The sequence below is a fragment of the Manis pentadactyla genome, chromosome 15 (genome assembly GCF_030020395.1).
Source record: "Manis pentadactyla isolate mManPen7 chromosome 15, mManPen7.hap1, whole genome shotgun sequence".
Lineage (NCBI taxonomy): Eukaryota > Metazoa > Chordata > Mammalia > Pholidota > Manidae > Manis > Manis pentadactyla.
Window position 1 is genome coordinate 36,887,600 of NC_080033.1, and position 107,647 is coordinate 36,995,246.

Consider the following 107,647-nt stretch of genomic DNA (forward strand, 5'->3'; position numbering starts at 1 on the left):
AGGGGGGGTGAGGTTCTAAGCCTCACCTCTGTTGATCCCCAATTTCTCACCTGATGACCCCCCAGCGACTGTGCCTGTCTTAGGTTGTTCCTCCCTTGAGGAATCTTACCCGTCTCTGGCTAACCAGTCATCTTCCGGGGCCACACAGGGAAATGTTAAGTTGGTAAGTGAGAGAGAAGCCTTATTGTTTGAAATGGTTAGCTTTTTATTTCTTTGCATATTTATGCCCTGTGGCTTCTATGCCCAGCATTTGTCTTGAGGTATCTTTACCACTTGGAGGAGTTATGATACTCGGTAAATTTGATATGAGGCACGAATTCTATTTAAGAATTCGTTGTAATTAGGAAGGAAGAAGAAAAGCTATAGAAGTAGCAGGCGGGAGAAAACATGGGAAGATTGATTATTTCTTTGACATATCTTCTTGTAGAGTAACTTCAGCATGTATATATTTTAAGCTACTACTTAAATTGCGCACACACATTAACATAATAGGAGTATAGTTACATAACCAAAGCATACCTGTAATTACCAGCCATCTCCAGTGAAACCAAGAAAACCAGTTAGGCACCCTAGGCATTTGTGAAAACTTATCAATGATATGATGGTTATTATCTAACTGAATTTGAATAGTTTGAGAAAAATCAGACAAATTAAAACAACCCATTCCTGGGCACTGTTCACATCCCATATGTTCTTTTAACAGTAAATAGTCTGTAGTTGTAAGATTTTGGAGCGCTACAATTTGCACTTCTCCTAATTCTTGGTTGAGTTCCAACAGTATAGATCCAGTCAAATTTGTTGTTTTACTGTATGCACAGGCCAGCTTAGATATCTCCTTCATTCCCATGGCAAGTCCAGGAGCTGGTGGGATGAGTGCATCTACAGCTGTAGCAGTGCGTGGATCTTTGTTGGGGTTTTTTGATGATCATCTTCTGGCATGAGTCTTCCCGAGAGTGCTGATGTTGGAAGTTCTCTTTCATATCGTTTCTTAGTTCATTTTCGGGGTAGCCAAATTAGGCTTTGATCCTCTGTATAAACACAAACAGACCCTTTGCCTACACTTTTATATGTCCTTTATATCATTGTGTAGAACTCATTAGAGGTCACCACATAGGAACTGCATTTTTTTTTTTAATCATTAATCTACACTTACATGACAAATACTTACGAATACTTTGTTTACTAGGCTCTCCCCTATACCAGGTCCCCCCTATATACTCCTTTACAGTCACTGTCCATCAGCGTAGCAACCTGTTGTAGAATCACTACTTGTCTTCTCTGTGTTGTACAGCCCTCCCCTTTCTCCCACCCCGCTATGGATGCTAATCTTAATACCCCCCTACTTCTCCCCCCCTTATCCCTCCCTACCCACCCATCCTCCCCAGTCCCTTTCCCTTTGGTACCTGTTAGTCCATTCTTGAGTTCTGTGATTCTGCTGCTGTTTTGTTCCTTCAGTTTTTCCTTTGTTCTTATATTCCACAGATGAGTGAAATCATTTGGTATTTCTCTTTCTCTGCTTGGCTTGTTTCACTGAGCAAAATACCCTCCAGCTCCATCCATGTTGCTGCAAATGGTTGGATTTGCCCTTTTCTTATGGCTGAGTAGTATTCCATTGTGTATATGTACCACATCTTCTTTATCCATTCATCTATCGATGGACATTTAGGTTGCTTCCAATTCTTGGCTATTGTAAATAGTGCTGCGATAAACATAGGGGTGCACTGATCTTTCTCATACTTGATTGCTGCATTCTTAGGGTAAATTCCTAGGAGTGCAATTCCTGGGTCAAATGGTAAGTCTGTTTTGAGCATTTTAATGTACCTCCATACTGCTTTCCACAATGGTTGAACAAGTTTACATTCCCACCAGCAGTGTAGGAGGGTTCCCCTTTCTCCACAGCCTCGCCAACATTTGTTGTTGTTTGTCTTTTGGATGGCAGCCATCCTTACTGGTGTGAGGTGATACCTCATTGTAGTTTTAATTTGCATTTCTCTGATAATTAGCGATGTGGAGCATCTTTTCATGTGTCTGTTGGCCATCTGTATTTCTTTTTTGGAGAACTGTCTGTTCAGTTCCTCTGCCCATTTTTTAATTGGGTTATTTGTTTTTTGTTTGTTGAGGTGTGTGAGCTCTTTATATATTCTGGATGTCAAGCCTTTATCGTATCTGTCATTTTCAAATATATTCTCCCATACTGTAGGGTTCCTTTTTGTTCTATTGATGGTGTCTTTTGCTGTACAGAAGCTTTTCAGCTTAATATAGTCCCACTTGTTCATTTTTGCTGTTGTTTTCCTTGCCCGGGGAGATATGTTCAAGAAGAGGTCACTCATGTTTATGTCTAAGAGGTTTTTGCCTATGTTTTCTTCCAAGAGTTTAATGGTTTCATGGCTTACATTCAGGTCTTTGATCCATTTTGAGTTTACTTTTGTATACGGGGTTAGACAATGGTCCAGTTTCATTCTCCTACATGTAGCTGTCCAGTTTTGCCAGCAACACCTGTTGAAGAGACTGTCATTTTGCCATTGTATGTCCATGGCTCCTTTATCAAATATTAATTGACCATATATGTCTGGGTTAATGTCTGGATTCTCTAGTCTGTTCCATTGGTCTGTGGCTCTGCTCTTGTGCCAGTACCAAATTGTCTTGATTACTATGGCTTTATAATAGAGCTTGAAGTTGGGGAGTGAGATCCCCCCTACTTTATTCTTCTTTCTCAGGATTGCTTTGGCTAATCGGGGTCTTTGGTGTTTCCATATGAATTTTTGAATTATTTGTTCCAGTTCATTGAAGAACGTTGCTGGTAGTTTCATAGGGATTGCATCAAATCTGTATATTGCTTTGGGCAGGATGGCCATTTTGACGATATTAATTCTTCCTAGCCACGAGCATGGGATGAGTTTCCATCTGTTAGTGTCCCCTTTAATTTCTCTTAAGAGTGACTTGTAGTTTTCAGAGTATAAGTCTTTCACTTCTTTGGTTAGGTTTATTCCTAGGTATTTTATTTTTTTTGATGAAATTGTGAATGGAGTTGTTTTCCTGATTTCTCTCTCTGTTGGTTCATTGTTAGTATATAGGAAAGCTACAGATTTCTGTGTGTTGATTTTGTATCCTGCAACTTTGCTGTATTCCGATATCAGTTCTAGTAGTTTTGGGGTGGAGTCTTTAGGGTTTTTTATGTACAGTATCATGTCATCTGCAAATAGTGACAGTTTAACTTCTTCTTTACCAATCTGGATTCCTTGTATTTCTTTATTTTGTCTGATTGCCGTGGCTAGGACCTCCAGTACTATGTTAAATAACAGTGGAGAGAGTGGGCATCCCTGTCTAGTTCCCGATCTCAGAGGAAATGCTTTCAGCTTCTCGCTGTTCAATAGAATGTTGGCTGTGGGTTTATCATAGATGGCCTTTATTATGTTGAGGTACTTGCCCTCTATTCCCATTTTGCTGAGAGTTTTTAACATGAATGGATGTTGAACTTTGTCAAATGCTTTTTCAGCATCTATGGAGATGATCATGTGGTTTTTGTCTTTCTTTTTGTTGATGTGGTGGATGATGTTGATGGACTTTCGAATGTGGTACAATCCTTGCATCCCTGGGATGAATCCCACTTGGTCATGGTGTATGATCCTTTTGATGTATTTTTGAATTCGGTTTGCTAATATTTTGTTGAGTATTTTTGCATCTACGTTCATCAGGGATATTGGTCTGTAGTTTTCTTTTTTGGTGGGGTCTTTGTCTGGTTTTGGTATTAGGGTGATGTTAACTTCATAGAATGAGTTTGGGAGTATACCCTCCTCCTCTATTTTTTGGAAAACTTTAAGGAGAATGGGTATTATGTCTTCCCTGTATGTCTGATAAAATTCCGAGGTAAATCCATCTGGCCCGGGGGTTTTGTTCTTTGGTCGTTTTCTGATTACTGCTTCAATTTCGTTGCTGGTAATTGGTCTGTTTAGATTTTCTGTTTCTTCCTGGGTCAGTCTTGGGAGGTTGTATTTTTCTAGGAAGTTGTCCATTTCTCCTAGGTTTCCCAGCTTGTTAGCATATAGGTTTTCATAGTATTCTCTAATAATTCTTTGTATTTCTGTGGGGTCCGTCGTGATTTTTCCTTTATCGTTTCTGATACTGTTGATTTGTGTTGACTCTCTTTTCCTCTTAATAAGTCTGGCTAGAGGCTTATCTATTTTGTTTATTTTCTCGAAGAACCAGCTCTTGGTTTCATTGATTTTTTGCTATTGTTTTATTCTTCTCAATTTTATTTATTTCTTCTCTGATCTTTATTATGTCCCTCCTTCTGCTGACCTTAGGCCTCATTTGTTCTTCTTTTTCCAATTTCGATAATTGTGACATTAGACCATTCATTTGGGATTGTGATTGTTCTTCCTTTTTTAAATATGCTTGGATTGCTATATACTTTCCTCTTAAGACTGCTTTTGCTGTGTCCCACAGAAGTTGGGGCTTAGTGTTGTTGTTGTCATTTGTTTCCATATATTGCTGGATCTCCATTTGATTTGGTCATTGATTATTTAGGAGCGTGTTGTTAAGCCTCCATGTGTTTGTGAGCCTCTTTGCTTTCTTTGTACAGTTTATTTCTAGTTTTATGCCTTTGTGGTCTGAAAAGTTGGTTGGTAGGATTTCAATCTTTTGGAATTTTCTGAGGCTCTTTTTGTGGCCTAGTATGTGGTCTATTCTGGAGAATGTTCCATGTGCACTTGAGAAGAATGTATATCCTGTTGTTTTTGGATGTAGAGTTCTATAGATGTCTATTAGGTCCATTTGCTCTACTGTGTTATTCAGTGCTTCCGTGTCCTTACTTATTTTCTGCCCGGTGGATCTATCCTTTGGGGTGAGTGGTGTGTTGAAGTCTCCTAGAATGAATGTATTGCAGTCTATTTCCCCCTTTAGTTCTGTTAGTATTTGTTTCTCATATGCTGGTGCTCCTGTGTTGGGTGCATATATATTTAGAATGGTTATATCCTCTTGTTGGACTGAGCCCTTTATGATTATGTAGTGTCCTTCTTGATCACTTGTTACTTTCTTTGTTTTGAAGTCTATTTTGTCTGATATTAGTACTGCAACCCCTGCTTTCTTCTCACTGTTGTTTGCCTGAAATATGTTTTTCCATCCCTTGACTTTTAGTCTGTACATGTCTTTGGGTTTGAGGTGAGTTTCTTGTAAGCAGCATATAGATGGGTCTTGCTTTTTTATCCATTCTATTATTCTGTGTCTTTTGATTGGTGTATTCAGTCCATTTACATTTAGGGTGTCTATTGAAAGATATGTACTTATTGCCATTGCAGGCTTTAAATTCGTGGTTACCAAAGGTTCAAGGTTAGCCTCTTTAGTATCTTACTGCCTAACTTAGCTCGCTTATTTAGCTGTTATATACACTGTCTGGAGATTCTTTTCTTCTCTCCCTTCTTATTCCTCCTCCTCCATTCTTCATATGTTGGGTGTTTTGTTATGTGCTCTTTCTTGGAGTGCTCCCATCTAGAGCAGTCTCTGTAAGATGTTCTGTAGAGGTGGTTTGTGGAAAGCAAATTCCCTCAGCTTTTGTTTGTCTGGGAATTGTTTAATGCCACCATCATATTTGAATGATAGTCGTGCTGGATACAGTATTCTTGGTTCAAGGCCCTTCTGTTTCATTGCATTAAATATATCATGCCATTCTCTTCTGGCCTGTAGGGTTTCTGTTGAGAAATCTGATGTTAGCCTGATGGGTTTCCCTTTATAGGTGACCTTTTTCTCTCTAGCTGCCTTTAAAACACTTTCCTTGTCCTTGATCTTTGCCATTTTAATTATTATGTGTCTTGATGATACTGTACATAAAAAACCCTAAAGACTCCACCCCAAAACTACTAGAACTGATATCGGAATACAGCAAAGTTGCAGGATACAAAATCAACACACAGAAATCTGTGGCTTTCCTATATACTAACAATGAACCAACAGAAAGAGAAATCAGGAAAACAACTCCATTCACAATTTCATCAAAAAAAATAAAATACCTAGGAATAAACCTAACCAAAGAAGTGAAAGACTTATACTCTGAAAACTACAAGTCACTCTTAAGAGAAATTAAAGGGGACACTAACAGATGGAAACTCATCCCATGCTCGTGGCTAGGAAGAATTAATATCGTCAAAATGGCCATCCTGCCCAAAGCAATATACAGATTTGATGCAATCCCTATGAAACTACCAGCAACATTCTTCAATGAACTGGAACAAATAATTCAAAAATTCATATGGAAACACCAAAGACCCCGATTAGCCAAAGCAATCCTGAGAAAGAAGAATAAAGTAGGGGGGATCTCACTCCCCAACTTCAAGCTCTATTATAAAGCCATAGTAATCAAGACAATTTGGTACTGGCACAAGAGCAGAGCCACAGACCAATGGAACAGACTAGAGAATCCAGACATTAACCCAGACATATATGGTCAATTAATATTTGATAAAGGAGCCATGGACATACAATGGCAAAATGACAGTCTCTTCAACAGGTGTTGCTGGCAAAACTGGACAGCTACATGTAGGAGAATGAAACTGGACCATTGTCTAACCCCATATACAAAAGTAAACTCAAAATGGATCAAAGACCTGAATGTAAGCCATGAAACCATTAAACTCTTGGAAGAAAACATAGGCAAAAACCTCTTAGACATAAACATGAGTGACCTCTTCTTGAACATATCTCCCCGGGCAAGGAAAACAACAGCAAAAATGAGTAAGTGGGACTATATTAAGCTGAAAAGCTTCTGTACAGCAAAAGACACCATCAATAGAACAAGAAGGATCCCTACAGTATGGGAGAATATATTTGAAAATGACACATCCGATAAAGGCTTGACGTCCAGAATATATAAGGAGCTCACACGCCTCAACAAACAAAAAACAAATAACCCAATTAAAAAATGGGCAGAGGAACTGAACAGACAGTTCTCCAAAAAAGAAATACAGATGGCCAACAGACACATGAAAAGATGCTCCACATCGCTAATTATCAGAGAAATGCAAATTAAAACTACAATGAGGTATCACCTCACACCAGTAAGGATGGCTGCCATCCAAAAGACAAACAACAACAAATGTTGGCGAGGCTGTGGAGAAAGGGGAACCCTCCGACACTGCTGGTGGGTATGTAAGTTAGTTCAACCATTGTGGAAAGCAGTATGGAGGTACATCAAAATGCTCAAAACAGACTTACCATTTGACCCAGGAATTCCACTCCTAGGAATTTACCCTAAGAACGCAGCAATCAAGTTTGAGAAAGACAGATGCACCCCTATGTTTATTGCAGCACTATTTACAATAGCCAAGAATTGGAAGCAACCTAAATGCCCATCAATAGATGAATGGATAAAGAAGATGTGGTACATATACACAATGGAATACTACTCAGCCATAAGAAAAGGGCAAATCCAATCATTTGCAGCAACATGGATGGAGCTGGAGGGTATTATGCTCAGTGAAACAAGCCAAGCGGAGAAAGAGAAATACCATATGATTTCACTTATCTGTGGAATATAAGAACAAAGGAAAAACTGAAGGAACAAAACAGCAGCAGAATCACAGAACTCAAGAATGGACTAACAGGTACCAAAGGGAAAGGGACTGGGGAGGATGGGTGGGTAGGGAGGGATAAGGGGGGATAAGTAGGGGGGTATTAAGATTAACATGCATGGGGGGGTAGGAGAAAAGGGAGGGCTGTACAACACAGAGAAGGCAAGTAGTGATTCTACAACATTTTGCCACGCTGATGGACAGTGACTGTAAAGGGGTTTATAGGGGAGACCTGGTATAGGGGAGAGCCTAGTAAACATAATATTTGTCATGTAAGTGTAGATAGTGATACCAAAAACAAAGCAAAAAAAAAAAAAGGGCAGTTCCTGTGTGGTAACCTCCAACGAGTTCTACACAAGGGTATAAAGGGCATATAAAAGTGTAGGCAAAGGGTCTGTTTGTGTTTATACAGAGGATCAAAGCCTAATTGGGCTACCCCGAAAATGAACTAAGATACGATATGAAAAAGAACTTCCAACGTCAGCACTCTCTGGAAGACTCATGCCAGAAGATGATCATCAAAAAACCCCAACAAAGATCCACGCACTGCTACAGCTGTAGATGCACTCATCCCACCAGTTCCTGGACTTGCCATGGGAATGAGGAAGGAGATATCTAAGCTGGCCTGTGCATACAGTAAAACAACAAATTTGACTGGATCTATACTGTTGGAACTCAACCAAGAATTTGGAGAAGTGCAAATTGTAGCGTTCCAAAGTCTTACAACTACAGACTATTTACTGTTAAAAGAACATATGGCATGTGAACAGTCCCCAGGAATGGGTTGTTTTAATTTGTCTGATTTCTCTCAGACTGTTCAAGTTCAGTTGGACAATATCCACCATATCATAGATAAGTTTTCACAAATGCCTAAGGTGCCTAACTGGTTTTCTTGGTTTCACTGGAGATGGCTGGTAATTACAGATATGCTTTGGTTATGTAACTATACTCCTAATATGTTAACGTGTGTGCGCAATTTAAGTAGTAGCTTAAAACCTATACATGCTGAAGTTACTCTACAAGAAGATATGTCAAAGAAATAATCAATCTTCCCATGTTTTCTTCCTCCTGCTACTTCTATAGCTTTTCTTCTTCCTTCCTAATTACAACCCTTAAATAGAATTCGTGCCTCATATCAAATTTACCGAGTATCATAATTCTTCCAAGTGGTAAAGATACCTCAAGACAAATGCTGGGCATAGAAGCTACAGGGCATAAGTAGGCAAAGAAATAAAAAGCGAACCATTTCAAACAATAAGGCTTCCCTCTCACTTACCAACTCCACATTTCCCTGTATGGCCCCGGAAGATGACTGGTTAGCCAGAGACAGGTAAGATTCCTCAAGGGAGGAACAACCTAAGACAGGCACAGTCGCAGGGGGGCCATCAGGTGAGAAATTGGGGATCAACAGAGGTGAGGCTTAGAACCTCACCCCCCCTGTTCTGAGAGAAATCTTCTGCATATGTGGATGTTTTATTGCCCTGGTCTAGCTTTGACTAACACATAGTCTACAGGCAAACACCTGATCATCTACATTTGCTCTCTTACAACACTAAACTATGTTTTCTACCTTTATCGTGTATCTACCTACCACTTCAGCATTTTATTAAAAATCATAATAATAAAGAGAGAAATGTGGTATCCACATATAAATCAAGTATAAAAACCAAATGAGTATTCATATTTGAACCGTCTGTTTAGAGTTCATAATGCATGAGCAATACCGAAAGTTTCGGTGATGACTGCCCTTGTACTGTTCACTATGTAACTTATTCATTATGTAAGAATTTGTTCTACATGTAAGAACTTGTTTGTTATGCCTCAGAAGATTGGAGACTGACGAAAATTAGGCTTGGGTTGGATCAATGATTGTGCATTGAGCATTGACTCCCCTATACAGAATTTTATTGTCGTTAACAACCATTTGATCAATAAATATGAGAGATGCCCTCACAAAAAAAAATAAAAAGGACAGACTTCCAATGGTAAAATAAATAAGTAACCGGGATGTAATGTATAGCATAAGGAATATAGTCAAGATATTGTAACAGCTTGGTAGGGTGATAGCTGGAACCTAGAATTATGTATATAAATGTTCTACCACTGTGTTGTACACTTGAAACTAATGTAATGTAATACTGTGCGTCAACTACCCTTCGATAAAAAATAATTATTAAAAAAAAATTATTATGTGTCTTGGTGTTGTCCTTCTTGGATCCTTTCTGTTGCGGGTTCTGTGTATTTCCGTGGTCTGTTCGATTATTTCCTCCCCCAGTTTGGGGAAGTTTTCAGCAATTATTTCTTCCAAGATACTTTCCATCTCTTTTCCTCTCTCTTCTTCTTCTGGAACCCCTATAATACGGATATTGTTCCTTTTGGATTGGTCACACAGTTCTCTTAACATTGTTTCATTCCTGGAGATCCTTTTATCTCTCTCTATGTCAGCTTCTATGCGTTCCTGTTCTCTGGTTTCAATTCCATCAATGGCCTCTTGCATCCTATCCATTCTGCTTATAAGCCCTTCCAGAGTTTGTTTCATTTCTGTGATCTCCTTTCTGGTATCTGTGATCTCCCTCCAGACTTCATCCCATTTCTCTTGTGTATTTCTCTGCATCTCTGTCAGCATGTTTATGATTTTTATTTTGAATTCTTTGTCAGGAAGACTGGTTAGGTCTGTCTCCTTCTCTGGTGTTGTCTCTGTGATTTTTGTCTGCCTGTAGCTTTGCCTTTTCATGGTGATAGGAATAGTCTGCAGAACTGGGACGAGTGACGGCTGGAAGGACTTCCTTTCTTGTTGGTTTGTGGCCCTCCTCTCCTGGGAGAACAGCGACCTCTAGTGGCTTGTGCTGGGCAGCTGCGCGCAGACAGGGCTTCTGCCTCCTGCCCGGCTGCTATGGAGTTTACCTTCGCTGTTGCTGTGGGCGTGGCCTGGCTCAGGCAGCTACTCCAAAGTGGTGGCGTCATGTTGGAGGGGGAGTGGCTGGGAGGCTATTTATCTCCGTAAGGTGCCTCCCTGCTCCCTGCAGCCCAGGGGATTAGGGTGCCCAGAGATCCCCGGATTCCCTACCTCTGGATTAAGTGTCCTGCCTTGCCCCTTTAAGACTTCCAAAGAGCACCCACCAAAACAAAACGACCACAAAAAAAATAATTAAATAAAAATTTTAAAAATAAAAAAAATAAAATATAAATAAAAAATGGCCGCTCGTTGTTCTTTATTCTCTGGCGCCAGCCTCAGGCATCTGCTCACCGGTCTTGCTGCCCTGTTTCCCTAGTATCGGGGTCCCTATCCCTTCAAGACTTCCAAAAAGCGCTCGTCCAAACAAAACAGAAAAAAAAAAAGTGACCGATCGCTTTTCTTATGTCCTCTGGTGCCAGGCCTCCAGTACCCGCTCACTGTTCTTCCTGCCCTGTTTCCCTAGTATCCAGGGTCCCCCGCGCATGCAATTTGTCGCTGCTCTGGCCCGGATGGCTGGGGCTGGGTGTTCGGCAGTCCTGGGCTCCGTCTCCCTCCCGCTCTGCCTGCTCTTCTCCCGCTGGGAGCTGGGGGGAGGGGCGCTCGGGTCCCGTGGGGCCAGGGCTTGTATCTTACCCCCTTCGCTCGTGAGGCGCTGGGTTCTCTCAGGTGCAGATGTGGTCTGGATGTTGTTCTGTGTCCTCTCGTCTTTATTCTAGGAAGAGTTGTCTTTGTTATATTTTCATAGATATATGTGGTTTTGGGAGGAGATTTCCGCTGCTCTACTCACACCGCCATCTTGGCTCCCTCTCAGGTTTTTAATATATTCTGTACACAAGTCCCATATGATAAATATGATTTGCAAATATTTTCTACCATTCTGTGGGTTGTCTTTCTTTTCAGTTTCTCAATTTATCCTTTGAAGCACAAAGAATTTGATTTTTATGAAGTCAAATTTATCCATTTTCCTTCTGTCACTTTTGCTTTTGGTATTGTATCTAAGATGCCTTTGCTTAACTCGAGGTCACAAAGATTTACTCCAAAGTTTTCTTCAAAGATATTTATAGTTTTAGCTCTTAAACAATCCACTTGGAGTTCATTTTTGTGTATGCTGTAAGAAAGGGGGCCAACTTCATTCTTTTGTGTGTGGATATTCAGTTGTTTCAGTATCATTTGCTGAGAAGGCAATATTCTTTCCCCAATGAATTGTCTTGACACTCTTGTCGAAATCAATTGACCATAAATGCAGGGTTTACTTGTAATTCTCAATTCTCTTCCATTGATCTATAAGTCTATCATAGGCTTTTACCACACTGTCTTGATTGCTACAGCTTTGTGGTAGGTTTTGAAATGTGGAATGTGAGTTCTCTGACTGTTTCCTTTTTCCAAAATTTTTTTGACTATTTTAATCCCTTGCATTCATATAAATTTTAGGATCACTTGTCAATTTCTGCTAAAAAGCCTGCTAGGATTTTAAAAAATGTTGCGTTGACTCTGTAGATCATTTTGGGGGATATTGCCATCTTAACAATATTGTCTTCCAATCCAGGAACATGGGCCACCTTGCCATTTATTCAGGCCTTTATTAATTTCTTTCAATAATGCTTTGTAGTTTTCAGGGTACACATTTTGCCCTTCTTTTGCTAAATTTATTATTAAATAATGTATTATTTTTGATACTATTGTAACTGGAATTGTTTTATTAATTTAATTTTTTGATGGTTCATCACTAGTGTAGAGAAACACAATTGATTTTTGTATATTGATCTTGAACCCTGCAGCCTTGCTGAACCCATTTGTTAGTTCTAATACTTTATTGGTAGATTCCTTAAGATTTTCTATGTATAATATCATGTTTTCTACCAACAGTTTTACTTCTTCTTTTCAATCTAAACTCCTCTGATCTCATTTTATTGCCTAATTGCTTAATTAGAACCTCCAGAACAGTGTTGAACAAAAGTAGTAAGAGTGGACATCTTTGTCAAGTTCTTGATCTTAATCAGAAAGGATTCACCATTAAGTATGATGTTAGTTGTGCGTTTTGTAGATGCTCTTTATCAACATTGAGGAAGCTCCTTCTATTCCTAGTTTACTGTGTTTTATCATGAAAGGGTGTTAGATTCTGTCAAATGCTTTTCTGCAACTATTAAGACAATCATGTAGAGTTTTCCCCACTTTATTGCAATATAATTCACATAACAAAAAATTACCCTTTTAAAGTGTACAATTCCGTGGTTTTTAGTACATTTACAAAGTTATGCTACTATCATCACTATCTACTTCCAGAACATTTTCACCACCCCCAAAAGAAACCTCATATCCATTATCAGTCACTCCCCATTATCCCTGTTCCTAAGTCCCTCCCTGGCAACCACTGCTACTTCCTGTCTTTATGGATTTGCCTTTTCTGTATAGTTCATCTGAATCGAATCCTACAATATGTTGTCTTCTGTGTCTGGCGTCTTTCACTTAATGTTGTCAAGTTTCATCCATTTTGTAGCATTTATCAGTACTTGATTCCTTTTTATTGCTGAATGATATTCTACTAAAAAGAAATACCATATTTTGTTTATCCCTTCATTAGTTGATGGACATTTGAGATGTTTCCACTTTTTGGCTATTATGAATAATGCTGGTAGGCACATTTGTGTACTAGGTTTTTCATGAACATATGTTTTCAATTCTCTTGGGTATATCCTTAGGAGTTGAATTGCTGGCTCATATAGTAACTGTATGTCTAATTTTTTGAGGAACTGCCAAACTGTTTTCCATAGTGGCTGTACCATTTTACATTTCTACTAATAATGTATGAGTGCTTCCATTTCTGTACATCCTTATCAAATCTTGTGCTTTTTGCCCATGTCATATTAATTCATTTTTTCATGCCAGTAACTTTGCATTGCTGGGATAAATCACACTTCATCATGTTGTATAATCCTCTTTTCATGTTGCTAAATTCAGTTTGCTAATTTTTTGGAGGACTTTTGTATCTATGTTTATAAGAGATACTCAGCTATTTTGAAAGGATGATGGTGGGTATCAAATTATTATCGTATTTAGATTCCATCAAATATATTTAAAAGAGTGATATAACAATTTTATTCCCATATGTCAATGTTTACAACATGCCAGAAATTACATTCTTTACAAGTATTCAGACCTCTGAAGAAAATTTTCTATGTCTCTTAAAAAATGTGTGAGGAGGCATATACTTGGTCAAAATTATTTTAGAAGGTATAACCATGGAAACAGTGTGATCACTGTTGTAGTTACTTTGCGGAGCCATTGAAAGGTTCTGAAGAGTAATGTGGTCTTTTAATGTTTTACAAACCACTGTTTGGGACAACAAATGGAAGAAGTAGATCAATTAGAGATCATTGAAGTAAACCCAGATTATACAGTGGCTTGGAGCAGAGTGGTAGCTGTGGAAGTGGTAAGAAGTGGTGAAAGTGGAACTATATGTTGAGGGTAAAGCCAACAAGATTTGCTAGGTGATCTGATGTACCATGTGGAAAAAGAGAGGGGTGGGGAGAGATCAACAATAACTCCAGCTTCTAGGTGGAGGCTGATCGATCATCCAGTCATCTGTAAACCCATCTATATGTGAGTTTAATAACACCCCTTGGTGCACAGAGCTGTGTTGTGGGGTTGAAAGGAAATATAATGCTCCTGAACTATGCATACTGCCAGAACCCCTAATAAAATATAGTGAACTTTAACTACTGTATTGGATATCCCTCTTCTAAGCAGATCTTCATCTTAAGCCTGATATTTTAAGTCTTTGGTATTTGTTTTGTCTTCTGTTTTTACACTAAATTTTACCCTTACAGAGGGCAGAAGTCATAAATATCTTTGCATTTTCCACTTTTATTCCAGTGCCTGGAATATGTTTTCCTCAAATATTTTTGACTATCTTCTTGCCAAATCTCATTAATATATTTTTACAAACCTGTTGCCTTTGATCTCCCCAATACCTTGGTTTCCAAATTTCTTAACCTGACATAACATGAAGCACTACTTTCCTCTCTACCTCCCTTATTATCCCATCCCCCATGATCCATACATGTAGATGCCAGTGACAAGCTAATAATGTGCACCCTTTAGAAGTCATGTTCAACATTTATTTGAGCACAGTCAAAAATGAAAAATATATAGAGAGAACCCTAGGAGGTAGTCCTTAGTGTTCCTTCTGTTGTCCCAAGCTCCTGCTAGAAACTTGTACACCCATCATGCAAATAATAGCCCTGCAGTTAACAGAATTGTCTCTTTTGAAGGCAAGGTAAGCAAAGCTCCCACTTATCACAATGTCCTATTCATCAGCCTGTCTCACTCCTCACCTCCCCAGGATCTAGCCCAGGATAGCCTCTCATATACCAGATGTTAAATAGCCATTCTCTAAGCACTGCTGGGTGCCAAGGGAAATGTGATGAATAAGACTTGGAGATGTAGAAATGGAACATTCAGCAAGAAGTCAAAAAGGATACTTTGACTTAGGGCTTAAATCCAGGCTATAGCAATAATTGCAAGATCTGGGCAAACTCTACTTTTCTCACTTATAAGATGACCCTATTAATACTGTAAGGTTGAAGGCACTGGGGGGAGGTGGGAGCGCGTCAGATGCTGTTGACGTGCCAAAGTCCCAGGCTGCTGCCCCCTCCCAACCTGAAAAATGTGCCTTAGGCCAGCCAATCCTCACGCCGCTGTAAATCTAAGCTCTCCCTCCCCCTACCTTCTTTAAAAACTTGCTGTCTGCCCTGCTGGGCGTGACTTTCCCAGCCTCCATTTCTGTAGACTGAGAAACCTCGCCCGGGAATTGCATTCAAATAAACTGCCTGGCCCTTTGTTGCCTCTCCTCATCTGCTTATTTCAGCTAGAATTTATCTTACATTTGGTGCTGAAACCTGGGAAGGAGCATGAGCGCAGGGCCCCGACTGGCCACCGGTGGCCCTGCTCCCTCCTTCCCCGACCCGGGACCTCAGCCTGCTCTCCGCTGTGTGGACTATTTTCTGGTGAGTCCCTCAGTTTCCCCTGGTCTGTTTCCCTTCCTAACTCCATTTTACCTGGTCTGTTAGAAATCGTAGCTACGTCCAGGTGGGGTATCCGGCCCCTTGGGCATCCAGCCCACCCTTTGCAGGCATCCGGCCCACCCCTGGCCCTGTGGTGTGGGAGATGTCCCTCACTCAGGCTCCCAAGATGTCTCCCCTGACTTGGGGCGCTTGGGATGCTGGGCGCTCCTCTCAGGGGGATTAGTTAGGAAGTGGCGCAGACATGGGAAACCAGCCCTCAAAAGTGGAGGCTCAGACCCCGCTGCAGTGTCTCATTTCTAATTTGGCTACTCTATGTTTGTCCCAGGAAGTTTGCAAACGGATGCTAGTCTTTCTTTGCTCTGAGGCCGGGCCTCAGTATCCCTTGGACAACCAATCTCGGTGGCCCCCTGAGGGAACTTTCAATTTTGGCCTCCTCACCACCATGACTAATTATTGCCACCGGAGCAGAGAGTGGAGTGAAATCCCATATGTGTAGGCTTTTTGGACTTTGTGCTCCTGCCCAGACCTTTATGTTAAGTGTTCAGTGACTCAGGTTCTCCTGGCCCGATCTCCAGTTAAGGATTGTCAGCCTCTTACTCTGCCCAGTCCTTCTTCCTTTTCAGATCCACCAGAGGACCTCAGTCACCTGCCTCCCTCAGCTCGTGATCCCTCCCCCTCTCTCCACCACCATCTTTAAGTTCTTTGTCCTCCCCCGTGTCACCTCCATCTTAAAGTCCTACATTCTCAACCATGCCATTATCCTGGTCTCCTCTTCCGGTGGCTGCACCACCCCCTCCCCCTCTCCTTCTGCCTTCACTGCCCTCTTCCCCCCAAGAACATGCTCCTCCCACCCTCTGGTTCCAGAACCCACGGACAGGAAGCTGAGGAGAGGGAAGGCAATTGTATATCAGTGACTCAAGTCTTTATATCAGTTTGTCCATCTGTGTATATGTTTTTGTGTGGGAAGTTTTGCTGACTGTAGTCGGTGTGTCTCAGTTTGTATGTTTGTATGTCTAAGTGTGTAAATGAAAAATATTTGCCTACCTCCGGATGATATTAATAAAAATTGATTTAAAAACAAGCACTTGTGAAAATTGGGCATTCTAAAATTTCCAGAAAATCTGATAAAAAATGTTAAGCATTAATGCTAATTTGGGTTTGGCTGAGGCAGGCATGTCCTTGTGGTTATCAGCTGCCTAAGTTTACCTAAGGTCATTTAAGTTGATGTTATCTGCTAAATCTTTTAAGAATAAAATGCTTAAAGGCTTAGCTTTGTCTAATATTCAGTAAAGGTCTTGTAAGTAATCTAGCATAGTTGTTACGAATGAGTGAACTAAATAAGTGTGGCAAGTGAACACCTTTTTAATTGTGTGTTACAGTGTGTATACCTATCTACAGCCTAAAAATCTTTGTGGTAACCTACAACCTAAAAATTTTGCTAAGTTAAAAAGATATACTTTGTGCTTAGTGAGAGATTGTGTTGTAAAGCTCATAGTTAACAGAAATTATAAAATGTCCGTAAATTTGTCCATCCAAACAATGCTAGTGTAACAGTTTACAATAGCCTGCCTCTGTGTTCACTAAAAATTAAAGCACCTAATGGCTTTAAGTTCTAATTAAAACTACTTAAAGTAATAAAGAAAACATTTCTACATACTAAAGAATGTGTCTTGATAAAAGAAAGTAACTTTGTTCTAAAGTACAGCTGTTTATTTAGAGAGAGAACTCTAAATATAAAAAGAAAGTTGTAGAAAGTTTGTAGAAGAATTTAATATGGTCATGCTATATAAAATTAAAGCAAATGAATCTCATCAAGTATACAGCAAAGTTAGAATTTTGTTTTCAGTTAAAAAGACAAAGTTTTCTTAACTATTAGTCTGCTCTTAATATTGAAAAATTACAAAAAGTTCTCTAATTGTTTTATCAAAGCAGTTTCTCATGCTTAAAGTCTCAATGAGTTGTTGGAGTATTTAAGAAAATGAGATCATAATATTAAAAGGACTAAAAGCTAAAGTTTTCTAACAACTGTGTAACCTTCTTTATTTGCCTTTGAGGTATTTTGTTGTCATTCTGGCTAAATAGATAAGTATTGCTTCATAGCAACCTATAATCCTATTTAAGCAAGTGCCTTAAAACTTTTAACAGCTTCCCAAAATCATATTCAAAAGGTATTTTTACCTCTAGTTAACTCTGATATTTTACAGAGGGCCCCTGGAACATGTCAGAGGAACTTTTTCTCATTGGAGAAAGTATTTGGCTAATTTAGCTTATTTATCTGACATATAATTACCTGCTTAATTACCTAGAAAGCACTGTCAAAAAGAATAATGCTAAACTTTGTTACTGAATGTTTTGTGTTACAGAAATATCCGAATTTCCTTATGTCAACTGTCTTACAGTAAGCTCTCATCAGATCTTTAACCATTGTCATTTGTAAGTCTTTTATTATTTATAATCACTGTTTTATTATTCTTAAGCTAGTAAAGAACTAGATTTCAGCAGAACAAGTATTAGTTACATAAGATTAAGTAAACTAAAGAAGATGATTTTGTAGCTTTTTGTTTCAAACGTTGCTGATAAAGTGTTTTAAGCTTTTTCTCTTAAGCTGACAACAGTTTAGTAAATGACTGCCTTTATAAGCAGAATTGAGACTTTATCTTTCTCTCTACCTGATCCTTCCAGAATTAAAAAAAAAACTCTCAGTCACTATTTTTATATTTCATGGCAGTATGTTTATTTGCACAAGTTCAATAAGAATCTGCTTTCCTTGTAAGAAGACCAATTAGAAACACTGGTTATATTACCAAGGCTTTGACTGGAACGTCATACCTGAGAGACACATGTGTAAACTCAGATATGAACAGACAGATTTAAGGAACTAAGATTGACTTTATAAAGCCAACAAAGCCCCTTAGAAGAACTGGCCTGGTACCTTGCTTACAGAGTTCCCAGCAGCCTTACCAGGTGAGTAAGGAAGGTCACTTCCTGGCAGGTGCAGGAACCTCAGGAATGTCTTGGGAACCTCGAGAAGAGAGGAATTCACCCAAATCTACAGGTACTGCAGGCACAACCTGATGGCAAGTCTGGTTTGGCTTTCTGGCCTCAAGAAACCCTTGAAAGTTCAATCTGAAATTCCTTACAAAAAGTTCCAGCAAAGCATATTTAAAAGAGCCTATGTAATCAATTGCTCTTCTTGCTGCACTTATGCAAATAATCAAGCCAAGTGTTACTTATTTTCTTAACCTAGTTACTTCTAATAAAAATGAGTGTGATTTTAGAGAAAAGTATTGTTTCAGTAATGCAGTCTTATCTATACTAAATCCTAATACTAGTCATTGAGATGTAAACTCGATCCAGAATTCTAGTTTGCCCATGATACCTGGCTATGATTCTCAATTAAACTCTTCATATTTCTAGTTCTCATATTCAGCCATGCATTCTTAATCTCGTCAAGTTTGTCCTTCCAGAATGGAAAATCCAACTCCAGATGTTGCTACTTAACCTAATAACAATTTGTTCTATCTTGCCTAGAAGCCACAAAACTGCAAATAGTAATAGAAATGAAACCCAGAGTAGAAGCGCCAACCTTCCGAGGCCCTCTCAACTGACCAGTGATGGAGACCCAGCTGCACCCTTTACTGTGCCCCCTCTCAGCATGAAGCAGCCAGAGTGGTCATTGCCCCTTTTCCCTAGCAGCAGCTAGAGTCTCTATCTGTAGGGTAGAGAATGAGACAGGGACCATAAGCTTAGACAGAATAAAGTGAGAGCCTCTGAAGAAAGCAAGGCGAGATATTTGCAGTCAGAGCAATGTAACTACATGCTACGAATCTCCCCACACACAACGCCCCTAGTCAGCCAGAAGTAGCCAGATCAAGTCGTCGCCCATTATGACCAAAAGGCTGGAATGTAAGGTTGAAGGCACTGGGGGGAGGGGTGAGCACATCAGACACTGATGATGTGCCAAAGTCCCAGGCTGCTGCCCCCTCCCAACCTGAAAAATGTGCTTTAGGCTAGCCAATCCTCACACCGCTGTAAATCTAAGCTCTCCCTCCCCCTACCTTCTTTAAAAACTTGCTGCCTGCCCTGGTGGGCGAGACTTTCCCAGCCTCCATTTCTGTAGACTGAGAAACCTCGCCTGGGAATTGCATTCAAATAAACTACCTGGCCCTTTGCTGCCTCTCTTCCCCTGCTTATTTCAGCTAGAATTTATCTTACAAATAACTATCTTGATGGCTTTCAAATCTTCAAACTTTGTTTTACTGGAACCCTCAGTTAAGTATATGCTTTCCATTATAATCAGAACACAGTGAGCACAAACACAACCAAAACAAAAGATCATGAAACAATACTTACCCTTACTTCCAGTGATGCTGATATTTTTTAAATTTTACTACAGATAATTTAAAAGAAATAACAGTCATTAAATGGGTTTCAGGACCTCCTCAGGGGTTTTGACCCAAAGTTTGAAAAATATCATCTAGGAGGGTTAAATGAGATAATGTGTGTAAGGGGTTTGGTCCAGGGGAAGGCTCCCTAAATGGAAACTTTGTAAAGTGCTAGGTAAAGGAACCTATAATAGTGAAGTAATCGGGAGAGGGTGTCAATTAATTCTACTAGCAAGTGGGGGGGAGGATTGAAGGATGAATAAAATATACAAGACACTAATAGTGAAAAAATTCCAGTGCTGCTTAGCATGTTGTTAGCCCTCATCTTTGCATAAGTTGCTTCTTGAGGTTCTCAACTCAAATGCCTGGCCCTATGAAGTTCTTCCTGAATATCAGCTCCTGTTAGCCCTCCTTTATCTCACTGTATAGTATAACCCTGTTACTTCCTTCACAGAACTATCTTTGTCTGAAATCAATTACTTATTTGCATGTGTATTGCCTGCTGTAACCCTTCCACTTTGAAGACAGGAATCTTGTCTGTCTTGGTTATAACCCGTATCCCTGATAAACACAGTGCCTAGCACGTCATGCAATAAATAGTTCTTGAATGAACAAATGACCACAAGGAGATGAGCAAGAAAGTATTTAAATCAAATATAAATGTAGTAAATAACTTACAAATTTTTTTTTAAGTTCTAGATACTGGGACTCACACTTTGCCTCCTTCATGATTTATGAAAGTTTGGTGACATGAAAAAAAAGTAACCCAGGGAGAAATGCTTACTTATTAGGGATTGGGTAGCTCAGAGGGAGGCACTATAAAAAAATCCATTATTTTTGGTTCTAGTTAGTTCTGTACATATGTTATTTTCCTTTGGGTCCTAGAGAGAGGACCAGCTCTTTGATTTCTGTATCATTCGTAGGCCACTAGGACTCTGCCAGGAAAGTAGTGGCCGCCCAATAAATATCTGAGGAATGAAAGAACCAAAAAGGAAACAGTAATTATACGTACGAACGAACTGGCTCGGACAGGCTGCAGTTCCTCCCTGGGACAGGAGGCGGCGCCAGCGCTACACCAGCCCGGCCCATGGAAGTTCTTGGTCCCTCCGGCGGACCGTCCAACGCTAGGCCCCCCCCGAGGCCAGTGTAGGAGTTAGCCAATAGAGAACTATCTTAATATTGGGGTCCAGCAAGGCACCCAATAAGCGTAGCGGGTCTAGATAAGGGGCGGTGCGACAAGGAGGGACAGAGGGGAGCGGTTAAGGGTGGGGGTTGGCTTTGCCGGCCGGGCGGGGGCCGCGCAGCTGCGATGCGGACGGGGCTCCGGCGGTGACCGGAGCTTCCGCCCGACATGAACTCGCTGGAGCAGGCAGAAGGTAGGGCGGGTCTCCTGGGTCGCTCGGGCACGTCCCGCGCTCCTCCCGGAAGCCGGCTGGGCTCCGGAGGAACCGGAGTCGCGGAGACTCCGCTCCAGGGAGAGGAGGCCGCGAAGGATGGACTGAGGCGGCCCGGAGCTTGAGGGCGCGGGATCCCGGCCGGGGGGCCAGAGGGTGAGCGGACCCGGCCCGGGGGCGTTGCGTCCGCTCGTCCATTCCCCCAGCTTAGATCATGGCTACTTAGCCTTTGCCCGGGCTTCTTGTACTTTTTATTCATTAGCAAGCATTTGCCTTTTGTGCCTTGTGTATGCTAATTCTCTTTATTTTACTCCGGTAACTTCGCGAAATATATCTCTAATTTCTGCTGTGATTTCTGGTAACTGCCTGGGTAAGGGAGTGCCTCTTGGTCTCCTTTTAAAAGCTCAAAAAATGCTATCGTGGAAATGATACCCACCTTGCTCGTTCAGAGGCAGCACCTTGGACGCTTTTTAGAAGACGTCGGCGGAATTCGGTAGTGCACGAAGATCACCTGTAACCCATTCGCGGGGAAGAAAGGGGAGTGTCTTTCCACACATCAGTTAGCGGTAGCAAAAAGTCCAGTTAAGACCAGGCAGAAATCGAGCCATTAATTAATTAAATACAAGGGCTGGAAATCGGAATCGGGTAATTAATTGAATTCAGATAGACCTCGAAGGCTTTTGGTGTTAGGTAACACGTTATTCCATTTAATAGTTGTTGATTACAGCAGCATTAAAACTCGACCTGATTTTGATCCTTTTGTTTGCAGTCCCCACAATTCTAGCGTGTGGCGCCGGCTGAGGCTGCAGCTGATATTTCACATACCATTTTACAGATTCTTCTAAAAAGTGAACCAACCAGTTTCCTTATATGTGAAAGTGTAAAGAAACGTAATGTTTTTGTCAAGTGCTTAAAGCTATCATAGTAAATGAATAGTGCAGTGATACATGTAAGTTGGTGTGAAAGACGTGAAGCAGAGTATCTAAAATTTCAGCTTGATATACCCAAACTAGTAAAAGTGGCTAATAAGAAAATTAAAATCTTTTTACCTAGATCTTAAGGCTTTTGAGAGGAGACTTACAGAATATATTCATTGTTTGCAACCTGCCACTGGACGTTGGAGAAGTAAGTACCTTTTTTTTTTTTAAGGGAAAATAAACTGACAGTTGATACTTTTATCTCTGCCTCGCAATGGTTTGCTTTTATGTAAAATGTCTGGTTAACAAATGCCTGCTTTACTAAACCGTAAGAAATTTTCATTTGCTTTGGTAGTGTTTAGATTTATTTAACATTGTAAGCAATGAATTATAAAGAAATTTTTATGAAAAAGAACTGGCTGACACAGCAAGAACAGTCTTTTAAGTGGTCGAATTTTTATTTTTTCCATTAAAAACACAATTTCATTTTTTTATTGAATCCATATTACAAATTTGATGAACAACACATAAAAGTTTCTGTAGCACGTTTTTAAACAATTTACAGTTTGCTTACAAATTACTGAATTAAAGTTTTGTTATGGAAAATCTTATTTAACATGTACTTGCAAAGATTATGAAATTATCCTTTGTTGATTTTAACAGAGCATAATTGTGCCACTTTGGAGCCTTACCTATAGAAAAAATTCGCATTATTAATCAAAAATATCTTCAGTACCACAAAATATGATTTGAAAGAATTGTGGTTACTGCCCCATAAATCACACAGGAAATTAGGAAACGCAGTACAGTGATGACATCAGCAAACAAAAGGCCTTGCTTGCTAACGGCCATTGGGACTAGTCTTAATTTCTTGGATATTTATTATTGAAATTTAATTCCTTCCAGGAAGGAAGTACAACAGCACACCTTGAGGACATATATTATTTCAAAGTATAACCCAGTTTGTGGGACCAAAAGAGCACTATTGAAGTTAGGAGTCTTTTTCTCTGTCGAGATTTTTTTGTGTAATACTTATTAGATCTGTTTGCAAAGTTTAATTGTATGCCTTGAAAATTCTGGTCAGAATTCACAAGCAGTGATTTTCCCAGCTTATCTGGTTTACCTAGAAATTACCCCCAAAACCTTGTTTCACTGCTACTTAAAAGTCTTTTAAAGTGTATCTGATGCTGTCCTATCTTATACAATAATAGTGACTGTACCTTTTCTCTGGATCATGGTCTCATTGCTTACATATAAATGACATTAGCTTGGTTAATGTCCCAACCAAATAAAAGTATGTTTCACTTGTGGAATCTAAAAAAACAAAATGAAGGAAACAGCAGTAGACTCATAGACACTGAGAAGTGACTGGTGGTCACCATGCAGGAGGGGTTGGAGTGGGTGAGTGGGAACAGTGAGGGGGATAAAGGGGCACAAAAATTCTCAATCATAATATAAATTGGTTATAGGGATGGTAGTATAGCATGGAGAATACAGCCAATGATTCTGTAATGCCTCCCTATGTTGATAGCTAGTAACTACACTAGAAGGGATGAGGATTTAATAATGTGGGTAATTGTTGAACCATTGTGTTGTATACTTGAAACCAATATAAGATTGTATATCAACTATAACTTATATACTTGTTATCAACTATAGCTTTAATAAAAAAACAAGTAAAAATAAACATAGGAAATACAGAATTATAAAAAGTTGAATATAATCTGTTTTGAGCTAAGAACATAATTTTGGTTATATTACTAAATATCTGAAATGAGATTGTTTTCTATAGCTTACCTCCAAAAGGATATCACCAGGAATTATAAAGTTTTACCCTATTTCTGTTGTTCTTTGAAGCTTGATCTCTACATTTTAAAAAATGTGTGCTTCCTAACTGAAAGACAATAACTGTCTTGATCTCCAGAATAAGCACCAAGGCTTGGTGCATCTTTATTTTTTAATAGTACCTTTTTTCTTAATTTTTACTTAGAATCTATTTAGAATTTCTAAAATAATTCTGGCTTAATGGGAGAAAGAACCCTTTTCTGAGTTCCACTATCAGTAATTTCTACCCTGACCTTTCTTTAAGTCCCTTAAAGAAAATCTAGACTGATTGGTGTGCTCCACTAGTAATACTGATCCCTAATACTGACCTTTGTTTAATTCAGCAGCAGGCAGTTGTCTGCAAGGAAAGATCCTTAAGTCAGAGTTCTCAGTGTATTCATTAAGGAGTCTTTGTTTGGTTTGTTTACATTAGGAAATGAGAGGTTTTTCTGTTTTTTTTTTTTTTTTTAATTTAGAAGATCAGAATCAGCACAGAGCACATTGAAAGTTATATAGCATAGAATATTAAAGTTTTATCATATTGGTTCTTACTGTGTTTAATGTCGTTAATCGTCATAAGTTCTGGTTAAATAAGAGGGATAGTGTCATCCTCATTACTAAGGTTCATGTGTTTAAAAGAATTCCAGAGTCTAGTGCATTTTCCATTTAATAAAATACTGCATCCTCTGGCTGTATTTACTAAGAACTGGTGGTGGTAGTATCAAATAATTAAACGCTTATTTCCTTACTAATTCTTGTTTATCTTTCATCAGTGCTTCTTATAGTCGTATCTGTCTGTACAGCTACCGGTGCCTGGAACTGGTTAATAGATCCCGAGACACAAAAGGTAGAAGTTTTGATGTAAAATCTTTAGTAGATTAAATGAGATAATAGACATAGCAATGCTTGGTTCATTGTAAATGTTATTCAAGTGCTGCCTAAGCAGAGATACTAATCATTACATTAAAATTGTCCTTGTATTAATTTGCTTAAGAAAAACCTTTGACTTGCAGCTGTGAATTAAGTATCTTTGCAGAAAAAAGGGCTGAAGAAATAGTACTCATGTTACTTCTCATTCATTTCTGAACTTGTGTGCAGTTTTTACATATCTTTTTAAATATTTTTATGTATTTCATTGTAAACATAGTCTTTGTTCTGCTTTGTATGTTTAGTGTCATTAGCGACAGCTTTTTAAAAATTACAGCATTTTCTTCTATGAGTTACCTGTGATGGTACCTTCCCTCATCCCATAATGCATTTGAGACAACTTTATAAGAAGCATATATGATAAAATAGCAAAATACAAATGTAAAATAAAGTCAAGACTAGAAAAAAAATTAGTCTCTGAATTACCTAATCAATCACAGTCCTGTGGTTTTTCATTGTGAAGAGAACACATGTTTAAGTTTCTTAAGCTAGCAAAGCTTTTCTTTGTCAGCCTTTTCTCTATTAAAAACATGTCCTGCCCAAAGTTTAGTATAAGAAACACTAAGAGATCTCCCATTGGGCACTGTCCAAGATATCCCTACACCAAATGCAGTAAAAGATTTAATAGTGTTACTTCTTAAAGCAGCCTTTGATGAAAGCTGAAGTTCTGCCTCCTTCTGTTAACTTGTGCCTTAATTTCAAACTTGGGCTTTTTTGTTAGAGAAGCAGTAGATTCCAATTTTTCAGCAGTTTTTTTCCCTCTGCAGCTTTATTTAAGTAATAATGGTGTAATTTTCTCAAATTTTAACCTTACATCCCCTTTTCAACTGTAATTAGGTAGACTACTTCGGGTAGCTTTATTTATAACTAACTTTTAGCGTATATAGAAGAAAAACCTAAGAATAAGGCTTTTGTCAGCAGTCTAAATGGCAATTCAAACAGCCAGGGGTTTATTTAACATGTAGTCTCCCTGATTTTATCCACTGTGGTGGAGATATAGAAGGATAGGAAACAAGAGGTTGGTGATGGAATTTTATGTTAATAGAGGAGTTTTATGGCAGATAGGAAACTCTCCTGTGTGTTCATTTATAAAAATCTGATCTTAAGCCTGTGCTTGGTACTCATCTTTAAGGGAAGAGTGAAGGAGGCTGGCAGGAAGATTGAAAAAGTTCTATCTTGGGAAATGAATCTGACTTCTAATTGGGAAAAATATAAGCTGATTTCCGCTAGTTGAGATCTTAATAAAACCCAGAATTAAATGTAATTTGGAATAAGCCCAAAACTCTCTAGTTAATATGATTTTCTAAATTAGGTGAGAATATAACTATTAGCCTAAGGGTTGGTTCTTTATATTTCAGTATTTAATAACCTCAAACCTGACAAGACTTTTAAATAGCAATTGTGTGTGTAGCCAGAGTTGCAAACTCAAAAGCCAGTGGCCACCTGGAAGAACCCAGAGAGGAAAGGAACATGACAGACTGGAAAGGATGTGACTCTGATCTGAAGGGGAAACTGCTGTTTGGATGCAGTTGGATGCACTTGGATGGAGGAAAGAACTGATGTAGTTAAAACTGAAACATGAAACACTGTATATGCTAACATTGTGCAGGCCACATAAAACATAGCTGTCCTGTGGGAATTAAACTGTCATCATAGGTTTTAAGAACACGTTCCTCTGGAATACTTACTTTTCTTCAAGATCTCATCCTTCTGGGAGCTTCTTCCCTCCTGATGTTTTTAGCCTCTCATTTCTTCATTTGAAGAAATTTATTAGAGTAGGCCATCTGTCTGCTGCTTTTCATAAGTTTAGTTCTCTGTCTTGAAACATGTACACATTTCTTGGTATAAGAATATTACGCAGATACCGTTAGCCTGACTCTGTTGCTCCCATTTAGTTACTAGTCCATTTGATGTCTTTTTTTCAGGCTCTCTAACCCCTTGCCTTCTCTCCTTCAGTCTACATATCTTCACTCCCCTTCAGTGGAATACTTCAGTGCCTGCTCTTGTTCCGATTCTGGATCCTGGACCCTTGTCTGGCTCCATAGTCTTAGAATTCTGTGTTGTCTTATTTTCTGCTATCATCCGATTATGCCCAGATCTAAAATTAGCCTTTTAGTTCTCTTGAACTCTGATTCTTTCTGGATAGCTACTAATTGTTTTAGCCTCCCTGAATGTCCTATGGCCATTTAAATCTCAATAACTACAAAACCAAACTCCTTTTTTTTCCTGCCTCGGCAGAGGGGAAGAGTGATGTAGCTGAGTCTTTTAAGGCTATGCAGGAGTTAGCCAGGTGGAGAGGAGAGAGATACGGCAGCATATGTGTGTAGGTAAGTCAGGAGATGAGTAGACAGGCCCAGGTTATGAATGGCAGAGTTTACCCAACCCTCTTAAGGAAGCTTTTTAACAGGGAAGGTAACTAGATCATGATTGACTTATATTTTCTTTTTTCTTTTGCTATCATTAATGTACAATTACATGAGCAACATTATGGTTACTAGACTCCCCCCATTATCAAGTCCCCACCAAATACCTACCCCATTACAGTCAATGTCCATCAGCGTACTAAGATGCTAGAGAATCACTACTTGTCTTCTGTGTGCTATACTGCCTTCCCTGTGTTTCCCCCCACCCCATGTTATATGTGCTAATCGTAATGCCCCTTTTCCCCTCTTATCCCTCCCTTCCCACCCGTCCTCCCCAGTCCCTTTCCCTTTGGTACCTGTTAGTCCATTCTTGGGTTCGTGTGGCTGCTGCTGTTTTGATCCTTCAGTTTTCTCTTTGTTCTTATACTCCACAAATGAGTGAAATCATGTGATACTTGTCTTTCTCCACCTGACTTACTTCACTAAGCATAATACCCTCTAGCTCCATCCATGTTGCAAATGGTAGGATTTGTTCTCTTCTTACGGCTGAATAATATTCCATTGTGTATATGTACCACATCTTCTTTATCCATTCATCTACTGATGGACACTTAGGTTGCTTCCACTTCTTGGCTATTGTAAATAGTGCTGCAATAAACACAGAGGTGCATATGTCTTTTTCAAACTGGGCTGCTATATTCTTAGGTTAAATTCCTAGGAGTGGAATTCCTGAGTCAAATGGGATTTCTGAGTTTTTAGAGGAACCTCCATACTGCTTTCCACAATGGTTGAACTAATTTACATTCCCACCAGCAGTGTAAGAGGGTTCCCCTTTCTCCACAACCTCACCAACGTTTGTTGTTGTTTGTCTTTTGCATGTTGACCATCCTTACTGGTGTGAGGTGATAACCTCATTGTGGTTTTAATTTGCATATTTCTCTGATGATTAGTGATGTGGAGCATCTTTTCATGTGTCTGTTGGCCATCTGAATTTCTTCTTTGCAGAAGTGTCTGTTCAGCTCTTCTGCCCATTTTTTAATTGGCTTATTTGCTTTTTGTTTGTTGAGGTGTGTGAGCTCTTCATATAATTTGGATATCAACCCCTTATCGGATATGTCATTTATGAATATATTCTCCCATACTATAGGATGCCTTTTTGTTCTACTGATGGTGTCCTTTGCTGTACAGAAGTTTTTTAGCATGATATAGTCCCACTTGTTCATTTTTGCTTTTGTTTCCCTTGCCTGGGGAGATATGCTCATGAAAAGTTGCTCATGTTTATATTCAAGAGTGTTGCCTATGTTTTCTTCTAAGAGTTTAATGGTTTCATGACTTACATTCAGGTCTTTGATCCACTTTGAGTTTACTTTTGTGTATGGGGTTAGACAATAATCCAGTTTCATTCTCTTACATGTAGCTGTCCAGTTTTGCCAACACCAGCAGTTGAAGAGACTGTCATTTCCCCATTGTATATCCATGGCTCCTTTATCGTTTATTAATGGACCATACATGCTTAGGTTAATATCTGGACTCTGTTCTGTTCCACTGGTCTGTGGGTCTGTTCTTGTGCCAGTACCAAATTGTCTTGCTTACTGTGGCTTTGTAGTAGAGCTTGAAGTAGGGGAGCGTAATCCCCCCAGCTTTATTCTTCCTTCTCAGGATTACTTTGGCTATTCAGGGTCTTTTGTGGTTCTATATGAATTTTAGAACTATTTGTTCCAGTTCGTTGAAGTATGCTGTTGGTGTTTTGATAGTGATTGCATTGAATCTGTAGATTGCTTTAGGCAGCATGGCCATTTTGACAATATTAATTCTTCCTAACCATGAGCACAGGATATGTTTCTGTTTATTGGTATCTTTAATTTCTCTCATGAGTGTCTTGTAGATTTCAGAGCATAGGTCTTTCACTTCCTTGGTTAAGTTTATTCCTAGGTATTTTATTCTTTTTGACGCAATCATGAATGGAATTGTTTTCTTGATTTCTCTTTCTGCTAGTTCATCGTTAGTGTATAGGAATGCAACATATTTCTCTGTATTAATTTTGTATCCTGAAACTTTGCTGAATTCAGATATTAGATCTAGTAGTTTGGAGTGGAGTGGGGTTTTTTATGTACAATATCATGTCATCTGCAAGCAGGGACAGTTTGACTTCTTCCTTACCAATCTAGATGCCTTTTTTTTCTTTGAGTTGTCTGATTGCTGTGGCTGTGACCTCCAGAACTATGTTGAATAGAAGTGGGGAGAGTGGGCATCCTTGTCTTGTTCCTGCTCTTAGGTGAAAAGCTTTCAGCTTCTCACTGTTAAGTACGATGTTGCCTGTGGGTTTGTCATATATGGCTTTTATTATGTTGAGGTACTTGCCCTCTACACCCATTTTGTTGAGAGTTTTTATCATGAATGGATGTTGAATTTTGTCGAATGCTTTTTCAGCATCTATGGAGATAATCATGTGTTTTTCTTTTTATTGATATAGTGGATGATGTTGATGAATTTCAAATGTTGTACTGTCCTTGCATCCCTGGGATGAATCCTACTTGATCGTGATGGATGATCTTTTTTATGTATTTTTAAATTCAGTTTGCTAATATTTTGTTGAGTATTTCTGCATCTATGTTCATCAGGGATATTGGTCTGTAATTTTCTTTTTTTGTGGTATTTTTGCCTGGTTTTGGTATTAGAGTGATGTTGGTCTTGCAGAATGAGTTTTGGAGTGTGCGCTCCTCTTCTACTTTTTGGAAAACTTTAGGGAAGTTGGTATTAGGTCTTCACTAAATGTTTGATAAAATTCAGCGGTGAAACCATCTGGTCTAGGTGTTTTCTTCTTAGGTAGTTTTTTGATTACCAGTTCAATTTTGTTGCTGGTAATTGGTCTATTCAGATTTTCTGTTTCCTCCTGGACCAGCCTTGGAAGGTTGTATTTTTCTAGAAAGTTGTTCATTTCTTCTAGGTTATCCAGTTTGTTAGCATATAATTTTTCATAGTATTCTCTAATAATTCTTTGTATTTCTGTGGTGTCCGTAGTGATTTTTCCTTTCTCATTTCTGATTCTGTTTATGTGTGTAGACTGTCTTTTTTTCTCGGTAAGTCTGGCTAGGTGTTTATCTATTTTGTTTTTTTTCCTCAAAGAACCAGCTCCTGCTTTCATTGATTCTTTCTATTGTTTTATTCTTCTCAATTTTATTTATTTCTGCTCTGATCTTTATTATGTCCCTCCTTCTGACTTTGGGCCTCATTTGTTCTTCTTTTTCTAGTTTTGTTAATTGTGAGTTTAGACTGTTCATATGGGATTGTTGTTCTTTCCTGAGGTAGGCCTGTATTGCAATATACTTTCCTCTTAGCACATCCTTCGCTGCATCCCACAGATTTTCTGGTTTTAAATTATTGTTGGCATTTGTCTCTATATATTGCTTGGTCTCTGTGTTTATTTGGTCATTGATCCACTGATTATTTAGGAGCAAGTTATTAAGCCTCCATGTGTTTGTGGGCTTTTTCATTTTCTTTGAGTAATTTATATCTAGTTTCATACCTTTGTGATCTGAGAAGCTGGTTGGTATAATTTCAATGTTTTTGAATTTACTGAGTCTCTTACTGTGGCCTAGTATATGATCTATTCTTGAAAAGGTTCCATCTGCACTTGAGAAGAATGTATTCTGTTGCTTTTGGATGAAGTGTTCTGTAGATGTCCGTTAAGTCCATCTGTTCTAATACGTTGTTCAGTGCCTCTGTCTCTTTACTTATTTTCTGTCTGGTTGATCTGTCCTTTGGAGTGAGTGGTGTGTTGAAGTCTCCTAAAATGAATGCATTGCATTCTATTTCCCCCTTTAATTCTGTTAGTATTTGTTTTACATAAGTAGGTGATCCTGTGTTGTGCACATAGATATTTATAATAGTTATATCCTCCTATTGGACTGACCCCTTTATCATTATGTAATGTCCTTGTTTTTCTCTTGTTACTTTGTTTGTTTTGAAGTCTGTTTTGTCTGATACAAGTACTGCAACTCCTGCTTTTTTCTCCCTATTAGTTGCATGAAATACCTTTTTCCATCCCTTTACTTTCAGTCTGTGTATGTCTTTGGGTTTGAAGTGAGTCTCTTGTAGGCAGCATATAGATGGGTCTTGTTTTTTTATCCATTAAATGACTCTGTGTCTTTTGATTGGTGCATTCAGACCATTTACATTTAGGGTGATTATCGATAGTACTTTAGATTTGTGGTTACCAAAAGTTCAAGGGTAATTCCCTTACTATCTAACAGTCTAATTTAACTCACTTCTTTTGCTATTACAAACACAACCTAAACATTCTTTTTTTTTTCCCCTCCTTTTTCTTCTTCCTCCATTCTTTATATGTTAGGTATCATATTCTGTACTCTTTGTCTATCCCTTGATTGACTTTGGGGGTAGTTGGTTTGGTTTTGCATCTGCTTAGTAATTAATTGTTCTACTTTGCTGTGGTTTATTTCCCCTGGTTACTCTTAGGAATACTTCCATCTATAGTAGTCCCTCCAAAATGCACTGTAGAGGTGGTTTGTGGGAGATAAATTCTCTCAGCTTTTGCTTATCTGAAAATTGTTTAATCCCTCCTTCAAATTTAAATGATAACCTTGCCAGATAGAGTATTTTTGATTCGAGGCCCTTCTGCTTCATTGCATTAAATATATCATGCCACTCCCTTCTGGCCTGTAAGGTTTCTGTTGAGAAATGTGATGATAGCCTGATGGGTTTTCCTTGGTATGTAATCTTTTTTCTCTCTCTAGCTGCTTTTAAAAGTCTGTCTTTGTCCTTGATCTTTGCCATTTTAATTATTGTATGTCTTGATGTTGTCTTCCTTGGGGCCCCTTGTGTTGGGAGATCTGTGCACCACCATGGCTTGAGAGACTATCTCCTTCCCCAGATTGGGGAAGTTTTCAGCAGTTCCCTCCTCAATGACACTTTCTTTCCCTTTTACTCTCTCTTCTCCTGGTACTCCTATAATGTGGATATTGTTCCATTTGCATTGGTCAGACAGTTCTCTCAATATTTTTTCATTCTTAGAGATCCTTTTTTCTCTCTGTGCCTCAGCTTCTTTGTATTCCTCTTCTCTAATTTCTGTTCCATTTACCCTCTCTTCTACTATATCTAATCTGCTTTTAAATCCATTGTATGTTTCATTTCAGATATGGAATTTGTTAATGATTGAATCTCTGTCTTAAATTCGTCCCTGAGTTCTTGAATATTTTTCAGTATCTCCTTGAGCGTGTTTATGATTTTTATTTTGAACTCTCTTTCAGGAAGATTGGTGAGTTCAGTTTCATTTGGCCCTTTTTCTGGGGTTTGTGAGATTTTGGTCTGAACCAGGTTCCTTTGATGTTTCATAATTCTGTGTGCTGCCCTCTAGTGCCCAGAAGGTCTAGTCTCTGGAGCTGCTCAGCCCCTAGAGTGAGGTTGGGGGTCGTAGGGGAGCAAAGATCTGTTTCCTGATTCCTGGCTGCAGTGCCTGTCTCCAGTGTCAGAGCCAGTGGGCCAAGCACACTAAGCCTCTGTGCTTTGCTTCTCTAGCTGTTGTAGGCAAGGCCTCCCTCTGGTTGGCCTGATGCCTGTGCAATGACTGTCGGTTTGTGAGCACATGCCAGCAGGCCAGGAGGAAAGCGCAGCAAGCTGCATGTCACGGTGGGGGGCCTCGGAGCTGAGTAGCCAGCCAGGGGGATGGAGTGCCTGAAGGTCCTCAGATTTCCCAACCTGCTGGGCAGAATGCCGCCAGACAATCTTGTCCACCTATCCCTTCTCCCACATAGCAAGCTCTGTGCAAACCCCACCCCTTCAGCAGCCCTCTCACTGCTAGGAAGCCTCTCAGACAGCCTGCCTTTCCTTTGTCCCAGAGCGGCAGGTTGCGGATTCCCATCCTCCACAAATGGCTGGAATCTCAGTATCAAGCACTCTGCCTGTCCCAGCTCCCCAACCCCACCAACCTCCAGAGCACCACACAATGTAGGTTTATGTTCCAAAGCAGACCTCCAGGACTGGGTATTCAGCAGTTCTAGGCCTCCACCCCCTCCGTGCTCCGTTTCTGTTTCTCCCGCCGGTGAGCTGGAGTTGGGGAAGGGCTTGGGTCCTGACAGATTGAGGCTTTGGTATGTTACCCTCTTTCATGAGGTCTGCTCTGTTTGTGAGGTCTGTATGCAGTCTGGTGCAGCCTTCTTTCCTGTTGCTGTTTTAGGGCTAGTTGTATTAACTATATTTTCGGACTATATGTGGTTTTGGGAGGAATTCTCTGTCTCACCTCTCCCATAGCCATCTTGAATCCCCCTTCTCAACTTACATTTTCATTGAGATCAAAGACCTCTTCGTTCATTCAACAATATTTATTGAGCACCTATCTTTCCCAAGTGCTGTTTCAGTTAATGGGAGACCAGCAGTGCGCAACAGTGTCACTGCTCTCATGGGACTTACAGTCTTATGCTTTTTAAATTACTTCTCACTAGGAAGGGTTCACTAAATGTTTTTGGGGGTATGGTTTTTTGATAATAGGAATAAATTTGTAATAGTATAAGTATTTAAAATGAATGGAGAGAATATTGCTATGTGTCTTGCTCTATTGAAGATATAAAACATTATGGCAAAGCAATATGGAGAACTAGGATTATTGGAAGTTTTGACATTGTCATATTTCAGATCATTCAAATGTCACATATTTATGCATGAGTGGGAAAGTAGGAATCAGTATTGCTTTAAAATTTTTAACATCTCTATATTTCATACTCTTTTTAGGTGTCCTTCTTCACATCACTGTGGAATCATCCGTTTTTCACCATTAGCTGTATCACTTTAATAGGTTTGTTCTTTGCTGGAATACACAAGAGAGTAGTTGCACCATCAATGTATCCTTTACCACAAATTGAGTTTGATTATCTGAACTAAATTAAAGCATCTTCTCAATTATCTAAGTCTTTTTAAAAGCTTACTCTTGAAATGAATTTTCCTTTGACCACGTTTATTCAGTATAGCTGCTCGATGTCGAACGGTATTAGCAGAGTACAACATGTCTTGTGATGATGTAAGTATATTTATTAGAAAATTGTAGACTTGCGTGAGAGGACTGTAATGTTTTGGCATCAGTAAAACAAACATTTTACTAACAAATTTCCTCCATGGAATTAATAGTGGGAATATTCCTTACAGCACTGATTCTAAGACACATTTTTTTTTTTTTTACATTTTATCATCTCTGAAATTGAGATGCATCTAATAATCATTAGTGTCTTGCAATTAAATAAGTAGAGTTGATAGTTTAATCTTTCTTAATAACATAAAAATATGATTCATCTTATAATTGAAACCATCATAGAGTTAATGAAATACAGTGGGCTTTGTTTGCCAAAAATAGCTCAGTGGGTATTGGTTTTGTAAACTATTATGTATCAAATGGTATTCTGTATGTAGAATCTTAAATAGAATCATAGATTAATTGATGGACTTCAGACATATGAATTTACTGTGTTTTTAAAAGTTGATCATGTGTCATAACTACCTCACAATTTTGATTGCTTATTTTATTAATAAAGGTGTGTTTACCTTCAATTTTAAAAACTGTTAAACAAATAATACCTAACCCAATATAGAAAATTAGAGTATAAAAGAAAAAAAAAGGTAGTAGGGCAGGAAAACACCTGGATTGATGGAAGAGAATAAAGACTAAATACTTCGATTTTGGTTTTTTTAGAGGATAAGGATAGTATTTCAAGTCAAAAAGGATGAAATACATTATTGAATACTGTTAAGGCAATTGGCTCTTCATTTGGGGGAAAGAATGAACTTAGATCTTGCCTCATATCGTTAAGAAAAACAAAATTCCAGATAAAGTCTTAAATATGTTTTAAAATATACACACATCCCACCAGGAAATCATTAGAAGAAAGTATAGATGAATGTGTTTATAACCTTGGATAGGAAAACACCTTGATAGACAAAACAAATGCCATAATGGGAGAAGTTGAATGCATATAATTGTAGCAATGTTTAAAAATTTTGTACAGCAGAAGGCAAGAAATTAAGTAGTGATTAGAACAAAGTATTTGTAAGGTATCTGATAGATGGAGGATAGTATCCAGAATGTGTGAAGACCTATTAAGAAATCCAAAGGTGACAAATAGTACATTTTAAGAATGGGAAAACTAAGTCATATCACAGAAGTGGAAATACAGATGTTCAATAAACTTGTATAAAGACTGAACAGCTGCATTTATAAATTGGGAAAGACAAAGCAAAACTGAGTTTCCATTTATATAACCTGTCAGACTGGCAAAAATGAAATACTTTGGTAACTCCAGTACTGTGGTGAAGTGGATGCACCCACACACTACGTGTTGGGAACATTGGTACAGCCATTTTGGAAGGCAGTTTTTTCGTCATTCGTACAAATGTAAAATGTGTGGGCCTTATGACTTAACCATTCTGCTTCTCTCTACTCTGGGTAGAGGGCCATCACACACGCACACAAGGAAGCAAGTACAGGACTTCATTGCAATATCCTTTGTGTAGTGAAAAAATGGAAGCAATTGTTAAGTTTCTCAGCAGGGGAGTGGTAAAAGAGACTGGTGTAGCCACATCATAGAAAACCAAAAGTAAACCTAAAAATATAGACATGGAAGGATCTCTACAGTATAATGTTAGGTACAAAAAGTAAATTATCAAAATGCTGAATTTGGTACCTTTTTTTTTAAGTTTTAATTATGAAAATTTTCAATCATAGAGCAGTATAATGAACTCCCATGTACCCCCATCAGCCAGTATCATATCCAGCTCATGGCCATTCTTACTTCATGTGTACCCCTGCCCACTTTACCCTCATTGGATTGTTTTGAAACAAATCCCAAGGTACATGTTTTACATTAGAAACACTAAATTTTTATTATTTATATATGTGAATATAAATCCATACAAAACAGTCTGGAAGAATTCCTGCTAAAACTGGTTTCTTCTGTAAGAGGATTAGAATGGAAAGATGACAGCTTATCTGTTAAATTGTTTATAGTGAGGTTACATTAATGCCTTACTCATATCATTTAAAATAGATTAAAAGTATGGGTAAACAAATAGCATTATAATCATACAGTGGAATACTGTATATTTTATATTGTAACAGCAATGTAAGAAAGTACAAACTACTTAAGCGTTGTAACACGGATGAATCTCAGAAACACATTGAAAGAAGTGGATGCAAGAGAACACACGTATGATCCCATTTATTTAAAGATCAGAGACAGGCAGAATTATCTGGTAGGCAGTATGGCGGTGTAGGGAGAGGGAACACCATTGACTGGAGAGAGGCATAGAGGAACTTCCTGAGGGGTGGTGATGTTATATAGCTTCATCCACATAACTTTCTGGGTGGTGGCTACATGGGTGTATATATTTGTCAAAATTGAAAACTACATAAGATTTGAGCATTCTGCTGTATGTAAATTACACCTCATGAAGCAATGGGAAAATGGGATTACCAAAAATTAAGGGAAAGTGTGAATCAGGAGGCAGCCAGAGTCCTGACAGTTTTGACCTGAGGATAATAAAATATGTTAATTATAGCCACCTATAATCATACCAGCCAAAGATAACCACATTTTATATTTTGTTGTATACTCTAACTTGCTTTTCATAAAAAGATGATGTTAGGGATTTTTCAAACCTGCTTCTTTGACCCAGTGTAAGGATTTAAAAGCCACCATTTATTGGACGTTTAAGTCCTGGGCTTATTCTTTTCATCTGCATTATCTCTATTAAGGTCTTCCGTTCTGTCTAACTACATATCGTCCCATTTTATGAATGCGTCATAATTTAATCCCTTACTAGACAGACACTTCCAACTTTCCATATTACATATGTGTGTGTTTTCCACCAGCACGTAAGCTCCATGAGTTCATTACTGGATCCCTAGCATTTCACTCAAAGCCTGGCACATGTTGGCATTCAGTAACTGTTGAATGAAAGAATGACACTTTTTTGTACATCTTTACACTCGTATCTAGTTTCCTTCAGATAAATTCCCAAAAATGGAATTGTGTGGATTATGTGGTATTATTTTATATATATATATGAATATGACAGTTGACCCTACCCTACAGAAGAATTGTGTTCACTTATGCTGAATGAACACCAGCAGTGTACACATATGTATTACTGCAATCACTTGTTTTTAACTAGAAGAAATTAAAAATTAAATGTTGAGAAAGGAAATGTTTTTGCTCAAGTACATGGTTTAATTATGTTCTATAGACTTTGTTTGGTAAGGATCATAAGTCAGTCTGTACAAGTTGGAATTCTCTTTTATCCAGTGGCTTGATTGGCTGATTTTTAGGTGGCCAGTAGACAGAATTCATTAAGTAAAGATTGCATGTGTGTTCTTTAAAATACAGATTTTAGAAGAAGTCTCCACACAAAGCTTGTAAAACGTAACTATATTAATAGCTTAGTAATTGACTAAATTTAGAGGTATTTTGATACCCTTCAAATGTCCACTAAAGTTTATAGGTAAGTGGTGTGGTTTTAATAGAACTGTGTATTAAAATGGGTTTTTGGGTTTTTTTGTTTTTACAGACAGGAAAACTAATTTTGAAACCTAGGCCTCATGTTCAATGACAATCTGCATTCATTGTTACGGGACCTAAAAGAGCCTTTCTTCAAAGAAATGATACAGCAAAAAGCCATAAAGGATTCCTTTTACAGTTGGATATGTGAAGGTCATAGCCACAACTGACAAGAAGTGTGCAATATTTACCCAGATTGTCTTGATAATGGTGACTCGTGTTATCAGTGCTTCAGTACCTTTGATTATTTGTGTTTCAGTATTAGTGTCACTTTAGTACTTCAGCTTCTGCAGAGATCTTTGCAGTTGAAGTATGTATGTATGTTACTAAGTTAAACTTAGAAACAGAACCTCATCCAGTTTTTATAATGTATTTTTGCAGACTACTGTAAATAGCAAATCAATGCCAATGTTAAAGAGGAAAATGTTATGTGGACTTTATTCTCCTGCACCAGTATTTCCAAAACATGTGCTTGCATCTCCACAGCTCTTTACAACCAGCTACTGTGTATAGCTGTGCCTTTCATTCCTGTGCTCCTCTCTTAACCATAGTGCAGGAGAAACATCAGATTGTGCTTAGACTGAGAAAAATTCATCTCCATTATGTTGTAAGAGATTATAGATGTTTAGAGAAACCATTTTTGTTAAACCAGATAGTGAATTTCAGCCACTGTTGTGGTGATATTTTCCAGTCATTGTTTTCATTTATGCTAAATATACCTTATATTTTTTTAAATGATTTTAAGAACCCTCCAAAGGCTTCTGAATATACAAGTTTAGTTGTAAATTACGTATTGTCTGGGAATTTGATAGTCATTGTTTTAGATAATTGGATTTTATGCTGTGTAGACACATGTTGTTTTACTAGTATTGCACAGGTGTAACTGATCATCCACTCCATCACAAAGATAACTTGGGAGCGGTGCCACAAACGAGTCTACAATTCTCACTGTTTAGAGAGTGTTATTGACATACTGTGTATGCATATCAGCCACATGTACTATAATCGCCCTTAAAATTAAACTATTGGGATTGCTGTAAATATTTTAAAGAACTGGAGGTGCCTTTTACCTGTTTATTAGAAGATTTTTAAAAGGTTTAAATTATTTCATGAGCAATGTTTTAAATCTCATTTAACATAAAGCTGAAAATTCAATAATAGGACAAAAATTTTTTAACAAGCCTACCATTTAACTTAAATGTGTTCATCTTGGCATTCACATGTATAAAATTTTATTCTTCAAACTGCAGCAATAAACCCTCTGATCCTAAGAAGCCTTAAGAGGGTATTCTATATATTCTGCATTGTTTTATTTTCTGTAAATTTTGTAGGTAAATACATGCATAAAAATAAATACTTTATATATAATTAGTGATTGGGGTTTTTTCTTGGTTTATTGTAAAGATAAAAGTTTATTGTAATTTTTCTGTAACTCTGGAAGATTTTTAAGACATACTGTGTCAGATATAGGCTAGTTCCAAGCAAGATATTTTTACTTTAACTCTGCATCTAGTAGAGCAAATTTCAAGAGGCAATTGTAGGTACCCAATTCATAGACTATGATTATTTTCAATATGTCTTTTTTTCATCATTGTCTAATAACACTTGGCTTTTAATCAGGAAATACAGATTTTCTCAAATTGTGCTTTGCAAACTTGGATTTCCAGTTTCTTCCAGGAGTATAAAGCTGAAGAGGGATTTTGTAGGTTCTTAATCCTTTTGGGAGTCATCAGCTATTTCAAGTATTTAATGAGTGCCTTGAATCTTCTCCCCTGGAACAGTATGCCTGTGTACTTAAATATGGTTGGCATACTTTCAAGGATTTCCTGATGCCAGACAACTTGGAATTCATTGACTCAAAGAAAGAAACTTTAATTGTTGAGAGTTCCAATGATTTTTCACACCTTTACTTGAAGCAGCACAATTCATTTTCAAAGAAAGTCTTCGCTCTGGTTGAGGTGCCCAGGAGTATTTGCCAGGTTTGGTTCACTTCACCAGCATCCTCACCCTCCCATCCCCCCTTCCATGTTATTAGGAAATTACTGATTGAGTCCAGTCCTAAGTTTACAAGTGGGAAAGACAGTCTTAGATTTTCAAAATAACTTTATTCTAGGTCTCCATGACTTATTAAAGATAAAATCAGCACCAGAATCTCTTGACTTAGATCCGTGTGTGTTGGTTGAACTTAATACATGAGCCGTTTTAGTGTTGGAATAGGAGGATAATATAAAACATAAGTATATGACAATCTTTCAGCCTTATAGTATTCAGTATTAAACGTGCTGATTTGTGTAAAGCACTTAAACAGGGCTTGGCTAGAGTAAATGCTCAGCAGATCTAGTTATTAAACTAAATCCTAAAAGTAAAAAATACATATATATCATTGCAGTTTTACCCAATGTCAACATCTCAGTGGAGATAACCATGAGAAACTGTACTTATCTTTTGAACCAGATAAACTCCTAAATACTGGATTAAATGCAAAGAGAGGCTATTTGGCCCCTAATAATTAAGAAATCTAATCGAGGTGTTTTCCTCTTCTCAAGCAACCTCACAGGAAACAAGGTTTTTGACTGCCTGCTAGTGCTGCTTCTTGAGGACCTCTTTTCTCCTATAGAACTGGACTCTTGATTGGCATTTTGTAGAGACACCTAATCCTAGCTGACGAGATGCTCTGCCTTCAGCAGCAGCGAGAGTGGCTCTATCATTTCCTCTCCTGTTGAAACCGTAGAAACTTGAGTCTCATTCTTCCTTCAGACTACATTGCCCATATTAGTTTATATTAGGTAAGTATAAATTCTATCTTTGCCCCTCTTTTTTCCACATAAAAATAGGAAGTGTATCTTATCTGCATCATGGAACACAAATACTTTAAAAACTGCCGTTTTTAGGGTATGGTTGATTGTCTGCTATGGAAGTCTGTGTGAAAGACAAAAAGAAAATAAAAGGGTACCTGTTACCTGAAAGTGTTAGCTGTGCTCTTTCACCACCTCTGCAGACTGCCCTTTACATGGACAGTAATTTACTGGGTATTAATAATATATGAGGAAGAATTTCTGCACTCTCTGAACCTGTTTTCTAGTGGGGGATACAGACCAGTGACAGAGGAATTACCATGGGGCTTCAGTGTTAAGGAAGGTAAGAATTGTAGGATGCCCAGGGAAAGTGGGTCCAGCCTGGCAAGACTTTCTGCAGAGGTTCTTCCCAAAGAGACCTGAAGGGTCAGTGGTGGAGGTGGGAGTAGGGCGCCAGGCAGTTCTGGAATGTGGCTGGCAGCATAGAGTTGTAGAGGGGTTGTGCCAGGAGAGAAGGCTGGAAGTGAGTAAGAACCACGGATTGGGAGTTCTGTGAAATGGGATGCCACCAAAGGGTTTTGAGTAACAAAGTGACTTAACCGGATTTGCATTTTTAGGATTGTGAGGAGTGTGTGGGCTGAAGGGGCATGGCCGGGGAGGGCGTCTGGGAGCTGCTGCTGTAGTCCAGGTGAGAGGTTCCTGAACTCGAGCTCTGGTAATGGAACCAGAGAAGTAAAAGCTTTTGGAAGCCAAATGGGTGGGACTTGGGGAGGCCAAGAGAGGTAGCATTTGAGCATAAAATTTCACCACCACCACCTCTTTTTCCATCCTGTGTAACCAGTTACAGAAATAAATGTTCCATGATCACCAGTATTTGGGAACTGTTACAACCTTCTCTTGGAAACTCCCCAGGCTTCAAAGCATATTGAAAGTTCCAGGTGGTCCTGCAAGAGAGAAACCTGTTTCTGCCTATTTTCCCGCCATTTTCTGAAATAACATTCACTGTGGATATTTGGATATTTTTCATGGTTTGTCTTCCAAACTCCTTTTGATACCCTTACTAGGTGTGGGGAATGCCAGCTGAATCAGTCCAGTCTCTTGCCCAGACAATCCAGAAAACTTCCCTGACTCCTTTGCTGTTGGAACCGGGCATCTGGGGAGGCCACAAAGCTGTGATTCGGTTGCAGGGTACTTAGTAGTGCTCAGTGATAGTGACACTGTGTCCACACCAGGCCAGTTCAGTGGCAAGGGTTTGGGCATTTTTTCTGAAAGTTTAGCTTGGGATTGGTCTTGGTAGACCTCCCAGAAATTCTAGTATCTCCAAAAGATAATATCCTTTCAATAATTGGTTTTCTGTTTAATCAGCCCAAGTCAGCTTCTCTTACTGGCAACTAAGATCTTGACTGACAGAGTATTATGCGGAAGTAGTGTTCCGAGGACCACACTTTGAGGAGAGCTGATCTGTATAAGGGAGTAGGGAGCAGCTTCAAACCAAGTGTGATGTCACCTGCCAGGTTTAGGGGGCTTAGGGCCATGTCTCGTTAAAAGCCCAGGCTGGTGGTTTGACTGGGTTGTCACAATCCTTCCATTAACCACTTGGGCAAGTGACGTACTCTGTCTAAACCTTAACTTTCCTTATTTGTTCCTATGCATATATATCTTGAAAAATTGTTATAAGAACTAAATGAGATAAAATGTGCAAAAAAACATCACTTTGTGTTCGTTTTTTTTTTTTATTACAGACTAATTTTTTGTTAGTCTCTGTCATATTAGCCCTTGTTATGTGTATACCTTTAGTACCCAAGAGCATCTAACATGGGAGATACTAAGTTACTGTTGGTATATACAAAGGAACTTTGGTATATACAAAGGAATGAATCTTTGGTATTTTATATAATTTTATAAAAATTGGGTTTTACATAATTAAACCAAGTCCTAAGTTTTCTTACATAATTTATCTAGCTTGGGGGAAGTGCTTAAGGTAGAAGTCTAAATGCTAATATTTGTAATTTAAAAAATAGTAAGGAAACTTAAATAACTTAAGTCTATTTTCCTGCCATTAAGTAAATCAAAAGAGAAATACATCCTTGCTTGAAGTTGCTTTTTACATTTTAAGTCTCATACAATTAGCTATTAGTATCATTAGACTTTTTTTCCCTGTCCTACCCTGAAATCCATTCAAAACAAAAACCCAACAAATTGTTGTTATGGGAAATTAAACACATGAAAGTACAGAAATCACAATACTGCATCACACATAAAAAATTAACAGTAATTTCATACCATCAAATATTCAACTCATACTTCCCCAACTGTCTCATAAGATTCAGATAAAGTAAACATGAACAGCAACTGTTTAGAAAAACACAGTTTAGGGGCTGGAGCTGGGCAAGTGAAATCCCTATTTCTGAATTATACCTGATAACATTTGTGAACTTATGCATGTAAAATACATTCCAATAAAAAACAGATGAACTTCTGCCAAGAGATTCCACAGTAAACACCAATATCATAATTTACTGTTACTGTCTCTTTGTGTATTAACTAACAACTGCCTAGGAAATTAACCCAACACACAACCACAGCGGAAGTCCACGCTGACCACTGTGCAGTGTCCTTAGAGCAACTCCCAGTTCGGATAAGAGCAGGAGGCCAGGAGAGAAATCACAGGGAAGAAACTGGAATGAGTATGTTTGAATGTATAAAAAATGTTCATAGACAAAGATGTTGGACACTTGGATAAAAGTAATGACAGATTGATGGAAAACCAGGATAATGGCAAAAGGCAATTATGGCAAGAAAAATGAAAAGTTGTACAAGAAAGGAACTGTGGTTTTAGTGGACTTCTTAGTTCAGCAGTGCGCAATTTCTGCATTGTCCTAGTACTTCAGAGACTGTTGATTTAATGAAGAATGATGTTACAATTTTGTTGGATGAAGGGAGAAATGTGGGAGGGGAACTAAGTCCTTACCTACCAGGGCAAGAACTCAAGAGAATATGTGATACTGGCAATTTAGAAAGAGCAGCAGCTTACTATTTGGGAATATGGAGGTAAAAATAGGAGAAACAGAAGGATTAAAAGTGTGTTTTTCTCCTAGAGAGGGCTTGGGGCTGGGAAGAAGTAACGCAAGGGACTGCAGTTCTTTTATGACTTCAAACTGTGTATGAACACGAAATATTTCTTTTCAATGAGGTGGCTAAATAATACGAGATTGCTAGATGGAATAATTCATTTCTCAAGTGGGAAACAGTTGTAAAAAGTACTTAGCACAATTTAGGAACCCTTGCTTTGATCTTACACAGACATTCCTTGTGTCCCTTCTCTTACCTGGTGTTACCCAAACTTTCATTTCCTCAATTTCCTAGCTATACAGTAAATACCAGCAGATTATTCAATGGGAGACAATGCATTGTAGTCATTACAAGGCAACTCAAGTTTCAATCCTATCTTTGTCATTTACAAATCATGTGTTCTTAACACAAGCCAGTAGTTTAACTCCTCTGTGCCTCAGTTCTATCTTTAACGTAGGGATATGAGGGTCACATGGAATTGTTGGCGGGCTAACTAGCTTACATATGCAAAGCTCTTAGAGCAGCATCTGGTACAAGTGATGGCTCAGTACATACCAACATCTACAGGATGCTCACTCTCCAAATAAATCCAGGATGACCTAGAACCCATTATAAGAACCAATGAATCTGGAGGAACAAATCAGAACAGGGATAGGTCCTGTAGGCTTCTTTAAAAATCAATTTTATTGAGGCTAATCTGCAGACACTAATTCTCTGACAAAATACAATTTTTAACTTGACTGTGATGAATTTTGATAAATGTAGCACTCGTGTTACTATCACCACAAGCAAGATAAAGAACATTTCCATCACTGAAAGGGTCCCTTTGCATCACTTCTCAGGCAGTTCTTGTCCCCAACCCCTGGTCCTGAGCAAACACTGTCTGGTTTCTATCACTGTAGATTAGATTTGTGGTTTCTAGAATTTCATATAAATGACATCATAGTATAATCATACAGTATAATTAATACTCCTGTGTTTGGCTTCTTTTGCTCTACATGTTTTTGAAATTTTTTTATGTTAGTACATGCATTCATAATTCATTCCTTACTCCTTTTTTGTTTCTCCATTTACCAATTGATGGGCATTTGGGCTGTTTCCAGTTTGGGGCTATTATTAATACAGCTTCTATGAATATTCATTATAAGTCTATGTGGATATAGCCATTTTTCTTGGGAATACCTTGGAGTGGAATTGCTGGATCATAGACTGTATGTAACTTTACAAGAAACCGTCAAACTGTTTTCTAAAGTATTTGTCCAATTTTACACTCCTACCAGCAATGTTTGAGAGTTCTAGTTGCTACACACTGACTAAAATGGCTAAAATAAGAAAAACTAACAATACTGGTGTGGTCGAGAATATGGAACAAGTGATTCTGTTGCCTTTTGGTAAATAGGATGCTTAAAAAGTTTTCTCAGTATCCTGGGGCAATATAAATTAGTGCCTGTTTGGTCATAAGCATTTAAGGTTTATCATTTTCCAAAGGTTGGGTGAGTTAAATGGGATTTAGGGCTATCTGTATTAGGATAAAATCCATCAAGTTGAAGTAACTTATTCTAACCTAGGTATTTTCCAGTGTTTATTTTGGCCAAACAGCTAACAAGTCAGATAATAGATCTCAAAGGCAAATATATGAATATCCTACACCACCAAATTGATCTGGTTCATTTCAGGCAATGACCACTAGATACTCACTTTTTTTTCCTGAAAAATCTTTTAAAATATTAGTTGTCTATGTGAATAAATTTTTAACCTACCAGTGTAAAATGAATTCAAAAGCTACATCGGCAACTGTATTTTTGTCACTAGTGCTATTGGGTAAATAAGTGAAGTGACAGTTTGAAGTCTGAACTTTTTATAGAGGCTATATATTTCTTTTTGCAAGTGTAACATGTTATCAGCAGCCATGATTCTTTGGAGTTAACCTAACTTTGCAAGTTTTATCACACAATACAGATTCCTAGTTAATTTGCTGACTTTTTATTTTTCTTGAGATGCATAACAAGCTGTCAGTCATTTTTGAAAAGTCCTTTGTTCTATTTTTACTTGAAAAATTTGATAAATCCTAATTTAGATCTGGCATGGAAGGTAATGCAAAAGCAAAAATGTTCATGGTTGTTTATAAAAAACTGAAGTTCTATTAGCCCACTGATCAATTGAAGTAAATAAAACAAGCACTGAAATACAGAAAATCACAGCAGTAACTGTTGGATGACTCAAAGCTAGTCTTGACGTGCTCCATTAAGATCAGATAGTAATATACCAGATCTTCCCTGGAGAGCTAGAGGTTCTTATACTGAGAGTGGTTTACTGACAGCTGAGCAAGCAGAGTAAGAAACTATCAATAGGGAGGCAATGCTGCTCACTTGGGAGCAAAGAAAATAATCTGCAGTATTAAATGGGCCTATTTAGAAAATTATATAATTTTTAAAGTGGAGAATTTTATAAGAACTCTACAAATGTGAGACTGTTTTACTACATGGAACTCTTGTGCTACAACTAACCAGGAAAAGACATCCAACAATATCCAGATTAATGACTTTGACATTAATACAAAAAGTATCAAATGCTGAGCCAGACCCAGACATCAATGGCAGGAGCCCTAAATCTTGTAGCAGAGTCTTCTGGGCACCAAGGGCAGCCACTAACCAGCAATAGGTGGGTGTGGGGTAACAGGGAAGGAATGAGAACCACATCAAAGAGGAAGAATTATGCTGTATTTCTTTTTTTAAAATTCCATGGTTAAAAAAAATAAAATGCATACTACCTGCCCATTCCAGAAAATCCAAGAAATAAGAGAAGCCAAAAATGAAATTGTTGAAAATCTCATTTAATTCCACCCAAAGGCATATACAGGTGACACTTTGGTATATATACTTTCCTAGGTATTAACTTTGTGTATTTTTCTAAATTGGAGTCATAGTAAATATGCTGCTTTGTAAATAACCTGCCTTGTTACCTCATAGTACCTGGTGAACACCTTTTTTGCCCTATGAGTAAACACTGTCGGAGTATGGTTTCAACATGTTAAAAATTTGACTCTCCTATAATGAGTGTGTGTAAGTTTCTTAATGAAGAAACCAGGAGGATGGTAAAGCTGGTTAAAGGGAGAAACGAACTTATACAGTCAGTGAGGAAAAAATGTGCTTAAAAAATTGCAAGGTTAGATATGGAATTGGTTAGTGTTCTACAGGGCAATGAAGTTGTATCCTGTGAGGTTATATTTTCAACTGGACAGAAATAATTTGCATCTTCACTGGATAAAAGCATTTGCAATTTATTAATCTCAAAATTAATTCTAACTTCACAGAATCTAGGCCCATAAGGAAATAGTCACTCAACGAAAGTACATTGCTGTAGTGATTCTCAACCGAGGGCAGTTCTGCCTCCCAAGGGACATTTGGCAATGGCTGCAGTCATGCTTAGTTGTCAGAACTGGAAAGTGCTACTAGCATCTAGTGGGTAGGGGTCAGGGTTGCTACTAAACAGCCTACAATATTCAGGACATTCCCCCACACAACAAAGAATTATCCAGCCCCAAATGGCTATAAGGCCCACCTCTCTACTCACTAGATGCTAATAGCACCCCAACAGTTGTGACAACCCAACTGGCCTCTGAGCGTTTAACCCTCTGATGACGAAATCCCCTCCATTCAGAACCAGTGATGTAGATTTGCGCTGTACAGAATGGTAGCCACTAGCCACGTGTAGTTACCCAGATTATGATGAATTAAAATTGAAAATTTTAGTTGTCACAATAGACATACTTCAAGTGCTCAACAGTAAGTATGACTAGTAGCTACTCTACCAGACAGGACCAACAGAGAACATTCTTATCACTGTAGAAAATTCTACCTGCAATTTAGAGAAATAATCCATTGATGTGTCTGTTAGACATTGGGCCAATATACTACTGAAGAATAAATGCAATCATCTGCTTTCCTTATTTCCAAGTTTTGGGTAATTTTTCCTTAACAGTGTACTTCCACAATAACTTTGTTAAAGACAGCGTAGAGCTCCAGTACTAAATAGAGTGTAAACCCTATGACGTCAGGGCCAGGCTTAGTTATCACATTCCCCTGAGTACCTAGTGGTATGCCTGACACATAGTAAGCACTCAACAGCAAACATTCTTTGAGTGAATGAAGCGGAATTTCTGATGGGCAACAGATCCCTTTGCAATGACTTTCTGGGGTTGGCTGTCAGCAATTACATTATTATAACATAACTTAAGAAAGTTTTGAAGGAAGACCAAATAGGAAATAGCAGCAAGACTGCTTATCCCAGGCTCTGACACCTGCTCAGGAGACACTCAACCTTCAGGCTTCCTTCCAGAAGGCCTTTCTTGAAATAACATGGTTCATATCCCTCTGATATGTCAAGACCCTTGACAGTCTTTGTAAATGGAGATAGTGAAGTCTAGAAAAGGGAAGCAACCTTCTCTTGATCATATAGTCTGATAGTGGCAGACCTAGAACTAGAGGCTGGTGTCTGATTATCTGCAGATGACTTCACCAACAGCAACATTCCTTATTGGATCACTCCTGAGTCACTTTATGTAGGGCCTGCTGACGCAGCCTGCAGTAACCATGCAGAGGGAGTAGGCAGCTCAGGGACTTTGATTCAGCTGAGTGCCAGGCACTGGTAATACAGTCTGGCAATGGCCCCTGCTCTTTATGGCATTCACAGGCTAGTGGGGGCTACATGCAGGTATACTTTTAATGACAATGCATGGACAATCCTAAGAGAGGTACAGGGCACACAAAGAATACTTGGAGTGTCTGCCAGGGCAGGAGAGAGATGAGGACAATAGACCCAAGCGGACGGCCATCTTTTTGGTGTACATCTCTCATCCCACAGAGTTAATAAAACTCAAGAGGAACTGGAAGTAGATCTGAGTCTGTGTACCAGGAAAACGGAAACGACCTCATGCCAGGGTGTGCTGTGGAAGCTTGCTGAGTTACACAGTCCCCAGGCCTAGGGGAGGGGAAGCCAGGGGCAGCTTCTAGGAAGACTGAGGAGGCTTTTGGCAGAGACGATGGAAGCGTGGGGCAGCGTGCTGTGGCCACAGAGTATGTGTATGTACGATTCTACGTGGTTCAGTCATGCATCTAAATCGGACAAAGAGTTTAAAGAAATATTGATCAGAATGTGTTTTAGGAAGATTACCTTACACAAATGCAAATGGGGAAAAACAGGAGTCTGGGAGAACAACTAGCTCCTATTTAAAGCAAAACTTGTCCTGCCTATAATTGATTACAAGTACTTTTATTTATCTCTAGGGAAGAGGCCTCTAAGCAGTCTAATTCAAAAATTCCCTCTGGACAAAGATAAACTGTAGGAAAGGCATGATAAGATAACCAATTGCTTGACTAGATTTTTTTAAATGACTGTTTAAGGATTATTAATCTGGTTAAAGGTCCCTGGGCTTCTCCTAAGACTGACATCTTAGTTGGTTCTTTATTTAAGCTCATTAAATAAAGTTTATCACTTATTTTAGCAAAAATGCTCATTTCTCACAGGAAAGAGTTATTAATGAAAATAGACCACAAAATTCTGTCCAGCTAAGGTTTTGCACCATTTTTTCTCACTCATCCCCACAATGAGAGAAACTGCAGGAATCTTTTTCCCTCCTCTTGTTCTGTCTAGATTCATGCCCTACTCTTTCCTTATTATGTGGTCTCTATCCATTTAAGAAATCCCATGCCTATTTTGTGCCAGGCCTTGGGCCAGTGTTGGAAATACAATGGTAAGTGAAAACAGGCAGCCTTATCCTCCCAGGGTTCAGTGTCATTGGGGAAAAGGTATATATGAGAATGTGTATGAATGTCATGTATAACTACACACAAGTTTAAATTGTAACTATAATTTTGAGCTGTGCTTTGAAGCAAAGGAACAGGATAGGTACTGTCTCAAGGGAGGCCTGTCTCAGACTTTGAAATCAGAGGAGGCGCCTAAGCAGAGGTAACACTTGCACTCACCAGGACAGGGTTGGAGCTAAGGCTGTTCAAAGAACTGATGCAGAGAAGTGCTTGGCCCTATGGAGGGTGGCAAAGGGCGGGCAGAGTGCAAGAGGCGATGTGAGATGAAGCTGGAGGCTGGGAGGAGACCCTGCCTTTGATCCTTATCTTACGAGAAAGGGAAGCCTTTAAAAGATTTTAAGCAAGGGAGTGAATATGAGAAAGTTGGGAGGACTCTTGAAAAAAAACACTCTAGCTGCTCTATCAATGCACAGCATGGAAGAAGAGAGACCAGAAGGCCATGTAGTCAATACAAGAGAGGACAGCAGCTTGGATTATGGAGGTGGCAGATCAGTGGCCAGATAAGAGAGATCAAGGAAGTAAAACCTACCAACATGTATTTGGGGGCTCCAAGATTTCCTTGAACCTAAAATTGGTCTTTGATAGGCCAGAGTTTTTACAAGTTTAGCCATGCTTCTGTGATTATTTTTCAAAACATGGTATTGTAATTAATGTTATTTCCCTTAGTAGACAGTCAACTCTCTGAGGGGAAGGTTGCCATGGAGTGAAACTTCTCTCCCATGTAGGGTTGGCCTGAAAGCTATGCATTTATTGGTTGCTCGTGTTCACCTAAGTATGTTTAATTATAAAGACTACATGAGATTCTCCTGTACTTTTCCTTTCTTAGCACTTACAACTTTAAATAGTTATTTGTATAATAATATGTTTAACATATCTCTTACTAAACTGTAAGCTCCATAAGGACAGAACAAAGGACAGGGACCAAATCTGTCTTGGTTATTGCTTTACCCCAATGCCCTGCACTGTAACTGGTGCTCAGTAAATATTTTTGAAAGAATCCTTCTGTTAATTGTTAAATGAAAATTTCAACTGAACATTTACATAGTATTTATTATGTGCCAGTGCTTATTCTTAGCACCTTAAACACATTAACACATTTAATCCTTACAATTCCATAAATGTATATATTATCGGTGTCCCTATTTCACTGATGAGGAAACTGAAGCAGGAAGATTAAGTACCTTCTTAAGGAAGTCTGAATTATCAAATATAGTTGTACATTCGTTTTAAAACTTAACTGGGTTTTGTCAATGACAGGAGACTGTGCTAGGCCCTGGGGACACCAAAAATCGTGGTTAATAGCTTTTGAGCACCATACATCTGGTTTGGTGTTAGGGGCTTCAGATAATTTTACTTAAGCCTCACAGTAATTTTGCAAATTAGGTGTCCTTAAATCCCATTTGATTATCATGGAAATACAGGTTTGGCGAGGTTCAGTAACTTGAACTCACTAGCTGGTCGGAGTGGGTATTTACGTTCAAGTCCAGCCTCCTTCCCAGGGAAATCCACAGGACCCCGCCCCTTGGCCGGAGCTGGCCCCGCCCATCCCCCTGCTACGCCTGCGTGTTCGGCGCGTCAGCCTCCGCTCCCGGCTGCGGACGCGCGGCGCGTCTGCGCATTGCTTCCACATGTGGACTTGGGCGGTCAGTGCGCCCCGCTGAGCAACGGCACGAAGTCCCTTCAGCGACAAGACCCCGCCACCAATTTGGTGGCATCCACTCTCTCTCTGTTGCCCTCCTTTCTCTGTCTTCTCCACCCCAGTGCACATCGCCATGGGCAAGAGCCGGACGAAGCGCTTCAAACGACCTCAGTTCTCTCCTACGGGAGACTGTCAGGCCGAGGCGGTGGCTGCGGCGAACGGTACTGAGGGACAAGAGGACGACGGGCCAGCGGCGGAGCTACTGGAAAAGGTGAGGCGGGCGCGTCGGCCCCGAGAGACAGGCTTCGCTATAAGCCCCCAGGCAGCGTCGCGCGCCCCTGCGCCTGCGCTCTGCAGGCCCTCTCATGCTCCTGTCCCGCAGCTCCAGCACCCGAGAGCCGAGGTCCGCGAGTGCGCCTGCGCGGGGCTGGCCCGGCTGATGCAGCAGCGACCCGTGCTGCCGGGCCTGGCGCGTCGGGACGCAGTGCGCCGCCTCGGGCCGCTGCTGCTGGACCCCAGCCTGGCAGTGAGGGAGACGGCGGCCGGCGCGCTGAGGTGAGCCGGGAGGGGGGCCGTGGAGTCCAGCAGAGCCTTCTGTGTGCCAGGCACAATAGCTTATCTCGTTTCCCGCTCAGTGCGCTTGCCCGGGGCATCTCGAGGGAGGAAGGACATATGCAAGAACTGCCCAGGGTCTCCCATTTGCAGAGGGAAGATTTGAACTCAGGGCCCCAGAGGACCCCATGATCCCCAGACTACGCGCATTCCGTCCACCTGGCTGCTTCACCTGCAGCAGCCACCTGCCAAAAGTTTTCCCCTGAAGACCTGGCGCACTGGTACCCTCTCCAAGAACCCGCCCAAGGCCCGAGGTTCAGTGAACCCTTCCATTGTACGTGCAGGTGTTTTAAGTGCAAGGGATTTTGAGCAGACAGGACACCGAGCGAGGCAGGCACTATCTCTGCCCTCACAGAACCCATACTGATGAGGAGGCAGACAGGAAACTGATAAACAGGTGAAACAGATAATAGTAGCTAGTAAGAAGTGCTATGAAGAAAACCGAGAGGATAATGGGTTGGAGGTGGGAAGTTAATTTAAATTGGGTGTTCTCTAGGTGACATTTGTCCTGATAACAGATGAGAGCCAGACATGGAAAAACTGGGAAAGAGTATTCCCAACAAAGGTAACATCAAAGTGAGGCAGCAGGGAGTTTGGCATGGTTAAGGAAAGGTTAGTGTGGCTGAGTAAAGGAGAGGGCATTATAGGAGATGAGAGATGGACAAGGACTGGGTGGTTTAAGGGCCTATTCTAAGCAGGAGTGACATCTGATTTACCTTTTGAAAAGGCTACTCTGATGACTGCAGAGAATGGACTGCAGAGGGGGTAAGAGTAGTTCTATAGCTCTCTACGTCATGTTTTGTTCATTGATTTAGCAAGTATATATTTAGTGCTTACTGTGCATCAGGCAGTGGTCTGGGTTGTGGGCATGTGGTGTGAGCAAGATAGATGTAGCTTCTGTCTTTAGTGGATCTTGCAGTATTGAGGGAGATGGGCATTAACCAAATAGTCACAGAAGTGTACAGTTAACAACCAGTGATAATTACAAAGGGTGCTATGAGAGGGTATAACTGGGGGTTCTGGGAAAGAAACCCTAAGGGAGGGACATTTGAGTTGAGATCTGGAAATTAACCGCTTGCTGGAAGAAACAGTGTGTAAGAAGCCTTCCCTTTCTCCCTGAAGCATACACACACTGGAGCTCCTAGGAGTTTGTGGAGGCATCTTCTGATTTATCTTCATATCAGTGCCTGTACACTCAGAGGGCAAGCAATGTCTTACCAGTTAAAATTAAACTTAGCCAGCGTAGTTTCAGGGGATGTCATTCGCAGTAGCCTCATCCTTGCTGCCCTTGAAGTCTTGTTTCCAAGAAAAAGTCCTTTCGTATGAAACCAGGGTGTGCTTTATTCACGTTAAAAAGGAAGTCATCTCTCCTCTCCCCTCCCTATTGCCATGTGTCAGGTGCATAAACTGTCTCAGACCTCAATTAAGTTGTTGCATGACAAAGTCATTTGTTTACATCATGAAGAACAAGGATTAGAGCAGGTAGGAATCAGTGGATTCGTTCTGCAGCATTTTACAGAAATCATAATCGCTTTCGTCTGGGAAATGTTAAGTATGGTTAGAAATAGAAATATGTGAGCCTAATAGTGCTTTATGACGTGATCTAAAAGTAAAACATATCTTAAACTTCTTGTGTAGAAATCTCAGTGCTTGCGGAGGTTTTGAAGTTTGTGATGACATGGTGACCAAGGATATCATGACTCCTTTGGTTGCATTGCTGAAAGAGGTATGCAGTTTTTCAATATAGCTTTTAGTATACAAACTTAGATTTTGTTTTTGTTTTTAGTACTTTGGTGTTAGTTATTTTGTCTTCCCTCAAACCATCCTATGGGAATTTTCTTTTCCTGGAAACACTGATCTGTCAGTCTTACTGTTTTTGTTTCCACTGACTTTATTTATATGCTAGTTGGAAAAGACCTTCCTAAAACTGACTGACTCCTTTAAACTTTAAGTTTCATACAGTAACAATAATTAGTATGTATTATTTGTTTATGTGCCAGGTGCTGTTTTGTGTTCTGTGTGTGATTTAATTAGATCCTCACAGCAGTCCTCTTTGGCAGGTATCACACCTATTTTACATGTGAGAAAGCTGAGGCACAGACAATTGGACTTTGCCAAGAAGATTGTATCATTGAACATCATGTTGGTTATTATGTGATGTAGTTCAGGGATCAAGGAGCTCTCTTTGGTGTGCGTCTGGCCCACTATTCTGTATTGATGGGTAATTTACTTAAGATTGTATAAAGAATAGCAACTTTTGATGAAAGGCATCAGTCTTGTTTCCTTGAGAGCAGTGATTCTCAACTGGGGGCAGTCTGCCTCATGGGACATATGGCAATGTCTGGAGCCATTTTTGAATGTCACAGCTTGGGGGCAGTGGGTGCTGCTGGCATGTAATGGGTAGAGGCCAAGAATACTGCCGAACTTCCTGCAGTGCACATGGCAGCCCCCAACAACAGAGACTTCTCTCGTGCATAATGTCACCAGAGCTAAGATTGAGAAGCCCTGCTTAGAGGGTGCTGTGGGTTATGCTATAGGGGCAGTACTGCAGAATGGCTGAAAGCACCAACTTTGGAACCAGAATACCTGGATCTGAATGCCAGCCTCTCTGTATACTTCAGCAGTCTCCCTATGCCTCAGTTCCCTATTTTGTAGCAAAAGTTGTTCATCCAGAGTACAGGGCTGTGGTAAGAATTAAATGACAGTATGTGCAGAGTGATTAGGGTAGTGCCTTGCACAGAGAAGGCACTATGTAGATGTCAGCACTTAATTATGTGTTATGTTTCTTTGCCTTGTTTACTGTCTTTATCACATTAGATAAAATACTTTGTACTGATTTTACATTTTCATCTAAAATGTGAAATGCTTTATATCTAGTTTGTACAATGACTTGTGAACCTTTCTTGTCTATTTCTTTTGCAGGATTGTGGGAACTGTATGCTTATGAGAATTTGATTAGCTTGTTAACCACTATAATTTCTGATGTTTAGTTTTTGATTCTTCACTATAATTAGCCTTTTTGTATAATTATTCTTTTGAACCACGGTGCTAAACATTGATATTTGGTTACAGTGTAGTGCTGGACTGGATTCAAATGAGATGTCTCCACAAGAAAAAAAAGATCAGAACAGAAATTATATTGAGAACATAGCCAATGAGGCTGTGAATGTGCTGTGGAATATATGGTAAGATGCTTTCCTAAAACAGCCTCCTGCTTTGATGCTACTCAGGCTTTTGCTCTTTCTGTTAAACTGCAGAGGAACCTCTGTTCTTGTTGGTAGGCATGCAAATCTTTGATGTTAATGCTTGGTAGGAGGTAGTCTTAAAAGTGACCTCAGATCAACCCTCCTTCCCTGACTCTTTTTCCTCATAGCACAGCATCACTACATCTTTCTTGCTCTAACTCTTCTCTCCAGTCATTACTGTTGACAGAAATAAGAGGGATCATGGCCATTATCACCTATTGTGTCCTTTCTCTCCCACATACTTTAAGCAGCAGACAACTGTCTTAAATAAAGCTAGTCAGGCCCCTGTGTAATAGCTGCTTTGGCCCGGCATCACCAGTGAGATGGGGGACACAACCCTTGGCTGGTGCTTTCCTCCTCTACCCTGGCAGTTGCCACTTGACAAGGAAGTAGATGCCAAAGAAGAGCTCCAGTAGGAAGAAGGCCAACCTCCATTCCATGATGCCATGATAGGAGTGGTAGAGTGGACTTGCTGGTAGAAATGGTAATGGCTGGAAACACTACCTGGATTTATTTTTTGTCTACCCAGTTTTTTTTTTCACTTCATAAATTGTTTATTTTGAATTTAGTTCTGGCAATATGGGATTTTTTTTAAATTAAGGTATTGATTTACACTCTTACGAAGGTTTGTCTACTCAATTTTATGTCCCATCTTTCTTGCAAGATTCTGTTGTAGTTCCTATTTTTTTTTTTTGAGAGGGCATCTCTCATATTTATTGATCAAGTGGTTGTTAACAACAATAAAATTCTATATAGGGGACTCAATGCACAATCATTAGTCAACTCCAAGCCTAATTCTCAACAGTCTCCAATCTTCTGAAGCATAATGAACAAGTTCTTACATGGTGAACAAATTCTTACATAGTGAATAAGTTCTTACATGGCGAACAGTGCAAGGGCAGTCATATCACAGAAACTTTTGGTTTTGATCACACATCATGAACTATAAACAATCAAGTCAGATATGATTATTCATTTGATTTTTATACTTGATTTATATGTGAATCCCACATTTCTCCCTTATTTTTTTTTTAATAAAATGCCAAAGTGGTAGGTAGATACAAGATAAAGGTAGAAAACATAATTTAGTGCTGTAAGAGGGCAAATGTAGATGATCAGGTCTGTGCCTATAGACTAAATATTAATCCAAGCTAGACAAGGGCGACAAAACATCCACGGATGCAGAAGATTTCTCTCAGTATAGTTCCTTATTTTTAATGAGCAGTGATTATAACTTCTGGCCTAAAAGCACAGATATTTCTTAGAATACAAGATTAAGTTGTATCCTGAAAAGTGGCCTACATAGCAATTCGAACTTACCTATGATTTCATTTTAAACTGGTGGGTGCATTTCATCAGAAAAATTGAAGAGATCAGATTTGAGGAAATGGCATTTGAGCAAGCTGGTGGGTGCTATTTTTCTGTGCACCAAAAACTAACTTACATAAATTGTTGGACTTGGAAAATTTTTTGAAATTTCTTTGAAAAGAGCCTAAAAATGTGATCTCCACAGTGTTCTTTCTTTCCTAAGTGCCTATCTATGTCATTTCTAGTTTTCATAGCTCCTAACATTTTTGTTTCATAATTTATCTCTTTAATTATTTTACACACATACATATTTTAAATTAACACATGTATTCCTTATCTTCGTGACTCTACCTGACTTCACTGTGGGCTTCTTGAAAGAGGCTTATAGTAGTCTTGCAGTAACTAAGATGGATAGATAGACAGAGAAAATAATTTATCTTTAGGTAACAAGATTGAATTTAATAATTGAGTCAGCTCTGTTAGCTTTTAGTGTGTCATGTATATATATATGTGGAACAGTACTATTCTCTGGAAACATGGATAAAATTATTATAATTAGCTCTGTTTTCTCTGTATTTAGTATGTATGTTTATTAATAATACTGATAACATTAATTTTGAGTCTTATTAGAAGGTAGTATAAGTTAAAGATATTTATTATAGTAATTTCTCTGTTGCAGACTGCAATTGTGCTTGTTGTAATTCTAATAGCAGTCTAGAAGGAATGAATAAGTAAACTTTAATTTTACTGTCTTTTACACTAGTGCTTTTCATATGAGGCCTTTTACTCTTATTTAAACTTATTATTACTGTGGTAGTGGAAAGAACAGTATGCTGGACCCAAGGAGCCATCACTAACAAAATGTGTCATCTTTGCATCGATCACCTCACCTTTTAGGACTTGGGTTTCCTCATCTATAAACTGAGGAGTTGAAGTAAATTACTTTTAAGCTCTCATCCAGCTCTGACCTCCTTTAAGGAAACAGGCGTGCAAGTAAAAAGATTGACTAAAGGCTCTTACTATCATAGAAATTTAAAAAACCCAGGTAGACAGTTTTGTTGATGTACAAGTGAATGTGAATGGACATTGGTTTCTTCATCTCTAAAAATGGTTGGGTGTTTGATTCCAACTCTGGTTCTTTTTTATAAAGCTTAATTTTATTTTTTCATGATTTCTGTGGTTGATTTTTTTCCTGTTAAAATGTGAATAGTAAAACTTTTTTTTCCCCCTTCAATTTAGTGAATGCAGTAGTAGAGCAGTGTCTATATTCAACAAAGAAGGGTGTTTGGAGATTGTATTAAAGTATTTAAGTAGGTTTTCCACCAATGTTGACCTGGCTATTTCAGTAGGTAAGTGAAGAAAAGGTGATGGCTTATTAAGTATGTATGGCCTTATTCAAAAATTTTTATTCAGACATAGCATGTTTATTCTACAGGAGTGATTTTTTTCTCATTATACATCAATATGTAGCTGAGTTCTGTTTGTTCTCAATCTTTTAAAATCTGTGATTAGTACTTAACTTACTCATATAATTTTCCCACTCTTCACTATGAAAGGGAGGAAGGTAATTATGTGAGTTTATGTCGTTTCTAATATTACCATTCTTAGAAGCCTTGATTAATTCTTGAAGCTTTCATCTCCGATTTACTGAGAAACAGTAACTCAACTATCAGGCCTTTGAGCCAGTTAATTGGAATCTCTACCTCTTTAAATGTCTTGTATTATGGTCTCCTACTTCCAACAGAAAACTGATAACCTCTGTTTTTTTTGAGAGAGGAAAGTAAGTTATTGAAATTTCACATAGGTCTGCTTCCCTTCATGGGACAGGAAGAGCGAAGTTTGGCAGCTTCAGCTGGCTTGGCTCCCTCACCTTTTCTCTGTGGGGTTACAGAGCCACTAGCAGAGGGAGTCCTAGGCCAGCAAGGTGAGGAGACAGAAACGGGGAATGGATTGCTCAACAGAAAGCTGGGAGAATGGAGAGCATTTCTTTTCTGCCCATCATAATGGCAGGCGTCCAGATGTCCTTTTATTTAACTGTGAATTTATCCTGGCAAGGACTGAGTATCTTCCCTTTACCAATATTACCCTTGGCTCTAATGGATACTCTTAAGAGAACAGAGGGGAAATAATTGTGAAATAAATGCTACTTGGAAAAATTTAAAAATTAATTTCTCAAAATGGAATCTTTGACCAAGGAGATTCCTGAGTAAATGTGGATTTTAAAAACAGTTGAGAAATTGGTAGGTGACTTTTAATCTCAAAGAATAGTTTTTATTACAATAAGAGCAATCAGGAAAGTTAGTTCATAGCTTTTATAAGAAAAACTCACTTCTCTTATTACACCTTTAGTTTTGTAGATTAAGTTACTTTTATTTTCTCTAACAAACTTTTAAGGGATGGATGAGAATAAAGTAATTTTGCATTGTATAACAGTGCCTTCCTCTACATTTAGCTAGATTCATCATATCTTAAACATTTTTTTAAATGTTTTTAAAATGTTAAATCACTTTTCATTTGAAAATCAAACAAAGTTTACATACAATAAAGTTAGCCGAGATCCCATCCTGTGTATTTCTTTGAACTTGTACTGTCTTTATGGTTACTTGTCTTGACTTTCTACAGTGAATTTTTGCCTTTTAAAAAATTTCCTTTGAATATATCTATATGTACATATTCACATATGTACGTATACATATATACATGTATGAATATACATATGGATTTGTGTGCAAATACATTTTGGGAACTAATCTAGATCATAGCAGTTGCATGTATTTTGGCTAATGGGCACGATCTACCTTGAAATTCTAGAGCTGTATTTGTTTGGAATACAGTATCTCAAAACAAATTTGGGCTTGCTTCCTCTTTTGTGCTTCAGAGGTGTCTTCTGTTCCAAATCTTTCATGTAATCCCAGTTGTTTTATACTTTCAGTTAATTATTTCTAATATGGACGTTGTAATCCATTGTTTTAATGCAAGGAGGAGTTAAGTGTTAAATGGATCGTATATCTATTAATATTTTACTTGTCCCTTAATTTGCCCATATTTTTATGTAAAGTATTTTTCCAGAAATAGCCCTAACATTTCAGGGTCATGCTGAATTTAGAAGAAGCCAGAATGTCCCAAAACCTAGGGCTTGTTATTAACAACAGAACTACTCTAAGATGTCTGTGTACTGCTGTTTGATCCACAGACTGCTACTTGTCTGTGATGAGTACAGAAATTGAGGGTGAGCCTCTATAAATGATAAATGTTTGTAGTAATTCCACATTGTCACAACATTTAAGAGTCTTTTAAATTATATTTTATAAAAATATGCTTTTGTGAAGAATTGGAAATAAAGAAAGAAGAAAAATATCTTTTATAGTACTGATAGTTTGGGAAGCCTCATTTATATGTACCATCCTTGAGGAAAAGCATATATATCCTACAAAGCTATCTGTGTCTGAAGAAGTTGTAAAGATGCAAATGTTTTCTGATGAGTTATATTATATTGCTATAAGTTATCCTAGCAGAATTCATTTGTTTCTGAATATTTAATTTTTGTCTTTATAGCCTATTGTTTGCAGACGGTGACAGAAGATAACCCAGACCTACTGAAATCTTTCAGTGCCCCAGCACTGCATGTGCTGGAATCAGCAATGCTGTCTCCTGCCAATACCATGGAATACATGCTATTAAAGACACTGGTGGCAGGTAAAATTTAGCCATATATGATAGAGTGTTCTTTTAGTTGCTTGTAATGGGTAGAGATAGGGGCCAAAATTCAATCATTCTCTTATTTTACTACATCAAGGCCTTCCATGCTTATGCTTGTTCTTAAATTTTTAATGTTTAAATGGAGATCCTTAATTCAAGTGGTTGTGCATAGTTGCAAAGCCCTCTAAAATAGATTTATTTTCAATTTAACAAACTACTGTTGTCTGATAAGAGGAAATGCTATTGTCACGATCCCCTCTTATTTATGAACCAGTGAGTTCAGAAATTGACTGTGGGAATCTAAGACATGACCACTCACTTCTCTGTAAGTTCCTTACCCCCATCTCTTTTCTCTACAAAATGTCTAAATACAAAACTAAGAAATAATCTGATCATCTGTTGAGTAGTAGGTAATTTATACTGTTTCTTTATTTCCTCTTCCCTTTAGCCTTTCAGAAGTAATTTAGCTTGAGAGGGTTTTTTTTTAAGTGGTAAAACTCATAAAATTTGCCATCTTAAGCATTTTTAAGAGTACATTTCAGTAGTGTTAAGTACATTCACACCATTGTGCAACCAATTTCCAAAACTCTTTTCACTTTGCAAAACTGGAACTCTGTACCCATCAAACAACTTTCCTCTTCTTCCTCTTCCCAGCCCTTGACAACCACCATTCTACTTTCTGTCTGTATGAATTTAATTACTCTAGGTGCCTCATCTAAGTGGAACCATGCAGCATCTGTCTTTTTGTGACTGGTTTATTTCAGTTAGTGTAATGTCCTCAAAGTTCATCTATGTTGCAGTATATGTCAGAATTTCCTTCCCTTTTAAGGCTGAATAATATTCCAGTGTATGTGTATAGCACATTTTGTTTATCCATTCATCCATGCATGGACACCTGGGTTCCTCCCACCTTTTAGCTATTGAATACTACTACTATGAATATGGGTATACAACTACCTCTTTGAATATCTGCTTTCAGTTCTTTCAAGTAAATATTCAGTATTTTTATTTTAGTAGTCACTGTTTTTTTTTAAATTAGTGTAACTAGTTAATGGTAGCTGCTGTTCTGTTTTGATAAACATAAAACCAAGAACCTGCTCTCTAGCTTGTCCAGGAGACCTTGAAATTTTAGTACATTCCATCCACTCTTGGAATATATAAGAAGCTACTTAGGAAAAAAGCTCAGGTTAGGACTGAAGAAAATAAGGAACTTAATTTGTCATTTTACGGAAACTTGATCAGTGTTCTGTATCAGAGAAAGTCATGGAGAGTGCCAAGCAAGGGAGATGATTGTGAAGGATTATAATAAAGGGAGCTGCCTTTGTGCCAAGTTTTTTTGACACTTACTAGAAACTGAACAAAAGCAGTGGGGTTGAGATTTTTTTGAAATTATACCTAATCTTATTAAAAAACCAATCTTGTGGGAACAATATTAAATAAAATTTCACAGGTGATTCCTTTGTCCTTACTCTAATTTTTTCCACAGGCACAATTTGGAATCTAAAGGACATTATTCCATCCAAGAGTCAAGCAGAAATCATAAATGCCATACTAAAGATCTTATCTGAAGTCTTGGAAATGGATGCTGGTGAAACAGTTATTAAAATGAAGGAGGCTGAAACTCAAAGGTTAAAAACTGCTGCAGAGACTGAGGAAATATTGGACAATGTGAATAGGGATGATTTGATTGAAGATGATGAAATGGAAGAAATTCCTCATAGAAGAAAAGTCAGAAGGAAAACCTTCATGTCAGATTTACTTCCAGTAAGTCAGATTGATGCTTTCAAATTGGATTAATACAGCTATTTTCTTTCAAAAAATATCCTTTGTGGAAATATATTAGAGCAAAATTAATTATAAAGTGAATTTTTGGTAAAAATCAGTCATGTTTTCCTTTCCCATTAACTCAGTATACCATGAGAAATCTACTTCCAAAATGGAAAAGAATCTGTTTAAAATAGAACTTTTATATACAGAATATTTCAAAGATGGGATAGACCAGTACTTTTGCACCACTTCAGAAACATAGAGCCATCTTCATAAGTTGGGTCTTCCCACTGCAGTTACACACTGTCTCCTACATTATCTTACTTTGCTAGATTGTCCCTTTCATTCTCATGTCTTTTATTTTAGTATTTAACCAAGCCAAAGTAGCAAGCCGAACCTCTATTTACCCACTAATGCTGAGCAGAGAAGGTTGGGTGCTTGTAAGACTCAATGGTTGTTCATAGTTTTTGCAGACTGGATGGCTGTGACACACTTGTGCTAGTGGAGTGGGACATTGGGGTAAGGGTGAGCAGTCTTGGGTGCAAGAAACATTTCAGCTGAGCCAGTCAGCAGAGATGAGGCCATAATGTGGGAAAACATTTCTGCCCAGGAGGAGGGCCAGGTAGTCGGGAAGACAAGGTCAGTGAGTTGGGCTTTATTCCTTGAGGTGCACATTTTCTGTGCTCCTGCTGTGTGCCAGGCACTGTGCCAGATGCTGATGAAAGATGATTAAGATATTTTTCCTGTCTTCAGGGACCTTTTCCACCTCGGGAGGGCAGACACATAATTAAAATTTATTATAATGCCTGTGCTTAGAACAGTGATAGGACTGTGCACAGATTTCTGAAGGAGTAGTTTCCACAGAGTAGGCATACCAGCCTGAACCCAGATGGGAGAGGAAGGAAGAGGCCTGAAGAGAGAATGCTTTTTTGGATAGAACTCCTGGGCTGCCTTAAAGGCTGGGGTTAGAAACAACATGGTGAAACAGGTTAATATTGTTTAAGGAGCCTGGAGGCAGGAAGACTTGTCAAGAGGCTGCTAAAGTCCTTCTGAAGAAAATGACCACGCCAGAACTGGAAGAATGCTGTTAACATACATAACATTACAGTAGTCCCCCTTATCCACAGTTTCAGTCACCCACAGTCCACTTCAGTCCAGAAGCTGATGACCCTCCTCCTGATGTTTGGTCAGAGGTTCATCAGTAGCCTCACACTACGTCACAGTGCCTGCATCATCCGCCTCACTTCATCTCATCACACAGGCATTTATTTTATCATCTCACAACATGACAAGATGAGTGAGTACAGTGCAGTAAGATATTTCAAGAAAAAGACCACATCCACATATCTTTTACTACAGTATATTATAACTGTTCTACTTTATTGTTGTTATCTCTTAAAATGCCTAATTTATGAATTAAATGTCATAGGTATATACATACAGGAAAACACATAGTATATATAGGGTTCAGTACTATCTACAGTTTCAGGCATCTACAGGGGGCCTTGGAAGCTATCCCCTGTGGGTGAGAGGGGACTACTGTATACTGTTTTCTTTCATTCACAAAGCCTTGTAAAGTATGAATTGGTGATGTTTTAAAGACATCAAAATGTTGTAGTTAGAACTACTTTCCAAACCCCTGTGAACAGCTGTTAGTTAGATGCAGAGCATTATATTATGTGCTGGGGTGAATACAAAAATGAGAAGGCCATCTTGCTCTTGAGTTGCTTGCAAATCATAAAATGGCTTAAACAATCAATTATCACCTCCCTTTTGATGCAAGGGTACACATATTTGAATCCCAGATTTATTCCTTGTCTCATTTGTGCATCTGAGTCAGAGTTGAGTAGAATTTAAAATCAGGAAAGCAAGATAGACAAAGGCATAGCTGTGCACCTCATCCTCCCAAAGGAGTGCTTATGAAGAAGCCTGACAGCATTACCTCTCCGGCTGTCACTGGAAGAATAATATGTAGATCTGCGATGTACATGGTTTCATAGCCACATGTGGAACATACCAGGTGACGGATTGGGGTTTCGGGGCTCTTCTGCAGCTGTTGACATTGCCCTAACTTTATCCTGCCTGGTGCATGAATACCCTGTTTTACAACTCCGAATTCCTGTCAGAGTAGAAGCTGAAATTATGGCTGGACTGTCAGGGAACCCTGAAATATCTGAAGTCCCTTGCATGGAATGGGAGAGCGGCACTCCTGAGTATTTTCCACATCTCCATCTTTCTTCCAAGGGGCTTCTAAAGGAATTAAGTGGGGACTGAGATCAACAAGTCTTCCAAGATTAAGTACCACTGTTTAAAAAGTATCAATATTTAACTTATTTAGATATTTCTTTCGTAAGTATTACTTAAAAATAGAATTTTGCTGCTTAAAAAATGAAGTGTTTTCATAACAAAAGCTTGTTTTTTAAAGTCTATTAACATAACTGAATAGACTGGATGATTAACATGCTGCTCAGTCCACCAATATGTAAATGCCAGTAGGGTGCTCGGCATTATGCCAATGTGTGCCAGCAATTCAAATTCATAGTCAGCTCTGGTCTTTCTCACTCCCAGTGGCTTGGGCACGAGTCCTTTAGAATCAAAACCTTTCATTGCTTCATTTAACTTAAGGTATAACCACAAATGTGAAAGAACTAACCCAAGTTGTTGTTTTAACATATGCTGAAGTAGAGTACTCCTTACCCAGCTTCCGTGGTTATCAATTATCAAATCATTGTTTTGTTTCATCTGTTTCCTAACCCACTCTCCCCTTTCAACTACTGACAGTTTTGATGCAAATCTCAAATGTTGTAACATTTCAGCTAGATTGGTTCTTTATATCAGTTTGATAACAATAAGAAGCAGGAAAATGTTCTGAGCAGGAGTTATATAAGGAAGTTTTGAACTTCATTTCAGAATTCTTCTAAGCCAAATCTTGACACATTTTAGGTAGATGAGAGCCCAGCAACAACTTGTCTTATTTAGCTTTGAGTCTAAGAAATGTTTTTTTAGTTGACTATCATACACATACAAAACAAATAGGAATAATTTTTATGTACATTCTTGCCATCAGTAAAAGGAATACAAATACAAATCCTAAACTACATCTTATTAAATTGAGATTTTTTTTTTAAGAACATGGTTAGAAATTACAGTTAATTGTTGCACAAGGAAGTTGCTGGAGGATTCTAAATGAGTATGGACATTTTGGAAAGGAAAATTGGAATTTGTCACAGGATCTATATATAGATGTGTTTTTAACCACTGACCCAGTAAATCTGAAGAAATAAGACATCCAAGTAATCTAATCCACACTAGTGAAATGCTTAATAAATATCAGGGTATCCATTCAATGGAATTTTGTATAGCCATTAAAAAGGCAATTAGAAAACTTGAAATTGAGTAACATTCAAACAATAAAATATGCATTATTTTTAGCTTATGCATTATTTTAGAATGTCAGTGTACCTATTTCACTTTCCATAGGTGACTTGAGAATTAAGGTTATATAAATTTATACAACCAATTTTAACAATGTTAATTGGTAAGTTCATGTTACTTATATCCAAAGAAAAAAGTTCTCCTTTCTTCAGTCTTAAAGAAATACTTTACATCTTCAAAGAAAGCCCGGAAACAAGCCTAACTGTTTCTTAGTCAAGCTCTATTGGTCATATAAGGGCCTGTTAATAATTCTCATTAGTGTGGTCTTTTTCAAGAAGACATCTAAGCATCTAAAGCCCGTTCATTGTGTCTAAGTGCTTAGTGTCTGAGATGAACTCTTATTTTAATTTTAGTATGCTGAGTTACTTACTAACACATTAGATTAAATTTCAGGGTGAATTCAGTTAAGGATTCCTGAATATTTATCTCTTCAGCTAATTCAGCAACACTTAGAGACTAGCTAGCCATGCAGACAGATGGAAACCCAGTTACAGTGGCATGCTCCACAGTGCCAAGAGGAATCGTAATGCTTGTTTATACTTCCAGCACTTTATGATTTCTTTTCTGCCTACCCTACCCCCCATATGCTCTCTCCAAGTGCAAAAACATCCAGTAGCCTTTAACTAAGGAAATTCAAGTGAAAATATTCTCCTAAAACTGAAAGTTGGTTTGATGTTTATTTTTTAGCCCACTGACAAGGAACTGAGAGAGACTGTAGCATTCCTGACGGCTCAGCAGACTGCTCTGGAAATTATCGTCAACATGTGCTACAGTGAAGGTTTGTCACCAGTTTGCATTTAGACATTTTCCCCCTGGACTGACAGGGCAGTTTTCATGAGGACTTTTAAAATATTCAGTTATGTGTGATTTGCACTCTTCCCAGATCCCACTGATGATGAGTGGGAAGAGCTATCTAGCAGTGATGAAAGTGATGCATTTATGGAGAATTCCTTCAATGAATGCAGTGGGCAGCTGCTATCTCCCCTCTGCCTTTCCCATGAGATTCACACTGCTCTCACCAACTACCTCATCCCAAAGAAGGTAATCTGTTCAGTCTGTGCTCATGGAGCATGGGAAAGGCTTAAAGCTGTTCTTCTGTATGCAAAAGAAGTGTCACACTTCCAGGTTGTAGGTAATTGTTAAGGTCTGTAAAACAAAACCAAATTAACAGTCCTGGAAGTAGGCTGGAAAGTATCTTTATCAAGCCTAACTATTCCACTTAGAGGTAATACATAAGGATTTTATAAAGGAATCATGTATAATATGACTCTACTCTTTGACCTTTGCTTTACTGCCCCTTTTTTAAACCTAGATTTTTGAGAAAACTGCCTTTCCAAACATCACTGCAGTTGACATATGTTCTAGGACCCCCACTTGGAAGCCTTTGATTAGAAAGTAAGAACTTTTCTATTTTCAAAATAATTTGTCAGTATGTTATTATATGAAATGATGGACCATAAATAGAAGATGCTGACACCAACCCTCCTCCACCTGATTCAAGAGTTCTATTCCTGTATATTCCCTACAGAAATGTGTGCATGTATGTACACTATAAGACATGAGAATGTACATAGCAATGTGGTTCACAGTTTCCCCAACCTGTAAACAACTTCAATGTCCATCAGCAGAGGAACATATAAATTTTGTCATAATTATGCAGTAGAATACATACAGCAATAAAAAGATTTTAAACTAGAACTGCTCACAACATGGATGAAACTAAAAACATTGAGCAAGAAAGCAAGGCACAAAGAATATACCCACTGTGATGTAATTTTTACAAAGTTCAAAAAACAAGTAATAGACTACTTTGTTCAGGGATGCATACATGTGATAAAGCTATAAAGGGAAGCAGGGAAATGTTTACTATAAAAATGTGGATAGTGGTGACCTTTAGGGACAGGGAGGTAGAGTGTGAGGGTGCCAGCCACGTTTTTTTCTTTCCTAAGTGCATGGGCTTTTGCTTTATGAACTATTTGTTAAACTCTGTATATGCATTGAGCACTTTATGTATGTCATATTTCACAATTAAAAATAATTTTATTAGTTCAACCATTGTGGAAAGCAGTATGGAGGTTCCTCAAAAAACTAAAAATAGAAATACCATTTGACCCAGGAATTCCACTTATAGGAATTTACCCTAAGAATGCAGGAGCCCACTTTCAAAAAGACATATGCACCCCTATGTTTATCTTAGTACTATTTACAATAGCCAAGAAATGGAAGCAACCTAAATGTCCATCAGTAGATGAATGGATAAAGAAGATGTGGTACATATTCACAATGGAATATTACTCAGCCATAAGAAGAAAAATCCTACCATTTACAACAACATGTGTGGAACTAGAGTTTATTATGCTCAGTGAAGTAAGCCAGGCGGAGAAAGACAAGTATCAAATGATTTCACTCATCTGTAGAGTATAAGAACAAAGCAAAAACTGAAGGAACAAAACAGCAGCAGACTCACAGAACCCAAGAATATACTAACAGCTACCAAAGGGAAAGGGACTGGGGAAGATGGGTGGGAAGGGAGAGAAAAGGGGAAAAGGGGACGTTACGATTAGCACACATAATGTAGGGGGGTGGGCACAGGGAAGGCAGTATAGCACAGAGAAGACAAGTAGTGATTCTATAGCATCTTACTACGCTGATGGACAGTGACTGTAATGGGGTATGTGGTGGGGACTTGATAATGGGGAGAATCTAGTAACCACAATGTAGCTCATGTAAGTGTATGTTAATGATGCCAAAATAAATAATAATAATTTTAAAGATACGTCCATGCATAGAAATTTTTCTGATGCAGATTCCTTATGACTCATAAATGTGTGATGCCACAGAGGCCTTGAATGTTCAAGCAATTTGATTTAGTAGATTAATAGTTCACCTAGGATTCTTTGCTACCTGCCCTAGACCTCCTTACAGATATTCCCAGTCAGAACCTGAAGTTAAATGTTAATCCTGAATGCTGTTGGATAATTTCACTGCCTTTCCAGAATGAACACTATACAATGTAGAGCTCTCGTGTGTCTCCAGAGTCTTGTATCTCTCCTGGATATGGACCATCTGGGAGGATCTACAGCCCTTCAGACACTAGCACAGCATCTCTCACAGCTGCTCTTTTCTCAGCCAGGTAAATATTTAGGCCTTATTGTAAATGACCACTAGATGGAGCAAACTTGTGAAGGGCCAGGAACTTGGACTTTGTCATGTTGATTGTTGTCTGTAGAAACCTTTCCAGTCACTAAAAGTCATATGTTTATAGTTTCCACTGGTAGAAAGTCAAAACAAGGTATGCAGGTAGTCTCTGGGTTATATTTTTCTTTTTTATTAAAAGAGCTTGCATTCAGTTATGTCAGGCCAATGAAGGCTGACTCACAAATAAAACTATTAGGTCTCATCAAGACTTCAGTAATTCTCTATTCTTTATTTTTCTTTTTAAATATAAAACCACTCAACTTACATTTGATTGGGTAGTACATATATGTATTACGGAGTTCACAAGTTATTAGACTATGTGTAAAGTGGAAAGCCTCCCTCCTCACTCCACCCCATTCCTCTCCCACAGTCAGTCATGTTACAGGTTTCTTGTGTATTCTTCCAGAGAGATTTCTGTATGTATGTATGTTCTTAAGGCAAATGGTAGACTACCATACACACAGTTCTACACCTTTCTTTTTTTAGACACCTTTGCATGGTTAAGAGTTGAATCTCTAAGTTACACATCTCTGATACGGGTTAATTTCATTGGTACACAGAAACCTTGAGTGAATACTATATGTAGCTAACTATTCTTTTTAAATAACCTATCCGTATAGGGTTTAATACATGCCCTTCTAACAGATTTTCATAATTCATGGCAGACTTGTAAAGTGGAAAGTTACAGATATTCCCAGTCAGAATCTGAAGCTTAGGTTAAATGTTAATCCTGACTGCTGTTGAGTAACTTAGAGAAACAGCATTTCCAGAATGAACACTATACAATGTAGAGCCCTTGTGTGTCTCCAGAGGCTTGTATCTCGTTTAACTTGGCCACATTAAACTGTAGGAGTTCAAACAAACAGAAAAAGAGACTGAGAGAGAGGAAAAAGCAGCATCTCATATAGAAAGGGGAATTCTTCACATTACCCAGCAAGCATCTGGAGTGAGAGTATTAATAGATGAATCTGCCACTCTCTCAGCTCTTGAAGTTCAAAGTGTCCTCAGAGATTTTTTTAGGGTAAACTTGAAGGTACACAGTCCTTGCTTTCTGCATTAACTTTAGGACCTAACCACCAAATAAGATACAATTCCACTGTATTATTCATATATTTCATTGAAAACTGATTAACATTTCCTCTTCTAGACTCAACATTAAGTCCATCTTTTCATTAAAAGATGAAAATATGGTGGCTTTTGACTAAATACAAGTTTCTGTATAAACATTCATTCAACAGTTGGTCCCCAGTTCTTTAGACATCTAATTTATACTCTACCAACTTCATAAGAGGTGCTGTGTGTATAATGGCACGTAATTTTAAAGTTCTAGATGAATTTTTTTAAATTAAGTAAATGTTCAGAAACTCACATATTGTTACTGTTCCATCTCTACCAATCTTTAAACATTTGTCGGTTAACAGATGTTGTTTTAAGTGATCTCAGGCTGTACATCTCTAGCTGGTGTGATCACAGGAAAACCATGCCTAGCCATGTCTGCAACAGGATGTGAGCAATGCTAGCCCTATTCCCATTCTAAGCCTGGGCAAGCTCTGGAGAAAAGAGGTGGCTTGTCAGTGTGAGTTGGCCAGATGATCACTGTAGCTTTGTATTTCTCTCTGGGCCTATGAACCTGGAAGAGATCTGGATGGCATGGAGGGTAGGGAAAGTTTTATTTGACTTTTGCTGGCATTCTGGCTCCTGTCAGACCAGCAGCATATCCCTTGGGGAAAGGGAGGGGCTGCTATTGCTCATGCCCACTCACAACCACCCATTCCCTGGGTTCCCTGCAGGATGCAGAGCCAAAAAGGGGCATCCATATTCAGGCCCCCCAGTGAGCAGGACCTACCTAAGCATCTTACTGCTTGCAGGGCCTGCCTAACTTGAGGGAGCCCTATCTGCCCTAGTTCAGCAAGCTGCCATTTCTTGGTTCTGGGCCATATCTCAGTGAGAGTTCTGTCAAGGTACCACAAGCCCCATCCCTAACCAGTATGAAGTAAATGCACACATTCTGCATGCTATTCAGAAAATACCTAGATGTATGTCTTCCAGTTCAGCTTGCTATTTGTGGTCACTAATGCTTGCACATTTATTACCTGGGAAAGATCACAGGAAAACCAGACCAAGATGAGCCTTGGAGAAATAATGGGAAGTTTCTGAATTATGGGAAAATATAATTAAACACTTTGATTTTAAATAAGTTCCAATTTTGTTGCTATTGTTGACATAACCTTTTCTTATCAGAATGAAATTTTTGATAAAGGATGATCACTTATATTTACAGATGACATTCTAGTAGTCCTTCTAAACTTTTGAGATTTATTAAATAATGTAATCCTATGTGTTCTGTATGGATAGTGTGAATTGCTATTGGAGAATTGGATGAATTGGACTGAATTTTTCTAACATTTTTGTGTTACCGTGCCTGCAAGTTAAAATGTATGAGGATCAGAGACTTCTATCTAACTTGTTTTAAATCTAATGCTAAAGTGCAGCCCTGAATGATTATAAAATTTGTGATATATATCTACATTATGTTTGTGGCTGACATTAGAGATAAAAGGAGAAAGTTTTTAGTAGAATCTGGTCCTTGCTTTCAAAACTTTAATATCTTTGTTGCCTTCATTAAAAGCTGTTGACCTTCAAAACATCAAGAAATTTTTAGCAATGTTGTATTTTCAAATTGGGTCAGTCTGTCATTTGCTCCATTACATGGGTTCTAAAATCAGTTAGGATTCCCTGTTTTGCTAGATTTTGGGAAGCAGATGTTTAAAAATCAGTGAAAAGTTTACCTAAATATAATTTGCTGCTTGATTACTTGTAAGCTGATTATTTACCTACATTTAGGCATGCTACAAATTCTTAAATACTGTATAGAATTGTTAAGGGAAAGATTCTTTGATTCACCTCAACTTTTTTGGCATTTACTTAATTTCTTTGACAATGCCATGTGTGTTGGCCTGTTACTGAGAATTTGTTGGAAAGGCAAGGTGGTTTGAAATTCCTTTCCCAATGTTGGGTAAATGACTAGAAATGTGAATTAAATCAAAATTGCCCAAATGTTTTTCTTAATTTAGGGGAAGTATGAATTATACATATATAACAGTACTATCATTTAGATTAGGGTTTTGAATCTAACGTAATGATTATTTTCCTAAGAGTAGAGGACAGAAAAAGATAGATTCTGAGATGTGTCCTAGTTTGTATTTAGTTCTTCATAACATGGTTTAGTTGTTTTATGTGCAGTTAATGAATTTCTAGGGCTACACTTGTATCTATCTGTAATCAATATAACTTACTTTACAGAGCTAGTATGGTGACCTTTTGTAGCTTAATAATAATAGTTATATATCAGTTTTGAGTGCCTTTTAGGTACTAAGTTTTATGAACTGGGTATTATTCTACCTTCCTGACGTGGAAGCTGAAGTTTAGAGCAGTTGAGGAACTCCTTCAGGGCCATTCCTTTCAGCACACATTTATTGAACACTTACTTTGTGCCATGCACTGTTCTAGGTCTGGAGCATACAGGTGTGAACAAGACAGGCAAGGCCACCACGTTCCTGGAGCTTGTATTCTCATATAAATACAAATTTAATGTACTTTCGGCTAGGAAGAAAAAAATAAAAGCAGAATGGTGTGAGGTGCCACATTAGGCAGGGTAGTGTGGACAAGCCTTACTGGTGGTAACCTTTGAGCAGAGACCAAAATGAGAGGTCATACAATGTCAAAGGCAGGGTTCCTTCCCAAGTCTGTGGCTCTTAAAGCTATCCTAGTGTCTGCTCTTTGATACTTACAGGAATTCCCTACTTCTGTACATAACACACATCTGAAAATGAGTGAGCCAAAAATACAATAAACCTTGATTCAAATTGGTGCAGAAGCTGCCTTGCTCTTTTACAGACAGCCTGTAAAGGGACATCAGAATCTTTATAGAGCCCCAGGCACCATGGGGCAGAAAGCCAAGGTATCTATTGCTTTATAACAAATCACCCCAAAGCTTTATGGCTTAGAAAAACAATAATCACGTGTAATTTCTCATGGTTTCTGCAGTTCAGGAATTTAGGCAGGGCACAGTGGAGTGGAGATGGTTTGTCTCATCTCTGCAGTGTTTAGGCCAGTGGTTCTCAACCAGGGGCAGTTTTGCCCCTTGGGATATTTGGCAATGTCTGGGGGCATTTTTTTGTTGCTACAACTTGGGGTTTCTTCTGGTATCTAGAGTGTAGAAGCCAGGATGCTGCTAAATATCCCACAGTGCACGAGGACCCCCCACACACAATGAATAATTATCTGGACTAGAGCGTCCATGAAGTTGAGAAACCCTAGCCTTTGCTGGAAAATAAGGACCCAGAATCGTCTAAAGTCTTGTTCATTCACATGACTGATAGCTGGTGTGGGGACTGTCAGCCAGAACACCCACAAGTGACCTCTTTCTGTGACCTGGGCTTCCTCATAACATTGTGGCTGGATTCCTAGGGCAAGAGTTGAGAGAGAGAAGAAAGTAAATACACGTGAGTCAGGCGGAAGTCATGTCAAGTGTTCTGTTGGTTAAAGAAGTCACAAAGTCCCACCCAGATTCAAGGGGAGGGAAATAGATTAAACATCCTTGTGGGAAGTTGGCTAGGTTCTGGAAGATCGTGCAGAAGTGGACATACTGTTGTGACTATTTTTGGAAACTATAATCTGCCATACCAAGTCAGTTGCTTTCCATTCCCACCAAAGGGTTTAGGGAGCCAGACTCACCTGGGTGACCTTCACCCTTCTGTGTGACTGGGTTAGCATGATTATTTATTGCTCTTGTTCTGTTGGTCCTGTGTGTGAAGAAGGGACTATAAGAGTAAAAATGAGCAGGAGTGGGAAGAGGAAGTTGGGTCAGTTAAAACAATAGAAGCCACCGAAAACCTTAGAGGCCTGTAAGCAGCAGTTCTGGGCAAGGTTGTGGTTGGGATTGGCGGGGAATCACTCTGATTTGGGAGATGGCTGCATCTGAGGTCTGTCCCGCATCGAGAGGGCAATCTGAAAGCAGAATTTAGTCCAGCTAGCTCAGGCTTATCACTCATTACAGTGCAAGTTAAATGAAAAACCAACATCTGGACATCCAGGGCTGTCTGTGTAGCATTCCCTTGTGATTATTTCACTCATGGTCATCTATCAGACTTGAGTGAACAGTTCATAGGGGACTGTGAGCTGACAGTTGTAGCTCAAATATCAAAGGTGCTTTTCCTGTAATAGCATATTTTAATATTAACATGCTTTGTTTTGATTCTGTTTCTTTTTCTACAAAATAACTTGTCTTAGAGAAAGGCAAATTTGTATTTCACTTTTATATTTTAGATTTTGCTAAGCATGTTGACTTTCTGGAAGCCATAAGTAGTGCCTTGAGGGCCCTTTTGCAGACAATGGCCTCCAAAAACATATCTCAGGTAAGATTTTTAAAATTTTTAAGTGAAACTACCAAAAATTATGTATTATGGAAACAAAATTCATTCCTTAACCATTTAAAACTATTTATTACAAGAATAATGCGTGATCCTCCTAAAATGAAAATGAAAGCGTTTATAATAAAAAGTAAAATATTCTCCTTCCTGCTACTACCACCAAACACACACACAAATTTTTATTGATAGGGCTGTTTGACATATCTGTTGAAAATAGTTTCTCTGAATGTCATTTGTCTTTCTTTAAAAAATATTTTATTATGGAAATTTTCAGGGATGCCCTCCTGACCACCCACAGTGATCCATCTGCACGTCTGTGATGAGTGCATTATCACTCTTACTTTGTACTTTTTATTAAGGGAATTTTCAAGCATTCCTAAGAGCAGCAGTAACAGTATAATGAGCCTGCGTGCGCCATCACCGAGTGTCAGCAGGTTGTCAACATGTGTCATTCTTGTTTCGTTCATCTTCCCCACTTTCTTGCTTTTGCTTCCTGAAGTAGTTTAAAGCAGATAAACTCATTTCATCCATAAATACTTTATTATGTGTTTCATTTTGTGTTTGACAGAAAATGAACTTTTTAAACTGAACCACAGTACCATTACCCCAGGCCCCCAAATTAACAGACATCTCTTAATTATCATTTGATCTGCAGTCTGAGTTCAGTTTTCCCTGATGGCCATAAAAATGTCTTTTTCATTTGGTTTGTTCACATCAGAATCTAAGCAAGATCCACACACTGCTTTCAGCTGTTATTTTGGTCTCTTAGGTATTTTTTTTCAAACCACTTTAATGAGATTTAATTATTTTACCATACAATTCACCCAATTAAAGTGTGCAATTTAGTTTTTAGCATATTCAGGGATTGTTCGATTTCTTAATCTATAACATTTCCTCTACCTACCTCCCTTCCCACATGCTGTTTATTCACTGAAGCAGCTGTCATTTGTCCTGTAGGATTTTTCCCATTCTCAGGTTTGGCTGGCTTATCACAGTGGTATTGTTTAGTGTGTCCCTCCATCCCCATATTTCCTATAGACTGGGAGCTGAGTCTAGAGCCTAAATTAGATTCAATCAGGATCACATTTTTTGGCAAGACCGATTCATAGTGCTATATGTACATATTTTCTACTTTAATATCACAAGTTGTGTATTATAGCAAAATAGTACTGTTAAGATTAATCAGTGGATTCACTTAATGGTTGTAGCAAACCAGTAATTATTATTGTCTAGATCCATAATTTCATAAAGGGTTGCATCATTCCTTTTACATTTATTAGCTGTGTTTCTTCTACAAATAAGAACTTTCTGTTGCATCTCTTATTTGGTGACTTAGAAATAAAATTCATACCAAAAAAAGCAGGATAAGTATATGAGTCTCCCCTACCTTTTTTCCAGAGTAATGATTAATGTCTTAGTGGTCTGCAAATGTGACCAATGACACTTTTTTTTATTAAGGTATCATTGATATACACTCTTATGAAGGTTTCACATGAAAAACATTGTGGTTACTACATTTACCCATATTATCAATTTCCCCCCATACCCCTTTGAAGTCACTGTCCATCAGTGTAGTAAGATGTCACAGAGTAACTACTTGTCTTCTCTGTGCTGCACTGTCTTCCCTGTGACTCCCCCCACACCATGTTTACCAAGCATAATATGCCTCAATCCTCTTCTCCCTCCCTCCCCAGCCACCCTCCTCCACCCCTCCCCTTGGATAACCACTAATCCCTTCTTGGACTCTGTGAGTCTACTGCTGTTTTGTTCCTTCAGTTTTGCTTCATTGTTATACTCCACAAATGAGGGAAATCATTTGGTACTTGTCTTTCTCTGCCTGGCTTATTTCGCTGAGCATAATACCCTCTAGCTCCATCCATGTTGGTGCCAAAGGTAAGATTTGTTTCCTTCTTATGGTTGACGAGTATTCCATTGTGTATATGTACCACATCTTCTTTAGCCACTCATCTACTGATGGACACTTAGGTTGCTTCCATATCGTGGCTCTTGCAAATACTGTTGCAATAAACATAGGGGTGCTTATGTCTTTTTGAATCTGAGAACTTGTTTTCTTTGGGTAAATTCCTAGGAGTGGAATTCCTGGGTCAAATGGTATTTCTATGTTTAGTTTTTTTAGGAACCTCCATATTGCTTTACACAATGGTTGAACTAGCTTATATTCCCACCAGCAGTGTAGGAGAGTTCCCCTTTCTCCTCTTCCTCGCCAGTATTTGTTGTTCTGAGTCTTTTGGATGCTGGCTATCCTAACTGGTGTGAGGTGATATCTCATTGTGGTTTTAATTTGCATTTCCGTGATAATTAGCGATGTAGAGCATCTTTTCATGTGCCTGTTGGCCTTCTGAATTTCTTCTTTGTAGAATTGTCTGTTCATATCCTCTGCCCATTATTTAATAGGGTTATTTCCTTTTTGGTTGCTGAGGCATGTGAGTTCTTTATATATTTTGGATGTTAACCACTTATCGGATATGTCACTTACAAATATATTCTGCAATACTGTAGGATGCCTTTTTGTTCTACTGATGGTGTCCTTTGCTGTGCAGAACCTTTTTAGTCTGATGTAGTGCCATTTGTTCGTTTTTGCTTTTGCTTCCCTTGCCGGAGGAGATGTGTTCAGGATCAGATGTTGCTCATGTTATATTCAAGAGAGTTTTGCCTATGTTTTCTTCCATGAGTTTTATGGTTTTCTGACTTACATTCAGGTCTCTGATCCATTTCGAGTTTACTTTTGTGTATGGAGTTAGACAGTAATCCATTTCATTCTCTTACATATAGCTGTCAAGATTTCCTAACACCAGTTGTTAAAGAGTCATTTCCCCATTGTATATCCATGGCTCCATTATCATATATTAATTGACCATATATACTTGTGTTTATATCTGGGCTCTATATTCTGTTCTATTGATGTATGGGTCTGTTGTTGTTCCAGTACCACATTGTCTTGATTACTGTGGCTTTGTAGTAGAGCTTGAAGTTGGGGAGTGTGATCACCCCTCCTTTATTCTTCCTTCTCAGGATTGCTTTGGCTATTTGGGGTCTTTTGTGGATCCATATGAATTTTAGAACTATTTGCTCTAGTTCATTGAAGAATGCTGTTGATATTTGATAGGGATTGCATTGTATCTGTAGATTGCTTTAGGCAGGATGGCAATTTTTATTTAATATTAAGTTATTGATATACACTCTTATGAAGGTTTCACATGAAAAAACAATGTGGTTACTACATTTACCCGTATTATCAAGTTCCCACCCATACCCCAATGCACTCACTGTCCATCAGTGTAGTAAGATGCCACAGATTGACTGTTTGCCTTCTCTGTGCTACACTGTTTTCCCTGTGACCCCCACACCATGTGTACTAAATTTAATACCCCTCAATCCCCTTCTCCCTCCCTCCCCACCTGTCCTTCCCCCACCCTCCCATTTGGTAACCACTAGTCCCCTCTTGGAGTCTGTGAGTCAGCTGATGTTTTGTTCCTTCAGTTTTGCTTTGTTGTTATACTCCACAAATGAGGGAAATCATTTGGCACTTGTCTTTCTCCACCTGGCTTATTTCACTGAGCATAGTATCCTCCAGCTCCATCCATGTCATTGCAAATGGTAGGATTTGTTTCCTTCTTATGGCTGAATAGTATTCCATTGTGTATATGTACCACATCTTCTTTATCCTTTCATCTACTGATGGACACTTAGGTTGCTTCCATATCTTGGCTATTGTAAATAGTACTGAGATAAACATAGGGGTGCATATGTCTTTTTGAATCTGAGAACTTGTATTCTCTGGGTAAATTCCAAGGAATGGGATTTCTGGGTCAAATGGTATTTCTATGTTTAGTTTTTTGAAGGACCTCCATATTGCTTGATACAATGGTTGAACTAGCTTACATTCCCACCAGCAGTGTAGGAGGGTTCCCCTTCTCCGAATCCTCACCAGCATTTGTTGTTCTTAGTCTTTTCGATGCTGGACATCTTTACTGGTGGGAAGTGATATCTCATTGTGGTTTCAATTTGCATTTTCCTGATGATTAGTGATGTGGAGCATCTTTTCATGTGCCTGTTGGTCATCTGAATTTTTTCTTTGGAGAATTTTCTCTTCATATTCTCTGCCCATTTTTTAATCGGGTTATTTGTTTTTTGGGTGTTGAGGCATTTAAGTTCTTTATATATTTTGGAGGTTAATCCCTTTTCAGATATGTCATTTACAAATATATTCTCCCATACTGTAGGATGCCTTTTTGTTCTGTTGATGGTGTCCTTTGCCATACAGAAACTTTTTAGTTTGGTGTAGTCCCATGTGTTCATTTTTGCTTTTGTTTCCCTTGCTAGAGGAGACACGTTCAGGAAGAAGTTGCTCATGCTTATATTCATGAGATTTTTGCCTCTGTTGTCGTCTAAGAGTTTTATAGTTTCATGACTTACATTGAGGTTTTTTATCCTTTTTCAGTTTACTTTTGTGTATGGGGTTAGACGATAATCCAGTTTCATTCTCTTGCATGTAGCTGTCCAGTTTTGCCAACATCAGTTTTTGAAAAGGCTGTCATTTCTCCATTTATGTCCATGGCTGCTTTATCATATATTAATTGACCAAATATGTGTGGGTTTATATCAGGGCTCTTTAGTCTGTTCCATTGGTCTATGGGTCTGTTCTTGTGCCAGTACCAAATTGTCTTGATTACTGTGGCTTTGTAGTAGAGCTTGAAGTTGGGGAGCATAATGCCACCAGCTTTATTCTTCCTCCTCTGGATTGCTATGGCTGTTTGGGGTCTTTGGTGGTTCCATATGAATTTTAGAACGATTTTCTCTAGTTCATTGAAGAATGCTGTTGTCATTTTGATGGGAATTGCACTGAATCTATGGATTGCTTTAGGCAAGATGACCATTTTGACAATGTGAATTCTTTGTATCCCTGAACATGGGTGTTTTTCCATGTATTGGTATCTTCTTTAATTTCTCTCATGAGTGTCTTGTAGTTTTCAGCACATAGGTCTTTCACTTCCTTAGTTAAGTTTATTCCTAGGTATTTTATTCTTTTTGATGTAACTGTGAATGGAATTGTTTTCCTGATTTCTATTTCTGCTAGTTCATTGTTAGTGTATAGGAATGCCACAGATTTCTGCATATTAATTTTGTATCCTGCAACTTTGCTGAATTCAGATATTAGATCTAGAGTTTGGAGTAGATGCTTTAGGGTATTTTATGTACAATATCATGTCATCTGCAAACAGGGACAGTTTAACTTCTTCCTTGCCTATCTGGGTGCCTTTTATTTCTTTGTGTTGTCTGATTGCTGACTAGGACCTCCAGTACTATGTTGAATAGAAGTGGGGAGAGTGGGCATCCTTGTCTTGTTCCCGATCTTAAAGGAAAAGTTTTCAGCTTCTTACTGTTAAGCATAATGTTGGCTGTGGGTTTGTCATATATGGCTTTTATTATGTTGAGGTACTTGCCCTCTGTACCCATTTTGTTGAGAGTTTTTTTCATGAATGGATGTTGAATTTTGTTGAATGCTTTTTAAGCATCAAGAGAAGATCATCATGTGCTTTTTGTCCTTCTTTTTGTTGATGTGGTGGATGATGTTGATGGACTTTCTAATGTTGTACCATCCTTGCATCCCTGGGATGAATCCCACTTGATGATGGATGATCATCTTGATGTATTTTTGACTTTGATTTGCTAATATTTTGTTGAGTATTTTTGCATATATGTTCATCAGGGATACTGGTCTATAATTTTCTTTTTTTGTGGTGTCTGCCTGGCTTTGGTATTAGAGTGATGCTGGCCTCATAGAATGAGTTTGGAAGTATTGTCTCTTCTTCTATTCTTTGGAAAACTTAAAGGAGGATGGGTATTAGGTCTTCACTACATGTTTGATAAAATTCAACAGTAAAGCCATCTGGTCCAGGAGTTTTGTTCTTATGTAGTTTTTTGATTACCAGTTCAATTTCATTGCTGGTAATTGGTCTGTTCAGATTTTCTGTTTCTTTCTGGGTCAGCCTTGCAAGGTTGTGTTTTTCTAGAAAGCTGTCCATTTCTTCTAGGTTATTCAGTTAGCTTATACTTTTTCATAGTATCCTTTAATAAATCTTTGTATTTCTGTGGTGTCCGCAGTGATTTTTCCTTTCTCATTTCTGATTCTGTTTATGTGTGTAGACTCCCCTTTTTTCTTGGTAAGTCTGGCTAGGGGTTTATCTGTTTTGTTTATTTTCTTGAAGAGCTAGGTCTTGCTTTCATTGATTCTTTCTATTTTATTCTTCTCAATTTTATTTATTTTGGCTCTAATCTTTATTATGTCCCTCCTTCTACTGACTTTGGGCCTCATTTGTTCTTCTTTTTCTAGTTTTGTTAATTGTGATTTTAGACTGTTTATATGGGATTGTTATTCTTTCCTGAGGTAGGCCTGTATTGCAGTAAGCTTTCCTCTTAGCACAGCCTTCGCAGTGTTGAATTATTGTTGTCATTTTTCTCCATATATTGCTTGATCTCGGTTTATATTTGGTGATTGATCCATTGGTTACTTAGTAACATGTTGTGAAGCCTCCATGTGTTTGTGGAATTTTTCATTTTCTTTGAGTAATTTACTTCTAGTTTCATACCTTTGTGGTCTGAGAAACTGATTGGTACAATATCAATCTTGTTGAATTTACTGAGGCTCTTTTTGTGGCCTAGTATATGATCTATTCTTGAAAATGATCCATGTGCACTTGAGAAGAATGTGTATTTTGCTGCTTTGGGGTGTAGAGTTCTGTTGATGTCTGTTAGGTCCATCTGTTCTAATGTGTTGTTCAGTGCCTCTGTCTCCTTACTTATTTTCTGTCTGGTTGATCTGTCCTTCAGAGTGAGTGGTGTTGAAGTCTCCTAGAATGAATGCATTGCATTCTCTTTCCCCTTTTAATTCTGTTAGTATTTCTTTCACATACATAGGTGCTCCTGTGTTGGGTGCATAGATATTTATAATGGTTATATCTTCTTGTTGGATTGACCACTTTATCATTGTGTAATGTCCTTCTTTGTCTCTTGTAACTTTCTTTGTTTTGAAGTCTATTTTGTCTGATATAAGTACTGCAACTCCTGCTTTTTTCTCCCTATTAGTTGCATGAAATATCTTTTTCCATCCCTTCACTTTTACTCTGTGTATGTCTTTGGGTTTAAAGTGAGTTTCTTGTAGGCAGCATATAGATGGGTCTTGTTGTTTTTATCCATTCAGTTGACTCTATGTCTTTTGATTGGTGCATTCAGACCATTTACATTTAAGGTGATTATCGGTAGGTATGTACTTATAGCCATTGCAGGCTTTAAATTTGTGGTTTCCAAAGGTTCAAGGTTAACTTCCTTACTATCTAAGAGTCTAACTTAACTCATTTAATATGCTGTTATAAACACAATCTATAGGTTCTTTTTTTCCCCTCCTTTTTCCTCCCTCCTCCATTCTTTATATATTAGGTATCATATTCTGTACTCTTTGTCTATCCCTTGATTGACTTTGTGGATATTTGATTTAATTTTACATTTGCTTAGTAATCAACTGTTCTACTTTATTTACTGTGGTTTTAGTGCCTGTGGTCACAGCTATTAAACCTTAGGAAACTTCCATCTATAGCAGTCCCTCCAAAATACACTGTAGAGATGGTTTGTGGGAGGTAAATTCTCTCAGCTTTTGCTTATCTGAAAATTGTTTAATCCCTCCTTCAAATTTAAATGATAATCTTGCCAGATAAAGTATTCTTGGTTCGAGGCCCTTCTGCATCCTTGCATTAACTACATCATGCCACTCCCTTTTGGCCTGTAAGGTTTCTGCTGAGAAGTCTGATGATAGCCTGATGGGCTTTCCTTTGTATGTGATGTTATTTCTCTCTCTGGCTGCTTTTAATAGTCTGTCCTTATCCTTGATCTTTGCCATTTTAATTACACCATGTCTTGTTGTCTTCCTTGGGTCCCTTGTGTTGGGAGATCTGTGCACCTCCATGGCTTGAGAGACTATCTCCTTCCCCAGATTGAGGAAGTTTTCAGCACTTACCTCCTTAAAGACACTTTCTATCCCTTTTTCTCTCTCTTCTTCTGGTATCCCTATAATGTGAATATTGTTCCGTTTGGATTGGTCACACAGTTCTCTCAATATTCTTTCATTCCTAGAGATCCTTTTTTCTCTCTGTGCCTCAGCTTCTTTGTATTCCTCTTCTCTAATTTCTATTTCATTCATCGTCTCCTCTGCAGTATCTAATCTGCTTTTAATACTCTCCATTGTGTTCTTCAATGATTGGATCTCTGTCCTAAATTCGTTCCTGAGTTCTTGAATATTTTTCTGTACCTCCATGAGCATGTTAATGATTTTTATTTTGAAATCCCTTTCAGGAAGATTCATGAGGTTGATTTCATTTGAATCTTTCTCAGGTGTTGTATTCATAATTTTACTTTGAACCAGGTTCCTTTGGCCTTTCATGTTTGTATATGGTGCCCTGAAGTGGCCAGAAGCTCTACTCTCTGGATCTACTTAGCCCCTTAAGCAATGTCAGGGGTCACAGGGGAGCAGTATTGGTGCCTTGGGGGAGGAAAGAGCTGTTTCCTGCTTCCCGGTTGCTATGCCTGTCTCCACTGCCAGAACCAGTCGGCCAAGCACACAGATATAAGCCTCTATGTTTTGCGTCTGTAGTTGCTGTAGACAGGTCTTCCCTCTGGCTGGACTAATGGCAGAGTAGGGTTTGCCAGTTTGTGAGCCAGGTGGGGCTGGCTGGGAAAAAGGCGCCGTAGGCTGCCTGTCATGGAAGGGGTCCTTGGAGCTGTGTAGCCAGCCACGGAGTTGGAGCACCTGAAGATCGTGAAAGTTCTGAACCTGCTGGGCAGAGTGCACCTGGACAATTTTGTCTACCCATCCTTCATCCTGAGCAGTGAGCTCTGTGCAATCCTTTCCCCTTTAGCAGCCCTCTTGCTGTTAAGAAGTCTCTCAGACTGCCTGCCTTTATTTTGTCCCAGAGCAGCCAGATACGGATCCCTGCTTTCCACAAGCGACTGGAATCTCAGTCTCTCCAGGTATTCTGCCTGTCTCAGCTATCCAAGTCCCTAATCAGGAGAGTACCATGAAAGCACCATGAAATGTAGGTTTTTGCTCCCAGAGCAGATCTCTGGAGTTAGGTATTCAGCCGTCCCATGCCTCCACTCCCTCCCCGCTCCGTTTCTCTTCCTCCTACCTGTGACCTGTGGTGGGGGAAGGGCTTGGGTCCCACCAGGTCACAGCTTTGGTACATTACCCTGTTCCATGAGGTTATTATTTACTTCAGGTGTATGCAGTTTGGCACAGTCCTCTTTCCTGTTGCTCTTTCAGGATTAGTTGTATTAATTATATTTTTGTATTATATGTGGTTTTAGGAGGAAGCCTCTGTCTCATGTCTCACGCCGCCATCTTTTGTCCTCCTCCGGCAGGATGGCTATTTTAACAATATAAATTCTACCTACCCAAGAGCATGGGATGAATTTCCATTTATTAATATCCTTTTTAATTTCTCTTAGGAGTGTCTTGTAGTTTTCAGGGTATAGGTCTTTCACTTCCTTGGTTAAGTTTATTCCTAGGTATTTTATTCTTTTGATGCAATTGTGAATGGAATTGTTTTCCTGATTTTCTGCTAGTTCATCATTAGTATATAGGAATGCAACAGATTTCTGTGTATTAATTTTGTATCCTGCAACTTTGCTGAATTCAGATATTAGTTCTAGTAGTTTCGGAGTGGAGTCTTTAGGGTTTTTTATGTACAATATCATGTCATCTGCAAACAGTGACACTTTTACTTCTTTCTTACCAGTCTGGATGCCTTTTATCTCTTTGTGTTCTCTGATTGCCATGGCTAGGACCTCCAGAACTATGTTAAATAAAAGTGGGGAGAGTGGGCATCCTTGTCTTGTTCCCGATCTTAAAGGAAAAGCTTTCAGCTTCTCGCTGTTAAGTATGATGTTGGCTGTGGGTTTGTCATATATGGCCTTTATTATGTTGAGGTTCTTTCCCTCTGTACCCATTTTGTTGAAAATTTTTATCATGAATGGATGTTGAATTTTGTCAAATGCTTTTTCAGCACCTATGGAAATGATCATGTGGTTTTTGTCCTTTTTCTTGATGTGGTGTATGATGTTGATGGATTTTTGAATATTGTACCATTATTGCATTCTTGGAATAAATCCTACTTGATCTTGATGGATGATCTTTTTTATGTATTTTCTAATTCAGTTTGCTAATATTTTGTTGAGTATTTTTGCATCTATGTTCATCAGGGATATTGGTCAGTAATTTTCTTTTTTTGTGGTTTCTTTGCCTGGTTTTGGTGTTAGAGTGATGCTGGCCTCATAGAAAGAGTTTGCAAGTATTCCCTTCTCTTCTACTTTTTAGAAAACTTTAAAGCGGATGGGTATTAGGTCTTCACTAAGTGATAAAATTCAGCAGTGAAACCATCTGGTCCAGGGATTTTGTTCTTAGGTAGTTTTTTGATTACCGATTCAGTTTTGTTCCTGGTAATTGATCTGTTCAGATTCTCTTATCTCTTCCTGGGTCAGCCTTGGAGGGTTGTATTTTTCTAGAATGTTGTCCATTTCTTCTAGGTTGTCCAGTTTTTAGCATATAATTATTCATAGTATTCTCTAATAATTCTTTGTATTTCTGTGGTGTCTGTAGTGATTTTTCCTTTCTCATTTCTGATTCTGTTTATGTGTGTAGACTCCCTTTTTTTTCTTGGTAAGTCTGGCTAGGGGTTTATCTGTTTTGTTTACCTTCTCAAAGAGCTAGCTCCTGCTTTCATTGATTCTATTGTTTAATTCTTCTCAATTTTATTTATGTTCTAATCTTTATTATATACCTTCTTCTACTGACAATGGGCCTCATTTGTTCTTCTTTTTCTAGTTTCATTAATTGTGAGTTTAGGCTGTTCATATGGGATTGTTCTTTCCTGAGGTAGGCCTGTAGTGCAGTTTACTTCCCTCTTATCATTACCTTTGCTGCATCCCACAGATTTTGCTGTGTTGAATTATTGTTGTCATTTGTCTTCATATACTGCTTGATCTCAGTTTTTATTTGGTCATTGATCCATTGGTTTTTTAGGAGCATGTTGTTAAGCCTCCAGGTGTTCATAGGCTTTTTCATTTCTTTGAATATTTTATTTCTAGTTTCATACCTTTGTCGTCTAAGAAGTTGGTTGGTACAATTTCAATCTTTTTGAATTTACTGAGGCTCTTTTTGTGGCCTAGTATATGATCTATTCTTGAAAATGTTCAGTGTGCACTTGAGAAGAATGTGTATCCTGTTGCTTTTGGATGGATTCTTCTGTAGGTGTCCTTTAGGTCCATCTGTTCTAATGTGTTGTTCAATGCCTCTGTCTCCTTACTTATTTTCTGTCTGGTTGATGTGTCCTTTGGAGTGAGTAGTGTGTTGAAGTCTCCTAAAATGAATGCATTGCCTTGTGTTTCCCCCTTTCATTCTGTTAGTACTTGTTTCACATATGTAGCTTATCTTGTGTCGGGTGCATAGATATTTATAATGGTTATATCGTCTTGTTGGACTGACCCCTTTATCATTATGTAATGTCCTTCTTTGTCTCTTGTGACTTTCTTTGTTTTAATGTCTATTTTGTCTGATACAAGTACTGCAACTCCTACTTTTTTCTCCCTATTAGTTGCATGAAATATCTTTTCCATACCTTCACTTTTAGTCTGTGTATATCTTTGGGATTGAAGTGAGTCTGTTGGAGGCAGCATATAGACAGATCTTGATTTTTCATCCATTCGGTGACCCTCTGTCTTTTGATTGGTGAATTCAGACCATTTACATTTAGGGTGATTATCAATAGGTATGTACTTATTGCCATTGCAGGCTTTAGATTCATGGTTTCCAAAGGTTCAAGGTTAACTTCCTTACTATCTAAAAATCTAACTTAATTCACTTAATATGCTATTATAAACACAATCTAAAGGTTCTTTTTGTTTTTCCATCCTTTTCTTCCTCCTCCACTCTTTATATATTACGTATCGTGTTCTGTACTCTTTGTCCCTTTTTATTACCTCTGGTGACAGGTATTAAACCTTAGGAACGCTTCTATCTATAGCGGTCCTTCCAAAATACACTGTAGAGATGGTTTGTGGGAGGTAAATTCTCTCAGCTTCTGCTTGTCTGGAAATTGTTTAATCCCTCCTTCAAATTTAAATGATAATCTTGTCAGATAGAGTATTCTTGGTTTGAGGCCCTTCTGCTTCATTGCATTAAATACATCATGCCACTCCCTTCTGGCCTGTAAGATTTCTGCTGAGAACTCTGATGATTGCCTGATGGGCTTTCCTTTGTATGTGATTTTTTTCTCTCTGGTTGCTTTTAATAGTCTGCCCTTATCCTTGATCTTGCCACTTTAATCATTATATATCTTGTGTTCTCGTTGGGTCCCTTGTGTTGGGTGATCTGTGAACCTCCATAGCCTGAGAGATTATCTCTTTCCCCAGATAGGGGAAGTTTTCAGCAATTACTTCCTCAAAGACACTTTCTATCTCTTTTTCTCTCTCTTCTTCTTCTGGTACCCCTATAATACCATTTGGATTGGTCAGACAGTTCTCTCAATATTCTTTCATTCCTGGAGATCCTTTTTTTCTCTCTGCACCTCAGCTTCTTTGTATTCCTGTTTTCTGATTTCTATTTCATTACCATCTCCTCTACTTCATCTAATCTGCTTTTAGGTACTTCCGTTGTATGTTTCCAGATACTGAATTCTTCAACATTTTTTCTCATTCCTGAATTCCTCCCTGAGTTCTTGAATATTTTTCTGTAGCTCCATGAGCACGTTTATGATTTTTATTTTGAAGTCTTTTTCAGGATGGTTGATGAGTTCAGTTTCTCTAGGCCCTCTTTCTGGTGTTTGTGGGATTTGGGGTTGAACCAGGTTCCTTTGATGTTTCATATTCATAGTTGGCACCCTCTAGTGCTCAGAAGCTGTACTCCCTGGAGCTGCTCTGCCCATGGAGTGATGATGGGGTTCGCACACAAGCAGCGCTGGTGCCTGTCAGGAGGAAAAAGCTCTTTCCTGCTTCCCGGCTGCAGTGCCTGTCTCCACTGCTGGGGCCAGTGGGCTGAGTGCGCAGGGAGATGTCTCTGTGCTTTGCACTTATAGCTGCCCTAGGTGGGGCCACCCTCTAGCTATCCTGGCACAATGGTGGGGGCAGCCAGTTTGCAAGCTGATGCCTGCTGGGAGTGCCTTTTAGCTGCAAAGCCAGCCAGGGGGAAGGAGTGCCTGAAGCTCCTGAAAGTTCCTAACGTGCTGAGCAGAGTGCGCCCAGACAGTTTTGTCCACCTGTCCTTTCTCCTAAGCAGCGAGCCCTGTGAAGTTCTTGCCCTTTTAGCAGCCCTCTTGCTGTTAGGAAGTCTCTCAGACTGTCCACCTTTCTTTTATCGCAGAGCAGCTGGTTATTGATATGTGTTTTCCACAAGCAGCTGGAATCTCAGTCTCTCCAAGTATTCCGCCTGTCTTTGCTTTCCAACCCCACTAATCTCCAGAGCACCATGCAATGTAGGTTCGTGCTGCCAGAGCAGATCTCTAGGACTGGGTGTTCAGCAGTCCTCGGCCTCTACCCACTCCCTGTTCCATTTATCTTCCTCCCTCTGGTGAGCTGAGGTGGGGGAAGGCCTTGGGCCCCTCCAGGTCATGGCTTTGGTACTTTACCCTTTTCCTTGAGGTCTGCTCTTTTCCCCAGCTGTAGGCAGTCTGCCACAGCCTTCTTTCCTGTTGCTCTTTTAGGATTAGATATATTTGCTATATTTTCATATTATATGTGGTTTGGGGAGGAGGTTTCTGTCTCACCTCTCACGCTGCCGTCTTTGACCAATCACATTTTTTTAAAGTATTATTATGAACTCATAGTTTTTAATGTATTTATATTTCATTCCATTATTATTTTTTATGCAAAAATTGTTCCATCTTAGATAATAGGAGTCTCTTGACATTGGCTTCTGTGTCTCTGATAAGAACCCAGTAGATTTGATGGCTTCTAGGCAAAAGAAGATGCCCCCTGCTCATCTTGTACTTCTCCTGCTTAAAGCCTGAAATCAGTTATTTCTCCAAGAAGCTCTGACTTATTTACTGGGAAATTGAATTTTGGAGTGCTTGTTGCTATGTTGTCACTGCTTTTAGACATTTTACTGGAATAGCTAGGAATTAGTGTTTTTTTAGGAAGAGAAAAATAAATCATAATTTCATACCAATAATTCCAGTTTAAATAAATAGTGTAGAGTGTTTTTACTTTTGATCATATAATTGTATCTTATTTGTGCTATAAATTTGGCTGCTTAGTGACATTGAAATTATTACTTGCTTTGTCCATACTTAATAGTTTCAAAATAACCATGCTGTTTTTACTAACAGTATCTCTGTTGAATGCAGTTTAAAGTTTCTTCCTGATTCTTCTTGTCCTTAAGAAAAATCCCTCTACAACTATATACTTAAACTATTGTGTTTTAAAGTTGTTGAGAAAATTCTTTTTGTGGCTTATTAAAAACATAACTTCCATTGTTTCAGCTTTTTTAAGAGATTTTTTTGCTTTAATTTTTATTTTTTAATTATGTAAAATATTTACAAATTTTCAGAGTTAGAACTGAAATGAGATATATTCAGAGAAAAATGTGGTATATTCATGCAATGGAATATTATTCAGCTTTGAAAAAAGAAAATTTAGACACATGCTAACATGCATGACCATGTTGTCCTGGTCATGGACATTATTCTGAGTGAAATAAACCAGATGTACTGTCTGATTCTATTTATGAGGTATCTAGAGTAGGTAAATTTGTAGAGAGAGAAAGTAGAACAGTGGCCACCAGGGGTTGGGGGAAGAAGGGAGTAGGGAGACATTGTTACTGGTTATAGCATTTCAGTATGGGATGATAGAAACATTTTAAAGAGAGTTGGTGGTGATGTTTGGTTGTACAACAGTGTGAATGTACTTCCTTCACTGAACTATATGACTTAAAAATAGTTAAAGTGGTAAGTTGTATGTTATGTATATTTTACCGGGAAAAAAAGGTCATATTCAGAGAGGTCTAGCTTCTAACCTTATGCCTGTTTTCTTTCCTTTCTATTGATAATCATTCTTGGTTTTTTAATTTATTATGCTATTTTTTGAAATAAGGAAGTATTTATGTATTTGTATTTCACCCTTTTCTTAAAACTAGTGCCTCTGCACCTTTTCTCTCTTTTAGTCATCTTAGTATATAGATATCTTTCCAATTTCATTTTTACAGCTTCATATTGTGTAGATATTCCATATGTATTCAACCTGTCTGCTACTGATGGATATTTTAGTTTCCAGCCTTTTGCCATTACAAATAGAACTGCCATGGATAGCCTTTTTACACATGTTATTCTGTATTTTTACTGTTATGTCTTTGGGATGAATCCCTAGAAGTGGGCTTACTGGGTCAGAGAATAGATGGAGTTGTAATTTTGCTAGGTATGGCTGTAGTCCCTACCTTAGTTTGAACCATTTGAATGTCTACCAGCAGTGTTTTGAGAGTGCCTGTTTTTCTAGAGCCTCACCAGCAAATATACCAGAATATATTGTCAAAATGTTGGATTTTTACCAGTCTGATAGGTGAGAAATTATATGTCAATTTTAACTTGCATTTCTCTTGTTATGAGGAGTTGGACATGCTTTCATGTGTTTTAAGGGGCTTTGCATTTTTTTTTATCATTAATGTACAATTACATGAGCAACATTATGGTTACTAGACTGCCCCGATTATCAAGTCCCCACCACATATCCCATTACAATCACTGTCCATCAGTGTAGTAAGATGCTACAGAATCACTACTTGTTTTCTCTGTGTTACACTGCCTTCCCTGTGACCCCCCTCACATTGTGTGTGCTAATCGTAATGCCGCTTTTTCCCCCTTTCCCCCTTATCCCTCCCTTCCCACCCGTCCTCCCCAGTCCCTTTCCCTTTGGTAACTGTTAGTCCATTCTTGGGTTCTGTGATTGTGCTGCTGTTTTGTTCCTTCAGTTTTTCTTTGTTTTTATACTCCACATATGAGTGAAATCATTTGGTACTTGTCTCTCTCTGCCTGGCTTATTTCACTGAGCATAATACCCTCTAGCTCCAACCATTTTGTTGCAAATGGTAGGATTTGCTTTCTTCTTATGGCTGAATAATATTCCACTGTGTATATGTACCACATCTTCTTTATCCATTCATCTACTGATGGACACTTAGGTTGCTTCCATTTCTTAGCTATTGTAAATAGTGCTGCGATAAACATAGGGGTGCATCTGTCTTTTTCAAACTGGGCTGCTGTATTCTTGGGGTAAATTCCTAGAAGTGGAATTCCTGGGTCAAATGGTATTTCTCTTTTGAACATTTTGAGGAACCTCCATACTGCTTTCCACAGTGGTTGAACTAATTTACATTCCCACCAGCAGCCTAGGAGTGTTCCCCTTTCTCCACATCCTCACCAACATTTGTTTTTGTTTGTCTTTTGGATGGTGGCCATCCTAACTGGTGTGAGGTGATATCTCACTGTGGTTTTAATTTGCATTTCTCTGATGACTAGTGATGTGGAGCATCTTTTCATGTGTCTGTTGGCCATCTGAATTTCTTCTTTGCAGAAGTGTCTGTTCAGCTCCTCTGCCCATTTTTTAGTTGGCTTATTTGCTTTTTGTTTGTTGAGGTGCATGAGCTCTTTATATATTTTGGATGTCGACCCTTTATCAGATATGTCATTTATGAATATATTCTCCCATACTATATGGTGCCTTTTTGTTCTACTGATGGTGTCCTTTGCTGTACAGAAGCTTTTTAGTATGATATAGTCCCACTTGTTCATTTTTGCTTTTGTTTTCCTTGCCTGGGGAAAAAGTTGCTCATGTTTATGTCCAAGAGATTTTTGCCTGTGTTCTTTTCTAAGAGTTTTATGGTTTCATGACTTACATTCAGGTGTTTGATCCATTTTGAGTTTACTTTTGTGTGTGGGGTTAGACAATGATCCAGTTTCATTCTCTTTCATGTAGCTGTCCAGTTTTGCCAACACCAGCTATTGAAGAGGCTGTCATTTCCCCATTGTATATCCATGGCTCCTTTATCATATATTAACTGACCATATATGCTTGGGTTAATATCTGGACTCTCTATTCTGTTCCACTGGTCTATGGGTATGTTCTTGTGCCAGTACCAAATTGTCTTGATTACTGTGGCTTTGTAGTAGAGCTTGAAGTTGTGAAGTGACATCCCCCCAGCTTTATTCTTCCTTCTCAAGATTGCTTTGGCTATTCAGGGTCTTTTGTGGTTCCATATGAATTTTAGAACTATTTGTTCTATTTCATTGAAGAATGCTGTTGGTATTTTGATAGGGATTGCGTTGAGTCTGTAGATTGCTTTAGGCAGGATGGCCATTTTGACAATATTTATTCTTCCTACCCAAGAGCATGGGATGAATTTCCATTTATTAGTGTCCACTTTAATTTCTCTTAAGGGCTTTGCTCTTCTTTCCTGTGACTGTTTCTGTCTTTTGCCAGTTTTACTTTTGGGGTAGTAGTCTTTTTCTTCTTTGTAAATAAGGACAAATCCTAGAGCTCCCGTCTACTGCAGCAGAAACTTTGGGGACAGAACCAGCAACTTATGTATTAACAAGTTCCCCTAGTGATTCTCATGCACATAAAAGTTTGAGAATCACTATTCTGAACCATCCTTGATCCTTCCTTTCTAAAATCGTCCAGTTTTTACTAACATGTCGTTAGACCATGCCGCCTTCTTCTCTTTGGCTACCATCATCTGCCGTCCTCATGGGCACCTCATTCCCTGAAGATTCCTGCTGTGGGGCTCTGTCACCTTTCACTAGGCCTGTCATAATTTTAGGTAATTTCAGTACCACAGCGATGCTCTTGGCAGTGACCTGGCCTCGTTCTTGGCTCTCCTTTTCTCTAATAGTCTTGTCTTTCTTTCTTCCATAGGTGTTCCGTGGCCATACCTGTAGAGCAGTGCTTCCCAAACTTCATCTTGTTCCAGAGTTTAATGGGAATGTCTCTGGGATCTACTATTAAATATATGCTCTTGGCTTCTAATATATACTCTTTACTTGAAATTTATTTTCTTTGTATATTTGAGAATGTTTTTCAAGAACATAACTTTTGAGCCTCAATTTCTATGAAATGGAAATGGTAATAATACCTGGCCTGCCATATGGCTCTTGAGAGTATCAGAAAATCCTATATGGTGTGGCCTATAGGAATATAAAGTATTTTTATTTATTTTCTGTAATATCCAGCAGTAACTACTGGGTTAGATGTTTAAGTAAAATTGCTTGAGTTCATGCTTAGTTAATGGTAAGTCATCCATATATATTAAGATCATAAATTCTCGGGTTGGCTGTGTACTGGGTATGAGCATAGAATTTTGGAACTAGAGGGATCTTATTTTCTCATGCTTTATAAGGAGAGGAAACCAAGGACTAAATTTGCTGAGTGACAACACTAAGACTGGAATGAACTGTCCTTCTTCCCTGCCTAATTCTTTACCTTATAGGTTTGTATGCATTGGGCAACTTAAGTTTGTGAGTCATGCTTGTGGTAATGCAGCATGAACAGCCTTGTCCTAGCATAGAAAATTCCGTAGTTGGTGGAATTCTTTTCATTAGAGAATTTCCTAGAAACCTGGGCATATTAAGTTACATTTAAATTTGGCAGAAGCATTGCAAATGATTTTGAAATGAGTTTGATGATTAAGAACTGTTTAGTATTTTTATATATAACAAGAGCTAATATTTAGTGAATGCTTACATGCATTAATTAATCCTTATCGAAACTCTGTGTGAGGATTTTTGTCCCAGTGTTAATGGTAAGGAAATGGAAAATTTAGTGGGGTAAGTACCTTGTGCTGGATTGCCAATCAGTAAATGGCAAAGCTATGATTTGAACTCAGGATGTCAGATTAAAAATCCCAAGCCCTTAATCACCACACCTTGTTGCTTCTTACAGGAGATAGCCTGGCAACACAACTTTTATGATACTTTTGTCAATGTATGTGTTCAAATTAGCTTTAAATGAAAATTATCGCTATGTAATTTAATGGTTTTTGTAACCCTTAATAATAATTTACATTAACACATCTCAAGGTAAGTTCTTACTTTGTATAGATTCAGCCAATTTTTAGTAAAGCTACATGATCCTATTTACATTTTCAAAACATTGATCAGTGTTAAAAAACTAGAGTCTCTTTAGCCTGTGTACATCTGAAAATTTTCTTCAAATAAAACTAATAGGAACTGAATCCCTTTTTATAGGCTTGCGCCTATGATAGATTGAATAATGACAGGGACTTGCATAGGCCTCATCTTGATTCAGAACTAACAGCTATATTTAGGAGTAATTAGAATGTGTAATAACTTCTCTGCCAAGAGTTTATGTCATTGAGAGTCATGGAGCCTGTAGAAGAGATTGCTGTCAATCCTGTTATACATGCTATTGGAATTGGTCAAGTTTAACACTGTACATTGTCTTCTTTTCTTTCAACAGTGCATGACTCCTGATCAGCTGATGACACTGTGTAAAGCAGGCATTCATAGTAGTAATATCAGTGTTAGAGTAAATGTTGTTAGTATTTTAGGAATTACTGGAAGTGTCCTAAGCAAAGAAGAAGGTACATTTGAAACTCTTAAGGTAAAACAATATGCTTCTGACCTAAAATGTTAAATCATTAGAAATAGGGGAAGAATAACTGTTAGCCAACTTCTGTATCACTCCAGGGATTTTTGATAATTTTTGATATATGGGCACATGAGAGAGAGTATGGCTATGTGGCTGTGTTTGTGTACACATACACAATGGGCGTGTATATGTATAACCACTTCCCTTTAAAAGTATAATTTCCAAGGTTCATTTAGAGGAACAGCAAGTTTTTCTCAGACATAAGATGTTTTTAAATGTTTTTATGTAGTGGTATTTCTTAGCATGAAGAAAACTACAGAGAAAGTATAGTAAATATTGCATACCCATCAAGCATATTTTAACAATTATTAGTATTCTGTCATAGGTACTAAATATAGTTTCTTTGCTGGGTGTGTTAAAGTAAATTGAAAATATCATGGTATTTCACTCCTATTGGTTCAGTAAGCATGTCTTAAAAATAGAGAGTTTCTTCTATAACTTTATTACCCTTCTTTATTCAGTTAACAGTTATTTCTTAATATGTCTAACACCAGGTCCATATTCAAAATTTTCCAGTTGTTCCCAAAATATCTATTTGCAGATAGTTTGTTAAACTAGGATCTAAGTCAACCCTACATGTTGTGTCGAGTTTTGGGGTCTTCTAAGCCGGTTTTAGTCTGGAACAGTTCTCCCCACCACTTATATACTTATATACACAGTTCTTCCTCAGGTCCTGGGTCGATCTTCTCATGGTGTCCAACCTTCTGGATTTGTCTGATGGCTTTCTTGTGGTGTTAAGCTTCTTCCTTTACTCTCCGTATTTCCTGCAAACTGGAAGCTAGATATAAAGGCTAGGTTTGGTTCACATTAATCTTTTTAATAAGTGCCTGAAAGGTGATGCTGTGTGCTTCATATATCTTGGATATTATATCTAAGTACTGTCTCAGAGGTTATCTAGGCCACTTCAATTCAGATGATAAAGTTTGAGGCACAGAGAGTGTAACAGACTGTTCAAGAGTCATCCTGTTTTTTATGGTGAAGATGGAGCTTGGACTTGGTGTTCTTAGCATTTCCACCCTCAACCCCTAGTACCAGATGTGCACATCAACCTTAAGGCACAAAGAGTAAAGCAGAACAGCCAAGACAAAACAAGTTTATTCTTGAACAATTCTTCGCAGATTTGTTCTGTTCATTAGCTTGCTAACTGTGAAAATAGGGGTAGATGTTAAAAATCATTACAGTGAAGGAAAATGAGATTGTGTTATTTTTTAAATTGTCTTAATGGTTTTCCTATAACTTAAAAAGCATAGTTTTGTTTTTGTTTTTATTAGACAGTATTTATATGCATTTGACACCATGGGAAAAGTCTTTCGGAGGGAGATAGTAAAATTTAATAACTTCCAAAATTAATCTTCATATCATTTGTAGGTCTTAATTCATTTTAGTTAGAAATATAAACTCTAATGTGTTTATCATGTTTATATTATACTTGGTATATTTATTTGTATATGTTAAATCTTTTAAGAGTTTTAATTTTCCCTGGTATTTTTATATAAAATATTATGCATGAATTGTTGCCACATTTAAATCAAGTACTTATTTTGGAAATTCGACTCTTGAATGATAGTAGTGTGTTTCGTTGTCTCCAGACCATTGGATGCTTTCTCCTTGAGGTTGCCACCAAAGATCCCTCGCTTGTAGTAGCAGGAGAAGCTTTGGATGCCCTCTTTGTTGTTTTTGCAGATGGTAAAGAAGCTGAAAGGGCCTCAGTTCAAATTAAATTGTTATCTGCTCTAAAAGAATTCCAGCCAGTCTTCAAAACGAAGGTATGTAGCCTTTTTATTTTTAAAATCTCAATATTCTTTGGGAAGAGGGTGTATTCCCTCCCTGCAGTCTCAGTGGTCCATAGAGCACTTTACCCCCAGTCCCATGTTATGATGGCTGGCTGCGTCAGAGCCCAGTCACTTTCTGTTGAATCACTGTGACTTGAGCCAAAATGATGTTGACAAGTTCCTCTTTCCATAGCAGTTTAGTAATGTTAACAGTGCTTCTGTATAAGCACTACCATCTAGCTTACAAACTACTTTCCTATACAGCTTAAGTTTATTTTATATTACATAATGCATTATAGGTTGATTTCATTGTTAGGAATATTTCCTTTGGTGCTCTGAAAAAAAAGGCTCACTCGAGGCCATTCTGTATTGGAGAATGTAGCTACCTGCTTCTGCCCTTTTATTTATTGCTTGTTTCATCAGGAGCATCAAAGCTAACTCTGAGTCAAAAAATTTTTTCAAAGACTTTTGGTGGCAGGGTGAAAAGCAACCAGGAATTTCAAAAACAGTCTTACGTCACATGTCTGTGAGTTTATTATTCTCCTGTTTAAATCTCCATTTGTAAATTATGTCATTTTGAGAAATAAAATTATTTGTAGTTTTCACTTTCAGATTTTACATTAAACATTTGCTTTTAAATCTCTGTCAAGAGAAGTTTCAATGAAAAATTGCTTGTTTTTGTTGCTTTCCAGTATGTATTTCATCTGTCTAACAAGCATCTAATGCAGAATTCCATTCTCATGGAGAGAATGCTGCCATTAAGTTTTTAGGTGAATATGATTGTGTGTCTAGAAATTTAAATTTTCTGAAAAAATTTAAGGCATAAAAAGTAGTTTTCTTTTACAGAAGAAAAGAAAAATACCAACACACACTGCACGTTCCATTGTCATTGTTTTATCTGAAGTCAGTGTTGGTTTAAGAACATTATTATCACTTTATTTTTAGCATCTTCATATTTTGGCATCTTACATTTTAAATGTGACTAACATTTAGGTGACTACACTGGTGGGGGCAGGTGGAGAGTGGATTGAACAATTTATTCTTAAGTATGCTTTGTTCAAGTGCGTAGTTTTTTTTTAGATATAATTGACATAGCATTATATTAGTTTTAGGTGTACAACAATAATTTGATATATATATTGTGAGATGATCACAATAAATTAACATCTGTCACCACACAAGTTAAAAATTTTTTTTCTTATGATGAGAACTGTTCAGATCTACTCTCTTAGTAACTTTCATGTATAGAATGCAGTGTTGTTAACTAGTCACCATGCTGTGCGTTACAGCCCCAGGACTTCACTTTATAACAGCGAGTTTGTACCTTTTGGCAACCTTTACCCATTTTGCCCACCCACCCCCCATCTCCCCAGTGTGTTTGTCTTTTTAAGCAGTAAAAGGTCTTCTTGTCACCTATTCCCTGCCTCATAGGTAAGCAGTTAGTATATTTTCCCTTTATTATCTAAAAGGTACATGATATATTCATAGTCATGTACTTAGTGTGTTTTTGCTAACATTATCTTCTAGAGATATTTCTATACTAGTACATGGAGGGTGTCTACATTATTCTTAAATATTACAGACCCTTTATAGTTCTGAAAAAGGAGTTTGTAAAGTAAGGAGCAAATATCCCCTATTTCCTTGCAGCTACAAGGCAAGCAGATGTAGTTAGGAGTCATCAAACTCTGCAGGAACAAATGCTTAGAGAGGACTTACGTAAACTGAGAACCAGGAAAACAGCTCCTAACCCTGGAAGGTCTGTTGTTGTAATTGATTGTCCTACTTAATATGTATTGCTATGGTAAGATATTTAATTAAATAGTTTTCTTTTCTCAAAGGTATAAAGCCTTAATGAAATTTCTTTGTTAGCCAGAAGGGCAGCCTATAGTTTTTGCTATGAAACACCTTTGTGAATAAAGCCACAGTTGCATTAAAGGCTGTTTGGTATATATTTAGCCCCAAACTGCATTTAAACACAGTACAATGCGTTTTATCAAAGAACTTGTCTAGAGCAATGGCTCCCCCTGTGTCAGCAGCACCATCTGGTAACTTGCTAGAAATGCAGATCCTTGGGCCCAACTCCACACCTACTGAGAATCAGAAGTGGGATAGGCCCACCACTCTGTTTTTAACAGGCCTGCCAAGATGACGCTGTTGCACTCTAAAATCTGAGACCACTGCTCTGGACTAGAGGTGAGGTATAGTTCACATACCATAAAACTCATTTTTGTAAAGTCTACAATTCAGTCATTTTTGTAATTCATTTATAAGGTACACAGTCTTAATGTATCTTGATGGCCTCCGTACTGTGTTCCATTACCTTGTAGGTGAAAATGTCTCACTAAATTCTAGCAGCTGTTTGTTCTGAAAATAAATACATGCCCAATTAAATGCTTTCTTATTTAAAGGAATTATTAATATATACCAAATCACATATGATTTTTTTTGTTGTTGCAGATACGAAAGGAAGGGAAAAGTAAATACACATCAGATCAGCTGTGTGTTCTCGATAATGTGAAGATGAATTTGAGAAGGTTTGTCGCTTACCAAGAAACCATTGAGAAAAAATTGACTTCTTGAACCACTGAAGAGACGGATTCCTGCCCCAGTGTTCAATGCTGAAGCTTACTGAAGGGCCTACTTGGAATATATGTGTCTCTGAAAGTTATTTTTTAATGCCTGTATTCTGTACATTAATTTGAAGTTCATAAAAACTTGAAAACCTGTCAGAAATACCTTTTTAAGAAGTTAAAGAACTGGGATCTGTGTGATATTTCTGGTGCTTTCTAAATTATGTTTGCAGCATGTTTTAATCTCTAGAAACAGGAAGAGTGGAAACACAAAGGAATCTCAGGTGAATTCTTCATGAACAATGCAGAAATTTCCAAACAATCATGTTTTCCTTGAATTTTGCAAAAATGGAAAATCCAAAACATTGCTTGGATTCTTTTAATAAGCCAGTATCATTTTATATCAGCTGCATCTTTAAGTAAAATATGAAGACAAACTTTATACAATTGTTTGGTTTCAAGTATACCCATTATGTTTAACTTTTGTGAAGAAGTAAATGACTTGAACTTGTATTCCTCTATTTAGTAGAATATACTAATGAGATAATGAGGTCACTGTCATCCTCTATATAAATGGATCTGATCAGTTGCTGCTTTGTAACATCACTCCTTGTTTAATTTGATATGGAATCAGAACTGGGAGAAAGTATTTTTTAATAAATAACTTTTTAGTTGAAAGTCTTCTGTCATACAAAATCTTTTAAAAAATACTTGATGACCTATTCCTAGATGTTTGCTTGCTAAAGGATATTGCTTTGACTATATGTGTATATTAAAGATAAGACCTAAAAGAGGAATCTCCCACGTTACTCCCAATAGCCTTGAAGTAATAGGGTGACAGCCGGGGCAAAGGGAAGGAGTTTTGAATGTATGTCATTGTCTGAGAGGGGCCCCTAGAACAGCTCCACCATCTGTCTGTTTGCCTCATCGGAAGAGTTCTCCATGGAGATTTGAAAATTTCCCTCAGTTGATCTCAGTTGCTCTGTTAAAAGGCCCAGTACACAGTATATGACTCCAATTTGTTGTTAACATCCATCATCTCAGTTATAATTTTTTTTCCTTGTGATGAGAATTGTTAGGATTTACTCTCTCAGCAACTTTCAAATAAACAATACAGTATTAACTATAATCACCACACTGTACATTACATCCCTAGGACCTATTTGTCTTTTAACTGAAAATTTGTACATTTTGACTCCATCCATTTTTCCCACCCTCTTCCTCAGCAACCACCACTCTGTTCTCTGTATCTTGAGCTTAGTTCTTTTAAGATTCCACATATATAAGTGAAATCATACAATATTTGTCTTTGACTTAATTTCACTTAGCATAGAGCCATCAATGTTGTCACAATGTTGGACCTATATTTCATGGCTGAATAATATTCCATGTGTATAAATGCTGTTTTCTTTATCCGCTCATCTGTCAGTGGACAGTTAGGTTATTTCCATGTCTTAGCTATCTTGAATAATGGTGAAGTGTGGGTACAGATACCTTTTTGAGAGAGTGGTTCCATCTCCTTTGGACAAATACCCAAAAGTGGAATTCCTGGATCATATGGTAGTTGTGATTTTTAAATTTTTGAGGAACCTTCATACTGTTTTCCATGGTAGCTGCACCTATTTACATTCCTACCAAAAGTGTACGTGTACAAGGGTTCCCTTTTCTCCACATCCTCCCCACACTTATCTCTTGTCTTTTTGATAATAGCCTTTCTAACAGGTAAGAGGTGATAGCTCATTTTGGTTTTAAGAGACAGGGTATTCCAAAGAAGAAAAGTTTCAGAATTCTCCCTGCTTCAAATATTTATAGAATATAATTTTTTTTAAGGAGGATAAAATTTCCAATTCTGTCATCTTTCCCACACTTTCCAGCCTATAAACATGCAAAATATTACAGGACCTGGTACATAGCAGGCTCTTGATAAATATTTGTTGAATGAGTAAATGTTAATGATTTTCTATTTTATTAAGCTCTAAGGCAGTTTGAGAATTCAAAATCATACTTGAATACTTGAATGCAGAACGGTAAAAGGTAAGTTGTTACACTGAAAATGTGCCATCCAAAAACTTTTAGACTCTGAGGCATTAATAGTTGGACCTATATTGCTATCATTTAATTTTTCTACTCAGAGGGAAGATGGAAAAAGTTTAAATATACTTTACAGCTCTGTTTACATAATAGCTCAGTACAGCATGCAAATATTACTCAAGGCACAGTAGAATAGAAACTACAGTTTTTTTTTCCCTGTATGACTATAGGAAAGAACAATCTACTCGAAAATACATTTATTTGTAAATTGTCCAGAATAGTATACTATAACACTACTTTAAGTGTTGAAGTATGAACTCATGTGAGATTCTTTTGTTGTAAGAGATTTTAAGTGTTCATCCTGCCATGGCATGTCTGCCCAAAGAAAGAAAAATCACTACTTTGCATCTCATCTTTTTTTTTTCTTGCCTTTAAGATGGAAACTCATTTTATGTTAAAATGATTTTGAAATACCAGTACTTTGATGACATTCCTTTATTTGCAGTTTTATTTTTTGCCTTTAGTCTTTCAAAGAAATACCTTTGGGTTGTCAAGATAGGGAAAGTTTTATTCCTGTTTACCCAGTTGTGCTGTAGGCTTGCTTCCTGTCTTCTTGAAATTGCATGGACCAATAGTTGATTTTATTTAACCAATATATAGAACATGAGCAATTTTAGAACTTATTTCACCATATCCAGAAATTCTCTTCAGCAACAATAGTAAAATTGCACCATATAGTATTTTAAAACATTCTCTTTTAGGTGTGGAAGACTCCCTTCTTTGCCATTTTATTTTTATAAAAAATGGATTTATAATACATATCTAGTTCATATAATCTGTCCCCATTGAAAGAAAGTCTGTCATCGTCTCTGTCCTGTTAACTACTTTAAGTCTTATAGCTTAAGTAGACTGTGATGCTGGTAGATTTCTACTACCAAAAACATTTTGGTTCTGTGCATGATTCTGCCCAAGGACTCAGAATGTTGTGAAACCAAAGCATGTCAAGAACTAGTTGAGGTATTCATAGCACAGTAAGACATGAAAAACCCTGGTCAATAAGAGTATCCTTCTAGAACTTCTGAACAAATCCATCTATACATATATGCATACATTGTTCCTATAATGGAACATAATGTGCCACAACTTGGCTTTTTTCTTTAACAACAATTCATAGATATATTGTCATGTCAGAATCATGGTTAGGTCTTAGAGTGGACCTTTCTTCTTGAAAATGAAAAATTACTTCATTTCCACTAGATACTCCTTTAGAATTTAGCTTAGTAAGTTGGGGTGAGGTTTGCTTTTCTTGGTCTTGTCTTGAGACAGTATTTTTTAAACATTCTTTTGAGTCTCCTAGTGGTTTGGAGAATTGAATCTTCCCATTTGTTGGACCTAATCCCAAACTTGTATGAAAAATAAAACCATAAAAACTATAGGATGAGGACTGAAGATTTTTAGAAATCTAGTACTCATCCTACAGTAGTAATGCTTACCCTTTTACAGGTCATTAATTTTACTGAGTATCTGATGAAAATCATAGACTCCTCAAGTATGTGCACTGCATTATTTATCTATTGTGTAACAAACTACCCCAACCACAGTAGCTTAGAACAAGTTTCTGTGGGTCAGGAATTTAGGTGCAGCTTAGCTGGGTGGTTCTGCCTCAGGGTCTTAACGAGATTTCAGTAAAGAAGTCAGCCAAGACTGCAGTCAAAACTGATGGCTTATCTGGGATAGGAGGGTTCCTTCCAAGGTGCCTCACTCACTTGCCTGTTGGCAGGAGGCCTCAGTTCCTGGGTATGCATGTCATTATGACACAGCAACTAACTACCACCAAAGTTGGTATTCCAAGAGAGAAAAAGTTGTGGTGTCCTTTATAAGCTACTTTAAGAAGTAACACAACATCCCTTCTGCCACTTTTTGTTTTGAATCACTTAAGTCCATTCGACATTCAGATGAAGGGGACTTGAATTCCACCTCTTGAAGACAATTTAAAGAATTGGTGGACATATTTTTAAAGCACCATATGCACATAAATGCCTTCCTTCTGCATCAGAGTTTAGACTGTTTATGGATTTTTCAATTTATGCATAGGCATCAGGTAGAGAACTGCAATTTTGTATTGATCACTCTTAAAGCCTTAAATCGGAAAGGATTCTGAGCATTCCCTGTTGCAGCTGTCTATTTGACAATGATTTCTTTATTCATTCAAGATTTATTTGTTTTATTCAATATTACTCCCATTTCATTTTTCCTCCACAATTGAGTTACCTTTTTGAGACATGAACTAACTCAAATTGCTTCTTTGCTTTTATGATGCTCTAACACTTCAGTGTTTTTCTTTATCCACAAGATAAAGTTAAAAAAAAGTCTTTCCATAACCTTCAAGTAACATTACCACATGTCCAGGTTTGCCTGATAGAGTCCAGATACACCTGTTAGCGCAGCACAGTTATTAACAGCACTCTATTTGACTGTCAAAAGGATTAAGATTAAAATAACCTAATGAAACAATGTGAGATGCAATTGGATCCAGGACCAGGATAGAAACAGCTATGATGGATATATGTGAGACAACTGACCAAGTTCAATTTGTAATGTAGAGTAAATAATAGTATTTTAACAATGTTAAATTTCCTTATGAAAGAGAATATCCTTGTTCTTACAAATGCACATTGAAGTGTTCAGGAGTAAAGAGGCATGTTGTCTCTGAGATACTCTCAAATGATTCAGAAAAAAACATCTATGTAAAGACAGAAATAATAATAAAGCAAATGGTTTCAAACAATAAGGCTTCTCTCTCACTTACCAACTTTACATTTCCCTGTATGGCCCCGGAAGATGACTGGTTAGCCAGAGACGGGTAAGATTCCTCAAGGGAGGAACAACCTAAGACAGGCACAGTCGCAGGGGGGTCATCAGGTGAGAAAATGGGGAGCAGCAGAGGGGAGGCTTAGAACCTCCCCCCTCATGTTCTGAGAGAAATCTTCTGCATACGTGGATGTTTATTGCCCTCGTCTAGCTCGGATTAACACATAGTCTACAGGCACACACCTGATCATCTACATTTGCTCTCTTACAACACTAAACTCTGTTTTCTACCTTTATCTCGTATCTACCTACCACTTCAGCATTTTATTAAAAATAATAATAATAGAGAAATGTGGTATCCACATATAAATCAAGTTTAAAAATCAAATGAATATTCATATTTGAACTGACTGTATATAGTTCATAATGCATGAACAAAACCGAAAGCTTCTGTGATGACTGCCCTTGTACTGTTCACCATGTAACTTATTCACTATGTAAGAATTTGTTCGTTATGCATCAGAAGATTGGAGACTGACGAAAATTAGGCTTGGGGTGGATTAATGATTGTGCATTGAGTATTGACCCCTCTATACAGAAATTTATTGTGATTAACAACTATTTGATCAATAAATATGAGAGATGCCCTCACAAAAAAAAATATATATATATATATAAACACGCTTCCAATTGTAAAATAAATAAGTAACCGGGATGTAATGTATAGCATAAGGAATATAGTCAAAATATTGTAACAACTTGGTATGGTGATACCTGGTACCTAGAATTATCATGTATATAAATGTTGAATCACTGTGTTGTACACCTGAAACTAATGTAATGCAATACTGTTGTCAACTACCCTTCAATAAAAAAAAAAATAATAAATAATAATAATAATAATAATAATAATAAAGCAAATGGGGCAAAAAGTAAACAATTAGCAAACTGGGTAAAAGGTACATGGGACTTGTCTGAGCTATTCTTGCAACTTTTCACTAAATTTGAAATATCAAAGTTAAAACTCAGGAAAATAGTTTTCCCAAAGGCTGAAAATACAGGTGCTCCAGTTTAGACATTCAATTATATGGTCATCCTTCCCATAACCCCCTGTATCTTCTGGTGCTCTTAGACCCTCTAGTCTCTGCTCTGCTCTCCACTCTACTCTCTAAGCTTCAGTCACTCTGTCCTTTATTCAGTTATTTGAAAGCACTGTGTTCCTTCACGTCACATTCATATGCATACCCACTACCTGGCTTCTTTTTCCACTTCATCTAGTTAACTACTATTCATCCTTTAAAACCCAGCTTGAATAGCAATTTCATAGGAGAACTTGAACCTCCAGACAAGATCAGGAGTCAGTGTTCTCAACACTCATTGCATCTTGTACCATATAAGTACCTTTCCTTCATTCTTGATCATATTTATTGAGGCTCCTAAGTGTGTGCTAGGCACTCTGCTAGATAATGAGGACACCAAGGTAAGCAAAATAGACATGGTCCTTGTCTTTACAGAGCTTATGGGCTTAGTAGAAGACAGATATAATCAGTATAAAATCACAAAAGTGATGAGTGCCACTAACAGAAGTTACCTCATAGCAATGAGGCCAAAAGGGAGATATGACCTAGTCAGGGAGATTACAAAATATTTCCCTGGAGAAGTGATAGAAGCAGTAGGCTAAGTGAAGAAGTAAAGAGAAAAGTTTGTTCCAGGAAGAGCAAATAGCATGTGCAAAGATCCTGGGGCCAGAGAGAATGAGTCAAGAATAAGGAGACCACTGCCTAAAGCAATCTACAAATTCAATGAAATCCCTATCAAAATACCAAGAGCATTCTTCAACAAACTAAAGCAAATAGTTATAAAATTCATATGGAACCACAAAAGACCCCGAATAACCAAAGCAATCCTGACAAGGAAGAAAAAAGCTGGGAGGATTTTGCTCCCCGACTTCAAGCTCTACTACAAAGCCATAGTAATCAAGACAATTTTGTACTGGCATAAGAACAAAACAATAGACCAATGAAACAGACTAGAGAGTCCAGATATAAACCCAAGCATATATGGTCAATTAATACATGATAAAGGAGCCATGGACATACAATGGGGAAATGACAGCCTCTTCAATAACTGGTGTTGGCAAAACTGGACAGCTACATGTAAGAGAATGAAACTGGATTACTGTCTAACTCCATATGCAAAAGTAAACTTGAAATGGATCAAAGACCTGAATGTAAGTCATGAAGCCATTAAACTCTTAGAAGAAAACATAGGCAAAAATATCCTAAATATAAACATGAGCAACTTTTTTCTTGAATGCATCTCCTTGAGCAAGGGAAACAAAAACAAACTGAACACATGGGACTACATCAAGCTAAAAAGCTTCTTACAGCAAAGGATACCATCAGTAGAACAAAAAGGCATCCTACAGTACGGGAGAATATATTTCTAAACGACATATCTGACAAGGGGTTAACATCCAAAATATATAAAGAACTCACATGCCTCAACAACCAAAAAGCAAATAACCCAATTAAGAAATGGGCAGAGGATATGAACAGACAATTCTACAAAGAAGAAATTCAGAAGGCCAACAGGCACATGAAAAGATGCTCCACATCACTAATTATCAGGGAAATGCAAATTAAAACCACAATGAGATATCACCTCACACCAGTAAGGATGGCCAGCATCCAAAAGACTCAGAACAACAAATGCTGACAAGGATGCAGAGGAAGGGGAACCCTCCTACACTGCTGGTGGGAATGTAAGCTAGTTCAACCATTGTGGAAGGCAATAAGGAGGTTCCTCAAAAAACTGAAAATAGAAATACCACTTGACCCAGGAATTTTACTCCTAGAAATTTACCCAAAGAATGCAGGTTCAAAAAGACATATGCACCCCTATGTTTATAGCAGCATTATTTACAATAGCCAAGATATGGAAGCAACCTAAGTATCCTTCAGTAGATGAATGAATAAAGGAGATGTGGTACATATACACAATGGAATACATTTCAGCCTGATGAAAGAAACAAATCCTACCATTTGCAACAACGTGGATGGAGCTGGAGGGTATTATGCTCAGTGAAATAAGCCAGGCAGAGAAAGAAAAGTACCAAATGATTCCCTCATTTGTGGAGTAAAGCAACAAAGCAAAACTGAAGGAACAAAACAGAAGCAGACTCACAAACTCCAAGAAAGGACTAGTGGTTACCAAAGGGGAGGGGTGGGTGAGGGCAGGTTTGGAGGGAGGGAGAAGGGGATTGAGGGGTATTATGATTAGTACACATGGTGTTGGGGGGCTCATGGGGAAGACAGTGTAGCACAGAGATGACAAGTAGTGATTCTGTGGCATCTTACTACACTGAGGGACAGTGACTGCAATGGAGTATGGGGGGAGGGCGGAACTCAATCATATGGGTGAATGTAGTAGCCAGATTGTTTTTCATGTGAAACCTTCATAAGAGTGTATATCAATAATACCTTAGTAAAATTTAAAAAAATAAAAAAAGAATGAGGAGGCCAGTAGAAGCTCCATTGTGGTGGGATTTCATTGCAAGTTGTGACCAGTGGGGCAAATCAGACCTCCAAGGCTTTGTGAGATGTTACATGTCTATCATAAAAGCAATGAGAAAATGAAGTCCTTAAAGTATTTTTTTTTTAATCAGAGAAGGATAGAGGGAGAAGAGAGGTGATATGACCAGACTTAAATTTTGAAAATCTCTACCTTGGCTACAGAGTAGAGAAAAGATAGAGGTGAGCCAGAGGAAAAGCAGGTGGACCAGTTAGGAGGTTACTAGGTAGTTTAGAGGATAGATGGTGTGTTGGTTCTGATCAGTGTGGTGGTGATGAAATAGAAGGATTCGGCAGCAGGGGGAATGGGTCAGATACAAAGGGGACTGTAGTAAGATACAGGGAACTGTCAGGGTTGACTCAGGTTTCTGACTGACATAACTTTTTGGATGATGTCACCATTTACCAAAATGGGAAACACTAGAAGTGGAACAGGCTGATGGAAAACTGATTTTCAATTTGTTACTGTATCAACTAAGATGTGTTTGAATGCAAACACCAGAAAATGTGAATCCATGGTCTTAAATTGTAATGAACTAATATCTCACATAAAGTCCAGTGAGAAGGTGGTTAACTCAGCAGTTCTTTGACATTATCAAGTCTCCAGTTTCTTTCCACATTTTTACTCTGCCTTCTTTACTACACAGGCTGGCTCCCTTCTGTGTTGAAAGATGGTAGATTCATCACTGTCCAGAGCCCGAAAGGGGCTTCCTCTTCATTGGGCCTCTTTGTAAGCTGCACAGGTGTACCAGAAGCCCCACAGCAGAATTCCCTTCTGTTTCAGTCATGGTAATTAATGTTATATGCTATAACAATCTCAGTATCCAAGTGGCTTAACAAAAGAAAGATTTATTTCCCACTCACCTCACAGTTTCACGTGAGTTGGGGACCTAATATCTTTCTTTACCTGCTCCCACCATCTGGGAGTCCTTTTCTTTCAGCCTCATGGGTGGGTACAAGAGAGTGACTTAAGGATCTCACTTGAAATTTTAGGACCTGGCTGTAAGATGACAAGCATTATTTCTGCCCACATTCCATCCATTGGCCAAAACTAGTCCCCCACCTACCCTAACAGCATAACCAAAGCTGGGAAATGTAATCTTAGACTGTGCCCAAGAAGAGGAGCTAGAATTGGTTAGCATGCAGCCAGTCTGCTGCATCTTCCTATTTCTACCACTGATAAGGAGAATGGAATTCTTGTGTTGGAGTCTAGATTTTCCTCTAAGATTTCAATCAA

General features: G+C 38.3%; 2 protein-coding genes across 11 annotated transcripts; both read left to right on the forward strand.

The window, feature by feature from the left end:
* Positions 1-21,186: 21,186 nt before the first annotated feature.
* Positions 21,187-39,279, forward strand: CNEP1R1 (CTD nuclear envelope phosphatase 1 regulatory subunit 1). Of its 2 annotated transcripts, XM_036881032.2 has the most exons (6): positions 21,187-21,303; positions 22,375-22,446; positions 24,836-24,909; positions 34,097-34,206; positions 34,328-34,382; positions 37,919-39,279. In XM_036881032.2, exons 1-6 carry the CDS (start codon positions 21,279-21,281, stop codon positions 37,958-37,960), a joined length of 378 nt encoding a protein of 125 aa, XP_036736927.1. In that variant the 5' UTR covers positions 21,187-21,278; the 3' UTR covers positions 37,961-39,279. The 2 variants fall into 2 exon arrangements, with proteins under 2 accessions (XP_036736927.1, XP_057349369.1); XM_057493386.1 differs by lacking the exons at positions 21,187-21,303; positions 22,375-22,446; positions 24,836-24,909 and adding an exon at positions 32,932-33,316.
* Positions 39,280-51,175: 11,896 nt separating this feature from the next.
* On the forward strand, positions 51,176-98,674 carry HEATR3 (HEAT repeat containing 3). 9 transcript variants are annotated; one of them, XR_005023851.2, is made up of 18 exons: positions 51,176-51,510; positions 51,622-51,794; positions 53,490-53,577; positions 54,924-55,036; positions 57,644-57,753; positions 59,960-60,100; positions 61,590-61,867; positions 65,993-66,083; positions 66,189-66,346; positions 66,618-66,700; positions 68,302-68,438; positions 73,832-73,920; positions 93,463-93,606; positions 95,244-95,420; positions 96,119-96,196; positions 97,074-97,182; positions 97,463-97,619; positions 97,884-98,023. XR_005023851.2 is itself a non-coding variant. In XM_036881024.2 (16 exons), exons 1-15 carry the CDS (start codon positions 51,373-51,375, stop codon positions 96,194-96,196), a joined length of 1,998 nt encoding a protein of 665 aa, XP_036736919.2. In that variant the 5' UTR covers positions 51,176-51,372; the 3' UTR covers positions 97,884-97,994. The 9 variants fall into 9 exon arrangements, 6 of the variants coding, with proteins under 6 accessions (XP_036736919.2, XP_057349366.1, XP_036736922.2 ...); XR_008994166.1 differs by lacking the exon at positions 96,119-96,196 and having other exon boundaries at positions 95,338-95,420; XR_005023854.2 differs by lacking the exons at positions 96,119-96,196; positions 97,463-97,619 and having other exon boundaries at positions 97,884-98,022.
* Positions 98,675-107,647: the final 8,973 nt, after the last annotated feature.

Bases quoted from the DNA above. Each gene is read 5' to 3' on its own strand.
- CNEP1R1 (XM_057493386.1), top strand. From the start codon at position 33,035: ATGGAGTGCCTGAAGGTCCTCAGATTTCCCAACCTGCTGGGCAGAATG. The intron at 33,317-34,096 runs GTAGGTTTATGT...TACTCTTTTTAG, and splicing joins CCTCCAGAGCACCACACAAT to GTGTCCTTCTTCACATCACT. The intron at 34,383-37,918 runs GTAAGTATATTT...TTGTTTTTACAG, and splicing joins ACAACATGTCTTGTGATGAT to ACAGGAAAACTAATTTTGAA.
- HEATR3 (XM_057493383.1), top strand. From the start codon at position 51,373: ATGGGCAAGAGCCGGACGAAGCGCTTCAAACGACCTCAGTTCTCTCCT. The intron at 51,795-53,489 runs GTGAGCCGGGAG...CTTCTTGTGTAG, and splicing joins ACGGCGGCCGGCGCGCTGAG to AAATCTCAGTGCTTGCGGAG. The intron at 73,921-93,462 runs GTAAGATTTTTA...TTCTTTCAACAG, and splicing joins CCTCCAAAAACATATCTCAG to TGCATGACTCCTGATCAGCT.